The sequence below is a fragment of the Nyctibius grandis genome, chromosome 22 (assembly GCF_013368605.1).
Source record: "Nyctibius grandis isolate bNycGra1 chromosome 22, bNycGra1.pri, whole genome shotgun sequence".
Taxonomy (NCBI): Eukaryota; Metazoa; Chordata; class Aves; order Nyctibiiformes; family Nyctibiidae; genus Nyctibius; species Nyctibius grandis.
In genome coordinates, this window is record NC_090679.1 from 5,799,001 (window position 1) to 5,901,314 (window position 102,314).

General features: G+C 44.3%; 1 protein-coding gene across 6 annotated transcripts; it reads right to left on the reverse strand.

Annotated features, from left to right (window-relative positions):
• Positions 1-8,976: 8,976 nt before the first annotated feature.
• FBXW11 (F-box and WD repeat domain containing 11) lies at positions 8,977-85,718 on the reverse strand. 6 transcript variants are annotated; one of them, XM_068417214.1, is made up of 15 exons: positions 85,630-85,718; positions 76,923-77,002; positions 73,369-73,451; positions 46,778-46,840; positions 45,441-45,666; positions 34,813-34,999; positions 33,893-33,983; positions 21,659-21,796; positions 20,927-21,045; positions 19,663-19,912; positions 18,514-18,632; positions 17,782-17,892; positions 16,701-16,779; positions 15,036-15,224; positions 8,977-11,537 (listed from the first exon to the last, which is right to left on the reverse strand). In XM_068417214.1, the coding sequence occupies exons 4-14, from the start codon at positions 46,826-46,828 to the stop codon at positions 15,063-15,065; spliced, it is 1,533 nt and encodes a 510-aa protein (XP_068273315.1). In that variant the 5' UTR covers positions 46,829-46,840; positions 73,369-73,451; positions 76,923-77,002; positions 85,630-85,718; the 3' UTR covers positions 8,977-11,537; positions 15,036-15,062. The 6 variants fall into 6 exon arrangements, with proteins under 6 accessions (XP_068273315.1, XP_068273314.1, XP_068273313.1 ...); XM_068417213.1 differs by lacking the exon at positions 73,369-73,451 and adding an exon at positions 74,347-74,455; XM_068417212.1 differs by lacking the exon at positions 73,369-73,451.
• Between the last annotated feature and the right edge of the window lie 16,596 nt (positions 85,719-102,314).

The following is a 102,314-nucleotide window of genomic DNA, read 5'->3' on the forward strand; positions in this document are numbered from 1 at the left end:
AAGCATCGTCTGTCCTCAACAGGGTCTCTCTGGACCAGCCATAGGCAGGTGGCTACGCCCAGGTGGCTCCCAGGACACTTGGCTTTTGGTCTGAACTTCACTTTTGAAGCACATCCATTGACCAGGCACAGAGGCAGGAGCCATAGAATCACAGACTGGTTTGGGTTGGAAGGGACCTTAAAGACCATCTAGTTCCAACCCCCTGCCATGGGCAGGGACACCTTCCACCAGACCAGGTTGCTCCAAGCCCCATCCAACCTGGCCTTGAACACTGCCAGGGAGGGGGCAGCCACAGCTTCTCTGGGCCACCTGGGCCAGGGTCTCACCACCCTCACAGCAAAGAATTTCTTCCTAATATCTAATCTAAATCTCCCCTCTTTCAGCTTAAAACTGTTCCCCCTCGTTCTATCACTCCATGCCCTTGTAAAAAGTCCCTCTCCAGCTTTCCTTTTCTCCAACTTTTCCTTTTTCTCCACCCAGCCTGTATTTGTGCTTGGGATTTCCCCGACCCACATGCAGGACCTTGCACTTGGCCTTGTTGAACTTCATGCGGTTCGCACAGGCCCACCTCTCAAGCCTGTCAAGGTCCCTCTGGATGGCATCCCTTCCCTCCAGCGTGGCGACTGCACCACACAGCTTGGTGTTGTTGGCAAAGGTGCGAGGGCGCACTCAATCCCACTGTCAACCCCATCATTGAAGAGAAGGTTGTCTCTTCACTGCCCTCCAGTGCTTCGTGTTCATTTGTAGCCATCCCAATGGACATTCACGGGAGCACACAGTTCCTAGTGGGTTCAAGGTGCTGTGGAGCATCACTCCTGTCATGTGCGGGCAGAAGCTGATCCTGGAGGAAGGTCTGGTGTTCAGCAGCTTCCCATTATCACAGCCAAGCAGAGGTGGGTGTGATGGCTCAGCCTCCACTGCCATCCAACCTGGCAGCGCTTAAGGCCACGTTGGATGGGGCTTGGAGCAACCTGGTCTAGTGGAAGTTGTCCCTGCCCATGGCAGGGGGTTGGAACTAGATGATCTTTAAGGTCCCTCCCAACCCAAACCACTCTGTTATTCTATGATTCCTGTTGAACACGTCCCACATTGGCTCTCTCGGGGAGAGGCACGGCTTTGCCTGGCCTGCACAGGCTGCTGCCCGTGGTGTCTGGGCACCCGAGACACCAGCCACGTGGTGGGAGGGGACTTGCCTCCTGGCAGAGCTGTGCCCTTGGCTCGCAGCTGAAGACAGCTTGTCCATGCAGGGGTTACCTCCTCCCTGAGGACGCAGCCAAGGCTCCCACAGGACGTACATCAGAGAGCGCGGACCCTCTCCTGCCCTGTGCCTGGGTGGGCTCCCAGCCAACAGGTACCAGGTCCTAGAGCCACAACAGTGAGGCAGAGGAGGGCTGAAGAGTCCCTTCCCTCTCTGCTGCTGTTCCTCCATTGACTTCTGCTGACCTCCATCTCCAAGACAGACGGACAAGGCCAGGAGTGCCGGTTCAGCTCCAAGCAGCCCAGAGCACAAGCTCTAGCAGAGCCCAGGGGCAGCATTTTCAACTCTTCACTGTCACGTCGGTCACCAGTGCCATCATTTCAGGAGGCAGTAGCTTTCTCCACCCTTCCCTTGCTAAGCACAACAGCTCCCTTCTTTCTGAAGAGAAAACAGACCCCAACAGCATGATGTAAGCGGGTCTGTCCCCCCACCAATCACTGTGGCTGTCCACTGCCTTCTTCATCCAGGAGGTGCTGAGCAAGATCCACATTGGTTCCTCTACAAAACGGGTGCAACCATGACAGACAAGGCATCTCTGCAAAGCAAACTTTCCCTGCCACCATTGCTTGTGGCAGACCACGGGGCTGCTCCTCACCCTGCCGCTGGGCTGCTCTTCCCACCTCCGCGTCCCCTCTGCACCCCTCTGTTGTCTGCAGGCCAGGTCTAGGCCAGGATCAAATCGAGAGGGAAGGGGGACCATGCCAGGGAGCAGGAGGAGGGGGATTAGAGAGCACGAAGGGTCCTTGGCAGATCACAGCCGGACCACGCACCAAGGCCTACCTGCCCATCTACACCTGCATCTCTCTCTAAACACGAGGGTCCCCATGCTAAACCAGTCAGCCATTTTCTCTCCTGCCCAAGGGGAAGCAGAAGTTTGGGGCAACACCACCCTGGCCACTTCCCCATGCCTCCCTTCCTCACTCGGCGCGATCCCGTTCAAGAGGGAAATGTTTGTGCTTCAATCCAAGTGCTGGTGGTTTGGACTTCTCCTTTCACAGCCGGCGTCTCGTGGCATCTGCTGTAAAGCGTGACAAGGGTTTGCGAGTGAGCCAGGAGCGTGTGCCGAGATAAACGGGTGCCCACAAGCGCTGGGGAGGAGCCGGCAGGACGTCTTTGCCGATGGCTTGCCAAACCAGCCCAGGGGATTTGGAGTCAACGATGTGTCTGTCGAGTCCTCCAAACGCCTTTTCTCCATCGCTCCCCCCCACGCCACCTCCGAGGAGCCGCCGCGGGGTGAGGAGCGCAGCCAGATGCAAAACTCAGAGCTGTCGTGTTTAGTCAGGAAAGACCTGCAAGGTCATCGCGTTCATCTGCCGGTGAGAAGCTTCGCTGTGCCGATACCCGAAACCCCACAGAGAAGAGCCCGCGTTCCTCTGACACGGCTGGATCGCCCGAGCACGAGGGCTGTTCCGCGTTCACAGCCGCCATCAGACAGTAGGAAAGACGATACAGGGAGGAGAGGGTGGTTGAACTCCAAACCTTTCCAGATGCAGCCGTAACCAAACGCCGTTCCCACAGGGCCGACGGTGCTCAGGCGAGGCAGCGGGGCAGCGTTAGGTCATCGCCAAAGAGAAGAGGAAAACTGGTCTAATGCCTCATCGGATACATCCCGTTATGTTGTGCAGAGACACATAAACCACATTGAAAATTCAGTGGAATCTCTCTTTGGTTCAGTTGTAATTTTGACTTGGTAAATAACTGTTTAGAATAGTAAAAAAAAATCTTAATGCTAAAATGAAAGGAAAATCTTCTAAGGATAAAAATTAACTATTTCAGCCAGTGCTAACAGCTTTTAGTGGGCACAAACCACATGTTTGCTGGTAGTGGAAACAACTAACTCAGGAGCGGTCTGGATTCAAATAAGTCCTTCATCCTGCTACAGTACCTGGGGTCAGCCCCGACTAGGCCTTCAAAGAGGGTGTTAGCTATAGATAGGGGTAATTACCACCGATTCTTGTCATCTTATGCCCTGAATTCTTTCTGTTTGTCAACAAAAACCTTCACTGGTAAATAAAAAGCGTTTCTGCAGAAGGCACACCGCACTACCATGAAGATGCTGCCTCCCATAGCAGTATTTTTTCCTGGTATGTAAGCGATTAACAACTGTTTCAATACCACAGAACATAGCACAAATGCTTTTAAGGTATCCAGGGAAAAGCCAGAGCTTGGAAAAGCCAACGAGTGCTCCAGCCCACCCCACCCCAGAGCAGGGGCACGGCGAGGCTGCAGGAACGTGGTGTCCGACGCTGCGCAGGGCGCCCATAAAACCTGCCAGTGACACAGAGCACGGCACTTTGCTCGGCCGGCTGGGCCCTCATCACAAGAAAACGCCGTCAAGCCGCGACAGAGCAACCAAAAGGCACTTTTAGCATCCCCGAGGGCGGGTTTTGAGCAGCACTGTTGATCACAGCCTGTTTCAGTGGTGCCTGTGTCTGGCGCATGGTGCTTTTTCTCTCCGTCTCTGCTGGTGCAGCAGCATGTTCCAGGGAGGGCTGCAGTCCTGGAGATCGGGTCTGGCCTGGGGATTTTAGGAAAAGCACTGTTAGAGGTTGGGAGGAGGAGAGAATCTTTCCTGAATTTATTTTTTTTCATGATTCCTATGCTCTTTCTCTAGGAGAAGTCGGCCCTGAGGCTCCCCGGGGCACTCAGGATGGGCAGAGCAGCATCCACAACACCCCTCTGCTCCTGGGCATCCCCCAGGCTCTGGGTGCAGTGCAGAGGAAGGTCCAGGCCCTGCGTGGACGTGCTCCACCCATCCACACTACCAGCGATGCCGCGGTGTTTGATTCAGGCTGGAAACTTCTGGCTGTCAGAAATCCATAGCCCAGACTGTTACACACCTTGAAAACAAGGACCGAGGCCTTGATCCTGCTCCAAGGGGATATTGTGGTTGGTGCTGTAAAAATACAGATGCTGAGGGCATGAATCTGGACTCACTCTCTTGGAAAAGCGCCAAGAACTCCATCCTGTAACTCACTGTCCACATGAACCAGGTGGCTCCCGTGGGAAACTCAGCCTCTCCCAGGACTAGGTGCAGCATAAGGAGTTGATGAAGGCACCGGCTCCACCTATGCCAGGATTTCCTTCCACCTGAACGAGTCCAGTTCTGAAATCTCTCTACAGCTTTCATTTGTTCAAGGTGTTGGTTTTTTTTTTTTTACAAAACACATGGGAATTTCACCAACCACATTAAGAAACATCTTTCCCATAAGTTAACTTCCTTAGGAATGGATTATTTTCAGTAAAGCTATTAAAAAACAGAGAAAAAACCCCGTAAGATATCAATTTGAATCCTTTTGTCCCTATTACTTCTCACTTGCAGGAACCAAGTGAGCACAGCACAGGAATGGTCAGGCAACAACTGGAGGAGCTTCTTCCCATGGATGCAGATAAGATGGGGCCCAGGCCAACAGGTCAGCTTCTCCAGCGGAGAGCCAGGTGACCAGCACGGCATATGTCAGCCCTTACCCAGAGGCAAGTCCCCTTTAAGGCTCCCAGTCCAAGCCCCAGCGGCTGCTTGCTGGGGAGTAACTGCTGCGGGGATTCACCCTGGTGAGAGCTGGAGAGAAGAGCAAGCCTCGCAGCCACTCACCACAGCCCTGCCCGAAGAAACTGCGTCACGAAACTAACAAACAGCCACGTGGGACTTGGTCAACAGCCTGATCTGTTATTAAAACGCAAAGCATGAGTGTTCACAGCAGCTTCTTTCCCTCCTCTTGTGAACACCAGCTCGCTCATTCGAAAAATAAACAAGTACACAGCCCTGAAGCCCTTCCTGGGGAGCCTCGGTTACAGGCACGCTGGGAGCATGTTGCACCCGCCCACGGGAGGGCTCCGAGGGAGCTTCACCTCTGCACAGTCAAGGCAGTTTGCTCTACCCTGACCCATATAATTTTGCTCTCTCCAGGGCACTGCCAGCCCCCCAGCAAGCAGGCTCGGCCCAGCACCCCCGAAGGGCGGAGGGGTAAGATCTGTGGATGCTTTTGGCACCGGGAGGTTTTGTAACGCTCCCTGCACACGTGTCTGCACGCTGCGCTGTAAAGCTTTGGGAAGAAAGGCCACCGAGTCATTCCAGGTGCTTCCTTAAGCCAGCCCATGAGATGACTTTGGAGAGGGACTTTTCACAAGGGCGCATAGTGATAGGATGAGGGGGAACAGTTTTAAACTGGAAGAGGGGAGATTGAGATGAGATACTGGGAAGAAATTCTTTCCTGTGAGAGTGGTCAGACCCTGGCCCAGGTTGCTCAGAGAAGCTGTGGCTGCCCCCTCCCTGGCAGTGTTCAAGGCCAGGCTGGATGGGGCTTGGAGCAACCTGGTGTAGTGGAAGGTGTCCCTGCTCGTGGTAGGGGGTTGGAACTAGATGGTCTTTAAGGTCCCTTCCAGCCCAACCATACTGTGATTCTACAACAGACCCTTCGAAAGAGTTATTTTGCAGTTGGGGAAGTACCTCCAGAGTCACCTCGCTGCCGACAACCAGCTCCTGCTCTGTTAGAAGTGACATCTGTAGGTCTGTCACTCGGTGCGGGTGTGCTACTGCTGCAGCATAAAAGCAACGGCACTGAGGCAACATGGAGTAAAACATCTCCAGAAGGGAGAAAGGAGGCACCACGGGGATGCTGGGCCGAGCTCCCAGTGGGTCCCAGTCACCCCACCTGGCTGAGAGAGCACCAGAGCTTGGGCAGTAAATGGGACAGGGGGTGCAGAGCTTAGCAAACAATTAACCTTGGGGGAAATCATGAGCTGTAACTGTACTTTTAAGAAAGAATTCAGTTAGCAAAGCTTTGCTATGGCTTCTGGCTGTCCTGACGCTATTCAGGACAAGGCTGTACCCCGTCCCTTACCTGTTACCGTACACACGGAACCGGACAGGAGGGCAGGGGCTTCCTCCGCATCCCAGTGCTCCCTGCACACGCTGGTCCTTGCCAGGTCTCCCGTCTTTGCAGGTTTTCCCGCTGGGCCTCCACACCCTCCTTCCCGCAGCCCCGGCTGTCCTGCTCTCCGTCCCCACTTGGGTCTTCTCCATCTCACAGCTGCTCAGAAAAAAACAAAGCTTCTGGAAACAGGGAGCAGCAGAGGTAAATGAGGAGCAGGGGGCAGCTGGGAAGAAAACCCACGCTGCAGCAGAGGAGGGGTTCAGCGAAGTCAAGCAAGAGCTCAGCCCTGGAGCGCTCAGCTCTGCACCGCCGAGGAGAAAGCTCCAGGCTGGACCGTTTGTCACATCAGGCCTAAACCTCTCCTGCTTAGCCCACCAACACCCAGCCCGGTGCTCTCCCTCCCATCCCCTCCTCCAATCCCACTTGCCATTGATTAATTTGACTGAAGTGCGTTTGTACCCAATTTGTACAGCTCCGACCTCGGCAGCCAGCCCGGGCTGAGCCCAGTGGGGTTGAAGAGGAGCCTTTCTCCAGGCAGCAGGTTTGCCATGGAGCTGGTGTGCTAGAAAAGCCAGGAGTGAGTCCCCACGTGCACAGACACGTGATGGCAACCAGTCCTGGCAGTGACAGAGGGGCGGCCACTGCCTTCGGGTGACAGATGAGGCTGGAGAACCGCACGCTGGTGGGAAAATCAGAGCCTGGAGAGCCACCGGCACCAAACCTTCTTGCCAGAGTCACGGCTCAAGTACGGCAGCCCAGCCCGCTCCAGCGTCTCTTCAGACAAGAGTTTTAAAGGAATCTCATAAAAATAATTTGTAGGTCTCTGTCGAGCACTGCTCCCCTCCCATCCTCTCGACAAACGATGCCCACAGCCGTGCGAAGCCAGCACACCCACCACTGCGCAGAAGATGACCTACCACACAGCGCAGCCGGCTGATGAAACCCCGCTCCCCCCAGCGCAGGGCACTGCGGCACCTCGCACGCACCCACCGCCTCATTTCTAAGCACAAACCCTTTCCCAGCGCCTGGTCACCAAAAGCGATCGGCAGTGGGGACCGAGAGCAGACCGGGGTCCCCCAGAGCATCACGTAACACAAGCAGTGAAGCCGCACGTGCTGCCACGCCGGGGCAAGGCAACGAGCGGGGCCAACCCCAGCCCACTGCGGGGGGAATGGCCACGGCCACCCCGTACCTTGCAGCCTGCGAACCCTCCCTCGCCTCTCCTGAACCGGGGCTGGCTGGTCCCCAGCTCTGCCCTCCAGCGCTGCCCTCCTCGCCCGCACGCCCTCAGGGTGTTTCCCAGCACCGGGGTTACACGGCGCCCAGGACAGCGCATCGCTCCCGACCTTCGGAGAGAGGGAAGAGTCCAAAGGGGCCCCAGAGCACACCAGGATGGGGGGAGCACCCGGCTGAGAGGTGCCTCCACAGCTTCCCTCTGAAGTTTTCTGGTGGGAATTAACAGACGACTGTTAAACAGGCCACAACTGCAAGGGAAAAACCCAACAAACCAACCCAACCCAAAGGCCACCCAGGTAAAAGATGGAATTTTAAGGTTTGACCTCAAAGTTTATACTCCAGCTTTCAGCAGATCTGTCACAGAGCTTTTATGGCTTATTTGGATAACGACATTCAGCAGGACCTTCACAAGCCCTTTAAAAGTTCAGCGAAGCTTCACTTCTTACAGTGCACTTCCAGCAGAAAATACGGGAGATTTTACTTGCTTTCCCCTCACTGAAGCGCAGCTACAACCTGAGCAGCAGCAAAGTTGCTTTGAAAATTTGAATAATTTCAGTGTCAGAGGGGGCCAAGAAGAATAAAAATCTACATTAGAGAGACATTTTAAAGACTGAATTTGCCAATACTTAGCCAGAACTTTGTTCATATTCTTAGCACAGTTTATACCACCTTTAAAAACGTTTCAGGTTAGCGCTTCCAACACGCACCTTCCCAAAACCACCACTGCCAGGAGATCGCTGGTGAGCCCCGTGGCCGGCGTACAGTCGGCTCAAGCCCCGCAGCGAGGCCAAAGCACAACGATTTAACACGTTTTCACCCCCCGCTGCCCTCCCAGACCTCGACCAGCCAGAACAAGCCTGGCCAGTGCCCCCACGCTAACGGCACGAGGCCGCAGCAGAGGAGCGGCACAATCCATCGCTGCTGGTCTGATCCTTCAGAAGGGAACAGGAGGAACTCATGACCCAGGCAGCAGTGGCTTCTCAGAATGTTTGAGAGCCAACTTAACTCACAAATAAAACTACGGACAGAAGACCAGGGGATACAGGGCAAAGATGAGAACTTTGCATCACACTCTCACTAGTCACAGCACATTAGCTAAAGAAAACCCAAGAAAAAGTTTTTCTGGAGACAGAGGTAGCACTGGAAGACCCTTTCTCTGCTCAGGGCATGAACACAGATTGCTTTAGCAGCCAAGGAAATGGTGATATTTTAAAAACTCTACCTGCATTCTTGATAAAGGAAGAAAAAATCCTTCTCGTGACGTTTCTCCCGACGCAGCAAAGCGGAGTTCAGGGCCTCCGAGACGGGTGAACTAGCTCAGCTCTGGTCTCCACCGCGTCCTCCCCAAGCACACACTGCAACAAACTGGGGGGTAAAAAGCCATCTCAGCACCGCAGGCGCCCAGGCCAAAGCCGGCCGCTGGGCCACTGCAGCCGCGTTTGGACCCCAAACGCTTTGGGGCCCGGTGGCCATCTGCCCTGCACTGGGTGCTGCCAACGGCTGGGGCAAGGAGCACGCCGGCACCATGGCCCAGCACGGCCCCAGGGGACACTTACCCACGCCAGCGCGCCGAGCTCGCAGTAACAGACGCACGATGCCGACGGCTCGTTAGATGACGTTACTTATCCATTTATTTGACAAATTAAGTTCAAACTTTTTTTTTTATTTAGCACATTCCACAGTACAAAGCTTTAGATCATGAACGATATCTGTACAATTTAACAGTTTCAGGGAACTGTTCATACACCAAATTTCCAAACAGATAATTGGCAAACATAATTACAAGTTAGAATTAGACTATCCCAGTGCTTTGGAACATTAATATAGCAGTAATGTACAGTTGCTCAATTAATGGTTAGCAAAACAAAGTCCAGAGTGCAGCCAGGATCACCACCGCTAATCCCAGGAGTCGGGTTCCTCGGCGCCCGTCACCCAAGCCCACCGCTATGTTACACAACGCACAACGAGTTCCGACCGCGTGTTCAAACACCACCATCTCCCAAGGAAAACCGTGAGCTGAAATCTTACACGTGCATTTAAAAAAAAAGACTCCGTTCTTCGGAAACCAATTACCTTTTCTTCAGGGCTGCAACAGATTTTTTCCTTTTTAAACAGTTTAATATTAAAGCTATTAGATGAGAAGGGTAAAGTAAGACACTTCCACGAACTACTGTCAAGCTTACAAAAAAGTGATCTTACGGACGCTTCGGAGCGTGGTCTTTCATCTTCTGTACTTCATCACATTCAGTCATCTCGATGAAACAAATATTGGTGTAGTAACACGGAAACGGGAGTTTCACTTAAACACTGATCCCAACACCTCTCTCAATGTGAAGGGTGAAGAGGAGAAAACCTTAAGTCGCACTTCTGTAACGGTTCGGTAACGCCACGACGCCTTCTCTGAAGTCACTTGACATGGAAACGATGCGTCCAACCACGCAGGTACCGCGGGAGCGATCCCTCGGCCACCCCCTAACCTTTCTGATGGGAAGAGGGAAAAATGCAAACCCAAGAAAGTGCTGCCAGAGGACAGAAAAAAAAAATACACGATGTACAAACGATCAAAGGAATGACAACACCTTCCTGTGCCAGCACACACCCTCCCCAGGAAAAGAGGCTGGTTTCACGCTGAGCTCGACCAAAGCATGAAAGAAAAGCCACTGACAGGCGCAGTCACACATGGCTAATGCAGATAAAATATTCACGTTTGCATTTATCCCTGTCTTATTCTGACACAAGAAAAATGCAGTAGCATTTATGTGACCACGTAAATTAGAGGGGACACTATGACAACAGAAGAAGAAACTATTGAAAGTTCCTAAGAAAAGCATGGGAACGAAGAGGAACCACGACCAGGACATGGCAAGGTGGTCACGGCTGATAGCCACGGAAATGAAAACTAGCAGGGTAATCAGCGTGGCAAGGAGAGCACTGACTTGAAGGGACCTCCCACTCCACTGTAAGGAAGTGTTACAAATCAAACATAAATAAATCTCACTTTGGCCCATGGCGTCTTCTCCACGGAGCAGCCAAACTAATGCTAGAGAAGGACACCAGCAGGCGGTTGTGAGAACCCACCGGTGCCAAAAGACAGCTGTAAATACTGCGGCACAAAAATGTAAGATACAGAACATAAATTAAACATCGTTTTAATTTTTAAAAAGTTTAGAAATTACATTTTAAAATATGTAGTTCCCATTAAAAAAAAAAAAAACAACAACAAAACCAACTAATGAATACTGAAAACCTCCTGTTGCAGAGAAAAATATCTCGGTAACTCCTGTTGACCCCGACAGTGCCAGTAGTTTGAACATCCTGCTGCCAAGTGCTACCACCTTCGGTATTAGTGTGTCGTTGCCAGGAAATCCTGGCTGCCAGCACGCGGAGGTCCCGCTGTTATGTACATTATATCTACATGCTTATACAGTATTTGAAATGAGGCAAGCACACATGGAAGGTTTTACTATACCAAACATTAGGAAGCGTAGGACGGCTGTAGTACAGAGCACAGGGAAAAGGAAAAGACAGTGCTATACACAACTAGTTTAGATAACCTAGCCTGAATTACAGGTAATCTTTAATTTAAAAGAAATTATTGGTGCAGAAACAAGTAAACTGTAATCCAAAAATATTACTGAGCAATTCAGAAATATTTCTAAGAGTCCAACGTACACTCCTATCAAACGAAACAGGCTCTGAACCGGTCATGAGAGTAAAGTCTAAAGGACAACGGTGACTCTGAAAGCAAAGCTCTGTACATTCTGGGCATGTGTTTGGCACCCAAATTTCATTGGAGAATGTTTGTTTTTTTCTTTAAAGTCAGACAAAAGTGCAAAGCAATATAAATTAGGCCAAGTCCTTTCTTGACTTCTGGTTTATTTCTGAAAAACAAGCCATCGGAGTTCAGTTTCTACAGACGATTTACACGTGAAGCTTTGGATTTCTCATTGCAGGGAAGGACAGGCTTCTGAAACTCATCTACTCGAAGTCAGTGAATTCGTAGTCAATTCAAAGACGACCACTGAGAGCAGGAAAGACTAAGAAATTTAGATATAGAATTGTGCTGCTTTGCATCTAACAGCATCTAGAACCAATTCTGACTTTAGCTGTCAATCAACATCTTCAGGCATGTAGTAGCCAAAAATCCAGTAGTTCAAGACTGTGAAACCCTGAAAAAGACAAAAGACAAGTTGAACTGACGGAAGGTACAAACCCAAAAGCAACATTTGGAGCTGTCTGGAAGCGATTCGGCCCACACCATCTTTTGCACAGCAGGCTGAAAGGAAAAGGGCAAAATACCTGCGAGGAGGAGTGCAACAGTGACTGACACGCTAAGGGGTGTTCGCTGTTAATACTTCCCTCTGTGCTGGAAGTCCTTCCTTCGAGGAGAGATTCACCCCCACGGGCCGCTGGCTTCCTTGGAGAACACGCTCGGAGTTCAGCTGAAGAGCAAGATGCTCAGTGGCACCAGTCCTTGGGGGGTCACCTATAGGCTGCCAGTTCTCTCACACGCAGTAAGAATCAAAAACCCTCTTGGGGACTAACGGGTGAACCACCAGCTATAGTACTGCTAAACGCTCAACGCTATTTACTCAAACACTGACCTACCTACAACGGCGAGGAAATTTTCCTTTCTTCTCCACACTGCAGAGGAAGTTTTGTCCAGGATGCAAGTTCAGTTGCTTTAATACAGGAGTTTTTAAAAAAAACAGACAAAAAAACTCCAGTAGGTTTATATTTCGCTTACCTTTTCCAGCCCCACGACTCCATTATTAGCTTGGAGGCAGTGCAAGTTCTTAATGCAATTAAATCTGGACTTTGATTTTACCTGCCACTTCCCCAAACCATTTCTGGGGACTACAGAGAACTACCCTCTTCTGATATGAAATTCCCATGAAAGCTTAAAACATCTTTTGGCCCTTCCCCTTGATTTCCCTTCCCCCAGCCCAATACCTAATGCTTAATACAAGAATATTAGACTATCATATGGTAACAATTTTTGTCATGTTACAATAAACAACGGGAATTCAACAGAAAGCAATAAAGCTCTCGCAGCCAACTGCCAGGACTGTCAAAAATGATCCGCTTTGAAGAGGCACAACATTGCAAGCCTTGTAAAAAAGTGTACAGGGCTGCTTCAAAATTCAGAAAACTCTAATGTTTGAAAGCACATAAAACTGTTTCATTAAATGTCATAATGAAATATTAGCTGTTTGACCATAATTTTATGTAGATTTATGGTTTTTGGATGCTGAAGTCAGATAAACCTGTCAAAAAGTGACATCGCAGCATCTCTCCTAGATAGGAAACAATTACTAAGGGACTGTCACCACCAACACCACCAGCTCCCAGGATACGGAGGTCTGCGTGGTCTCAGTCGTGCGTCATGGGACAAGTCAGACATAAGCTGTGCAAACTGTCACGTGTGCAGGATCTGAAGGGAAGAGCGCGCTGCCAAAGGCATTCCGTATGTCACTGACCGATCTCAGGGACAGTGGGTCTTGTTGGCCACGTGCGCCCAGAGAGGACAGCGAGACACCGGCATAGTGCTGGTCAAGTGAATTGATAGAAATTTTATTCAACTCCTAATTTCTTTTGTGCTTAAGACATGCTATGCATAGCTTTCCCATGAATCAAAACTAATAAAAGCAGCTTGCCAAATATACTTCTGTAATATTTTTAAAAACAAAACAAAAAAAAATTGTCAATCTCAAATTATCTCAGAGTTAACAGAAGAAAGCACTGGTGAGGGATTGTTCCTGAAACTACTGCCGTCTTCTCACGCAGACTATTCTATCTGCCTGAAAAGGCAAGGAGGAAAAAATAGAATTACTCAGAAAGGAGTGAAAAAAGTTTTCCATAGAGAGGGAAAAACATCCAACTTCAACAAGCCTTAGGGTCTCCACAGCAGAAGTTCACCCAAGTATGGACCCAGGTGGCACAGAAGCCAACGGCAGCACCCCTGACTTAAAAGGAGCAGGACAAAGTCCCTGGGGACGTTACCACCAGGGACAGCACCCAGCTTTCCCCAACAGGGATGCAAGTATGTCCTCCTGGATCAAACAAAACCACTCTGAAGTGGGAGTCACAGGGAAGCAGCGCTGGAGGACGTGGCTCTTTGGGTAGTTTCAGGATTTATGTCCCAGAAAGACGTGCCTTTAGCCACTTCCCCACCCTGGGCACACGGCCAGTTCAGCAGCTGAGCCTTTGCAGATCTCTGTTGTCCTACTGCAGGCAGGGTAAGGAAGCCCGTGAGTTTCACTAAACTACCCTTGCAGTGGCGTTCTTAATAGAACTTTCCCTTAAAACCACATTTTAACTGCCGATTCTGCACACTAGCTCATCATCGTAACATAAGGCTTCTTCCTTAATCATGGGCTTAATTATATTAAGTTAATTACAGATTCAGAAAGACAGATGACTCAGTCTGGCAATGGCCAGCTTTTTGCTTTGACCCTCTGTGAAACGTAACGAGCCAACAGATCCAAGTGTCACCCCCCAGAGAGGACATGACCTTGGCTTCTTTTAAAATGAGTAGGAAAGGCAGCCAACACTTTCCTGAGGAATGCTTACAGGTGAAAGAAAACTTAATTTTTAAGAACCAGCATGTCAAAGCGTGTCTTCACAAGGGAAGGCATTTCCTAGCCAGAAGCAGAGATCCTACAGAAGGAGTGGAAAAACCTGAGGAACTCATTGCCACAGCAGGGATAAACAGATAGATAATGAAAATCCATGCTTACATGAAGAGAGGGAAAGCTTTTCCCACAATATTTAAGCAAACTACTAATTATCTACTTCCAATAAACCAAACCCTTCCTGTTGGGGCAATGTTACTCCTAACTCCTCTTGCTGCGGTGTCTCCGCTTCCTCGGCAGCATCCAGGCTCAGCACTGGCAGAGACACGGCGCTGGCGAGAGGGGCGACTGCTCTGCTTTGGTAAGGCCATTTCTGTGTTTCCAGCATTCACAGCTATTTATAGCTTGAAGTGCAATTGTTGGCAGCGATATAGATGACATAAGGAAAAGAATCCCCTGTCCTAACAAACAGATCTACAGCAGAGCTGTTACCCGCCGTGCTCTGAGCACTGGATGAAGCTGACTTGCAGAAAAATGGGAACAAACCAGGCGAAGTTCCCACGCTCCATTTCTGACAGCTCCGAGGCGTCACGATGCCGAACACGATGTAATTTCTAGTTCTGAAAGCTTCCCCTGCTATTTGTGGTTATCACAAAACTGCTCATTTCCGATGAGCATCTGCCCAAAGATCACACAGGCATTCAGTTTACTGGAGATGCATTACAGCGCTCCCTGCAAAGCTTCACGGAGGGAGCAGATGCATCAAGATAAAAGGCTCTGATTTCACAGGGTATCTGGAACACCTGTGCAATACACCAAGTCTCCTCAATGTTGTAAATATGTAATAACTTTCCATAAAATACCTGAAGTACCCAATTATAAACAGGAGTGATTACAGAAGGGGGTAAGATAACATGACAAGTTTTATAAGCTGAAGCATGACCATATAAAGGCTAAACAGTGTAAGCAGTGACATAAATAGTTTATTTTCTTAAGGAAAATATCAGCTTGTTGTTTTGACTAAGCCAACCTGCAGGCAGAGTGGTAATTTCAGATATTTATAATACATCCAACAAAAAGAGAGAGACTTACCTTCTGAGGGTAGTAAAGTGCAGACTGTTATCTGGAGATGTAAGTGTATGTTCTAGATGGAGAGCGGGTCTCGTTCTGGGCACTGGGTGGCACATTTAAGAAATCCCAAATCAGAATTGTATCGTCATGGGAACTACTAATGATCTGAAATTCATCGAACTGGAGTCTAAAGACACGTCCTGAATGTTCCTGTGAGCAATACGAGATCAGTCAGCACGGCAAGAAGAGGTAACCCTGCATTACACTTGTACTCACACGCCTATCTGGACACAGAACGGTGTACTCAAACGCTGCTCAGCTGGTTAAGGAACCCTTAGCTATAATTACACTTCAGTTTAAGAAAAGCTGATTTTGTACATAAGCTTTTTTTCTGCAAAACACACGGCTTCCAAACCCAGTGCTTGTAAACCCTGAGCCTCCCACGGAGGGGCCAGCCGTGGAGGCTGGGATTATTAAAGACAAAAGCAGCCTATCAATCAAGCAGCAGCAACTGAGAAGCTTGGCTGGCGCTGACAGTCTGCCAGGGCTCCTTCTCTTACGCAGCATTTGCATTCACCACTGCTAACTCCAGTTCTGTCCAGCCCTAACACACCACGTCGCAGCTCAGCCAGAACGCACTGCTAAAGGATCGTCACGAGTCACTTACTAGTCAAGACGACTGTTCAAACGCTGCCATAAGAAAGGGAGGTGGAGGAGTACACGCTCCGTCAGCTCTCCCAAGAAATCTCAAAATGGCACTAAAAGGCCCAGAAAAGGCTCTCCTCTCTGTCCTGCTTATCCAGTTTTAATACCTTTAACATGAGTACGCTGCCTTTACTGGAGAACTAACCGAAGCTGCCAGGCTGATCTCCAAACCATAACCTGAGCTACAGTACACCCACAGAAGGGGAAGAATCGACTTTTTCAGTAAAACTAAATACGCCGCATTCACATGGAATAAAAGAATAGTTAAATCTAATCTCTGTGCAAAACCTGCTGAACAGAAAGAAAAATCAGAAGCATTTCTAGCCATGTAAGCACATGTAATAGCTGGGCTGCTACGACCTTGTCAAACTGACTCCTGAAGTAAGATTTCATGGACATTTCAGTGAAAAGAACAATGAACTCATTTCCCCAATCTATTTTTAATTAAGCCCACTGTCATAAACCAAACCCCTCGTTTCAAAGAAAAATACGACTTAAGCAGCAGCCTTAAATCTGATAGTCCTCTGAAGTGATTAGAGCTCCTGTGGTAACCCGCTTGACTCAACCTCCCTTCCCTCTTCACACCCCTCCCTTCCAAACTGAAGGGTTAGGAGAAAGCTTTGGGAAAGGCTCACAAAATTCCTCCCCCTTTTTTAATATGAGGAAATTTAAAGCCAGCCCTACAATCATAGTAGGGAAACACCAATACCTAGAATGATTTGATACAGTGTCATGCCTTTTTTTTGAGAGAGAGTATCTGAGAATTTCAGACTAGAAAAACCTGATCTTTCTTTTAAGCTCAGATCCAAACCATTCAGGATATAACAATATATCAATTTTTCTTCATTCTTAGAATAAGCAGCAGCCTAGACTTTATAAAACATCCTGAGTTTCTCACCTATCCCACTATAATGTAATAAAATGCCTCTCACTTACAAATTAAAGATTTCCAATAACCCCAAATGAATTAATTTTACATACCACTAACGTACGCAAGCATAATGTGCTTGCTGGGGCACGAGGGTCAAGAGCAGCTTGCAAGTCCCAAACTTTAATTTTGCTATAAAATAAAATAAGAAGGTCATTATGAAAGCATTGTTTCAGGTATAAGCCTAGAAGAAACACCTAAAGCAATGGAAATCGTGCCAGATTTTCCCTACAGCTGGTTCATCAGGATCAAGCAAGATGTTAGAATCTCTTCACTGAAATGCTAATGCTAAATCTCATAAAACACTGACAGTTTCGTATTTCTTTTTAGCACCAAATACAGTTGATGTCTTTGTGATGGACCAAGTGGGGTGGTTATCTGACAAACTGACCACGTATGCACGAGCCATTTTGCAGAAGCTCTCGAAAGCTCACAGCACTACTCATGAGGTGCAAAATTCCAGTGGGAATTAAGCTGGGACTGCCAACCCCAGTGAGACACTAAACCCAAATAAAAGGCTAGAGACAAACACAGTTCAAGAATTGTTTTCAAGTAACTCTACTGTTCACTTGAAGCATAAATCAGGCAGAGAAAGAAATGGGAGAATTTGGACATGGATGTAAGCTGTCGTGAATCCACTACACACTGAAAATACTGCAGCACTATCAGGGGGGCTCCTGCCCTCAACCCAACAGAAACGGTCACTAAAGACTTCTGAGGGCCCCACAAGTTATATTTACGCTCGCAATAAACATTTTCAGTACTACTGTCTTCTAAAAATAGAAAGCCCAAACTAGTCTAAGCACACAGGACCTGGCAAGGAGCAATTCCTGAGGGAGGAAACAAAGGAATGTCACTTCAGCCAAACAAAAGTTTACTTTCTCCGGAAAGTCAAAGTTGAGTGACAAGAAAATTTAGGAGTGTGCTAAAGAGCACCAGAAAAGCAGTTTCTTGGCTACTTAAAACTGCAGCCTGCTGTGTTGAAATGCTCAAGCAGACGCCACTCAGTTAAATACTGATCCCTTAGTCAAATCAGAAGAGAACCCCTACAGATGGGAACACAAGGCTCAACGGCTTTCAGAAGATCCTTTGCTAAGAAAGGCAAAATTTTGGAAATTGCTTTCAAAAACATACCCATCGTAGGCTCCACTAACAATCCTCTTATTGTCGAACCTGATGCACCGAACCAGTTCTTCATGGCCTTCTAATACTCTTAAACAGGCACCGCATTCAATGTCCCATAGCCTGAAGAGAACAGAGGAGAAAGTCTTGGAGTACTTCAGGTTCACCACTGTCCCTTAGCCTCACATACAGGGATTTAAGCATGCTGCTGAATGGTTTTCTGTGGGAGATATCCCATAATTTGCTTAAAAAGTCATGAGAACCAAGAGATAAGTTTGTGCTGCAGCTGCAGTATATCAAGATTAATTCAGCCATTCCAAATTACATACAAGTAAAGGTTGGATACATGTTATCTTGGGAAACTTTAATACACTTTTTTCTATTTTGCATAGATCAATGATTAGAGGGTCAGAAAGTAATTAAGAAAAGCAGTGACCAACATCTTCCTCACCTCTCCAAGCAGAAGACAAGGTGATAAACTATAGCAATAGATAAGAAGTTTTGTTCGCCTTTGACATAAACCTCAGTGTCTCACTTTTTCACAGGGATATGACATGTTTAATGAGTTAATGTCATGACATGAGTTAAGTTTCATTCGTACATCATCTGCTCCACTAGTGAGACGTACCAAGGGTGTTTTGCACGTGCAGCAGTGCAGGACAGCATCAAAGGTCAGGGGAAATCCTATTTTCACACGTGCAAATGCGCACCGTTACATACCAACAGCAGCTCGTGGGCACCCACCTAATGGTATTGTCTGAAGATCCACTGACAACTAGTCGATCCCTGTACTGGAGGCATGCAATGCCACGCTTGTGCCCATTTAGAGTACGAACAAACTCGCACGTACTTGTACTCCAGACCTGTAAAACACAAGATAAACGCTCCTCTGAGAATTACGCTCAAACAAGGTTTTTGAATTTCAATAGAAGCCGTTATAAATTCATAAACGGAAGAGGTCTGAGGCTGACCTTTGCTGGACAGTGGGATAAAAACTCACATAAAATATTTTCAGGTGGTGGAGACCACTCCAAATAATTTCAAAAACCTGATTACACTTGAATCTTGATAAGTTCATGATCATTTTTAGAAGTGGAAGTTATCACATAGAGAAAACCCCCACTTTTTTTACCAAAGAAATTGCTAGCAATCTACTAGTAAGAGAAGGCCAAAACCGAGGCCTATAAAAGTTTGGTGGCTGCTTCTTTCTTAACATTAAATGATTCAATCAACTTTGCCCATTTTTAATGCACTGTAATTCAAGTTGTAATGTAGAGTATCCAGTGGCTCATTTTCCAACACAGAGTGCAGCAGGATCTCTGGCAGGTATTTGGACATTAAACTGCCAAGAGCTTTTTGGCACAGCCTAAGGTAGCTCTGGTTCTAGAGAGGGAAGGGTGGAAACGCCTTTGTTGTATTAATACACTCTGGGTAACTCAAATCTTCTGGTATGTAACAGTCTTCAAATACAGCCTCTTAATCCTTCAAACATGGCAAAGCCTGGTTGAGCCGCTGGGAAGGCGTGGTGAGAAAAGGCAACTGCTGATGAATTTCACGTCTGGAACAGGACTGCCAATTGAAATAAAAAACACCACTTGGAAAAAGGCACAAAATGCGCCACATTTAACAAACAACCGATCTTGAAACTAGAGTTCAAACAGCAAAATGGGCTATACTTTTTTGCAATTGTACAACAGAAGCCACAAAAACGTTACGAGCCTAGTTCGGCACATAAAGACATTAACAGCTAGCAAGAGGAAGCAGCTCGCCAAGCGGTACAGAAAAGGCATTGAACTGCTAACGAACACCTTGGCTATTCGGAGCTGAGTAACGCTCAGCAGCTTTTCTGGCTTGGTAGGTGTGCAGGTCTAGGTCAGAGCTCTGCCAACTTACTTTAATGGTCCTGTCACCTGACGCTGACACAATATACTTGTCATCGAAGTCTACCACGTTAACGGCAGCACGATGGCCAACTAAGACACGGCGCAGGGTGATGTCAGTAGGCGATGCCATATCCCAAACAGCAATTGATCTGTCCTTTGAGCATGTCACCATTAAGCCGTTACTGAACCTCAAATGAAGCACTGCCTCGTTGTGATGAATCAACGTGTTCAGAACTTCACCTGTATTAACGTCCCAAACTCTGCAAAGGAAAAGAATTTTATTCCAAACGAAGGATTCGTGCACAGGAACTATGCACAGTATAAAGAGTAAACATGCACATGTCTGCTACTGTCTCTAATGCAGAGCTCTCTGGTTGCTTAACACCCCCTCAGGGCTTGGGAAAGGCAAGAAGATGGCAGCTGGGGAAGTACCCTAGTTCATGACTCATTCACAAGCAACAATTAACAGCAGCAAACAATTAGGCAAGGAAATGCCGAAGCTGGGACTACTGCTAAGAGAAAGGGCTGCTTAACAATGACCACAATTCAGTAACTCTTCCAGGACAACTAAAACCTGAACGATGTATAAATTGATGGAACAGATCAAAACAAATATTATCCAATATGATTTTTCCAGTTTTACGCCATTCATTCAGACTTAGTGCATGCCAGTGGCAACTGGGATATAGCACCCGCCAGGGCTACCTACTAGCTTACGTGAAGTGAAATATCACTACTTAATTTATACTACCCAAAGGGTGTTATGATCAGTTCTTCATTTTTTTAAAAGTTTTATAGAGATTAACATTGGCACACCAATGCAAGACACCAGAAGGAGACAAGGCCCTTCCACTGAACCGTATCTGAGCATCTTTGTTGGACCTCTACTGACCATTGAATTCATACAAGAATTTAAACTCAGTAACATAAAAACTGCAGTCAGACAAGTGCTCCATATATACCAAATACCCTTTCATTAATAGTCATAATTAAGTGAAACAATTATGGTATAGTTGGCCATCAGCAATTCTACAACTTTAGGATATGCCTTGACTCATTCAGGTCATATTCCTTCAAAATTCTTAACACTAAAAATATGAGACAGATTTGGAAAAAAGTGTATCGAATGAGATGCTTTGCCAAGTATGAATATCTTGGTTTTTGAATAATAACATCACATTCATATTAGAGATGTTTTCTGATATTTAGAAATTATCGTAAATATTCCCAGCCCTGATACTCAAATGATTTTTGTGCAAAAACTTAACACTCACCTCACTGTAGAATCTGATGATCCAGTCACAATGACTCTTTCATCATACTGCAGACAAAGAACCGAGCCAGTATGTCCTGTTAATACTTTCAAACATTCCAAGCTTGTTTTGTCCCAAATCTGTTAAAAACAAGGAGTATAAATGGCTTATCAAGATCAAGAGCACGGATCCGAGACTTCAACGTTGCTGCAACTGCGAAGGAAGGAAGAAAACTAGAGATAGCAGGAAGCATCCATGGGCAGTGAGCCTGTCTGATCAGTGGGCCTGTCCTCCCTTTTAGCTTGAGGAAGCCTTGATGCAAGTTTTTGACAGAGCAGTGACATAATCAATGATCATTAAAAAATAAAAGCCTGTTTCGCAAAAGGAAATGCCATGGACGATTAGTGTGAAAGCAAACAACTAGCATGAAAGCAAACTACTAGCAATGATGAAAGACACAGCGAAGGACAGTGGCACCTGCAGCCTTCATTCATGTGATGTGAACTCTGATTTCACAAGCATTTTTTGGTGGTCAATAGTATCGATCTCTAGCTGGCAGTCCCCAAAGTTTCTAGGCAAAGTGCAGGTGAGAACTTTGCCAGGCTACAGAAGACATCCCATCGTCATAAACCCTGCACGGATAAATACTGTTGCATGAAGAGACAGGAGAAATCAAGGAAACACAAGCAGCTAGCTTTCCAAAGCACAATTACCCACTTATCTCTAGGGAAGAAGACTGAAAAAAGTGTTTACCTTAATGGAGTTATCTCGTAGGCCACTGATAATCTTTTCATCATCATACTGTAAACAGTAGACACCTTTGCTGTTTTCAGAGCGGCACTGAATCCTTTGCAAATTATGTCGCCCACATCGCCAGTTAGATTCTATAGTCTAACAAGAGGAGAAACAATGAGGAGTTGGGCACGAGGCTGCACGCTTGAGCCTGACTATCCAACACATCCACAGCCATCTTTCCACTTGTATGTACGTCATCCTTAAATTTGCAGTATACAAAACTTAAATGTATCTTCCCCGCCCCCCTCAATAAAAATACACATAACATAACAAATTAGAAATAGGATTTTTACGATTTGTCATGAAAAAGCTGTGTTTAGTGGTGAAAATTATGGTCAACTAACCCTAATAAGAACGTCCCAAGGAGCCAGTAGAGAGATACACTTCATAACAATTCAGTTTCCCCTATATTTACACAACCATCTGACATAAGCAGCAAAGATTAAAGAAGGAGCTCGTATGGTGCCATGTTCGGCCTCACCTGAGTAACTAACGTTACAGAACTGCTGAGTCCATCGGGGAGGTTACGGCAGTTCTTGGACCTTTTCTTCCCCTACCCAGTCATATAACCTGTTAACTGTTGTTAAGCATCTTCAAAAGGTATTTTGAGATAGGAAAGCCTCCTCTAAGCACCTCAAAGCCTGATAAAAGTAAAACTGAACAGGGACTATAAGATTTCAAATAATCCAAACTTACTTCCCCCCCCCCCCATTAAAATCTGTGGAAGTGGAATTCTCGACACTTCCATTCTGAGAGGTGTTTTTAAGGGAAGAGACCTGACACACCTTAAAAGGCCACAAACTATTTCATAGCAGAACCAGGATGATTTCCATGTTTTAATCAGCTTTGTTACTTGTAAGACAACCAACGCTGGTTTCACAGAAATGTAGGATTCTGGATAGGAAGTTCGTAACAACAACCATAAGAGGATCCGTGCACAGAACTCCAGGCCAACACCTGCAGTACCTAGACAGGCTGGGATGCTTTCCATCTTCCAGTGCAGGCACCAGAACAGGCCATTTGATTAGCTGTTTCCCTGGGATGCCCCCTAGATACTGCATGGAAACCTGGGGAGAAGCTGATCGACTGTCAGTTTGTTTGGAAAAGTGGATTTATAACCAAATCTTAACTTTCAAAGCAACAGCAGGCACCTCTGCAGCTCCTCCAAGACTGGCAAACACAACTGAAACGCTTATTAAAGACAAAAGCGCAGTGCTACCATGATGTCCCAATTCTAGGAAAACACGTCTGCTCCAAGGGAAAACTAACCTACAGCTTTGTTTTCCACGCATTCACTCCTTCAATTGTCTCCCATTATGCAATCTGGAGAGAATTATACAGAGTCATAATGCAAACCTGATGGCCACAGGAATTTGTCTAAATCATAAGTACTAAGAGATGCTTCTAGAGGAGCATGCTGACAAGTTATTCATCCCCTCTCATTCTCTTCCAATTTGGTGGGGAAGTTAATGAAATTAAGAGAGCAAGTCTACTGTCAGTTTGGGGTCAGCTTTTTTGGCCTGCTAGTGCACTGCTGATTGTCAGACTGGGAACTGGGCTTAAAACGTTCACATCTGACACTGCGCTGGTTTCAGCCTTGGACTCCTGCCTTGAAGGTAGCAGCCTGCTCCTGATGCTACTTGCTCAGCATGGGATGGAGGTTTTGAGGAGGAAGGATGGGCAATTCTCAAGCTTTATCTGAATATTTATCATCTGTGCTAGCAGGGCAGAACTGCAACTCATTAACTCCTTTGCTGTTACAGAGGGGACCCTCGAAAACAGGAGACTGTTGTAGACATTAATAGCATGAGCCAATAGAATTACAGATCTGAAGGCAAGATATTTAAAAATGCAGTACTAACACTGAAGATACAGGAGGTAAAACACGACAGATTAGAGTTACTCAATTCAAATCATTTTAGAAACCGTTTATGTTCAGACATTCAACTCTGTCTAAGGGAGAGCTTCCCTAAAGCAACGTTCTTGGAAAGGTCTGCAATAAGCAGCTGCACCTAACACACCCCGGATTACTCTAGCTGCCGAGGGCTCAAACACCATCCAAGCCCTTTCACACTTCAGCTCCCTGCGACACTGATTAGCAACAGTTACAGAATACATTGAGAACACCACAGGTCAGAGGTTTTCCTTGTAACAGTTTCCTAAACAAAACAACAGTCCGCTCACCAGACACTCAGGACACAAGCTGGCTTAGTTCTTAGACGTTCACTATAGGAAGCTACTTAATAAGCTCCCCACAAGAAAATGCTGGCTTCAAATAAAAGAAACTAAAGTATTCCGTGTATCTAGGTGAAGGCACTATAAAGCAGTAAGTCATACGCAGGTGCACATTTTAATTCTGTGAATAGATGTCATTTCATTTAGACATTATACGGTGTGGCTACTGTGGGAAAATACTTCATGTTTTTCGAGAACTTGTAAAATCCCCTTACACTGCGTAAATTTTCAATACGCTGGGAAAGTAGCCACAATACACAGAGAATATACAGCAGCATTTCAATTGGCAATAGAGTGAAAACAGATGTGGACGTATAGAGAAATAACATTATTTTAGATGACTAAATACAGCCGACTGGGTGGGCAACCTGGAGGACCCTCTGAAAAGGAACATGTTAATACAATACTGGCAACCACATTAAAGCTTCTTGCTAGAGGAAATTTCTGGTTGTTACTGAATAGTGCAGTTAGTAGAAGTCTTTATCTGCAGCCTCCTTCCAGGAGATATCTTGAACTGGGCATACACCGAGTAGGAAGACATGCATGTACAAGGGGCGAGGAAGAAATTGCTGTGTTTTGTGGACTGTTACAAGCATCAAGGAGTCAACGATGAAGAGATCCACAGTTTATTTGCGTATTTATGGTACCAAACCTAATACCAATATATGCAACACCCACTACTGTATTTTCTACACATCCCCTCAAAGTCTCCAAGGTAACTGCCTCTCAACTTGAGTTTCACAATTAAAAGCAAGATGTTGCAGAACACCATCTCCTTAGTTCACACACAGAGAAAAAGAAGTTTCTCACACTTTCCTAAAAGCTCACTAGAGCAACAGCAGCAAGTAGCTGACAAATGCTGTATAACCAACAAAATCTGGACGTACAAGGGATAAAGACCAAGCACAAAGCCAAAGCATCTGCCACAGCAGGAGAGCCATTTGGCAGCTGAAGAAATGCATAAAGGGATAAAAAAGGCATTCAGAGAGAAAAGTACACATGGAAAATAGTCCAAGATGTAGAGGTATAGCCAAGCCTTGACCAAGCCAGAATATGTTCACTGGTACAAAGATGCACAGTAAAAAAAGATGTAATTCATCTGGATTAACAGCTGGAACATTAACTATACATTGGAAGTGTTAAGATTAATCTAGCAGGAAGAGGGTTTTTTCCCATTTGATAATGTACACTGTGTTCAGCTCCTTGACTAAAAATTGCATTTTTATCCTTGTGAGTGTTATTGCAGAGTAAGTGGGTTTCTCTTAATCCCATAAACCAAGGAGTTTCTCTTCCCTCTGAATACACAATTCTCCTGAAGGACAAATGGGGCAGAGAAAAGAAACAGGAACATACAGATTTGTTACGTACATAGGGATTTCTCCTGAAGCATTGGGCATTTACACCAGGGGCAGTTAAAATCCCAACCCTTGTTCTTCACGTGCTTTCTTCAAAGAGAACAAAGAAAATCTCTCCTGACTGTGGCAGAGGAAAGGCAAAGTAAATGAACTTATGTCATCAGGGTAGAGAGGGCTTAATATTTCCTTCATTATGAAGTTAAGAGGGTTTGATAAGCAAAGACAAAATGACAGCTTGGCCATGGCACCAGGCTCCCTGCATCTCTGAGGTCGTTCCTCTCTCAAACTCTCTGAAGATGCTACAAACCACTAAGGGGAAAAAACAGCATCAAGCTCTTGCAAAAGGATTCCCTAGATCCTGACTTGAGACTGGAATTCACTCTTGGGTCTCCAAGCTGCTGTTAGACAGTGAGGGCCAAAGAGGTTTTGTAGTCTCTGTATCAGCCTGAAGAAGAAAGGCCACGTGATGCTTATTACCAAGACGGCTTGAACTGGTCCTCAAGAGGAATCTGCAGAGAGCTAGCTGTCCTGTCATTACCACAAAGGCATAAACCACAAGATTTCTGACCACACAGGGATGCCTGCCTCACAGCAACAAACGACTAAACGTACCAGCCGCAAAGCCTCCTTCCAAAGCAGCCCGCAGAGGGCTAAAAACCCTGCAAGTAAAGAGCATCACCATCTTTCTTGTGAGCGTCATCACTTCTACAAACCACTGTTAAGGAGCTAAGTGCTGCTGGTAGGCATGTAGCAAGCAAAGACACCTAAAAACCCACAGACTGCAGGAACTGGATCAGCACTGGGGTGGGTATTGTACATGGACAGCAATGAAATCCCTGCACCAAAGCAGTACGGCAGAGGAGGTACGTATCCAACATCCCCTTCATGAATCAGCTCCTCCTCACACCAGCTGCGTAATGGAAGTGATGACAAGAAAATTATGTGGTCAGTAAGGTCTACAGAGCTTACACCTCAACGGAGTAGCTGAAGAGTTTTGGCTGCAGGCACGGTATACGTGATAAGACATTCACTAACACTGGAGCACCTTGTCACCTGAGCCAGTAAACACATCTCTGGAAGCGAGCAGCAGGGTATGGAGATGTCTGTACCAACACCTTGAACGTAAATTGGCCCTGCTATTAGAAGAGAGAGCATCAAGTGCTGCAAACCATCCACCACGGCATCTTGCTATTTATTATCCTACTTTTACCACTAAGCATATTGCCTTTCCCTATTAATTATCTTACCCTATTCCATGAAAAAGCTGAACCAACATGATTCGTGCTACACTACAGGGCTCATAAGAGTGACTAGTTTTGGATTTTACTCTCAAAACACTTTGAAATGTAGAATGCAGCAGCTATACAACTGGGAGCTGCATGACACTGTGCCCCTCGTATGAGAACTGTTTAGTGCTTAAGTTAAAATTTACACACTAGTGATCTGAAAATGCAGGTACTACTGCTCACCAAAAGAACCTGCGCTTTCCACTACCAACAATTCTTCATATTTTAGATTATTCACCATTAAAGCTAAGTGAAAGTCCAGAAGAAAACAAAAAGTTACATGAAAGAATTCATTACCATGTTACATGGGAAGATGTAGTAAACTAACATAGCAAACAAATGCACGGAAGTAAACCTAAGCAAAGATTAATTCAAAAGACCAATCAACTGATTTTTGGTATTTACCTCATTTCATGCAAACAAAAGAGTCAAGTAAGAATAAAAACCACTTTCATGAAGAACAGCTGAAGCAAGTCTAACAAATAGAGAAATAGGGATTCACTATACCCCACTAGTATATAACATACGCTAATTTTTATCCATATGTAGGTATATATTTAAAGTTCTGCGTGCATTTGTTTAATACAAGCAGAAAGGCCCACTTTCACAAAAAAAACCCAACCAAACAAAAAAAAACCAAACCCAAAACCTTCCAATAACTGAAAAGTGGGCTTCTGGCTTGATTTATAAAAATCACGGGATACTCAGGTTATGTTTTGAAGAACAGTCTGAAATTAAAGCGAAGCCAAAAAACTAGGAGTGTACTACTGAGAGCCACTCCACGTCTGAACGCTACATGGGCTTTCAGATCAGTTTGGGGTAAAATATCACTTTTAGTATGAACTCCAAGCCCAGAAGAAAAGCTATAAACAGTGAAGTCCAAAAATCTAAACAACTCTAGAGAAAAAGGAATGGGAAGCTTTTCCTAGCAACTGTTACAATTAAATCATGATTTCTTGGCAGAATTCGAGACCTAAAAATTAAGTTCCTAATGTTTACAGCTGCTTATCTAAGATCCAAATGTGGACAATATAAATTGATGAAGTGTTGTCTCTTGCTGCATGCAATTGATCCAATATGTATGAAGCTGCTCAAAGGTCCACCAAGTAAAACTATTCCTGAGTCTCGCTGCAGCTTTGCTGAACCCTAAAACAGATCGACCCTACGATGCTGAGCGAGATAAATCTGGAGAGTGAAATATGCTAATGTCTTACAGAGGAGGAGGAGGAGAAGACTTGCAGGAACTGCCTTAAAGGCCACAAGGAATATAGGAAATCACTTTGGGAGAAAGCTGACGGTATAATACTGACTGTTTCATCAAGCGTGAAGAAAAGAGCATGTTCTCCAAGTGTCAAAATGGTGTTATAGACAGAGAGAGCCTAGGCAAATCAGACAAAAAAGGCAATAGAAACTGAAGTTTCAGACCTAAAGAACACTAATTCAGCATTAGGACTATCTCACTGCCCAGGTTGGTGGTAGTGCCTGACTTGTTGAGGGAGAGAACACATTGCAGATGCAGGACATAAGAAACTTTTGAGTACTCTCACATAAATGAAGCGTAGCTGCATCATGTCCCCGTGCATCTGTTATGGATACTGTGCTAACTGATCTTTGGTCTGACCGGTACAGTTGTTCTGTTTCCCCAGGGAGGGAGTAAAGAACCCTCTCAACTCCTACTCAGGAGAACCTGTAACAGGAGGATGCAGATGAACAAAGCAGTTGCTCTTCCCTGAATGGTCTGTCTTCTCTACTGAGCACCTCTGCAAATGCAGCCGCAAAGCACGAGATCCCACAAGAGATTCAAGGGCAGCATCTGATGAAGAAATTCTCTTTCATCTCTGCAGCTGCAATGATCACAGTAACACCCACCGATGGGTCTTGCTGGTTTTCTCCTAAAACCAACTTCCATCAGCTAGGTCTAACACACTTAAGAGTAAAATTTCCAGCTTTCAGGTTACAGATGCAACATCAAAATATACTGACTTTAAATGGACTCCTGCACCTTACACCAAAGCAACAGAGAAGAAGTACTGCTGGAACTTCCAGATCTGGAGAGGAAATCTTAAAAATACAAGCCAACAGCAATGAAAACGGAGAGAAGTCAGTCCTCTGAGGCACTTCAATAACACATGCATCTGGACTATACACAACACCTGACAAAGAACAATGCTGCTAAAAACCAGAATTATTGCACCTTTTAGGTTCCATTGGAGACAATAACTAAGTTTATGCACACCACCATAAAAATACAAAGCTCTATTTAAACAGGTAGTTATCAGGCCCTATCAGAGCACAGGGGCATTCCCAGTACTTAAACAGGAAGAAGAAATCCCTCTTTCAAAGCTGCAGAAGAAAAACAGCAGTCTTGGTTTGCCTGTTTGTGGAAAAAAGTAGGTGTGATGTGGGCAAAGTGAACACAAAAAGCCAAGCCAGGGATCTGGCCCCATGCTGGGAGTCTTCTGCCCTGTTCAGACATGAGAAATCTGTGCTGCGCACCACAAGAACTTTGTCCCTGCTGCTCAAAAGCCTCCCCTTTCCTTGGCCAGGCTAATTTTTAAGAAATGCCTTTTGGAAAGTGCCTGTTGAGTAGAGATTTCAAAGGCTGGCTGAAAAAAACGTCTAGGCATATAATGCTGACCAGATTCTTCCCACACACGCACATAAAATTTCTCCAGCATCGTAATTAGAACAGTACTAAACAAACCCGTTTCCCTCAGAAATTATACACTGCAACTTTCATAAACAAAGATCTCCCAATGCTGGCAGTGACTGAGGGTGAGAGCTGACTTTTTCCCCTCTTCAAATTTTCCCAAGGCTTTAAAATTTCAGTTCCAGTCCTAAAATCTGAACTTTTTCAATATTCAGAAGAACACATGGCGTTTATCTGATAGCCTGGTGCCATATTTTCCTGAAGTCTTCAGCAAAATCACATTTTAATTTTCATCTTGATTAGGTGGACCTAAGTCTCCACAGAAACAAGATGAGGGCACTTGCCATGTGCCTAAAGATAAGGGGAACATTTATGGAATAAGTCTTCTCAACTCATCACAAGAAATAAGATACTCGTGCTAATCCTGAGGGGAAAACAGAATAGTTGGCCAAACTTCATAAATAATATGGAAAAAATCCAGGGACTTGGGGTTCTGGAATCAGCAGTATTCAACTTCCCACCCTGGCAACGTGCTGATTAACATAGTCCCTTTAAAACAGCTGACCTTCCCCGCAACGCTTTGGGACTGCACCCGGGCACGGGATACCCCGCACCAACCAGACCACCTCCATAAACAAGGTCTTGCAAAGTTTTCTAACATAAGCCCCAAATCAGGTTTTCCCTTTAAAATAAAAAAAAAAAAGCTCCTAAAGAAGCTTGACAATTCAACATCTGACTTGGAGACATTTAAAATTACTGGACCACCTCTTGTGAAATGAAACCTAATTAAATATTTGGCCTCACAGTAGAGGTGGAGAGTAACTACCTCTTTCCAAGAATTTGGTTTCAGATCTCTAAATGTCCTCTTATTTTCAAATCCAATGATTTCAGAAGTGACATTACGTTCCTAAAATGTGTTTGGCATGAAATAAACAGATATTGGCATTAATAAATTTTCAGAGAGGCAAAGGAACCTCACTTTGCCAAATCATTGCCTGTGTTACCTTGCAGCTAACACCACTTTGTGGTCTCATGGACTTTTGACCCAAAATGCAACTAGATCCCAAGGGAAAGAATTCAAATTCGCTATTTATCATTCTTCATTTCTCCTTCCAATTGTTAATTCAGGTTTTGGATTACTTTTCAAATTCTGTCAGTCAATCCAAAGGAGACATCTCATTCTCCTTTGAGCTTATCTCTACCCACAACCCAATGTAGTACCAGCGGCAGTAAATGAATAACTCTTATCATTAGAAAGAGTCTAGAGAATTGGGTTAATCTTTGTGCTCCACAGGTAAAATACTGAATGACAAGATTTTTGTGTTACATCAAATGTATTTTACAGTATTAAAAAGAAAAATTAAGTCCTTTGGACACAAGTTAAATATCTTACAAAAATACTTTTATAATTATATAAATGCTAATACGGTAGCCTTTGGCTCATCACTAGCTCCCTAAACTCTGACCCTCCGACAGAAACAAGATCTTATTAGAAGCCCAGGCAAATATTTGAAGAAAAAACATTTTGGTATTCAGAGATACAAAATTTTTCATCACAGCTAAGATGAAAAGTCTTGTTTAAGAGCTTCTGCGCACTGCTTTGAAAAATGAAGGAATGGGAAAAGTATAAAGCTGAGGGACAGCCTGACTTTAGGCTTAAAAACAGAATAAGGGGAGGAAAAAGTTAAGAGGTGATCCTAATCTTATAGCTGTTTTGTTGTTACTGTTACTCACCATCTACATTTTTAAACAGTGTTAAAAGCTTCTTTTGACAGTCCTTTATGGGAGCAATTTGTGAAAAGTGCTTTAAAGGCTGATTTATTAGAAAAATTATAATAGACTTTTGCAAGTGGAAGAATTATTGGACCCTTGATGATTAGCAGAAATGCCGATGCCACTCCAGGTTGGAAACCTGGAAAATAGCAATATTTCAGAGGGCTTGAAGGAAATATGTAAACAGGGAAAAATTTGATGTGGCAACAATACCCCCGGTCCTTCTGCCTTCCCTCTTCAGTTCAGCAGTTTCGAAGAACCAGGGATGGGAAATGCGCTGCCTGTATAAACTGAGCAGTGATGATTCTGGAAGTAGCCATTAGTTTTCAAAGAGAGATTTCACCACTCCAGAAGACCGGACAAAGATGCATTTGTTTCCTGAATTTGGGCAGAGGCTTACATTTACTTTTGCTAAAGCAAAGTTCAGAGGCAAGAGCCCACTGCTGACAGGTCCTGGCTCCGTTCAGCTTTACTGCTCTACCAAAGCATCCACGGGTCATGGACAGTGTTGAGGTTAGTTGCCAATACCTTAAATTCTACCCCAAGTGATTGACAACCACTAACGACCACAGGTTTATAGAGCACAAGCATGGAATGGAAAGTACAGAACTCCAGGAGATTTTCCCTGAACAGCCCTAATTCTGCTTCCCTATTCTTGCCTCCCTCCGAGTTTGAGACACAGAGGAGTTTCCCACATACCCCAGTAATATGCAACATCGTTAAGGATATAAGTATAGAATATATATAGGATATAAGGATAGAAACTACAGAAATCATATGTAATAGTAGCTGGATTGCCAGGCAGTTTGGAATGGGCAGAAACTATGGCAACAGCTTACAGTTTACTCTTTCTACGCCGCAGAAAAGACAACTCTTTTCCCACGCTCGTTACTCACGTTACTATTTTTAAGTACTAGTGGCATGGCATGTTTTACATACAGCACGTTCTACCGTTCGAGCTCCATCTCAAAGCCTGACACGAGAGAACCCCTTACTCTGCACATTCGACATGCATCACATCATCCACCTGAGCATTAGATAATGAAAAGTAAAAATTTACGAGTCAAAACTCAAAGAAAGCCAGGGTTCAAGAGAGCATTATAAAACTGTGTTTCTTGACTTCCAAACGCTGATGCATTTTCTATCCATATTGAATACATGAGCCCTTTTCAGGCAGTGCAAATTTTTCTCCTAATTTGAGGGTTTAATATATTTACTGTTACCTTAATGAAATTTAGTTTTTCAAGAAACATGTTCATTACTACAATATATTTTTAGTGGCATACTCGTTCCTCACCCCCAGATATTTAAAGACTGAAAATTTTTACATTTAATATATTGGCAACAAGTGAAGCCTGAGGGTTTTGGTTTTTTCCTGCTTATTTCATACTAGCAAAAACTGTCCAATTCAGGAGCTTCATTTCTGTGTACTGTACTAGCACATCTACAGCACCTAAAGAATGAAAGTATTAAATAGCAGATTGTGACAGTTCAAAGGCTGAATGGCCTCAGAACATCTCTAAGGAACACTCCTATCTCTATTAATAAGACTTCCTGTACAAACGTTCCACTTACACAGAAACAATTAAGTTTCAGAAAAATAACTTTAAAAATCTCAGTTATAATAATGCTGAACTCCTTCAGTGTTCTACATCATCTCAAAGGTCATCTTTTCATACTGCTTTTTGCCCATTTTCGTTACTGAACAGTGCCAGAATTTTGCAGAAAGCGTGAAAATATCACATTAAGAGTTCTCCTTAATCCCACGGGCTTCTTATCATTGCAATATCACTCTGTCACTCCGTACAATAATAAAATGCGTATCATTCAGCTCACAAGTAAATATCAAGTTGGATCTTACTTTGCCTAGGCTACATTTCATGCTTAGTTCTTTATCTTTACATGTTTATAAATTGTGTAGCAAGGGTTATAAAAATATTTGAAAATCAGATTATGTTTTCCAGCGGATACATTTTGCAGCTAGGTTAAGAGTTCCGAATAATTTTGTTTACTGAGTGCCAGGCAACACAAACTCATATTTGCCATAGCAGAATGATTCCATTAGTTCACATGTATCTTAAAGATCAAAACACATGTTTCCCCACTCATGAATTTCAGACCAATAATTTCACATCCATCACGTGGTTGAAATAAATCCATTACAGTCTGTGGTATAACTTGAGCTTTGTGGTGGGTATACAGCAAACTGAGCCAGACAGCTTTTCTGCTGGTAGGCAGAATACCAAGAGGATCCTGATTTATCAGAAACATTTTAAAATAACTGAGAAACCCCAACTTTGTAACAAGATAAGCAAAATTTTATATCAAAGAAAAGAATAAGTCTTTTCTACAGTCTTTTTACTACCAATACCCCTACTGTGTTTATCATCGAAGGACTGACTGTTCTCATCAAATTGCTCGAGGGGCGAAAAGAATCCCACACTCTAAAGAAAGTCACTGTTGCAAATACAGCTGCTTTAGAAGTAATAAGTTACTAAATGAGCACCATTTTAAATGACTGGTGTTTGAGGCGTTAACCCTCAGATCACTTTCTACCAATACATTATAACATTTGGCAATATGTGGAATTGTCTTGGAGTAGGAAGTTTCCCAAAACAGCTATTTAATCACAATCCGTAGTCCCAGAAGAGTTCCAAAAATCTTTAAATGCAAAAAGGACGGTGTTAACACTTAAAGTAACATGTTAATGCACGTACTGCGGCAGTAGGTTGCTGAGGGTGTTTTTCACATTGTCTGCAGAGCCAGAGCTCACAAAGCAGCAGTGACACAGATACAGATGATACGCTTCATTGCTCCAACGTGCACCATCTTTGAAACACTAACAACAGGCAACATTATTTTTCCTGCAGATGATATATATCAGAAAACATACCTCTATATCCTGTATTATCTTTGGGTATAAGGACCTGTAAAATGAATTTGGGGGGCCATCTGTTGGTCTGTTTTTAAACAGGTACTGATCCCTAGAAAGAACCAGAAACACAGTTTTCAATTTACCACAAAGAATCCAAACTTTAAAGGAATTCAAAATCTGCACAGAACGAAACCTTACGACCTGTTCTCACAGAACACTCGTAAGAATGTTTAGCATTGCCGTTAGAACCCTCGTGACTTTACAATTTGACAGCTACAGTTAAAATGTTCAAGACTAAAGATAACAGGTGTTTTCCTTATGGTTTTCCAAATTCGGCTTCACTGCTTCATAAGGCTTTTAGCCAGCAGGGTGTCGTCCTCTTGCCTTTATATGCCTTGCATTTTCTTAGGCACGCCACTAGAGAGCACAAAATGCAGGTTTATAAAGCAGAACACCTCATCTCTTCAGATACTCGTGAAGGATCGAAAAACTCCGTGGCACAAACATAAACGGTTTCTCTTTGAGAGAGGCTTCTGCAGCCCAATCAGCTATTTTATATTTTAATGGAAAAAAAAAAAGTTTACGTGGAAATACTTCACTCAAGAAAAAGCCCTGCAAAACACGTTGTTGCTAGTTTTTGTGAGTTGATTTCTACACGTTAGTTCTCCCTGCAAAACAGAAATTACAAATTTGCAGACAGACTTACCGCAAGAAAGCAAGTGTTGAAAGACAGCGGTGCCCGAAAGGGCAGGGGACAAAGCTGCAGCAGAAACAGGAGCTGACAGCTTTCGCCGTAGCTACCCCCACTAGTCCATGGCAGAGATAAGGATCTCTGTGATACCAATTTACTATAAACTTCTTGGTAGAGCTCATGATTAGGGAAATTTGTGAAGGAGAACACTGTAAAAGGTGCATTTAGTTATTGTCAAGGTACTTACCAACCCCTCCTTTCTGACAGTCCCTTCCATAGCGGATCTGTGCGTACCATTCTTTCGATCAGTTTTTTCCATAGCATTCCCTCAGAGATGACTCTCTGCCATTCCTTACACACCAGCTCTGCTGCACAGAGTGATCTGGCATCAAGATAGGAAAGGATGTTTTCTGCTATGTGATCTAAGCCTTGCTCTACAAAGAAATAAAGGCAATCAGAACGTCAATCACTTCACAGTAAACTCCTAAACAAGTTTTGCAATACATTCAGAGAAAGCCAACACAGCTCTAAGGCACTGGAGCAACATGATAATTAAATTACCATACATAGAAGCACCAGTTACAAATTAATCCAAATAGGTACACCAAAATATCTCTGACTCTTTGCTCCTTTTCTAGTTCAGCCTGCCTACTGGACAGTCCCATTTCCACAGAGCGAGAATGAGCACAAACCAAAATTCAGCAAGTATGCAAGCAGCAGAAAGCATTTTCCTGCTTCTGGACGCAGAATCCTGGACGTTTTGAGCACATAACACACTGGGCTACACGATCCAAAAAGATCATCTTCAAGCAGATGCTTTACTAAGCAGCAGTAATAAAAAATTAAAATATTGATTCTTTTCCTATTCTCTTACATATAACAATAGATAATTCAACTCAGCTGAAGACAGGACTCCCCAGAAACAAATGCAGACATATCCAGGAGAAGCATGAGCAAAGATTCTGCAAAACCTTTCTTACATCAAATGCAAGGACATCTTTTCTAGTTAAGCTCTTTCTATAACCTGCAGGTACCACGTCCACTCCTGAATTTTCTTCAGGACTCTGGTGGTAGAGCATATGCCAGAGACACCATGCCCTGCAGCCTGGTGTAGGAAGGGGAAATCAGTGAGAATGAGTTTGACAGTAATTTGTTAATTACAAATGGTGCTTTAACATCTCAGGCAGTTATCCTGATTCATGGTTTACCACCACTAGACTCTGTACTTATTACAGAGAAATTATTACTGAATGACTTTTACCAGAAGCTGGGGGGTTTGAGGCTTCTCTTCAGCTAGAAAAAAAAATTCAAGAGGGAGAAGTTTTTTGAAATAACTTCAAATTGAGTAAATCAGACTGTAACAATCCATAGAGCATTTACTTTGGGGCCAATGGATGCAATTGTTTCTAGTATGAGAATCAGCTAAGAAACAGCAGGAGTCAACTAACCCTCAAACAATGAGAGGTGACAGCTCAGCTTCTGCACCGTAAATTCCAGTGCAAAGCAAATTCAGTTTAGCTGCACAAAGATTTCCCAACGTAGTTACAACAGCCATATGGATAGATACTATCTTAGCACCTTTCCTGCATCTGCTGCTCTCCCACCCTTGGGGCACGCTACCTTCTACAGCAACGGAGCGACGTGTGAGTTTGTGTACTGCTGATTTGATGACACCAGCTTTACTGGCTCAAAAAATAACTTCAGCAATGTACCACAAGAAACCTCCCAAGTAAAACAATGTTACTCCAAAGGAAAGCCCTTTGGCAGTACTTAAGACATCCCACAAACAACACCTACCTGGGTGACTCTCGTGCTCTAACTGCATCTACAGCATAAGGTATGTTGGTCAACACGCAATAGTTATTAGTGGATTGGGGAAACACTGACTTTCATCATGAAGATCCTAGCTACCAGAAGCAGCTTATTAACCCCTGTGATCATTTTATATCATGGTAGGGTTAGATTTACATATTCAATGCACTCAAGTCGCTGGCAGATCAAAGATACCAGAACTGGGGTCCTGCCCATTGATCCAGGTCTGTGTAAGGCAATGTGCTGCGATATATTATTTCATACGTATCAGTTAATACTTATCCAAAAGCACTAGGTACTTAAGCTGAAGCTCATAGAAAGAATAATCACATCAATAAAGATTATTAATACAGCAAGCTGCCACCACAGATCTATCACGACATAAAACAGGTGGAACGCTGCATGCATTTGCTGGTGGTCTTTGCCTAGATCTTCTCTCCTGCTGAGGGTGTTAGATTTAAAAAAGTGACTGTAGGCGAGTAAAGGTACATACATAGAAACCACTTAGAAAATATAATTGCACTAAATTTAAAATAGTAATCAACCTTTTCTCGTTCATATTACAACTATAGCGTCATTGGTCCCACAAAAAAATCGCTGGTAAGTCTGTTACTTATTTCAAAGCACCTGCAACTTTGCTTTCCCAAAAAAAACACTAAACCAGAGATCTAGAATAACTTAATTTTCATGAATAACGTACACCAGTTGGACAAGCATGAAAAAAAATCTTGCAAACTAGGACATGATGGCCTTTTTAATTTTCCACTTTATCTCATGACAGCCTACTTTAGGCTTCAAATAGTCCTAAAAAATCAAAGAAACTACTGTTAATTTTTTAAAGAATTAAGAAATTGTGTTCATCCACTGCATGCTACATTTAGCATGGCCTTCATAAAAACGAAAAGCAATAGAAAGGAGAAATCAATACATGTAGATGAAGAACATTTGTTCTTCTACTTAATTTAGAGAACTATAAAAAGGCTTTGAAGAATGGTGAAAGCTCCTACAATGTAAACGGGGTTTTTAGAAATTTTTCGATACCCGTCATAATAACAGATTCCAATAACTGAACCATAACAAGGTCCAAATAACTGGTGGATCTCAAATCTAACCAGTTCCAAATGAGCAAATCCTCTCCTAACAATACCATGTCTCAGAGCAGCTTTAAGCTGCACCATCTCCTACATCAGCAGTTTGCAGAAAATACCAGGGCATTTAAATACATTGTAAAAGTGGTCACCCAGCCTGCTACATCCCAGTCCTTCTAGTAAATAACAACTTGGAGATTCTAAATACTGTTTACTTAGGATATATTTATCTTACTGTGATTTTATGTGATTTGAAACAGTTCTCAAGGTTTTTCTGAAAAATGTAATCATTGCAAGGCCATGTTCAAGAGTTAGTTTAAAATCATGAATCCTTGGGTATCGAGAAGACAAACTAATTCATTGTGTGAAGTGGAGGACAAAGCTAGATAAAAATAAAGAAAACAAACGCTCTGCTGAGTAAGCATTGCTCTGATTTTGAAGGTTACAGGTGTGATGAACAGGGGACACATTGTGTTTCAGCACAAACAGATCTAACAGTTGTTTTAGACTTCAGTACCAAATAGTCGTGTTCAACAACATAACATCAACCTGTACAGAGCAAGTGACTCTCTAGTACATCTATAACACTGCAGTCACACAATACAGTCATCTACATATTTTCCCAGCACATTATGTTTTGAAGGGGAAGCCTTTTCTACCTAGAGCATTGCACTTCCCAAAGCAAACAGTGCAGAGCATACGGCAACTAACCACTGTAATTCCAACTCTGTATTAGTAGAGCAGTAAACAGGTCTCTGTCTAAAAGGTGTTTAAGGCTCCCATTTCACTGCATCATTTTCTTTCGATAGCCATTGTACAACGTCTGAGCTTAGATCACCCTCCTCTCCTTCTCCAGAGTACTAAGTTAGTGCGTTCACTATCTGCCCAGCATGTGTACCAAAGTTCAGGGCTAAAGGTGGATTAATATTCACCTCACACAGGGATATTTAGTCAAATCAACGGGTAATAAAAGAGACTGTAGTGCTAAGAAATGGCAGAAATGATAATTCAGTTCAACCAGTACCAGGCTACTATGTTTCAAGTTTACTAATTAAATATAAAAATGAATGATTGCAAAGTTTGGAAGAAGTCAGAAGAAACTAAAAGTAAACACCAAAGCAGGTTACAGTTAAATCAGCAGACCCAGAAATTATTAAAAAGAGATGCAGACACTCTGATGCCAACAGCATTTCTGCAAAGTGCGGCAGAATGACAAGAGCACCGACTTTTGGCTTCCAGCTCTCCCAGAGATGAGGATGCTGCCCTGTCCTTTCCACGTGAAAGGCACTTTTAATCAGTGGTGGCATGGCAGGAGAGCAGAGGCACACACCAAACTAACCTTTTCAGATAACCTTAATTCCTCTGTTAGAAAAAAAACACGCTCCAGCTATGTCTGGGTCCCAAAACAGCCAGTAGCACAAGACACACTGATGACAGGCAAATCTTTCCATGTCTGCACTTTTAAGGGTAAAGTTCTTTCCTCACACACCTGAAAGTTTGCAGGTGAGTGAACAAATGAATGATGCAAGGCTCATCAAATAAGCTGCACAGCCTAAGGAACAGCTGTCCTTAGCAAGTACATTTTGCTTGCAGCTTTGAGCAATTTTTGAAATGTAAAGATCGTGAACGTGTCAGAAGTAAAATGAATTCCCAAGGGAGAAAGTGACAGACAAATAGAAGATGTTCACACAATGTTCATGCACAAAATAATTCTTTAAAAGTTTATCTGTTACTGCCATCTCCTGGCAACAAACTAAATAATTATCCTCCCCCAAAAAAGAGACGAGAACTCTGAGGAGCTGTAAAGTTACGAATAACCAGTCTAATAAAAAGGCGACACTGCAAAGCATCCTTGGAACTCAACAAATGCACAGGTCTGTGTTTTTTTTAGTGGTGGTTTTGGTATTTTACCCCTACTCTGTCCTGGTTTGGCCTAAACCAGGCCGATTTTCCTTTCAGTGACTTTTTACTTTCAGCTCAGTCTCCTCTAAGTAACTGCACTTTCTGAAACTAACTGCATGTTTTTGCAGACAGTGTCTGCTTCCAGGACTGATAACGCTCGAAGTTTGTAGTTACCGCTGAGGCACCGGTAGGGATGTTGTGCAGAAAGGCTCTTGCTGTACTTGTTCTTAGAGAAACCAAGCTCACTGCTGAATTCCTCACTGCTTACAAGTGAAAAGCCGAAGGGGGGTCGCAGCTGCAGGGGGAAGCAGACAGGGCAGGTGACCCAAAATTGACCAACGAGGGTATTCCATCCCATACACGTCATTCTCGGTATAAAGCGGGGGGATCACGAGGGTCTTGCTCTTCTTGCTCTTTCTGCTATGGCCGGTGTCCCAAGAGGACTGTTTTCCTGCTGCCCCCGATCCCGATCCGTGCATCCCTGAATCCAGCTCTCGACCGTCGCTAGGCCCAGCCTGGGCCTTCCCGGAGCCTGCCCTGCAGTGCCGGTGGTGACGTTGCCGACATCGGGGGAGCTCGATCTTGGTTTTGTATATATATTTGTATATATTTGATTATTCCAATATTATTATTATACTCTTTTTCATTATTATAGGTTTATTAAAACTGTTTTAACTTTCCAACCCGTAAGTCCCTCTCCCTTTTCCCTTTCCCTTTCCCTTCGGGTGGGGGGGGAGGGTTAACAGAGAGCGTCTGCTGCAGGTTTAATAGCCAGCCCAGCTTTAAACCGTGACATACTCTAACATACCTGTATCATCTTCCAGAAGACACTGAAGAGGTCAGCTTAAAGTGGAACTTGAAATGCCTTTCTGAGTTCGGACTACTGCATCACTTGCTTTTTGATGGCAGGCAAGTGTTTCTGACTCAAGCACAAACACTTCAGGAGTTTGATATGCAGCACACAGCATATTCCATTATTAGAAATCCATATGTTGTATTTGAAATCCTTTGTGCAAGTAAGAACGTACGTGTCATTTAAGTAGTTTCAGAATAATTTGATTTCGATTACTATTTCAAGACTATTAAAAAGTATTTGGATCATAGTCAAGATCGTAGACAGCACGCACCAAGGCTTGCTTTCTATCCTAACGCCTTTTGGCATGAGGCAAACAGGAATGTCGAAGTTCAAGGTTTTATGATTTCCTATTTAGAAATTAGTGTGATGGCTGAGCAATACAATGTGTGTATTCATCAACTTACGTTCGTTGCTTTTACTTTTCTTTTCCTTGGGAAATGCTATTTTTCAAAAAGCTAGTTCTCCAGATTAAATGCAGTTGCACAGAACTGATTAAGAAAATCGATACACAACAAAGCAGGAACATTAGACGAGATCTTAGGAAGAAATTCTTTGCTGTGAGGGTGGTGAGACACTGGCCTAGGCTGCCCAGAGAAGCTGTGGCTGCCCCCTCCCTGGCAGTGTTCAAGGCCAGGTTGGATGGGGCTTGGAGCAACCTGGTCTGCTGGAAGGTGTCCCTGCCTGTGGCAGGGGGGTTGGAACTAGATGAGCTTTAAGGTCCCTTCCAACCCAAACCCTTCAATGCTTGTATGATTTGCAACTGTTCAGGCTTTCACACAACTGCATTTGAAAGAGCAGTAACAATCCTCTGAAAAACAGTTGTGAAAATCTGGATCCAAAGGCACCTCTCATGCTTCAAGTCTGGAAATGCAACCTGAATGACCAAGGTACCACCCACAATCCATCCAAAAGCTAAGCCTTTCTTGGAGTGATCAATGCTGCCATTTCTGGCTGTCGACAAGAAGCAGAGGTGAGGAGTTGGCAAACTGGTGCTGAGGCACCAGGAGTCATTAATGCCACTTGCTCAGACAAAGAGAGGTACAAAACTCACTGTGCCACCAGAGAGCTGTGCCCAGCATCTTAAACCAATGCCTCTCCTCCACTTCAGGAAACAGTGGGACAGAGACCATGCTCCGTAGCGCAAATGGGACTGGGTATTGGTGCCTTTCTGTGCCATGTACAGAGCTCAGAAGTATCGGGCTAAGACCCAGGTCCTTCTCAAAATGAAATTTAAAAAAAAAAAAAAAATCATTTCACTGTAACATACATGCCAAGCATTTAGAGTCAGGGCTAGAACGTGGCTCCTAAGGAGAGTAACTCTCCAAATAAACTCAAAGTACAAGGAAAATCTTCCTTCCTAAGGTGACTTCTGTTTTTCACAGGTTAGAAGTGTTCTGGAGAAGATATAGACTTGACTGCTATCTGCAGAAGGACGTTTTATGAACTACCCGACCAAGCGTTTGAAGAGACAAAACCCAACTGACAAATGCTCAGCTTGTTTTTATTCACTTCACTAAGCCAAGGCTTCTTCAGACTCTTGCTTGTGGTGTAATCCTAGTACCAAACGCTCATTAATGTTTAATTGAACTAAACCAAGGTTTTCAATAAAAGCTAACTGCAATCAGCTACCACATCTCCACAACAACGGTAACACACACGTACGGGTATCAATCTGGGACTGTACACTTCTAACACATACAGTCTGTTCATTATGAAGCCAATATTTCGTTCAGTTTTAAGGATCAACTGCAAATTACTAGGCAGAAGCCCTTTATTAAGATGCATAATTTTCACAATTCTGTATAACACTGGTCACAGTTAAAAACAGATTTTTAAAAAGTCAGAAACTCAAGTTTTTTCTGATGTTAAAAATCCACAAATGCTTTGCTTTGCCACCAAGTCTGTTCTTACAAGTTGTACTGCTTGCAAAAGTGCACAGATTTAAATTGTTCACGTTAAAAAGAAACGTCAAGTGAAATATTTACCCTAATTAACATAGTAGGAACAGGTCCAAAGCACAGATACTTAGATAGACCCACTATAATTATTTCAGACATGCAGGACTAAGTTTAAGACATAGTAAGGACTGAAATAGCTGCACATACCTATTTTTCATTAAAAGACAGTGAGCGTTTAGTTTTAGAAACAGTTTCTGAAATGGGTACTAAAAATCTATCAATTTTCTTTAGTAAAATGCATCTAGGGTTTATTGGTACACTTCTCAAAGAACATTACTCCCAACTCTTATGACTCTACAAGAGCTTTCACAGTTTTATAGAAAATAGTGAAAAATTACAGCTGTTGTTGATTATAGGTACCAGATGAAGGTCTGGTTGAATTTCAATAATAAATTAAAACAATTAAAATCCATGGGGATTTCAAAGCTCAAGGTGTAAATATCACTTCATCTGAAAATAAAACCCAAATGTGGGATGTCAGCTCTATAAAACTGACCCACAATAGATATGAAACAGTCACTTAGATCACGCAACTGCACAGGCTTTTATTATTTTAGAAACAAATTTCAGAAGCAGCCTGGCAGGGTTTTACTTGCCTGACAAAGCGTACAGTTCTTTAACAGTTTTAACACACAGAAGAGATATGGAAGGACTTTCTTTCCTAATCAAGGGAGACAAGGTAGTGCTTAAGGGTCAAAGTTGTAATTCGTTTAAGGAAAGGGCACAGGTTGAATGAGGCCATGCAAGGAATATTAACATCTTAACAGATAATTAAGAGAATCAAAAGCACAGAGGTGACATAAGTTATTCTTGCAATCACGCTGTCTGTTATGGACTATTGTCATTTGAGAGTTATTTCTGACATGCTAGAGGAAACACCGTTGGCAGATGTGGAAAAACAACGAGTATAAGCTTCTGAGCCACTTGACCAACGGGACTTGCAAGGGCTGATACAACTACAGGCCACTCAGCTATAGCTGATACAACTCGTCACACGCCACTAAGTTGCTCTGTAGTAAAGAGCCCAACCACAGCCCAACTTGTAAGTACAGGCACTGCGGGCTAACCATTCTGCCACCACTTACAGAGAAGCACACCAGAATTAGCACTTTTTTCCACCGAAGCACAGGGAAGCCAGATACAACAAACTACTTCCTTTTTTCCTGCATTCTCACAGGTGTAAAATCAGTAAGGACAGTAGCAAGCAAAACCTATCTCTGTTTAAAATAAAGGAATTCTACTTCTATAAGACAGGTGAAATTATCTTTTAAAAGGTACTACTTTACTGTTGTCTTTTAACATGATGTTAGTCCAATGCAGGACTGATTTTAATCAACTCGGATTAAGTTCTTGGGTAAATTTACACAGATGTTCTTCAAACACCACGTTACCTCTAAGGAAAGGCTGAGTATAGGAACAATTCCCAGTATTTACATCTTCAAAAGCAACAGAAGTTGTAAATACGAATATGTATTTATATATACAAATGTGGTGTAAATAAGTGTCAGCTTATGCAGCTCCCAAAAGTTTCTTAGGAATAAATATATAATATGAAAGAACTGTATATCTCTATGGTATCAGCCCTGAGGTATAAAATAAAAGCAAAAAAAAAAATTATAACTGAAGCTCATACTTGCACATGATGACCATGACTGTCTATTTCACTCTATTTTTTAGTTAATCCCAGATACTCCCTGGAGAAATCAAAATTCAGTATTTTGAGAACAAGCCGGAAGAAAAATCCACACCGCCTAAAGGAGACAGCTCTCCAGTCAAAATGAGGAGCACATTTTTGTGTGTGTGGCCAGTCAAACTAAATCTTCCACAAAATAACTTCCATGAAACTGGGGGCGGGGGGTAGCGGACACACAAGGACACTCCCTCCCTTTCATAGCCCTCTTTCACATTTTTAAGCGTGTTTTTTAAGAAAACAGAGCACATATGAGATGCCGTATCGCTTTCTGCGTCCTGCCCCACATTCTTCATTCCCCTCTAACTAGTTCATTTCAGCCATGCTTGACAGATGAGCCAAAGCCCCCCATCACCTCCAAACTTTGAATTCCTCCAGGTTTTGTGAAAATACAGCAGCACTACAGAGAACAGAAACCCCTAACACACAAGCAGCGTTCTGTCCCAGATCCCAGGCAAGCCCCTACACGCGAGACCACCTAAGCACAGCAATGGCAATAAAAGCTTCAGAGCTTGTAATATGACCAACCTCTAAAGGAGCTTTACTTCAGTGGTCCCTGTGCTCAGAAAATCACCAGTCTCCAATTCCCTTTATGATTTGTATCACCTCCTCATCCGCCCTCAGCGCTCACTGACATGTCTGGGAATTCTTGGGGTAACATCCCCAGACTACGCTATCCCTGCAAGTGTGAATTTGTGCTACTCTACTGTCAGTGGCAAACAGAACATTTTGACTACTTATTTCATGCTTATTTCCCACTCCGGAAACAATGTCCACACATTTACCTTTCAAAGAATCAAATTAATCGTTCTCCCCAGTGGCAAAAATCCAGGGATATAATTCCTCACAGAAATTAATGAAAAAATACGCACGACTTACAAGGAGATTGAAAGCTAAAGATTCTATATATCTAGTTATTACTGCTCTGTATTTTTTTTAAGAAATGTATACAGCGAGTATAAGAACATATTTCATATTCAGACTATTGATACTGGTTTACACTGATTGCTGGCAGAAGAGGTTCTGAGCAACTGAAGGAAGGAATCATGGCTGGACTATACAATAAAAATCCACAAGTGCTTTTTGCTCTTGAGTCAGCAACAAGACCAGACAAACTAGATTCACTCATCTCAGCAGGGAGCTTTTTATTCAAGATTCAGGAAACTTAGAACTAAAACATAATAAAGAGTCCACAAATGAAAACACCTCTGTAGTATTTTCTACACCTATGGGGTTTGTATAAACAGGAATTTAGACCAGAGCTTGCAGAGATACAACTTTTACAACTCAGTTCCAATTTAAACACAAACTGTTCTTCAGGATATGCTACTGACAGCTACTTTTACGTGGAACAACACTGGCATCCAGTGGCCAATTCAATTAATCACAGAAGTGAATGACTTCAGCTACCCTCCTGCACTTCTGACTAGGAAGCATCACTTGATTTATAGGAGACAATCTAAATCTGGAGGATGTTCCGAAAGGTTTGCATACACCTGAAGTATTAAACAAACAAACAAAAAAAAAGTATTTATAAATGCACCTCTTGTAAAATAGATATTAATTTACCTGGTAGCGCAGTGATGAAGTCCCGTTGTAACATGGGCTTCAAGTAAGAGTTAATATGTCCATGCTGATAGTGACACATTCGTGAAATAAGGTGTTCCACAAATTCAACTTGATCTGATTCAGACCACTGGTCAAAATATTTAATACACAAGTCTTTTTCCTTTTCGTAGTTTCCTTCTGATGGTCTTTTTCTTGAGACAATCACAGATGAAGTTCCATTACTTATCTGTTTTTAGAAAAGGAATGTCAGTATTTAAATACAAACAAGAATAGGATCAGCTTTGTAAGAACTCTCTTGAGGGAGAAAATGCGAGAAGATGCAAAGAAATAATCAACAGAATTGCATTTTAAAATACTTTCTTAAAGCTATGAGTTACGCCATACAAATTTCACCTTTCACATATAAAGATGAATGAAAGGACCTTGCTCATAATTGTAAGTACTTCTTACACTGAAAGACTTCAATTCCCTTACACCTCTCATCATTTAAACAGCAAGGAACTTAATTCTTCTTAGAACAAACTTTTCCAGATTAAACCAGTGGTTTCTGCTGCACATTGCAGTTTGCCTCTACTGCATACTGCAGTCTGCCTCCACAAATGATTTACGCAGGTTCCAGCAGTTAAAATAATACACATTTAGAGACATACCAAAGTTGGGTATTAATACTCCAATTAACACAAAAATTCCAAGACTCTCATGCCGGTGTTGAACTGCTTGTCCATAAATGAAAACTGAGAATTACACCATGTCAAGGGCTTGTTTTGTTTTTGAAAAACTGCTCATGTCAATGTTTGGGACATCCACATAAAATCATTGTTAAAATCCTGGGAGCTTTAGCTACAAATAAGGATGCTACAAGAACACCACCCCAGGACTTACTGCTAATTAGTAAATAGAACCAAAGATTGATGCCAGGCTCTTCTGAGCCCCTCAGGAGACCAAGAGGGCTGCTGGGGAACAACTGTCAGCTCTCTGAAATATTCCCAAACTTCTTCAAAGCAAATTGGCTGCAACTCCTTGCCACGTGAAGGTGTTGAACATTTCCTTTGAAATGACAGTCACATGCTCAGAAAGGTTGAACTGTATTCCCAAGTATCCTTTGACGCAGAATTGTCCTTTCAAGGTCAGCACAAACTACAAAATCTGAGAAGATTTAGTAATTTCTCAAGTATTATTCATCAGTGTCATCCTTCACTTGAAGGCTGAGCTAATTTTAGGATGATACAGTCAACTACATTCAAGGATGATTATGCAGATGCAAGATTTGGAAGTTTCTCAAAAGCAGGAACGTATAAAACGTGCCAACTGTCCTTCTACGTGAATGTTAGCCCTACCTGCCATAGGGTATTTTTCTTTGGAGACTCATCTTCATTCTGATCCTCCATTACTGACGTGTTCTAGGAAAAAAAAAGAATTATGACTTCAATTTTTTATTCTGTGGTAATTCCTTTCTCTACAAACATTATGAAAAAGCAAATCAACTGAACAGATAAAATTCATTTTCCCAGTGAATGGAATTATCAAAGATTTCTGGCCACAAAACCTGGGTATTACAAATAAATTCCCCTTTTAACTGACATGTTTATCAATTCCATTTACTGTAAAGATAACTCCCCAACCCCTCTTCAATTTCCTTTGACAGGTTTTCATGCAGCCTTTCAACACTTTCCTCACTGGGAAATAAATTCACTTTCATCCTACTCAAGCCAAAGTAATTAAACCTGTCAAAGTAATCAACTAGCACTTTCTGCCAAAGTTAAATTCCATACATTTAGTTGAAAAAAAAAAAAATCACTATACACTACTTATATGCAACAGAGCATGAACTTTTTTTCCAGCTCTAGCTTACCACGAGGAGGAGGGACCGTTCTCTGCAGAACGTCTCTAACTCACTGCCACAGTCCGTGTCCTATAACCCTTGGCAGTCACCATCTTTTTTCACCCTAACTTAATTACAGTGCTCTCCTCACATTACAGCTGCTCCTCCCTACTGTTTTCTTCCCTTTTGTTTGAGAACAAGTAAGAATTTCTATGAAGATTCAGTTGCAATGGCTTCTTTCAGAGCTTACCTCAGTTTTTCAACATCTTTCACTCATTTTTCCCCCCCCCTTTTTTTTTTTTCATCAGCTGCTCCCTTTTGCTGTCCATACCACAGTTACCCTCTATTTCTGGCTACTCATCGGCACCCCACACCTAGGCAATTACTGCTCATTTAGCTCCCCACCAACCCTGTCCTCCCCATTATTCAAGCCCAGGAGACACCAGCTAGCTGGCAGAGGGTGATCATGAAAAACCAAATGTCTTAAAACACTGTCTGTATTTATTTCTGCCTCCTTCCCCCCTATCAGCTGTCTCAGCAGAAAGAGGAACAACACATTCAATTAAAACACATGATGGAATAAGTCACACAATTCCTTTGCTCTCGCCATCACAGATTACGGTTTAACCCCTTAACAACCACATCCAACCCCCACTCAAAACACAATTCCACCTCAAAAGCATTCACCGCTTCACCTCCTTGTCTTCTCGATTAGGGATGTACCGTACAAAACAAGAAAACTTGAATAATTAATAATATGACCCCTATAGGCAAGCCTTCCTCCACCACCTGACTGCAGTGCTTTGTCTGAAGTTCACCTTCAACCCTTTTCTGCCTTGCAGTTAGGTATGAAAAAACACGCAACGCACAGACAAAAGATTACATTAGGAAAACTACGTCCCCTGGATGATTGTAAAACTCAAGTCTATCTAGTTATGGCACAAGTAACAATGACATATACAAGCCAAGGAGATGGCTAGTGAGGAACCCAGAAATGGAGAAAGGCAGTAAAGGTTTTGTGTTATTCCACAGATATATATTTTAGTGTTTCTGGACATACACAGAACAGTAACACTGGAAAAGCAAACTACACTTTCCACATTTTCAAAATTCTAGTCTCTTGAGGGTCATTCCAGTTATTTGTAACTACACACTGTTCAGAACCAGCACCAGCACTGATGTGCAAATGATGTGCGAATGATGCTCTCCCACCGCACGGTGCCACAAGAGGGAGCACAAATCTGCTGTGGATTGGGTACCGTACTGGTACCCAACTGGCCCACACCAGCACACATCACTCCAGGGAATTACAAAGGGCTTTTTTATTGCATTTTCTTTTAAATTTGAATGTGTAGAAATAATCATTACAGTGATTTTATGTTGTTAACTGTGTTTTCAGTTAGCATGTGCTTAAATGAGTAAGAATCATAGAATCGTATCACAGAATCACAGACTGGTTTGGGTTGGGAGGGACCTTAAAGATCATCTAGTTCCAACCCCCCTGCCATGGGCAGGGACACCTTCCAGCAGACCAGGTTGCTCCAAGCCCCATCCAACCTGGCCTTGAACACTGCCAGGGAGGGGGCAGCCACAGCTTCTCTGGGCAACCTGGGCCAGGGTCTCACCACCCTCACAGCAAAGAATTTCTTCCTAAGATCTCATCTTAATCTCCCCTCTTTCAGTTTAAAACCATTCCCCCTCGTCCTGTCACTCCATGCCCTTGTAAAAAGTCCTTCTCCAGCTTTCCTGTAGCCCCTTCAGGTACTGGAAGGTGCTAGAAGGTCTCCCCGGAGCCTTCTCTTCTCCAGGCTGAACAGCCCCAACTCTCTCAGCCCATCTCCATAGCAGAGGAGCTCCAGCCCTCTGAGCATCTTCGTGGCCTCCTCTGGACTCGCTCCAACAGCTCCACATCCTTCTTACATCTCATCCCCTTTTGCAGCTGAAGGATAAATATATGCATCGATCCTGTGTGCTAAGAGCAAGGAACAGGAACTCTCATTGAGAATAGGGTCAGCGTATTCAGCAGAAATCCCACACTGCATCAATTTAGGCCCAACCTAACTGTCCTTCAGCAGGTCACGGTGAGACTGCCATTGCTTTCTTCTGCTCCTTTATCGGGAAACATCTGAGATCATTGCTCACTTTCCCTGAGATGCAGGCTAAGAATCGACTCCTAAATGTTATGTTTTTTCATTCTATGAACATATAATAAAACCATAGCAGAGCAGCATTGTAACACGAGGTGTGCAAGAACACAAACTTCACCAAAACAGTCCAACTTCCACACTAGGCTGTTGATTGCAGAGCAACTTTTTGTCTTTGGTGTGCACCTACTCAATTCTACTGTGCCTCTGTTGCTGCCAAGGTAAAGAAAACTGGGTAGCAAGGCTTTAGGGAGATGCTACATCCTTGGCCTGTCCACTGATACAAGGGAGAAGTAGGAAGACTGCATCTCTCCTGCCCCTCTCCACTTGTCCCTCTTCCTTCAGAGCATCAGAGTGCAGGCTTGGCTGAGATGACAATGTCTTAGATCCACAAACGGGCGACCTGGCACAGGCAGTACTGCTGCTGAGAGATTATTTCCATGTCCTCTCAACATCTGGGTCATGAATGTGAGGGCAGACTACATGGATTGATTTTTAGGCTAGAAATTTAACATTGTATTTATGTATTGAACCGGGAAGTAAGTAGATGCATAAATTTAATATCTACTACAGTGTTTACTGCATTTTCTCTCTTTTCCCACCCTAAACTCACTCTACTTTTTCTGACTATATTTTAGAGGTGGATGGTTTTAACCCTTCATTCTTTCCCCTTCTGCTCCCAAATATATAGCTTGTTTTCCCTATTACATCTTCTCTTCCTAAAAATTTGCTCCACTTCTGTTTTAAAAATTTACTTTTGTTGTCATTCCTCAGATCACATCCTAACTCAAGACTCTAATGTGTCTCTAAATCACTTAGCCCATTAACTGAAGACTACAAGATGACCGGGTGGATCCCGCCCTGTTGTCTGGAAGAAGCAATTAGACACCTCTAATCTGTCCTGTACATCCACGGCACCTGGCAAAAGGAGGATTTCAAAATTCCTACCAGCTGGCGTCACTAGTCCTTGCTTGGGAAGGCCTCCAGCTCTTGTGCAAGAAGGAAGATAGGCATCTACAAGTTCAACTCGCCCCTTCATCATGCTCTTCCCTTCTCCCAACCTCTACCTTGTTGTTTACCCCACCCACCCTCTACAGAGAGCTACTGCTGGCTGCCTCCGCAGGTTTCCCAAGCACCTTTAAACTGGATTTAACATGGACTCCACTCCATTTCTCTGCAGCTCAACAGCATCAAGATCCGATGCAAGTGATGAACTCTCGTTCAGTTACTACATGAGCCCCTGCAATACAACTGACCTGCACATGCAGACTCTGCAAGAACAGGCTTGATTTTTTACCCCCACAACAACAAGAGCCTAGCAGCTTCTCAGAGTGGAAGCATAGCTTCTAAATATTGTCAGTTAATCCTGTTTATAAGTTCATTTTTTCCAGAAATTCTTGTTAAGCTGCTCACAGCTCTTGCAAAAGTAGAATGCTATTTCCAACCAGCTGTCATTCCTTAATTAGTCAGCCTGGAATAAGTATTCTCCATCCCCTACTGGGAATGGCAGCAACAGCGAAGTGGTAACAATGGCTCTAAGCATAGATCTTTTCCGTTGCCTTATAGTTGTTATAAGCCAACTGAATAAAGTTACACCGAGAAAAGCCTCTGTCTTTATTTCCACTAACGGTAAAACCAGCAACGGCAGTAAAATTCACAAATTGCTCTACAAGCTGTAGGATTTTAAAAGCTCGTTTCCTGAAGATTTGCATCCCGTATTCCTCACCTAGTTCTGCAGTAACTTCAAGCTTTCTGTAGTCTTCCTGCTCCACAATACCTCAAGTCTTTGGGATTTCTATGAGATGCAGATGAACATGGCAAACAAGTTCAAAAGTTACTTGGGGAGAAAGAGGTACTGACAATCGTAATTATGTAAAGCTCATTTCCTTTGGAGATTATAAAAAGCTTCCAAAATAAAAACAACCATGAATGACCCCCAAAGGCAAAAAAATTTGTAGGTATTATAAAACCTCATAAATCACAGTTTCAATTAAGGTCCTTAAATATGTGGTAGCAACTAAAGCTGGCATCTCACGCATAATAGTTCCACATACGTACGATTGATTGTATGACATTAGGTACAAAAGCACCTAAGTTTTTCTGTAGATGATACGTGTAGATATCACGTGTAAATATCTCATGAGCACTTAGCCTGCAAGGCTCATCTCGCTCATGAGATAGATGAAAAAAGCTCCATCTTTTCTAGCAGAAATCTAGATTTGTGCTAGCTACAGGCAGGTAACGCTTAGGTTTGCGCCACGCTTCAGACTTGGGAGTGCCTTTAGTCATTTAATTGACTCTGAAGGGAAACAGCATGGTGCAGCTTTGTTCTTTAACCCAGTTCTAGTTCCAGTATCGAGAGAGCAATTATAGAAGTGATAGCAGTAATCCTGGGAACTGGGACAAGACACACAAGTTGCAGGAGCTGTATCTAGCAAGGCAGACAACACTGCTAAGTTTCTTCAGTAAGAAACTTCTCTCCCGACAAAGAATGGATTCACAGGACACAAAGGATGGATGGACAAAACTAGACAATAGCTGTGTTACCTTGAAAAAAAGAACAGCAGTCTTCAATTATTATATTTTCAGCTATAAAGAAAGGGAAACTGATAGAGAACAAGAACTTCTATTTCCCACTACCCTTGAGACTACACCAGTAATTCTGATTGGAGTTAAAGACCAAGGTAAGTCTTTAAAACTCTAATTTTTGACAAAATTCCCCCTCACTGCAAAAGATACCAGGAAATTTCAGTTAAAATTACAAAATAAGCAGAACTAACCAAAACAGTTCAGCTAAACAGACTCTGATCTCCTTTACCAAATCCCATCTACATCTGACTTTAGAGAAGTTGAAGAAATTATAAAAAATAACTAATACATACTTGGATATCTTGAAGTCAAACACAGCAGAATAAGCTCGAGCTCTGTATACTCAAATTGCCCTCTGAAACCAGCTCTGCCAGCACAAGGATTGCTGAAGGTATTAATTACACGTTCACCCAGAGGAGGAGAGGAATCCACCATCCTATGCGACAACTGGACCACATCAGTAAGGAAGAAAGCTGGGTAACCATCTTTACCATCTAAAAGCAACGAGTGTGTGTCCTTCACGGCTTCCTGCTTTTAATATAGCCAGAAAACCCTGAATGGTTTAAGGCATTTAAAAATGAATGCAAGCCTCTCCTTAGGATGTAATCGTCACCATTTTCTAATCCAGGAACCTGCTAAATAGTGTTTATTAACAACATCTTGATACTTGATCAGGGATAGGAGGGGATTTTCTTCTTTTAACTACTGAGAGACTCCTAATAAAAATATACTGTAGCACAAACACTAAACGAAGTTGAACAATCACTAACTGAAACTGCACAAGATTTGAATCAACTCTTCTCACAGCCAGGACCAAATCCCTTCCTTACCACATCCCTCAAAAGCTGTATATACCAGCCTGCAAAGGAATGCAAAAACACTACAGTGCTCCCAAATGCCAGGTCAGATATAGGCAGTCACTGAAAACGTGTGCTTATCCTAACCACTGCAAAGATTCATCGCTTCAAAAAATTTCTTCCGAAGCATCGCCATAGGCTACATACAGAGGAACGCTATAAAAGACTCCCCTATCAAAGGAGTAAGCACAAAAAGGTATGGACAGTTATTCAAATCTGGGCAATAAAGATGTTTGGCTTCACAAAGAAGACAGCACCAGCAACAACATATCTTCAGCTACAGGTTTAACCTCACTCATGCTGCTTACAGAAAATGCTTCCTTGCAGTATTTCTCCATTAAATATACAACAAGATATGCATTTTTTTTAATTTAGTGAGATAATCATACCTTTATGCAGGGAGGGGGGGAAAAAAAATCCCTTGAGAAAAGTAGAAAATAGAGCCCACGGCCAAATGATTTTCCAAATAGTGAGTTTCTGAAAATATGTGATGGTAGATAAATTCAATCCACTGTCCACAGTCACTACAAAGCACTTGGAAAACAAAGCTCTAAGGTTCATCAAGTTAAACTTGATTTAGTTCTAAGTAGTCCTGCAAGGAGCAGGGAGCTGGACTCTATGATCCTTATGGATCCCTTCCAACTTGAGATATTTTATGATTCTAACTTGAAAGTGAACTCTGCTGACCATGGACGTGTCTATATTTGACATCTGTATTAGTAACTGCTTGTTTCAGCTTAAATTGAACTATTTATGTAAGCACTAGGGATCTGCACAACTTAAGCTCAATATGCTTCATTTCTTACCTAGCTAGCTATTCTCCCAGTTGCCAGGTTTTATTTTAGCGTAGTTATTGCTGGAAGTTCAAACAAAAATATACTTGAAATACTAAAAGAGTCTACCAAGATCCAACAGCTGAAGGCAAAATTAGAAAAAAGTCCCTCATACTGAAAATAAGGCGTCATTTTTATTTGGCCTCTGACTAACCACCAAGAAGTTTAGAGGAAGACAGGGTAAACTGAGTACCAGCAGACAGTTACCCAGTTTGTGTTTCAAGTCTCGAAAAACAAACACCGTAGTTTGACCACAAGTTTGTAGATGTGATGTTTTAAAAGACACCTAAATGCTTTTACATACCCAGTTTGACACCTCTCAAGGGCCTATTTTTAAGGAAGTTTTGTCCAGATCAGTAAATCCCCCAAAAACCAACAGCTGCCTGCTCCTATCTCTCTGCTCAGAGAAAGAAAATCTCAGGTCATTCTTCACCTAAATGTCCCAGAACCGTTACTTTTGCAGGTTCAAAAGAACACAAGCAGGTACTAAACAAGTTATATTGTTTAATCACTAATGCTTTGATGACTGGCAATTAGTACGACTATTTTAACTTGGTTTCTAAAGCGTCAGCCTTCGCCTTAACCTCATCACAAAATTAACTTGATCTTCTGTAAATACATAACTGCATATCTCTTAATATTCACTACGTCTGACTTAACACGAAGTTAATCTCAGAAGTCAGATCGGCGTAGGCTGTGTCCACAGTGGACTAAACTATGTGAATTGTTTTTAAAATTAAATTATACAGGAAAATGATCAGCGGTTCAGAATTACCATTCTGATCCAACTCCACGAAACGCTAAGCAAGGGCTCTGCCTCCACCGCAGCAGCTGCAGTCTGAAACTACCCAGCGGAGCAGTTAATTCAGTAATTCATACGCCGACCCGCAAAGCACAACTGCTGATGAAGTAAGTACCCTAACAGCAAAATCACCCTGCTGGCTTTTAGAACTTGAGAAATAGCGTAATACAGATTCTCATAAAGATTAGTTCCAAAAAAAAAACTATTCACTGGTTAAACTAGCAGTCAATTGAGGATATAATAAGAAATAAATTTTAAAAAGTGCTACTTTTGTCCAAATTACCAGCTATTCTCAAGCCTGCCTGTACTTCCACTCAGCAAACAGACATCACTAGAAAAAAAAAAAATACAATTACTGCAATCCCAAGAGACATCCAGTGTTTTCAGCAGCAGGTATAGTTTCTAAAATTAGATGGGAAGGATGCTTTGGATCCATCAGCCAATTCAAGTTCTCCGTGGCTGGGGCTTTTTTTTTGTAAATATGTAATAGCTTATTACTTCTTAGGGGAGGGCTTACCTCAACAGGTACTACAGGATCACGTCTAACATACTCCTTGCTTAACTGTTTCAAACACACCCTAACTCTCATTTAATTTTCTGCGTGTCTGGAGTAAAGAGTCAGTAATCAAAACCTGCCTGTATCCATCCTATATTAATATGTTGTATTTAGGAGGACAATGAGCAGTGAATTGTGTAATTGTGGCAATTTGATGACTCATTCCTGCACCATTCCGAGTACCGAAGCACGAAGGCTTGCAAAACTTGCACATCACGCAAACTGTTTTGCTGAATATAAATATGCTGAGCCTCAAACACATATATATTTTCATCACTTTCTCTACACCTGCCCCTCAAAACTGAAAGTATCAATTTTATGCAGAATCGGCTTGCTGAAAAAATGGTTTTAAATTCAGCTAAGCCAGGTTTTGGGTGCTACGTTAAGCCTTGCTGTAACATTTTCCACAGTGCCTACTTGCTCAGCTGAAGCTGGCAGTTGAAAAAATTTGAATCACTAATAATAATAATTGTAATTAAAAAAATCTTAGGTTGTGAAAGAGCATCCAGCAGTAAGGGGCAGCCAGCAAGTCTTACTGCAATGCTCCACCTGAGGCTTACTGATCATATTTTATTTCAGATGAAAATGGCTTTATTTTCTAACCAGCTGGACTCTGCAGCCCTTTGCCAGCCTAAGAGGAGGTTTAATTATACCTTCAGCTTGCACGTCTTGCTTGGTTTTCAGCTGTCTCAGTTCATGCCTTTAACTATACAGTCACTCAGCCTTTCTTGGCAGCTACTGGATGCGCGTGGTAATCCACATTCTTGCTCAGAGCAGAAAACTCTCAATACTTAAATAGTTTATTAAAGCATTCATCAGGCCTATCATTGTATCACTGCAAATGGTTGCAATCACTTTCCTCAAACATTTCTGAATTCACTTTCACAACTCTAGAGTACGAATACCCCAAAAGATAAATCTTTTCTGCCTGCAAATAATAATTTTAACAGAAAAATGTTTACATCAGAAACATCAGAAATATGGCTACGACAAACTGGCTGTAGAAAGGTACAGACACTAGGAGCAAGGTCTTGGTTTTCTTTCTTATTTTTGTTTTTTTTTTTTAATTAAGAGAAGTTACCTCAAGTTCCCAGCTGCAATTACTATTATTGTTTTTGCACTAACAATATTGCTAATGGTTCATCTAATTAATTTTCCAAACAAACCTATTTAGGTAGGACCTATTTGCACTTCTAATCTTAATGCACCACGAAGTAAAACAGTTTTTCCTCTGGACAATTAAGAGTCAGGGGAAACTTCAAATCAGGTTACCTATACAGTGAACTCGTTGAAACTACTGAAGTAAATACCACACATTTTCAGAGCTTCCACTGCACCACGGACACTTGAACCATGCTACATATTGTTCAGACCATTTGCATCTACAACTATACCAAAAGCTGTCCTAAATAACAGGATTTTGTTAGGCAGTCAAGCGGATTAGGTATGTCAAGCTTTTTTTTTTTGTATAATGTAAACATATAAGCAGAATTTACTACCTTAGAAAGTGTCTCAATACCTAGTAAAAAGCCTCTTTAGCTTATATTTCCTGTATTAAAAAAAAAAATCACAAATGAAAACTTGAGGGGAAAATACTGGCTCAACATTATAATAACTCTTCCTCCTCCAGAGCAGATGCAAAACCTCTTCACATTCACTCATCTACTCATTTATGGCACTTGTAAAAGGAAAACAAACTATTCAGAAAGTTGCACTTCACTGCTGCCTGCTCAAGTTAGTACATCCATCAGAGCCACTTTACCCCAGGAATTTAAGCACACAAACAGGAGCTGACTTCAAGGACTCCATATGCAGCCAAGCCATTTTTGAGCTAACTGATGCATCCCTACAACACGCTACTTCTACCTGAGCACTCACGTTTCAAAGCCCTGGACCAGCTTTGCTCACACCTCCTACAAGCCAAGTAGTTCAAATGGAGTATCCTTTCCAGAAGTGTTTGCACTGTGTGGACACCCCGAGTCAGGTGTAAGGCAAAATTCAAATCACCCTCCACGCTGTGTACGGAAGCTGGAAGTTGTACATTTTTCTCTGCATTATGTTCATGGGTAAACAAGGCAAAAACACACCGCTCTCCCCTACACAAATAAGCCCGTTAACAGCATTTCAGGCTAAGCTAGTAGCTAGATGACTTCAGATTCATCAAAAACAAATTAGGCTACGATAAAATTAACTACATCTGCAACGTGGCTGCCTGGTGCAAAGTTAAAATACTTCAAGGGTTATTCCTAGATTCCCAGAAGGAATTTAGGTTCAGATCTCTGCTGCTGGTTCCACGTGAAACCAGCTCTGCCCAAATTTAGTTACCAAAACGTGCCAGCCAGAAGAGAGGCACAACCCTCAACACAAAGGTGGCTAAAAAAGCTGTATGAAGGCAACGAAGCTGGTGAAGGGTCTGGAGCACCAGTGTGATGAGGAGCGGCTGAGGGACCTGGGGGGGTTTAGCCTGGAGAAAAGGAGGCTGAGGGGAGACCTTCTCGCTCTCTACAACTGCCTGAAAGGGTCGGTCTCTTCTCCCAGAGAACCAAAAGAAGCTACAAGTGTCAATTAAAAATACTTTTCTCCAAGCATGCTCATTTAATTTCCCTAATTTTTCTAAAAGCAGATTCTGGCACTTCTTCCTCTACATCCCTCCTTAGTTTCCCTGGCCACCACAACGACATCAGAATTTATTCTCATTCTTTGTTTTCTGCTCTTCCCTAAGGACCAGCAAAACTTTAGCCAGATTTTGAAGAAGTTTCTATACAAACGTTTTCTGTAAATGTCATAAAAAGGTTACTCAAAAACACTGAGGAGTCCGAAATAATACATTTGCACTAACCCTCAATTATTTTGCTTTTGCAAAACAGAAGGTATTTGCACACAAAAGAAATATAGAAGAAGTAGCCACCACAACGAAATATTCAATAAAACTAAAGCCTAAAACCAGTCAGCTACTCCAAGAAAGAATCCCGTGCTGTTATAAGTCCATTTTTTTCCTCCAAAGAATTATGGCAATTCCAGATTTGGCAACTCATGAAAGTGTATCAATCCATCACAACTATTCAGGAAATCCTAATCACTCATTAATTGTCTGAAACACAATCTTTTGCTTACACACGATTTCAGTGTGTTTTTGTAACTGCTGATATCCAAGCAACCAAAAACCTGGAGAAAACCTTATCTCAAAAAAGGCTGCGGACTGACTTCAGCTAAAGAAAAAAGCCTTCAGCAATACAAGATGTAAAAAAAAAAAATACCCAAATGATTTTTTCAAATAGCCTCTCAGCCTTGCCTGGGGTTAGCCAGACACCCTGCATTCGAGTGTTGATTTTATCTAGGCATTAAAAGGAATGTGCAATTGGATAATTTAGATTTCACATGATTTATATAATGGATGTCTAAATGCTCCTGACCTGTAAGGTCAGCACCACTTCTCCCCCTACAACTTCAAAATACAGTTGGTTAATGTAACAAGCACATTATAAGACTCTACAGAAAAGGATTTCAGAACGGGAGGAACAGTTGCCCAATGTCTCAGGTTCATCTTTTTGGAAGATTATTTTTAATCTGTATCACACCAGTGACTTACTTTACGTTACACCATTTCGTACTGGTGTAAAAGAAAGGAGGTAAGCTGTTGCACAGGGCAGCAGATCGAAAAGCCGGGGACAGCTGAAACCAACATATTGCACAACGAAGCCTTGAAAGCAAAGCTGTGACCACCGCAGTGTGCCAGCAATTATCTCCTTACTTTCTGAAGACACTTGGGTTTGATGTCACTTCAACAGGAAGACTGCTGTATGTTCCTTTACTTCGGAACAAAAGGACAGCATTACACAAAGCGTCAGCTATGGTTTCCATGGCCTGATCCAGAATCTGAAAGAGCTTTTGCCTCCAACAAGCTGCACTGAAGGGTTACTTTGAAGTCAGCAGAGCTCAAAAAGAATTGAATAGATACTGCAGGACAATATAAGTGACTCTACAGTAGAATAACGACAATCACTTAGCAGCAGGCACCCTGCATTTCTACTCTTCAGGTACTGAATTCAAAGGCTTTTGGCCTAATTCTTAACCATTTTTCCCAAAACACGTACTTACTTGAATAAGTACAAGCTTGAGACTTGCAGATTACACTTGCCCTCACAACCTGAGCTTAAGTGTACAGAATTACATTTGGATTCCTGTAACATTACAGTAAGTATTTTTTCGGTATTATATGCCTTGAAAAAATTCTCTAGTTCAAACACCTTCAAAAGCAGACAAAAGTACTCTGAGTTTCAAAGTAAGTTCAAGTGTGCATTCAAGCCACACAATCATATATACAACCTTAAAGATACCTTCACTTGATCCTTGTTTAAGTGATTTTTCAAGCGGGGCATTTAACTATTAGCTACTGAGTATCTCATATTGAGAGAACTTAAGTCCACTGTCATTCATTAATATTTTTTTTAAATTCCCTTTTCTTTTTTTTTTTTTTTTTTACTATTATCTGTCAAATTTAAGCTTCTCTTTGAATGCAGGGCCCTAATCCATTTGGTACAATGACATTTATCAGTTACAACAGGCAAATTTCTTGACAGGAATTTTTCATTTCCAAGTCTCTATCCAAGAAGAACAGCTGAAGTATCCACTGACGTGTAAGAAGATGTTTGCATTCATACACTTCATGGTAAGTTTCTTTATTCAAAAATAAAATAAGAAGTGGAATAGATGCAAAAAAACAGGTTTAGTAGTGTAGTTCAGATCATCCCTGAAGTATGGCTTAATAATTGTATCAAAAATTGTATCAAATGTGAACTTGAGGAATGAGAAAAACACGTAAAACTAAAAAGCAAAGAGTTCAGCTGACAGTCTCTAAAAACACCAGTGCGAAGCCACTGAACAGAATTCAATACTTACACAGTAAGTGAAAAGGCTGGGATGAAGACAACCTATGTTATTTCTCTAGGACAACAAAATCAACTCTAAAACTTCTGAAGGATCTGTAAAATCCACTTGTCCGAAGCACTGAGAGCCCATCCTGTGCCACAAAGTAATGCCTTTCTGTAGTGGGGTTTTACAAACGTGACTGTTTTGCCATAGAAATATTATGCAAAGTAATAAAAGGTTTGGGTTGTAGTTCCTTCTCTCTCTGCTGTACCACTTCTTCCATACTTGACAGATGGGTATTGGTAAAATTTGCTCAGTCCCGCTGTTGGGTTTGCAGACAGTTGTCCTATCCTTGACTCTGATGCCTCCTTTGATTTCTTTGGATTCTACCATCATCTCAAAGGATCACAAAAACCAAACCACCTACGTGAAGACCCATCTGCCACAGCATTGAAGACCTACAGAACAACTCATCAGATGAAAATAAAGGAGGCACAGGGAAACCCAGGAATGGCCTGCCTGCTAAGCACCCCAGGAGCTTTTCACACTGAAATAAACGTCCTTATGATGACGACTCTCAGAGTAGAACTATTAATACCAACAAAACCATTACTAACACTGGTATCAAGACTGCTGCTTAATTCCCCCCACACAAGGGATCCAATCCTCCTGCCTGTGATGTTTCTGATAAGAAGTCTGCCAGTGCTGAGTGAAAATACTAACAAATGTAATTTCAACCTTAGTGGGAAATAGTTGATTATATTTTCCTCTTTCCTTGAAAATTCTTCCATGGGAAACAGACCAAACACCTGCAAGGAAGAGGACTATATCGAATATACCTGGAACAGACTGCTTTGCATTTCCTTCTCCTCTCCTACGCAAGATTTCACTCCCTCCCAGCATAAGCACGGCACTACTAGAAGGCAGGCAAAGAGCAAGGCACATTACCTAGCAAATTTCTTTGCACATAACAGGATCAGATGGCAAAAAACCCTCTCTTCCAAAGGAGGTTGAGAAAGCACAAACACGAAGGTGTGGCTAACAACATCTCTCCGCTCAAAGCTGTAGTCTTCTGCAGGTGCATCATAAGAGGTATCAGGAATAACTGCTCATGCCCGCTACTTGTGAAACACATTAACCATAGGGTGACTGTGTTAGCTTTTCCGAGGAACATAAATTTATGTTTGAAAAGATGCTCATCTCTTGCAGCTATAAGCAACAGCTCTAGATTTACTGAGGCAAAGTCTGGTATCTTGTGTTGATACATTAATCCATCACCAAAAGATCTTGACTCCTTAGGGACACATCCTTCCCAGTCTGAGAGATGATAGATTGTGATCTCTAAATGGTACAAGAGAGAAACACCAGCAAAAGGCAGGCTAGCAAGTGACCCAAAGGAATAAGGACCAGATCTCTAAGCTCACATTACTTTTTCTATGTTCAGAAGTCCCTTCTGCAGCAGACACCACCTTAGTGAAGTATCTCAAGAGGGAGTAATATCACCACTTCCTCCTAATCTCTATCATAAAGATTATTAAGTAAATTACTAACTTTTGAATACCGGCAACTTCTGAAGAAAAGACGAAGGTGAGAAAACTGCCCACCAACTAAGAGCCACAGGTGAAACAACTTGAAAAGCTGTTTAGAAAGAGAAGCAGGCTCCTGAAAGGAGTCCTTTTTCTGTTCAAGCAAGCTTGCAGCTTGGGGATGAAATGTACGATCCTTACTGCTCACTAAAACCTGCCCAAACCAACAAAGTCCAAAAAAAGCACTTGTATGTATTAAGTTGTTTATACCAGCAAAACCGTTTACCCGCAAGAAGAAAGGTTAGTGGTTGGCAGCACTGGTTGGCAGCACTCAAAGAGCCCCATCCTGGAGAGGCCACTGCAGATGACCCCAACCTGCAAAGCGGTTTCCCAGGCTGCCTTTCGCCTCCCAGCTCGCAGTCGCCATTTGCTGCACACTTACCACAGCCCAGAATGAACACGGCAGAAGTCATCATCAGCTACAAGTGACTGATGTGCGTCATGTCTGGGGAAAATCAGGAACCAAAACTTACAGATATTTACTCCATTTGCTAGTCTTCTGCCATCAGGGAACACCCTTCTGCTCCTCAGCTAAGGAAAGAGGAAGAGCTTTGGTTCATAGCTCAATACCAGCTCACTGCTAAAGTTTAAAGTAATCTAGTAAGTAACCATTCTCTCCTACTTGAAAATAAACAGTATGATTGACCCAACAAAGAGAAGGTCTCTCTCCTTGCCCCTAAGAAACAACAGGCTTAGTTAATATTTAAAGTCATAAAACTGAAAGCACTCAGAGCCACAAAGGATGACCGAAAAAAGTGCTTATCATAACACTTTCCTTCAGATAATAAATCATGCTTTGGAAAAAAAACCAATCCCTGCATTTTACATTTCCTTATCCTATTGGTGCCTAGACCTGGCAACACGCCATGGCCACGCCATCAGGAATCACCACAACAAGCTGCTGCAGCCAGAGCCGTACCGGGCTCTCGTGAGACCGCACCCGGAGTACCAGCCCCAGTTTGGGGCTCTCCACTGCAAGAAATACACTGGGATGCTGGAGTGCAGTCTGGCAGAGACCACCAGGATGGCCAGGCACCGGAGCACAAGGGAAGAAAAGAAAAAAATGGTAAAAAGAAATGTTACCCTTTGCAAAATACTTGCAATATATGCAACTAACACCAAATGGAGCTGTCACATCAGTCCTCAGAGTCTGCAACACACACATACTAAGAAAGAAAAAAAAAGATATTATGAGAAACTGCTGAAAACAAAACCCAAACTGCTATTAATTTTGAGAGGAGACTCCAGCTTCAGCCAGAAGAACGAACAATACTGGGAAGCACTGCTGCTGATTAACAGAGGGAAAACTGGACATTTTTACATCCCATCTACAGACTGGGTAATTCAGGCCATCTCAGTGCACAAAACGGTAAGAGGCCTACTGCATGGGTACCTTTAACTGCTTCTGCAATACTATGCTTAGCTTTAAAGCTCTGTCTCAGAAAGAAGTATGCTTAAAATAGGGGGACAAGAACAAATATTTCAGATATTGGAGAGAACATTCTGTTCCTTTAAAGAAAAGGAATCAAATATACATGTCTTTTTAATGGACCTGTTGGACTGTTTCCAAAAAGAAATGGTAACAGTTCCACTGTTTTGAGGCAAAATATCAGAAAACATGTCAAAAAAGTATTTGTAAACTAGTTCAAACCTGACAGAAGCAGAAAAGCAGTCATCTGGCTATGACAACTCATTTTAGCAGCTGCACAGAAGAATAACATTTTCAAAAGGATGCAGACTACACAGCGACAGGCTATTCATCATTTTCCAATTGGTGATTTCATGCACCATAGAAAAGGTTTTAGCAGAATGCATCTACTGCACTCATTGTCATTTTAAGAATACTGCAGTATGTTTGTGTCTGAATTTGTACTATGAAAAACAGATGAAGTTTTCATGTCAAAAAATCAGAATTCTTAGTTTTCAAATACATTTTTTTCCAACTGTAGTTTCCGTTGTTGTACTTCCTTCTGGTATCTGAATAGAAACATCAACCATCAGAAGCTCAAAATTAGTAAAGAATAACAAACAGAAGCTTAAGCAAGTTAATGCTAAATTGTACCTTATCAATAAACAGAAAGATAAACTTCCTTCTTTGTGCCTCAGCTCAGCTGTGATAGCACTGAGATTCCTTACTGCTAACAAATAATTTCCTTTGCAGGGAATGCTATTGTAAGGAATAAATGTTAAAACCCTAATGCTGAAGAACTGCACTTGCCACTGGCAAATAGTAAGTTCTTCTGAACAGTAATAAATTATGAATTGGCCAATTCAGAAGGCTTTTAAGACCACGTTTTTGTGAAGATAGCTTCCAGTTATGGAATCAATACACTCCTGTCTTAATCTATAAGCAGGAATGACACTGGCAAGAACTAAGTCAATGTCACCTTCCTACCGCTTGTCCATCACTAGGACACACAGTGTAAGAATGAAAATGCAGATGAAGGAAAACCTGTAGAGCTGGACACCCCACTGTGCAGAAGTCAAGGATAAAGGACAGGTGAAGTGCACTATCGCACGCCTACGGACCGCTGGGCGAACGGGCTGGGAGGAGTCAGGGTGGCTTCAAGTTTGAGAAACCCACTACGTGAACTGTAAGATCTGGCCTCTGGAGGAACAAGTCAACTTCTCACCCTGGAAGCTCTGGAAGTGAGAAGTTCATAGCTCCTGTAGTGAATCAGGGCTCTGTGAAAGCTTCCAAGCTACATACCCCACCTGTGAACGTAAAAGGAAGAGCAGGACACTACATACAAATAAGCTGAAAATTTTAAGGACAATAAATGGAAAGGTGTAGGAAAAAACCCAACTATTGGGGGGGTCTAAATAAGCAAGAAAAAAAACTAAGCAGAGTTTTAGAAGAGAGATATGAAGATCTCTTTAAAAAAAAAAAAAGTCAAGGAAAAGTGTAACTGAATACAAGGAAGAAAGAGTCGGTTGATTACTAGGTTAATTACATCTATCTAATAATGTATTCCCTAAGCTTTATTTCATCACATCCTACATTATGCAATAATTCAAAGCGATGTTTGAGTACTTCTGTTGTTTAACGATTAGTCTTCAATTCACACTGGAGATGTTTACTTACAGAACTAAGAACACCGGCCGGTTCTCTTTGCGTGACAGCGCTGTTGGAGCCAGCTCCCAAATCAGCGTGACAAAATACGTACAAAGCCCCTGCAATGCTTCACGAGGATGAAACTACGGAAGGGGATGTATCCATATGGCTCCATTACACAACTGGTAATAGAACCGGTTTCTCTACGCCTAAATAAGAGACCAGTATGCTTTTAATCTCGCAGTCAAATCCATATCAAAGAGAGGATGAAAACAGTAGCTATTTGAATCCAAGTGTGTTCATAATGGTAAGCTCCTCGGGACAAAAACATTATTAAAGATAATTAAATGGTTAAAAATAAGGCCTCAGAATCTAGAGTAGTTTTTAGTATTATGAACTGCCATTTAACGTATGCTTTTCAATACAACAATAACAAGTGATAAGTGTCAAGGACTCAATTTCTAAATAATATTAATTACGCTGAAAATCAGAATAGATGAGAGCAAACTTCAAGTACCACAAGTGGGAATAAATACTTTTTAATAAATTATCTCTCTTCTCCATTCACTAACAGCTCACAGAATGCAGAAAGGAAATATTTCTCCAGTAAACTACAGGAACTATGAAGGCATTTTACTGCATGAGAAAAAGCACAGAATACAAAACTAGACTAATTGTAGGGAACTGGAACACCACCTCCAATCCACTGGCATCAGAGGATATTTCCTCCAATGTTACAGCTTGATTTTAGAAGAGCCTAGTTAGGTTTTATGATTGCTGACAACATCATGGAAAGGCAAGAGTAAACCCAATCTCTGCTTTCTTCTTTTAGACTGACCGTAGGTTACTCTTGAAGCCTACATGTTTGAAAAAGCACTGAGTAAGAGCTTCCTGAGGAAATTCTACTAGGCTCCAGATTTAAGGCTAGGGTTTTTTCCCCCCCTCTTTCTGGTCCATTCACTAATTACTCTACACATACAACACACACAGATTACAGATAAAGCTCCCAGACAACTTCTGTGAATCACCAAAGGACTGCTGTATTTCCCTTCTTAAACTTCCTATTAATCATCATTACGCCAGCTGAATGTGTGCTACAGAACAAAGATGTCCTGGCATACGTGCCCTACCTGTTTTTACATGTGGGCTTATAGCTCAGGAAACGATGTAGGGCAAGTCATGATACCAAAAATAAGAAATGGGGAAAAGCATCTGGTGCCACTTTCACTTCCAGGTTCCCCTTCGGGCGCCGCTGAGTGACACGCCTGAAAGGAGAACCTATTTTTAAAAAAGATCTCCCACAGATGCTTCTAAAAGATTCAAAAACTTTTACTCCTGGTTGCAGTTCTACAAAAAAATCAGATTTCAGAAAACAAAAAGCCTTTATTTTTGGAACAAAATTTAAATCAACAAAACTCTCTCTATACCTTACCAAGCAGCGTGCCCCATGGGTATCTGCTTCGGACAGTTATCCCTCTTATTCTCTAAACAACCCATCAGGTGGGTGCAGCCAGCAGAAAAGCACAAACCCTGCAACACGCGGAGGGGCCAAACACCCTGGTGAAATCCCTCCTCGGTAACTCCTGAAGTGCAACAGGCTGGACACACAAAATTGTTTCTGTCCACACACTGAGCTCCCGACAGCTCCAAAGCAATCCCGCCAGCTTGAACTATATGGTTGTCCTTGCAGTGATGCACTTTATTACTAAAATCTGTTAACCCTGTTAGCTGTTACTATTATAGAGTTAAAAATGTTCTGGAATTGTTAAATTCCTACAGGCACCTGGAGCAAAAAGCCTACACAAATTAACTGGTACTTCAAACGTGGTTTTCGTGAAAGCTGACTGATCTGCAACAATTCCTGAAAACAATACAGGTTTGAGAAATTCTTCCAAGTGACACATCCTGACGTAACAGCTGCATTAGTGATGGTTTTTAATTCTATGTGACACCACATCTGTGTGACAACAGGTTTCCAAAAATCTTGTGTCTAAAGCAGTATGTTCATGAACAAACTGGTTTGTATTTTATCCTGCAATCAGTTTTATCAACAGAAGTTTGTAATACAATGTATTCTGCATCGATTAATCCACCACCCAGCCTGGGCTGAGCTTTCACCTGTTCAATTTACAGTTAACTACTATGTACCTACTGACAGATATTGTAACAGAAAGAAAAAAGGGTTCACAATATAAATAGGTTTATTATTATTTCAATTGAATACATAGATTTCTCTGTTTGTAATATAGTTTTAATAAAAGTTCAGTTGGGGAAAAAAAACAGTTCATTTGCCATGAGGAGAAATTTCCAAAAAGCTGATTTATAAGAAACTGAGGAGGCAGCCATAAAGTTCTCAGCTTCATAATTAAGGAGTCCTTGCAATTCCCAAACCAGGTATTTGCAGAGATGCACTCCCTGTCTGCAGCAGGGAACCTGAGCTTGTTAAGGAGTCCCTTAGCCTGACGAGTCGTTCTGAAATTCATTGCATGTGAGTCCTGCAGCTAGCCTTCCCCCAGACTTGTAGCCCATGAAACCAAGATCTACCCCTGCCGCTTAAAAGGCAGTTATTAACAGCAAAACTGCTCCTATCCTGAAATAGGTCCCAAACTGTTAAATAGTTAAGCATAAGTCACAAATTCAGAAGTCAAGTAGAGAGGAGGCAAAAAAATTAATCAGGAAAATGTAGGATTGCAACCCCAGGTCTGCACTGAAGAACAGCTTCATGTTGTTTCAAACTCACTGCTCACATCCCTCACCAGGGTTCGTTAACAAGCCTTGAAACGATTATTGGCCCATCCCACCAGACTCCACCCAACCTACTCCCAACATCACTATCCATCACTAACCAGCTATGACCGCTTGCTGAAAAATTCTGAGATGCTCTTTGGCCACTGACAAGTTAGGTCCCAGGAGAAAAAAATTTTCAGAATTCCCACTGAAAAAAAGTTTTATTTTATTTTTCTAGTGAGGGGGTGAATGCTGAGGATCAGGGAAAGAGAGCAGGAAGACCTTATATCAGAACTATCTTGTCAGTATTCCCAAGACAGACACCAAGCCCCTGTGACTTTGCCCTGTCATGACTATAAGCATCTACAATAACCATTATTTGGCCATGATGTACTGACAATTTCTATAAAATTGCATTATCCATCTATACCTTTACCTTGGTCATGGTTTTTTTTCCCCTTTTTGAACAGTATTTCAAAATTGGAAACATAAAGCATTCAAACAGAAAAACATGTTTGTATTTTAGAAGAAATTTTGAAGACATTTTTAATTTTGAAACTCAAATTTGCTGGAGCTCAAGTGGCCGCATTTCACAGGCAAGAGGAGAGGTTTTGAAATAGACAGTTGCTCTCTAAGGCAAGACATTCATGTTATCCAGTGTCTGAACTCAAATGGACTGACTGCAAACAAAACTCCATTTGCTTAAGTTTTCATTCACAAAAGCAATTCTTTTAGTATTTGTTTTGTACACGTGAATGACTGAACCACTGGATAACGCTATTATAAGAGATACTAATATTAAATAATAGGTATGTTCTGCTAAAAATGTTACATTCAGAAACACTTTAGGAAGTGCCACACAGTTACTACACATGTTCCACATTTTCTTTCCGAGGTAAATACCCTGGGAGTTCAAAATTGTTAACTGGTACCAAAATCTCCCTTGTTATCAGTTTCAACCCCTCCCAAACCAGTGAAGAAACAGCAGCAATTCCCCATCTATAAATCACGCAGGCTCAGCTTCAACAGCTTACTAGAAGAAAAACAACAGAGAACTTGAGATTTAGTGGTCTTCTATGCAGAGCAAGCCCCCATCCCTTGGTTCTTCACTTTTTAAAAAAGTTAAGAGAAATTAACAGAGTAACCCAAAGAGCTCCAGGACTCCATGCTAACTATTCTGCATTCAAACATGCGCAACGGCTGTAACGTAAGGCTATAACCAGGACCACGCTTAGCAGAACATAAAAAGCTTATCCTTTCTAAGTTAAATCACACAAATAGTACAGGCTAGTCAGTTCATTGCAATTTAAGAGAAATGGCAAAGCTCGTTATGTTATTTTTTTAAATTAAATGAGAAAGCAAAACGTAGCAGGCAACATGCATGACTATGCTACTTATATCACAACGTCAGTAAACAGGCAATAAAACACAAAAGCTCACCACCCCCCGCGAGAGCCTACTGCACAGAAAGCCCTCGTAAGATTCACTCCTACAATGCAGTTAAGTAGAAGATTTCAGCAAAGGATGCACAAAAAAACATTTAGCAGACTTAACAATTTGATTTAAACAAGAGTCCTGAGAGTTTAACAAATGTTCAACAGCATACGCATAACATTTACAACAAGAAAGAAGAAAGGCACCTGGAGACATCTGACACTGGGCATGCTCTGCAGGCATCTCAGTGCGCACATGCTCTCTACCAGGTTGGAGCAGCCTAGCCACAAAGACCTTGGCACAGAACACTGCAGGGTGACAAAAAGGAAGGAAGAGAAGAAGCAGTTAGATGCCACAACAAATCACTCAAGGCAGGCAACTCATTAGTACGTTAACGTGGGTACTTATCTATGTTATTTCTACATTAATCACAAGGTTAGCGGCCAAGGGTAAAATAACCACTGAAGATCCTTTTCAAAAAATAAGCCATCCCTCTGTCCTAGCAAGGATAATGAGCCGATTTTCCTCATTTGCAACCGCTTGGCTTTAGTGCCCAGCTGAACATTAGAACTTACTACCAGTAGTACCAGCGTTGTTACAGTTTGGCTCCATCAGCTCAGCAATGCATCCATACGCTGCTACTGACAAAAGAAGTCCTGCTGCAGCGGGGGAAGGTGCCTTACCCAGCAAACTGGCCTGGCCGTAATTGCTCGCGAGGCTTTTACCTTTGCAGTCACCCTCGGGGAACACGAGTGCAGGAGCTTTTCATTAGGGTGGCAAGTCTTTAGAATACAACCTGGAGGAGCTTCGGTAATTAAGCGCTGGCACCCCGCACTGTCTCAACTTTCTCCAACAATTTGTGCTGATTTATTCTGACAGCAAAGCTGACATTAACTTCTGAGGTTACAGTCTATGGATTGGGATACTGACACAACCAAAAAATGTGAGGATTTTTTAGAGAGGAACAACATCTAGCTAAGTTCAAATTGCAAGAGCAAGTTCTGCTTAGTCAAGATGCACAGTATCCTGATTAAATGGATTATTGGGGAAAAAAGTTTGTATTATCAGTTGAGGGTATCCTAAAGCCCAATTATACCCTAACTACATTTGTTACTTGTACCACCACCCACGCCAGAAACAACCAAGTTTAACTACCAGTCTCCACATTGCTGAAACTAGAAGTAACGAAAAGTTTGGAAATCCTTTTTATTTCTTTTCTGAAGCTGAAGAAATTTGCTGCAGACAGACTCCTCAAACCTTTTATAGCTCAATGATATTATTTCACAGTTCCTTTTAAGGACAGAATAGTACAGACACTACATAACCATCAGATAAAGTTAGGGAAAAGGATTCAATTCCTCACTACCAAGCAGTGCACAAACCCAGCTCTAAAATTTGGCACGGACAGAGCTTTCAGTATTTTTCACACAGGATTCCAATTTAGTTATAAAAAAACACCAAATCTTTAAAAGAAAAATCCTGCACCAAGTGGAATAACTGGAGGTGAAGACTGAATATCAAAATAAATCAGTTTTCCATTATTAAAAGTTTCTTAAAGATTAGAGAAATGGGATTTTTCATTTAGCTATCAAGTAATTAACCCCATATATATATATATATATATATATAACTACTCTGCAATAAATTTACTTTGACATGTCCTCACACAAACACTTGAAATTTAGTGCCCAGAATTTTTCTAAGACAGTCAACCAGTGACACTAGGGAAACTACCTTAATTTCAACAAGACCCCAGGAAAAAAAAAAAGATTTCTGTATTTTTAAAGAAAGATAGGACGTACTGTTCAAACCCACTGATCATGATACTGAAGATGCAGGATCTTCTATAGACCATTTACAGCTCTTCCTTCAAAAGAAAGAAGTCAAGAAACTTCCTTTCTAATCTGTTTCATTTTTTAATCTTATTTGGCACAATACCTGACTGGTGTTTCCATAACACTGAACCATCGAAATTCAGTGCATCACTGCAGCTATTTACTAAAGCCCAAATACGTTTTTGCATTTTTAAACATATAGGACCAGTAAAAATTTTAATTTTGCTCACCTCACTTAGTAGCAGTCATTGATCAAGAAACACAACAAATTTCTCTCCTAAGATTTTCAGATAAGATGTACAAACTGTGCTTATAACCTGTCTAATGAATCTACACCTACAAGAGTCCACAAATTATAAGATAAAAATCACTGGTTTAGGTTATTAGACTGTGTTTTCTTTTAGGAACTACTTGAGCTGAATAAGCAGAATTTTAAGAACTTAAGAGAAATATTGGTAACTTGAGAAAAATTTTTAATTTCGTTCAAACTACATTAGACACAGGGGCCATTTCCATGACAAGTTTAAGCCACACAAAAACCTTTCCACAGTGTTACGAAACCCTGAATAAAAGGATTTATAAAAATCACTGGACACTTAGCTGTAGCAATGATATTGCACAATATTACAAATTAAATATTGCATTCTACTTCACACTAAAACAGGAATGTGCAAGTATTTGTGCACTTCATGGACATGCTATTTCTTGACCCTGCTTGCACAGGAACTGTCATAAATAAAAGCATAATAGTGTACTAAAGATTTAATTTCTGCGTAACAAGAACCTGAGCTTATGCCTTCACTTTTCACTTGCCTTTTGTCAGGATCCCAGGGAGCTGCAGCACTTTTAATAAAGTTTGGGAATGGGAAAATGACATTGGCCAACAAGTATAATATTAAATGCACATATAAGCCAGTGTCAATCCCTCCGGCAGACAGCAGAACCGTACAGCCTAAGATAAGGCCAATCGAAACTCAAATTTTAAAGAACAAACTCCCATTAAAATAGCTGGGTGTTCATCTGAACGCACCTACTTGCAGGGGAGGAGCGAGCAGATGAAAGAGGGGCTTTACAGCTTCATGGCAAGGAGTGAATGATGCTGAAAGAATAAAGACAAATAGAGAAACCCTCATGCTGATCTTTTAGATGCCTTATGTCCGGAAAGATTAATACATTGATTTTATTATTATATAATTGATTGTAATTCTATACACAAAGAACTGCTTTGGTGGTCCAGCCTCAGGAATTACGTTTGAAGATTTAAATCTCAAATTTAACAAACCTACGCAAATGCTTGCGTTTGCATTCGAAACTATAAATTCTCAGTCGTATCAGTAAAAAAAGAATATGCTTCAATGTCTTTAAAGGTCAGATGCTAAGAACTTCTTATATTAATAGTAAAGCACGCAGCAGTGTTCTTCCAATAAATCATCTTGGTAGGTGGTAACTTGTAGGATAGAGGCACCAAAAAAAAACCCAACCCAAACCTATCAGCCCCTGAACAATCCAAAGGTTTTATTCACCTTGTACTTCTCGTAGGTGTACAGCACTGATATTTTGGTAAAGCACTGAAAAATGTCCAGAAACCCTTAATTTCAGTGCATTTGAAATTAAGAATTATGTCCAAACAGAAATACTCACACTTTCTTACTCCTAGAAGAAACAAAAACAAAAACCAAACCATATATTGCTCAAGAAATGAATACAGACTATAGCCTGTGTTCCTGATGGAGTTAACACACCTTTGATATCCAGCGATGGAAATATTGCAAAGTCATAATTATAAATGATAGCATTTACATAACCAAGCCTTACTGCTGGAAGTTTTATAAAGTATTTCTAAAACTTGGAATTTTTCACCACATTTTATTTATTCAAGATAATTTAAGTAATCAAAATTTATTGGTGTGTTTATAGTTTGGGAAATTCTGTTCTTAAGGCAAAAATATCCTTGCTTTTGAAAATCAGTTTCTAGACAGAGTTGAAAAAAGATTGGCGAGGGGAGGTATTTTGGAATTTCAAAGAAAAACACAGTAAAACAAATGAAGGAGCTAATTTACTCTGTTTCATTAAGGAGCATTACTAATTAAATTAATTCACTCCTCGTGCAACAACTTTTTCCTTATGCAGTTTATTACAAAATTAAATTGAACACAAGAACCTAACAAATCATTCACATTTACAAATCCTGAAGTCTGAAATGCTTTCCCCAACTTTCTTGTGACAACAAACCAGCTCCTCAGGTTAGTTTATGTTCTGGCTGCCCATAAAGGTACAAATAGAGATTGGGACTGGTAAAGTCAGGTACAACCAAAAAACTTCAACCTTCACTCTGAATTCTCGTCAGGTTTTTAGCTGTAAGAAACTTGAATGCTACTCAACATTGGTAATTTACTGTTTAGCTTACTCTGATTTAGGCCTGGACCAACAGAACTGATACTGCTTTATTTCCATTAGCACTTAATATCGATAAATTCATGGGGTAACTGCTGTTACGTAAAACACTCTCTATGGCTGGGAATGACAGGCTCAGTCAGCTCAGATTTAATCCTGAAAAAGGGGGTATGCTGAAAAGCAAACCTAGACTTAAGGATAGTATAAGCGTTCATGAAAGCTATATGGTCCTAAGCCAAATTTAGTACCAAGCTCAGATCTTAGTTTCTCAAAAATCAGCATTAAGCACAACAAGACAGAAAAAAATACACCACTAACACTGTTCAAAGGCCTTCAGTATTATTTTACACTCGGCAGGGAATAGTTGCCAACTACTCAGCAAACTCCATCCCCTTTTGCTAGCTGGGATATCATCCAGATCTTACCTGGTGTTTTTACCTCAAGTGATTCATTCACCATAGTGACAAGCAGAACAGTGCTGAACCAACTAGATATCGGAACAAGCAGTCTGAATATTTGCAAAAGGTGGAAAAGTAAAAATGTCAAAGTGTACTCTCAATCGTGAGCAGTTAATTGGAAATGAAGTGTGGAGGCATGCACGTAACACAGACACGCGTGTTCCACAAGTGACAGCCTGGCTTAGCACGGTAACACATTCACTACGCTGCACGTTTTGGCACAACATCGAATATCTTTGCTGAGGACTCGAAAACAAAGAAACAATTTACGTCAGACCAATAGCAGTACTTTGTACTCATCCCATTCTCATCTCAAAACCAAGTTGTCCCTTGAGAGATGCGGTGTATTCACATGCTCCACACCAGTTTGTTGGAATCGGTGCCAGCACATCACTACCTTTTGCATGTCCAAAATGCAATCTCACGTCCAGTCTTGAGTGTCTGATTTGAAAGGCTGTTGGAGTACCATTCGTACAACGTATTTCCAAAATCCATGGAGTTTTCCATGTGCATTCCAGCGTTCTGCTTCGATTTAAGAACAGCTACATTCTCAGGTCAAAAAAGTAGTCTTAGATGTAATCTACTCTTGCAATTCTGTCCTTCGACAAACTACAAATGCAAAAGTGAATGTCTCAAAAATAAGTATCCACAGAGTACCAAACTCATTTTAACTTGTGAAATGGTTTTGATTATTCCTTTATTGTTATCAGATGATTCTAAAAAACCAGGCAACCAATAGCTGAGACACACTTCCATTAGAAAACTCTATTTAGCTAAATGATTGCCATTCATAATAAAAATCACTCAATGTTACAACCTTCCAACAGCCATTCAAGATCTGCACATAAGCTTCTTGCATTTGGGGGAAAAACACTAAGTGAGGAATCGGGAAATTTAAAGCAAGACAAAGGGAAAATAATTTATCAGATAAATTCTCCTCATTACCACACCGTTCTTCTAGATAGGACAATGAATTCACAGAAGGGTGATGGATAACGCAGTCCCACTCCGCTCCCGAAGATCAAAGTATGCGTTTGCTACAACAGAATGAATGCTACAAAAGGAATATGGGTTCAGTAGAGAAAAGATTAAATGCTTTCTTTGAATATAACAACAATCTTACTCCATTATAATTTATTCATCAGGACAAGACTCATGAGAGGCAGTAGCTCATTTTCAGGAAGATACAAAAGACCAGGAAGAAAATCCTAATATGTTTACGTAAGTCACTCAATGTTAACTGAAATAATCTGAATTTTCCAAAATACATCCCAATTCCAGTTTCAAAACTCCAGAAGTGTAATATTCCTTTCTGCATTAACATATCCTACGTTACATAAAAAAGGCCATTTCAAAAGAAAAATGGCTTTCACATGCTCCTACGCAGCAGGAACAGAGGTGTTACAGACATCTACAGACAGCAGCACACCTGCTCGTAGTAAATCATAACTGGGGAAAAAAAAGAGGAACACTGAAAAGAGACCTAGCGCTGCCAACTGAAACAGTAGAAACTTTGAGTGAATAAGTTAAACGCTTAGAAAAACGTGGCTCAAATTTGTCTAAGATGTTAGAAGTTGTCTTAGACTCTTTTCTGTAATAAGTGTTTAAGGATGAGGCCTAACACAATCTAAAAATAACATTAACCCCATCTAAAAATCTAGTATAGACAAGGCAGCACACACTTTAAATTGATGAGTTTAAATGCACGTCAAGTCTGGGCTCAGCACGTACTAAAATGCTAGCTTCACATTCAGGGTTTGTACATCAAATGCTGCGGAGGAATATTGATGTAGCCTTTGATAGCTGACTTATATTTTGCTTTTTGAAATGTAAGGTTCAAAACCTGGGCAAGAATTAAGCCTCCAACCTGCATATACTTGCACTCAAGTTCAACTTAGCTTTACTACTGCCTTTGATAGGACTGTTTCATGTTTCAAAAAGTTAAGCAATATTAAATATCATAACATCAGGGATCTTAATCAGGAGTACACATTTACGCTTCCCCTTTTTTCCCCCCTCAGTGTATTTTAAATTATTTCCTCTTTTCAGTTTTCATCATCATAGATGCCAAGTTCACTTCTGCCTCCCCATTCTCTCATTTTAGAAAAAGGCACACCCTGAACAGCAAATAGAAGATATTATTTTGCAGTGTTAACTCCCAAGGTGAGTCTGATTGGTGTGTGGGACAAATTCAATTTGATGTTAGACAAGACTGCAAGAAATGTGTCAGACTAAGGTTAATGAGTATCCCCCTTAGATTTTTCCCTCAGATTTTTTTAAAGAATCATACTAAAAAGGCATGCCCAAGACTTCTCCACCCTAAGCAGATAAAACTCAAGTCCTCAAAAAATCAAACCAGGAAACAACCGTACCCTGTGCACAAATAATTCATTACATATGTATTCATCAATTAAATTCAAGTATAATTTTTGCACAAAATACCACGCCAGCAAAACAAACGCAGAGCTAAAACAATACATGAGATCAACAGCACCTACAAGAGTTTCTTCTACAGTAGATTAAATACTGAGGCCTTAACATTTGCTTTAATAGCTGTCTACAAGAGAGAACACTCAAGCGGCTTAGCGTTATTGCTATTACTACCAAAAGGAGTTGAGGCATACAGCTTCGTACTAACTTTAGAAATAAGTCGCCAAGTTCATTAAAGCACTACCTTACAATAAAGCTGGGCGTTAGGACAGGTGCAGGTCTCTCATTCACACCAGATATTTAATTTCCTATCAGCCAGGGACCAGCTTTCCCTCTTAATGCACACAAATACCTTCCAAACTTGTCTTTAAGGTAACATGTCGTAGCCTTTTACAACCATCTCAAAATCTCAGATGAACGTGACTCAAAATACAACCATACTTCCCCTACTCTGAAATAAACCTGCTATAACTTTGAAGCTCCTCTTGAAAACCGTGCCTTACAACTGGCTCAGCTACGCTTTGAAAACAACTAGGAACAGAACTTTTATGCTGAAATCTCATGAAGGATTTAAAAGGCTGACTCCAAGTGCTGCCCACAACAGAATTTCAACTGGCATTTTCAGCGGGATAAAGCTACAGGAATTTGTACTACGAACAACTCGACAAGTTCACTAAATTTCTGATGAACTCATCAGAGAACACAGCCAGAAAGCAGAGCAGACAGCTATTACTTTCCTGAACTTGACTGAGAAGTTCAACGAAGTTATTAGTAAGGCTGCTTTCTCCTTTCAGAAGCAGGATTTGTAAATCCTTTGCTTAGTGCCCCTGTACCTGTAGATGCTGCTTGCCAGCTCCGCCGAAGGCGAGTCTACCTTAGGTTCCCACATCTGTTTTTCACAGTAGATCTGCAATTTCCTAATAAACTGCACGTGTATTTACTGAATATGCCCCTCCTTGCTCTAAGCTCAGCAGCTAACTTGCCGTGTTCTAACACTTCAGGGACATGAAGCAGTTAAAGCAAGATACTGAATTTGCGGACAAACTCATCTAAGCAGAAGCAGCAAGGTATAGTACAGGGTGACTTCTTACCTGAAACTTTGTTTCTGGGCTTCAGATCCACCAATCCAGAATGAAAGGGGATTCGAATGGGTTTTCCTTCTCAGACTTGTCTGTTAAAAGAGAGCAGCCAATCATCTTCAGCTTGGTGTACCTACTTCTTTCTTGAACGAAATCCCAATTACGTACTCCTAATGCTGTTAGAGAGACAAAGCAGCCTAGGCGCCTTACCAGTCCAGTCACAACTACGTTAGTGGGGTCATCGGATTGGTGGATCTAAGACAAAGAAATGGATTTACAGCCAAGAAATTGCTCTTTCCCCTGCCCTGAATCACCCAACGCACAACAGGTGTTTTGGGGCAACAGCTCACTTGGCAAAGATTAAGGAAGATGAGAAGAAACTACAAACTAAAGCTTCAACTGCCAGCTTCCACCTCACAAGCCTGCTCCAGGAACTGCCAGAACAGGAACACACAGGTTTTCAAGAGTCCAATACAGTTCTCCTAATTCGCCATATACATGCTCTAAAGCATTTTATTGCAATGATTATTTCCCTCTTTCCAGACTCAAAGTGATCTGACTTGCCTTACATATCTGCAGCACAAAGACGGAGTCTTCAAGACACTTATGATCTGAATGACAGCACTGAAGTCAGTAAATTTTCAGTCTCGTCGTGTCTCTGGAAAACAATCTCGAGCTAGGAGAGAGTAAACCAAGGCATGCTACTCCTGAGACAAGAAAAAGTCACCTTTTACTGAGCAAGATGATGAAAGGCCTTCATCCAGTACTTTCAGCAGAACACTTAAAGTGACTAATTTAAAGCAGCTTTAACAATAACACCGAAGAGAAGATGGAGTCTGCAGCAAGCCCACACTATGTGTGTAACAGAAAGCGTATCCTAGAGAGACCAGACTGTGCACCTTCCAGTCACATCTTCAAAAAGCTTGCGCTATGCCCTACAAAATTACCCCTAACAGCAGCCAGAAGCAACAGCAATATTTTCTAGAGCATAATGCTGCAACGTCCACAGAAGAATATGCCACCGCTGGCTCTCACCCTTTCCTCCGGTCTCCGACCCCTCCGGAGAGCTGAACCAAGCGTTCCTTGGCCTCCACAACCGTGTCGCACATCTCAAAGCATCAGCAGCTTGGAGAAGGGTGGGAGGAACTGCCACTGTTCACAGCTGTGCCAAGAAACTGTGTCGATGAGGACAGCCCTGTCCCTGACTGCCCAGAGATACCCAAAGAAAGGAACGTCAACATGGGGCGGTTTTCTGCTTTTCTACCACTGGTAAAGCAACAGGCGACTACGGGGCGACATTTCAAGGACAAAGCAGCACTGTAAGCCTGATACCGTGTCCAATCCAGGATTTTTAAGGCTGCCAAGTAAAGTGATAAGATGTCAAGGCATATGACTCAGAATTTTAAGAGTACAGTGTAGCTCAGTAAGAAGCCAGCTATCAAAATTACATAAATGTACAGATTTGCTAAGTCACAACAGAGCCAGCAGTGTGATGGAAGGAGAGGCACATCACCACGAAGGCATTCCTTAGATGTATTCGCAAGTGTTACAGCACAGGCCTGATTTTTGTCTCGAGAAGTACTGGAGTGATGGAGACTGCCTGAATATCAAGTCTCCCTGACCAGTCCTTTGCTTCCCAAACAGAATTACCTAAAAGATTCTCTATAAAATACAAGCTGTAATTGTAACTTAAGTTTTCAAACAGATTCTGAGTTTAGGTTTTCAAAAAGCTGTAGGTATTTTTGTCTGGAATCTTTAAATTGGTGTGACTGAACAGAAGATTTGAACAAGGTATCATCGTGCGAGGCATCCTGACATACAAACATACGCCTCACAAAAAGGCAAAGAACGCAAGTCATCACCATGTCTTTTGTAACAGAACTCCACATCCAAGAACTTCTCAACAGCACGAAACTCAGAGCGCAGCCCCGCAACTCATAACACTGACTATATAGTTGTGTTTCTCCTCTAAGTCAACGAACAAAACAAAACCTTGTAGCATTGCCACAGCTAGAAGTTGACCCAAAAAGCATTTTTCACCAGTTTACCCAGAAAGTACATCAGTCCCTATTCCTAGCAAGTAGGTAGCGACCCACATCTCACAAATTTCTGTCTGTATTCGTACAAAAAAAATGGGCCCAGGAAGCTGAACTACTCTTTGACCCCCAATAAAAACATTAATTTCCTGAGGCAGAAGTACAGGGATCTGAGGGGACCTGGACTAAGAAAGCAATGAAGAAACAGCACGCCTTCAAACACTCCCATCGTTAATTTAGCCTGCAGGAGAAGCAAATTAAGTTTCCAAAACGAGTCAGCGCTTTTTTGTTGTTAAAACACAAACGGCATTGTGTTATTTTTGCGTTATCTGGTCTCGGTCATGCACTACTCATACTGGGCAATGTGTGGAAGTAGTACAGGCAAACGGAGTAGGCTGTCAGATGTTGCACCACTGAGCTAATAAATACACCAATAAACCGGGGAAGGAAGGGATTTTCCAGAAAAAGTGGATTTTCTGTGAATAATGAGGTACTATCAATACTATGAAAATCAAACCGAGAAATCAGATTATATAACAACATAAACAGTGGCATTAGTATAAAGAAGACATCGCCAGAGAAAAAAGCTGGAACATAAGTATTGTTATTAATCAGCATTTGTTTAAACAAGTCGGTAAATATTCACTTTCCCCTTCAATTTATTTTCTCCCTTGCAACAACAAAAAAAGTACTTGTCACAGAGCAGCCCTCTTATAACCATGGTCTCTTGTTCTCTCCCACACGTCATTCTTCTCACACTGGCACATTTGCTGCAACATCCATTTCAATTTAAAACCCACCAGCCATCTCCCTTCGCACGCTGCCGCACGAGCGCTCAAAGCGGCACAGGAAGATGAAACTGCAAACGCCAAAGCAACAGTGACCTCCAAACCCTACAGCAATAAACGGAACGCATCAAAAGGCACACGTCGGGTTGGTTTAACAAGCAGCGAAGGTGTTTTGGAAAACACACACGACATTAAAAGGTACATCCATCCTTCAAAGAACGTCCCCAAGTCTCTCTAAGGGTACAGCCCGTAACGAGGCAGTTTGTTTTGCTGAGACGCTGCTGCAACGCTCGTCGGTGACCCAAATTTTTAGCAATGTTCAACAACTCTGCCTAAGGGATACAGTCAGTACGGTCTGAAATGCAGAAATGGCATACATGTGCTTTACAGCTTTTTAAAGGAGCAACCCAATAGCACTTCAGAGGGGGCAGCTGGCGCGCACACCAGCGTGCCTGCAGAGATGGGATCTCATTCCACAGTGACACCTGGACACTGGATTTACGAGCACAACTCGGGACCTCCCGGTGCCAAGCCAGAGCTCACAGGCAACACATCGCCCTGAAAACTACCCGGCGGTGCTCACGCACACAGGAAGCTGTACACGTGGTTCAGGCAGCCGGAGAACTTTCTCTGCTGCATCTTCCTTGCTCAGCATTGTTGCAAAGGTTGGAAAATTTAGTAATGTTAGAAAATTTAACTGCATTGTGAGGCAAAAAAAAGTCTCTGAATCTTGAATGAGATTTAAAAACCCTTTGTGAAACACCAGCATTTAGTCTCCCCAAGAAACTCTAACTTCTCCCTATTAAGGACTAAAACTAATTTAGTTTCAGAATTTTCCCTACAAATGGAGCATCTGCAGTTTTCCCTCACCTGTATAAACTGATGGCTGCTGCCATAATGATCGCAAACTTCAGTAACTTTCTTCTTTATAACCTCTCTTCCGCATCTTTGTGTTGTCCTCTTCCCTTTGCCACCCCATTTCCCCACTCAGTCTATTGTTTCATCTAACCCTTCCCAAAAGATACAGCTTTCCACACTTCTTTGTCCACTTCCCTCATTTCATCATCACTCTGCTGGCTCTAAGCGCAGTTGCCTTGCTCCAGTTCATTTCTTAAGCTCTTCCTTCCCGTGCTCTGCACCGCTGCCAAAGTCAGGGCAATCTATTCTCTTTATATTTGCATCCTTCCTCTTACAGGCACTCTCTGAAATGAGACTGTCACTCCGATAGCCTGCGCAGCAGCACACATCTTACATCCCCTGCCCCAAAGGCTCGTCTGTGCCTTCCTAACAGCCATCTAACCACCACCTCTTCAGATATCTGCTCTAGCCATTTCCTTTTTCCCCCCCCATATATGAAACTGTCCAGCATGCCATCGACTGCATGCTTTGATGTCTGACATGCAGCTCTCGACTCTGCTAATTTAGCTACCAAAGATTAAAAAAAGATAACTGCAAAGCAAGTAAGATTGTTATCCTACTGAAGAAAGCACTAGTTTACACACAGGTTTACAAATGTCTTACTAACCCCCAGCCCTTGATTAAGAACCAGTCACATTTTAGCTAGAACAGTAGCTCCTTTGTTTCAGACGCAAAGACAATCGTTGCCTAGTCCATCCATATCTCTAACGCTACAGAAGTAAACTCTTTGAAGGATTCCTTTACGAACTCATGGGAAAAAATTCACAAAAAACATAACTGCCTGCTCGCCTTGCAGGGATTGAGAGAGGGAAGAAAAAAGCCAGAACATTAGAGTCCCACTGAGATATATACAGCAGCTGTATTTCAGTTCCCAAACAGAATGCTAAGATTTATTCTGCACTGTAAAGCTTTAAATAGTTTGGGGACACAGCCATCTCCAGCTGCAGTGACCCACGGAGCTTCAGGTACCCCTGGCACGATTTACTGGCAAGGCATGCCTGGGTGCAATACTTTATCCTGATTGTTACCTTTTGAATGTGAAGACCTTCAGCTCACATCAAAGTTCTGCCAGGAGAAACTGAAAGGCTTTTGGCAAGATATGCAACTATAGTTCTTCATTTATTATTTACAGAGGCACTTAAACACTGGACACTTTTACGAGACAGAGAGAGACGTTCTAGACAGTGAAGGTAGTATATTAGGAAGAATATTTTCCATATATATATAACTTCAAGATACAAATGATAATACAGTGTAAACAAGCACTTGTCAGTTTTATTCCTAGGCAGGGTCTTTCCATAACCCTTTCCTGCTACTACCACGGAGCACTGTTACACTGAATTTAAACTGCCAACTCTGCAGCAAGGGGATCTGTGGAGCACAGCATGAGCATCGAGGACACGGTGGAAAGACAGATGATAATAAGCTCAGTAAGTGTGAGAATTTACACACAGTTGGCTTCCTGCTTCAGTATCCATGTCCCATAGATGTCTGGTGGGTACAAGAGCCTGGGAGTAACAGAATTTTTTGTTTTTAACACTGTCCACATTTTGTGCTGCACACAGTTCACCCCATAAATGTGAAACTCTTTAACCTGTATTTAAAAAAAAAAAAGTATTTGCCATACTTATGTATTCTTTTACAACCACTTTAATACAAACCAAGAAGCTAATTACCCCCTCCTTTGAAAGTCTGCTGGTAAAAAAAAAAGCATGGTTCAGTGAAGCTGCCTGAGAAAATGAAAAACACAAGGCTTTTAGCAGGTATTGAAGGTAAATGCGTATAACAGGTTTGATGCGACTGAACAATACAGACTTTATACCACTTGGAATCCCTAAGTAAAAAAAAAACCAACTATTTCACAAAGCTTTGTTGTTGGTACTTCACCTAAAAAAACCAAAAAAGGTTGGTTCTTTAAAAGAGCAAAAAGGTTACAGTTATCTGATTTCACAGAGAAAATCAAAACCAGGGGAAGAAAGAGCCCTTTCAATCATTCTGGCTAGCCCTTCATCTGTTCTGGATTACTTCCTTACTACTCATTTTCTAATAGCTTGCCCACTCACACGAAGCATTTAACTGAGACAGTGTAAGTACGAAGATATCTAACTAAAACCCACCCCATCAGATATGTTGTTAGCCTAAATCTGGACACCCCACAGTCAACACAAGTTAAACTTTGAGGCCTCGTGCCTCTTGAAATCATCTCTACAGGCAATGGGTATCTTGCCTGTAGAGGCAGATACCATCTGCAAATGAAAGCCGTGAAAAGCCATCGCTGAATCAATGCTTATCACCGTTAAAATGCCTAAGTGACATGACTTACAAAACTAGAATGGGACAGGTAAAGCCTTAAGCTGTCCTAAAAGACCCAGGGACTTCAGCACACTTGCTAAAACTTCATACAGCAAATCAAAGTTGTCACTCTGAAACCTTAAAATATTTCTCTTAGATTCCAGCTTTAAAAATAGAAGAATATTATTTCCATGACTGATTTTTCTTTAAATAAATGCAAATGATCTCTCCAGTGAAGGCAGAACATCGTGTTCTGAAACTTCCGTGCAATTAACATGTTGACACGTTATCTCTCGTTTATTAGCCACTCAGCTTTATATTGTATTTGCTCCTCAGAACTTCTGCATCATACATTTGCTCCTGTATTTACTACAAATTCATCCTTGGCACTGGAGGGAAGGGATCCAAGTACCCAAAGTGCAGCAAAACCAATCTCTTATTATCAAAGAGAGGCATAAACCATCCTGGTTTTAGTAAACAATAACATTCTTAGAAAGAAAAGCATCCCCCTAAGCCTGACACGCTAAGGTGACGCCCGGTTTAAGGATGTTTGCCACCAGCCTTAACAACCGATACCAGAGTTTGCACATCCTACTGAAATCACTGACTGCAAACTCAGTCAATACGGCTTCTGCTTTGTGTATTTAAACAAATCGTCTGGAGAATCTTATCTTCTACAACACACAAGGAGGCAAAACCTGCATTTAGGAATGACTTTCAATGATTTTAGCGAAACGTTTACATTCAAACACAAGGTTTCTATGCAAGCCTTCACTACAGTTGAAATTCAATTGAACTACCAACTATATTTTAGAGAGTACCATTTTCTACTGGAAACTGCAGAATTAATTGTCTTAATTTTTTATTAATATAAATGTTTAAATTTATTAATTTCTTGTGAAAGAAAGAAAAACGTTTCTTAAATCTCCTGCTATGCAATAAAAATCTGAATAACCCCATTGATATTTGCATCGATTAGCACATTTCGCAGATCCAACTGTAAGCAGAGAGGACAACAATTATCAGGAAAAGTTACAGTCGCTTCTGCCTGTGAATCATTCAGCCCCAAACAGAAGAGACTTCGAAAAAGGGAGAGCATTTACAAACAGCCACAGAAGAAAACTGAGCGAGGCAAACGTTACCTTCCAGCCTCAAATGCTATTTTAGCACCTCACATAACCCCAGGCTGAGAAGTATTAGTAACTCTCCGTTCCAGGTAGGAAAAAAAGCCACTAGAACTGACTTTACACCTCGGAAATTTAGCAGACATCTCTTCTGTAGGCGACTCGTCCTGTAACGGATACCCGCACGCTGCCCCCAGCTTTTGTCCTCCGTGCTGCGGTCCACTAACGCGGAAACAGTTCTGATGTCACCCCCGGGTAAGTGCAAGATCACCGAATCGATAGGGCTCAGGAAAGGAGGCTCGCTGAGACCAGCGTTGAAGCTACTGGCCTCAGTGATCAGAAACAAATACAGAAAGAAACACAAAGGTCTTTTGGGGTTGCCTTTGTCTTTTTTTAATTTCTGCTTCTTGAGAGCAGACAACACTCAAAGAAAGTTCCTATTTTCCAGACCAGGTAGTTTAGCAAGAATTCTACTGGGTAAAAAACCCATTTAATGTCTCCACTGAACCCAGCTCACCTTCAGGGTGCCTTAAAAGAAAGTTTTTTCGTTTTACCACTCAATTCTGCACTATTGCATGGAATTTTGTATGTGAAAACAGATTAGGCTTATGACAAATAAATTAGAAGATATTTAATGATTATTGCTCTCTCTGCACTCCTAACTTAATTTTATTCATCTCTAAAGGCAGTAAGATTAGGGCCCCCTAATATTTGACTACAGAGATCTAAGATTTGCTTATATTAATAAAAAAAAAAACAAAACAACAAAAAAACAAACCTTCTTTTTCTATTGCTTCCATCTGGCCGCCTCGCCACTAACCCGAATTTAGCGGCGTAAGCGTTAATTAGGGGCTATAACAAACACACCAATTAGGTCTAGTTAGGTAATACGGTGTTTGCCGGACCGGAGCTCCAGCACCGGTGCTGCTCCGGGAGGACGGGACCTGCCCCCCGCCCCGGCCCGAGCCCCACCGCTGCTAGAGAAGCCCCAGATCCTCCCGCTGCAAGTTTAAATCCGCCCCCCGGGGCCGCCTCGGGCCCGCCAGCCTCCACCGGGACGGGCCCCGGGGGGGCCGGGAGGGCTCCGGCCGGGGGGCGCGGGGAGGCCCCAAGGCCCTGGAGGCGGGAGGCGGCGGGAGCCCCAGCCCCGCGCCGGGGCACTTCGGTTTCGGTTTTTGCAGCGTGCTCGTATCACCCCCGCACAGGGCGCGGTTTTCCGCGCCTCCCGGAGCGGCTCTGCCTTCTTGGGGGGCGTTTATGATTTTTTAATTTATTTCTTTTTAATGAAATTCAAGCGCTCGCCGCGCTCCGGCCTGCGCCGGGAGAACGGCCGGCCGCGGGGGGGGGCCGGGAGCGGAGCGGATCCCCCCGCGGGGCGGCGGGAGGAGCGGAACGGGGCGCGGGCGCCGCCGGCCGGGTGGGCCTGGGCCGGGGCTGAGAGCGGCCTCACCGGAGTCACCTTCGCGGCGGCGCCGGAGCCCCGCAGGCCCGGGCGCGGCGGCGGGGCCTGCGGGCGGAGAGCAGGGGATGGGGGCTGCGCGGGAGGCGGGGGGTCACTCACCATCAGCTCGATGGTCTTGTCCTCGATCACCGAGTCGGGCTCCATAGCGGCGGGCAGCTCCGCCGCGGCGCCCCGCCCGCCCCCGCCGCCTCCCCGCGCCCGCCAGGCCCCGCCGCCGCCGCCGCTCGCCCGCCCCCCCCGCCGCACACACGCGCCGACGCACGCTGCGTCCCCCGTGACGCCACGGCGCGCGGAAGAGCGGAGGCACCGCCCTTCCCGGCGCGCGCTCGTAACAGACCACAGCTCCCGGCGGCCCGCGCGGCCCCGCGCCCCCATTGGCTGCGGGCGGCTCCCGGCGTGCCCCGCGGCCGCGCGGGGGGTGCTGGGAGCAGCGGGGCCCGCTCCAGCGTCCGAGGCCGTGTGGGGCCTCACGGGGCCGCCGCGCCTCGGGCCAGAGCCGCTGCCTCCGCCGGGGCCTGTGGGGCTCCACAGAGCCCGGGGCGCGCCGGCCGCCAGCACCGGCCTGAATACCGACGACCGCGGGGCCTAACCGCTCCCGGCGTCCCTCGGGTGCCCGTTACTCCCGGGGAGCCGCCCCGTCTCCTTCAGAGCAAAGCGGCGCCTCGGCCCGAAGGCAGGGTGGCGGGAGGGCTTAACGCGGAGCGAGCAGCTGCGCAGGGGAAGAGAAGGGCCGGGAAGGACGAGGGGCCTGCCCGCGGGCTGCAGAATCGGACACAAAGAGTGTAACGGCCCTTCCGCTGCGTGCCCTACGGGGCCTGCTTGTGGAAGGGAAAATAGCGTGGGGTTTGCTGCGGACACTGGGGGTCCAAAGCACCGGGGAACACCCTTGAGGCCCCACCACGCGCTCACCCTGTGCTCTCCTGCCACACCACCTCACCGTGCTCCGCTGCCCTCCTGCCTTTTGCTGTCCTGGCTTGCTTGACAAATTGAAATAGAAGATTTTCTCCTGTTTACAATAAATTCATTTTATCTCAGTCAGTCCTAATGCCCTAGTAGTGAACCAGGAGTTGCCTTAATTTCATTTTCCTACTGTTGTACCTAGACCAGCAGAGAGCACAGAGGGAGGGCAAAACCTTCCCACAGCCAGTCCCTACGAGAATCCCTGCATCAACTACAAAGCCTGCACAAGGAAGTGTCTCAAATCCTTTTGACTTACCCAGAGAGGAAATTGGCCCACGTCTTTGTGCCACACCTGAGGACTATGTTCTCTTGATTAAAAATTAGAAGCACTTGGGAGGAAGGAACACAAGCTCAAAAAGAGTGAACAAGGCAGGTGCTACACGGGCGGACTTTTGTCAATGTCTCAGTAACATACCAGGGTTTATGAAGAGTAACATTTTCATAAAGAATGATACTTCGGTTGGTTTTGTAGCTAATTGCTGCAAACTGTTACAGCACCTCTGACCAAGTTTCTAGGCAGCAGAGCTGGGTAATTTATTACCTGCTGAGTCCCAAATGACAGTTAAAAACCCAAAAGAAGTTGAAGCCCGTGACGGTACCTTGGGAAATAAGAAACCTCCCTGCCTGAGCTCCTGCACGGCCAGTGGCGTAACGGGAGGAGGCATTGCTGCCTGGGACTTGAGTCTTCACAGTGCTCTAAATCAGTCTGCAGGGACCTGAGGCTGGAGAACAGGACTGTGTTTCTTTAACAAACTAAAGCACCAACAGTATTTTATTTTTACCCTTTTTCCTCATAGAACAGTGAATACACAGAAACTTGTTAGTGTGATGTGGTTTGGAGTTACCAAACTATTAAGCGGTGTCAGTTTTTTCCTAGTGTTTTTTTTCCTTCAGTAGCATTAAGAAATTAAAACAGAACCTACGAAAAATACCAGCTTCTGCAGACTGTCCTTAGGAAAGCATTATGGTACGCAGAATCATGTGCTGGTTCTGCACGCTCTACTCTTTATTTAATAAACGGTTTTATTTAATAAGTCCCATTCTGTCCAGTCCTGTGCCTCAGGACTTACCTTGCTGGCATCTCTCGGTCAGGAAACAGCATCTGTGCTTTTGAGTACCCATTTCTGCTTGCTTTGCTGCTCCAGCTGCTCAGCAGGCCAGCCTCGTACCATATGAAGATCCAACCCATCATGGATATGCCGAAATGGGTTTATTTACCAAATGCTGACTAACAGCAGGCACAGCATATGGAAAATAAACAGATGGTCCTTGCCAGAGGAAACTTTCAGTCTAGGTTAGATGAAGACAGAAAGGGAAAAAATACCAAAGCTTGAGAAGATGTGCTGTACTTGTGAGGAAACACTCGGATAAGGAGGTGGCATTTCCATCTAGCTGATCACAACCCTTCACAACGAGCAGTTTTCCAACCTGTAGGGCCTGTATCCTGTTGGCAGACTGCAGCTTGCTGCCATCCTCCGCTGCCACCGACGCGGGGAGGCACCGAGCATCCGCAGGCTTCGGCTGCCGGGAGCCAGCTGGAGCGAGCGTCAGGCGGGGTTACAGGATCCGTGATGCTGAAAGCTCAGGTGCTTTGGGTGCCCAAGGCACGCAGGCTGCGATCTGATGACACAGCAGGGACCAAACGCGTTTGCAGGCACTGGAAATTGGAAGCAAAAATGTCAGAAGCAGCAATCTGGTGTAATAGCACAGCACTAGCGACACTGTGCTTGTGATGAAAATGGACTCGGTAGCTTCATCCTAAGCATTTTTTTTCCGTTACCTGTTTAAATCTTTGCCAAATGATTAAGAAAGGGAGTATGAACAAAGGGAAATGGTGCAGAGACCTTTCTTGTTGACAACACACCTGCTTTACAGGACATTTATCTCAGCAAAAATGTATTTTATTCATTCAAAAATGCATAAAAGAATACTTACCATGAGGTCTAAACTTTTTCATAGCATTTAAAAACATAAACCAAGAGCAGCGGGTCTCCCTCCCCATCAAACAAAAGCTGCTGCTCAGAAACTTTGATGTGCCTGAAAGCTGCTCCATTTACATTCTTCCAGACAAAGCGAATACCAAACATGCTGTTGCCCCAAAGTCCCTCTGACTGGGACGATGAAGCCTGAACTCACCCGCACTTGACAGTGCTAACGTCAGCTTGGGCGCTGCGAGTGCCTGCTGACCCTTACCTAGACACGCTCCACTTCCACATGGAAAAAAACATACGAGGGCTTTTCCTGTCTAACCTGGGCAGCCAGGCTGACAGCTGGGCTGAATTCTTTCCACCTTCACTTCATGACCTAAAACAAAGGACTCGCAGGTCAAATTATACCCCGTCCTTCACGTTGTGTAATGCCACCGACCTCAGCAAGCTCACCAAGGTGTCACTGAGAATAAGGTGGGACAAAATCCAGCTTGCTTTTGCTCTCCCTGTAATCAGCCATTCACTCTGGAGATCAAACAAGGCAGCAGATATTTGTTTGTGACACCAAAGTAAAAAATCAGCATGTCTCAGTCTAAATATACGCAGGGAAGAGATCTGCTGACTGGGACAATACTATTTGATGTGGCGCTTTCCAAAGTACAGCTGTACAGTCAGGCGGGTTTTCTGACTATGGAAAAGATTGCCCAGGACATAGGAGAAGAGAAAAAAAAGTAGAAGAGAAATAAAAAAGAAAAAAAGGCAAAAATTCCTCCATTTATTTGAAGAAAGAGTAAATCCGGAGTCTCATTCTGACAGTCTGAATGGTTAATGCATGGCAATGACAGATGATACAGAAGCAGGCATGGGTCTTTGAAACTGCGGCATGAGCTGTCAGATGGAACTTGAGTTCCTGTGATCTGCTTTTAATTGCGTGGAAACAAACAATTTCTAGGATATGAAAGAAAGAGAAGAATGTAGAAAATAATTAAGGAAAGCATTATTTAAAAAGTGAAGTTTTTGGCATTAGTGGGGAACACTGAGAAAAGCAAGAGCAGGAGATATCGATCCTTGTATCTGTGAATTAAAGTAAAATTGGTTCTGAGCAACTCGTGACTTAGGAGCTCGTCAGGACTGAGTGACACATCCAAGGCAAGGTCTAATAAGATGGATGAAAAATCAGGTTTTTGATAAATTTATTCTGAGATACAAAACCACTGGATTCTGATGAAGCCAAGAGCTGTATTCCCGTGCCTGCATGAACCGCACGGCTGCAGTAAGTTGAGGAGCACGTCTCTGGGAATGGGCTCTGGATTCGGGAAAACACAACGCTGGATCAGTAACTCCTCCGTGCGTATCGCCATTTGCTGACAGATCTGTGTCACGCATCTGCACTCAGCAGAGCAGGGACAAAGCTGGTCATTAAGCTCTAATGATGACCTTACTCAGGTGGAAGCACACCAGGGTGGTGGGGCAGTTTCACCCTAAGAGGACTCGCTCTGCCAGTTTCCCTGTGAGGATGAGAGGGAAGAGGAAGAGGGAAAGCCCCAGCACCAACAAACCAGAGATACCTCTATGTTGTGCAACAGGGAAGGAATTCACTGAGGCTGGTGTCATCCTCACCTATCGAAGCAAAAGTAATTATGTGTTTAAAACAAACCCCTCAAAAGCTTGTATTGTGGGTCCCAAGACCAGCACTGCCTGGAAAGCTATGGGCATCCGAGTGGCTGTGTCTGCTCTGTGAGGGGCCGCGAGGCTGCCCCGATGAGGCGGGGATGTGCCAGGGTGCAGCCCCAACCCAAACCATCGCCCCTCCCCTGGCACCTCTACCGAAACCCAGCCGTCATTTTGAGTCCACGTTTTCCATGCGTTCATTGCGTGATGTACCGAATTCCTCTTCCAACAGATATTTTCCAGCAGAGACACGCGGAGAGGGCAAACTGCATCGGGACCGGGTGGGTGGCATGGGGGGAGCCCAGCAGGTAGCTGTGCCACTGGCCCTGGAGCCTGCCCAGCCCCATGGAAGGATTTGCTCACTCATCCCCTCCAACCTCTTCTCCCCCACAGGCAGGTCTATCTGTAGCTCACACTGCTGTGGACCAGCACCCCAAAGCGCCTGGGGGAGATTAGGACTGACACAATATAGAAATATTTCCCAGTTAGAACGTGATTCAATTTTTTTTCTCCCCACATCTTTTCTGTATATTAAAGTGTTTTATTTCTAAGCCTGTTTCCATTTTCTGCAGGTTTTTTAGGCCTTGAATAGCCTGGTCAGATGGCAATTGTCCTGTCACCTTGTTCCTTATTTCAGGGCTCCCCCTCGGTGTTAAACACCCACGGGATGAGGATAAAAGCGACCAGCCGCGGGTGCCTCCCAGACAGTCTCCTCCGTACCCACGGGCAAGGACGCTGCCCCCAGTCCCAGCAAGGCTGCAGGCAGGTGAAAAAAACAAAGAAAAATCAGAGACAGGCAGTGGAAAAACTACACAGTCTCTGGGATTTGCTACAGAGCCAGCGGGAGCCAGCTGCTCAAATCCTCCGGCATCTCCGGGGGTATCCATTGCCCAAACGTCGGATGCCTTCCCAAAATCCCCAGCCTAACGTGGTCTGCTCACTAAACCCCTCACCTTAGGATCTTACAGTCATTTATTTGGCTGTTTGGATAGGGATCAGAGGTTACTCAATGGCCAGGAACGAGTTACAGCGGGAGAAAGGCAAGGGCAGATACATCTCAAATGCTCCTGCTGGAAGAATAATTGTTGAACTTAGAGCTGGTAGGAGTAGGATATAAATAAACAGTCTGGTTAGGGCAGGGATGACTGCACTTGAAGTATGAAAACATTTATTCTTCCTTCAAAGAAGTATTTTGTAGCCAAAGTGGAGTGACACTAGGTTTGATGACTTTTTTTTTTAAAGATCTGGAAAAAAAAAATGAGCAGATCCAGAAGGATTCTCACCCCTGCCCAGGAACAGAGGCACTAACTCTGCCACCACCCAGAGAGAAGCAGCAGGTCCTTACCCCACTCTGCTATGGCACCTAAAGTAACGAGGTTAGGAGCGAGGGGGGCTCAAAATACCACTACTTATAAATAAGGAAAGGAAAATAAAATATGAGTGCAAAGCCCCCACATTCTCGGGTGAATCCCAGACTGGTTGGGGTTGGAAGGGACCTCTGGAGATCATCCAGTCCAACCCCCTGCCAAAGCAGGGTCACCCAGAGCACGTTGCACAGGGTCCTGTCCAGGTGGGTTTGAATATCTCCAGAGAAGGAGACTCCCCACCCTCCCTGGGCAGCTTGTGCCAGGGCTCTGGCACCCTCACAGCAAAGAAGTTTTTCCTCATATTCAGATGGAACTTCCTGTGTTTCAGCTTGTGCCTGTTGCCCCTTGTCCTGTCGCTGGGCACCACTGAGAAGAGTCTGGCCCCATCCCCTTGACACCTGCCCCTAAGGTATTTGTGAGCATTGATAAGATCCCCCCTCAGTCTGCTCTTCTCCAGCTGAACAGCCCCAGCTCCCTCAGCCTCTCCTCCTAAGAGAGATGCTCCAGCCCTCTGACCATCTCTGTACCCCTCCGCTGGACTCTCTCCAGTAGTTCCTTGTCTTTCTTGAACTGGGGGGCCCAGAACTGCACACAGTTACTCCAAGGTGTGGCCTCACCAGGCAGGTAGAGGGGCAGGAGAACCTCCCTGGACCTGCTGCCCACACTCTTCCTCATGCACCCCAGGACACCACTGGCCTTCTTGGCCCCCAAGGGCACATTGTTGGCTCATGGGGAACTTCTTGTCCCCCAGAACTCCCAGGTCCTTCTCTGCAGAGCTGCTTTCCAGCAGGTCACCCCCAGCCTGCACTGGTACATGGAGTTATTTCTCCCGAGGTGCAGGACCCTACACTTGCCTTTGTTGAACTTCATGAGGTTCCTCTCCGCCCAGCTCTCCAGCCTGTCCAGGTCTCACTGAATGGCAGCACGGCCTGCTGGGGGATCGGCCACTCCTCCCAGCTTTGTGTCATCAGCAAACTTGCTGAGGGTACGCTCTGTCCTGTGCCACCTGCCGTAGGACACGTGGGACGTGGAGCAGCACAACCCGCGTGGCTGTGCCAGGGCTGCTTCTCGCACGGCCACAGCTCATGAGGACGTGGGCACGGGGCTCTCACCGCTGCTTTGGGGCACCCAGCACCCACAGAGAGCACAGAGGTCGCTCGGGACCCACGCTGCCAAGCACGGGATTCAGCACCCCCATTTTTCTTTCCTGTGGCTTTGTTTGATAAAGATTCGGAGATAAGGACCAGAGAAAGGAGGAGGAAAAGCAGGCGTGGGCAGGGAGATGGCTGCAGCTGCAGGGCCCGGGCTTTGTGGCTCATGGCTGCAGCTCACCTTCCCCAGAGACACACGTCCTGCTTTCTCCCAGCACTTGGGTTGTGCTGCTTCATAGACACATCCTCTATGATAAATCTGGACATGATTTTGGGGTCTGGAGATCAGAGAGCCCTAAGATCCCACTCCAAAGCACGGGTTAACGTCTGACCCTCTGCACCCCACAGGATCACCATGTTCCTTCACGCTCCTCCGCAGACCCTCCTGTCTTCTGCTCACAGACCACGGCTCGTCCACGTCAGACAAGTTGCACCGCTCCTCAGGTCTCCCAAAAAATCCAGAAAATATTTCTCAGGTGTTAGGAGAAATGTTGCTTTTTTCATACACAGGCAGGTGCAGCTGGTATCATAAACCCTCCTGGTATGGCAGCAGTTGGTCCTGTACATGGAATAAAACTTCCTGTTGCATGAAAACTACAAAAACAATGGTCAGCTTGTACAGTTCTGAAGGATATTTGCAAACTGGGAATAGTTTAGAGAGTGTCAGCTTTGGATTATTAAGAAAATGACCCCAAATTTTAATAAACCGTATTTGAAAGTGGTTGGTTCACCAGAGCTGCCCAGCCCTGGGACCTCTGCGTACCGCGGCACCCCGTTAATGGGGGTTTTGTCACCGGTTCATTTATTCAAACACTTGCACTTCTGGGGGTGGAAACTGCACTGTCCTGGCCGGCACCCCCTGGGCCACAGTCACCTGCAGCCCCTCACATGAGCACGGCACGGGGAAACGAGCAGCTCAGCATCCCCCAGCCCCACCGCACGCATCCTTCCCTGCCAGAAACCTGCTGGCCTTGGTGGGGGACACCCCCTGCCAGACAGACCCCCCCTGGGCCAGCCTCGGCCCCCACTCCAGCTTCTCCCAGCCCAGCTTCTCTCCTGACTTACCCACAGCATTCACAGACTCCCCAGGGTGATCACAACGCTGTCTGGAAGCTCTGGTGCCCCAATATAAAAACAAAACCCCCAAATTAGCACCCTGCTAGTTGTTTATGACCTCCCTTGGACATCTGCAATACATTTTTTTTTTGTACTCACTGGCAAATACTCTGTGTAGACACTCTGCCAGGTTATTCCAGCAATGTCTTTATTTTCTCTTGATGCCTTCAGCGTGTTTTGAATGCTTAAGAAATTAAAATGTATTTTTACCTTGTGCTGGAAGGAGAGAACAAAAACCAGCATCAGAATCCCCGCTTTAACCTCAGAGCCAGCCGTGCTCCGCAGCCTGCCCAGGGCTCTCACCTGGAATTTCATGTAGGGTAAAAGGGTTTCTCCATCCCTCGCCGGGCACATCACCCTCCGTTTTGCTGTCACAAATGTCACCGTTTGAAAACAGAACCCAACCTTCTTTACTGCGGCTCAGCCTGGCGGTGCCGGTGCTGAGGCGGGTTGCAATGCAGCCACGTTAATTAATGTCGCACATTAAATATGGCAGTGCCATCGCTGTCAGCCGACCACAAAGCCTAAGGACTTCTCTCGGCCTCTGCTGATCCCGACCAGACTCCCCACCGGTGCAAGGAATTCTCCCCGCTGGAATGGCAGAGGTGCCAGACCATCAGGCGAGCAGCGGCTCGCTGCGCTCCCAGCTTCGGTTTAGGTTTGTGCAATTATGTGGTTGTTGCCCTGAGAATGGGATCGTGTATGGTGAACGTGCTGCAAAGCTCAGTCCCCAGTATCACAGAGCCATAGAACGGTTTGGGTTGGAAGGGACCTTAAAGCCCATCTAGTTCCAACCCCCCTGCCACGGGCAGGGACACCTTCCACCAGACCAGGTTGCTCCAAGCCCCATCCAACCTGGCCTTGAACACTGCCAGGGAGGGGGCAGCCACAGCTTCTCTGGGCAGCCTGGGCCAGGGTCTCACCACTCTCACAGGAAACAATTTCTTCCTCATATCTCATCTCAATCTCCCCTCTTTCAGTTTAAAACCATTCCCCCTTGTCCTATCACTCCATGCCCTTGTAAAAAGCCCCTCTCCAGCTTTCCTGTAGCCCCTTCAGGCACTGGAAGGTGCTAGAAGGTCTCCCCGGAGCCTTCTCTTCTCCAGGCTGAACAGCCCCAAATCTCTCAGCCTGTCTCCACAGCAGAGGGGCTCCAGCCCTCTGAGCATCTTCATGGCCTCCTCTGGACTCACTCCAACAGCTCCGTGTCCTTCTGATGTTGGGGCCCCAGAGCTGGACGCAGCACTGCAGGGGGGGTCTCACGAGAGCAGAGCAGAGGGGCAGAATCCCCTCCCTCGCCCTGCTGGCCACGCTGCTGGTGATGCAGCCCAGGACACGGGTGGCTTTGTGGGCTGCAGGCGCACATTGCCAGCTGATGGTGAGCTTCTCGTCACCCATCACCCCCAAGTCCTTCTCCTCAGGGCTGCTCTCCATCCATTCTGCGCCCAGCCTGTGTTTGTGCTTGGGATTGCCCCGAGCCACGCGCAGGACCTTGCACTTGGCCTTGTTGAACTTCACGCGGTTCACACGGGCCCACCTCTCAAGCTTGTCAAGGTCCCTCTGGATGGCATTTAATTAAATTTACAGACCCATTGGCAAGACAGAAGAGTTGACACCAGACTGCTTGGAAGCAGACAACTCACCCAGAACAAGGTTTTGACTGTAAGAGCAGGGCAGCAGCTCCTCGGTGTGGAAGCAGGCAGTGCTGGCTCTCCATCCTGCATGGGAGGAGGTGACACGTGGGGCAGCTGGTGTCCTGCCAACTCTGAGACAACCTCATGAAGCCAATAATCGATGGGGAGATGACAATAAAGCTATGAACAGACTTGCTTTGTGATGCAGCACCCTCCAGGCGCATCCACCTACCTAAGCAAAACAGCAAGGGACTAGAGTAGCTCAGTTACCCTGTTAGTAAGAACGTGAGAACAAAAGCAATTCACACACAAGGTCTTTGTTCCCAGCACTGAGGGATTAAACCACCCACTGGTTTTGCAAGTGAAAGGGAAAGCCCCAGCCCTTTTGTTGGTCTTAATCGGAATTTATTTCCAGGTTATTTTTTACCATGTATTACACCTGTGGGGACTTTGGGAAGGATGAGTGCCCTGGGCTTCCCCTCAGACCCTGCCTTGGGAGCCCCCCTAAGCTACAGCAAGGCAGACCCTGAAGACCCCCACACCCCCTCTCTGGCCAGACACCAGAGGACATGCAGCTTTTTGCAGACAGAGGCTTAGGAACAGCAGTTCCTTCCGAGTCTCGGGTGTACTTTTACGTATTTACGGCGGCTCTTTGATTTCCCAGGTAGCTTGTACCATGGGAGACGAGACAGTGGGTGACATTTCACAGGGGCACCTCTCAAACCACGGCACATCAGAGCAGCACACGGGGTGAGAGAATCTCCACCTCAGCAAGCAAAAAGGGCAGGAGAATAGGTTTCATTTAATTTAAATTATCCTCAGGTACCCTCACAGCAGAGGAGCCTGTCCCGGTCCCATCTCCGCTCACCTCCCATGTGTATCAGTCTGTCTTTCAAACCCAGCCCCTGCGTTCCCCACAGATAAGCTCTGATATACTTGAGATAAATCAGATGTTACACAAACACTCACGAGCCGTCAGAGCCAGCCCCACGGGCTCAGCCCTTCGCACACGGAGCATCCCCGATGCGCTGCCAGGGGGCAGCTCCTGATGCTCCTCGCACCAAAGCCACACGCAGCACGTTCCCCCCTCCAGCACCCTCCTGCCACCCCGGGATGTTCCTCCTGGAGCTGCTCGAGCAAACGAGTGTGACCCGGGCGTTAAACCAAACCAGGCTGACGCACAGCAAGGCTCGTCTCAAGATAGAAACGCAACAGTGGGTCTGCAGACGCCCAGTCCCGCGGCCTCCCAGGCTTTGCCAAGCACGGCTTTGCCATCCCTAAAGGCACCCGGGAAAACGGCGCAGAGCTCAGTTGCACCCGGGATGCACAGAGGACACAGGAGGGAGGTGCTGAGGATTCATTCAGCGCCAGATACGACCCAAACCCATCCCAGCATAATAAAATAATCGGGTTAAGTGGAGCCTAGAAGTCGGTGTGGCGAAAGGCAGAGCGGTGAGGAAGAGAGAGCGTGTCGGGTGCGTGACAGAACAGAGGGGCGCGAGGTGTCCCGTCAGCGCGCGGTCCCGACGGCCCGCTGCCACCCGTGACGCAGGTTTAGAGCATCCTCCCTTCCCTCCCCACCCTCCAGAAATATGTTCTTGGCTCCCAAGCGGCGTTGGAGCGAAGGCGGCCGACCAGCTTACGGCAACCGCTTGCTCCACCTCTGACGCTCCCGTTTCAGCGGGAAGTCCCCCGCGTTTTATCTCATACGTGAAGCACAAACGCCGTCCTTTCAGCTGCTTACCTGCCACGTTCCTCGGGCAGCGAGCCAGCGGGAGTGGCCTTGGGCAGGCAGGAGGGAAATGGAGGTTTTTCTTAATGAAAACTGGCTCCAGGCGCAAGCGGTCCCTGTGCCCGTCTCCATCGCCACGGTGGGCTCCCGTGGACAGCTCCAGAACACCCCTGTGCAGATAAGCACCAAGCAAACCGAGCAAACCGCTGTTTCAATAGATACGAACCCCCTTTCTTTAAACAGAGACAATCTCTAAGTAAACCTTTTCCCTGCTTACTTGCTGACCCAAGTGGCTTTAATCCAGCGGTGTCCACCAAAGCCGCAGGGATGCCAATGTCCTGAGGAGCAAGGGTGTGATGATGGTGGTGTGGAGAGCTGCAGAGCATGGACCCCCCCAGAGCAGCCTAGGGGCTCCAAATGTAAGGAGCAGCATTTAAAAGCTCACGGTAGATGCTGGTATCCAGAAGTGTCTGGCTTAGGGGGACGGCTGGATGGTGCTGGTGTACGTGGGTCTGGATCTGTCCTGGCCAAACAGTCTGGGAAAGGCACTGAAGACTCCAACAGTGCCGGGGAGCATCGCTCCCCCCTCCCTGGAGGCAGCATTCAGTTTGTGACCTGTAGGATAACATTGGTTTAGTAAAATGTTTTTTTTTTCTACCATAACTATGGATGTTTCCACGCCTCTGAACAGCTCCAGTTTCTCTAAGCACCACCCAGGTCTCAGCCCACAGGAGCAATCTGGGAGCTGCAGGAGCCCCATGCTGCGCCGAAAGGCGGATACCCACGACGTACCCAGCAACAGGGACCGCCATGTCCCCTCCCTGCGCCCCAAGGGAGGCACCACAGCTGCAGGAAAAAAGGAAGGAGAGAGGAGGCACCTCCATCTCAGCTGGGCACCAGCAGCGAGAGCGCAGCTGGGGACCCCCTGTGACCGGTGTCCCCCACCACTGGAGATGCCTGTGACCAGTCAAAGCCACTCGGCATTCCTGAAGGGCAGCATCCAGCTACAGCAGCGCTCAGCTGAATCCTCCCTCCCTCCCTCCCTCTTCTCTTCTGTCACTTGTTCCCTCTGTATTTTCCATTTTCCTTACTAGGAAAACAGGTTTTTCACCCACTTGTAGCTTTTTGGCGAGTTGCCTGCCCCCAGCCCCGCCTGCCCTCAAAGAACACAAACTTCTCTGCTATTTGGGGTAAATTTAGCCATGACCGGGCAGAAGCATCCTGTTGGGGTAACCCTGAGGTCTGTGCTCTGCACATCCTTCCCGCACACCAGTCAGCGTCCTCCCGCACACCCCCAACGCCACCCCAAGCCCTCCCGCAGCCCAGACGCGTGCGAGACGGGCGCCGTGCCCTGCACGGCCTTGGCCGGAACCTGCGCCGGGCCCCTCGCCGCGAGCCCGGCCCCTCTCCCTGCGGCCAGAACCTGAGCCCGGGGGAAGGACCACAGGGGCTGGTTTGTTTAGTCTAGAGAAGCCACGATGGAGAGGAGACGTGATGGCAGCTTTTAGGGGCTGCACACGGGGAGAAGCGCGGGCACGAGGCCGCACATGCAGCCAGTGCGATTCCTGTTACCAGATCAGACGGTTAAACACCCCTCGGTGAGTTTAACTGGGGAGCGGGTCGGCGTGGCCGCCTGATGTGTCCCAAGCATTCCCAGGGGATTTTGAGGAGCAGCATGAGCAGCAACACGGGACCATTCAGGAGCTTTTCTACTAAATTACAGCAGCCTGGGCTGAAAACAGCTCCCGAGAAATCAGCCAGAGAGAAGCAGAGGGATTTTGAGAGCCTGGGGAAAGCTCCTCTGCCTGCAGCCCGCTCACCAGGGTGCACCCTCTGCACCCAGCAGCACCCTCCGGCTCTGGCAGCCCCGGGAGCAGGGCAGGAGCTGGCACGCAGAGCGCGCCGGCCGGGGCTGCCCTGGGGTGCTCAGCTCTGCGGCACCAGGCAGGGTCATTCCTGCCCACACCCCCCACCGGAGCCAGCCATGGGTGTCCCCTCCCCTGGGGACACTTCAGGGTGTCCTGGAGCCGGCCATGATTTTCTGGCAGCCGCACAGCTCGTGCAGGCCCAGGGTCGCTGCACGTGTCCTGCCAGGAGCTATCGCCCTCGGTACCCTCTTACCTTCACGGGGCTGTTGTGATGAGCAGAGCGGCTCTCGGGTAACTGGGGGCTACTGGGAGGCCCAACCAAGTCTCGTCAAAGGTCTCCCCATCCAAACCAAATCCTGAAGCCAGAGCACAGGGGAAAGCAAGCAGCAAAGCAGCCGCCTGGGACTCTCCAAGTCCCAGGAAGCACCAAGAGAAAGAAACTCATCTGTGAGGATCCCATTGCCGGAGAATGAGGGGTTTTTGTGCCAATGTGGAAACTTGGTGGCCAAACGGGTGAAGCAGCTTCTCAGAAAACTCCTGCCCTGGCATTAAGAAGAAACTCTGGGTTAGAAGCTGGTTTTGCCTTACAGCTACGGAGGTGGTTGGGGTTGAAGGGAATAGTCCGACACGTGACAGCGTGACATTCAGCCACCCCACCTTACGCACAGCATCCTTCGGGAGCTCCGGCCTCCAGGTCCCGGCTTTTGAAGAGCTGCCGTGTCCAGGGTGGCCACGCCGCAGCTCTGCGGAGAGCAGCCCTGCCACGGAGCTGCACGGGGGGAGATCTGGGGGAGGCAGAGGGAAATGAGGAGGGACCCACCCTGAAAGGGGCACAGGGAGCAGAGCGAGGGGCCAGGAGCCACCCCAGCGCAGCAGTGGCCATGGACCAGCTGCATAAAGTCCTCCCACCCTTGCAGCCCCTTCCCCTCCCGAGCACGGCAGCGCCCGGACGGGCAGAGCTGGGGCTGTCCCCGCACGTCACCTTGTCACCAGCTCAGCGTAAGGTCCCCTCCTCGTCCCGCTCCTTAGCCAGAAGTCAGGCTTTGCCCTTTGATTTATTTAAGCACTGACAAAGCCTCAAAAGCGTTGGAAGTGCAATTTTTTTTTTCACCGCTGACTAAAAATAGGCGAGTGAAATTCCAGAGCTGCCTTTCAGCGCCGCCGGCCGCGCTCGGCTTCCCCGGACAATGGCCTTTGTAGCCTGCTAGCAACAACAGCGCAGGCCGGGCTCCAGCTCCCAAAATAACCACTTAGAAAGGGCAAATTCTGTCTTTAATTACAGCGATACAAAGAGCAGCGTTTAAAAAAGAGCATCATCAGAGCCTCTAAGCACGCAGCGCCAACTTAAAACTGAGCCAGGGAATGCAGTAAGAGCGGGATGGACTTACTGTACATGAAATAAAAATCCAGCGGTGTTACCGAGGGCGTGAGGCACACGCGGCTGGAGCGTTTAGAAGAGCTGAAGCTCTTTGGCACAATAAAAAAAAATGCATTCAGACAGCAAGCACGAGCTGGTTATCTGCTCCAAGCGCTCACGCGAGCCCCTCGCAGCACGCTGCTTCCCAGTTCAGGTGTGAAACGGCGCGGGGGGAGCGGCCCAGGGACGGGTTTAAAACCTCGCCAAGACGCACGGAAGCAGCTCCACGTGACATAGTGTAAATGACGCTTTATTTATTCTCTTGATTCCCTCTAATCAAGATCAGATCCCTTCTGGGGAAATAATTAAGCAGCCCACAGTAGGGCAGGCAGGCGGCCAGCCATCCCGCTTGGATTTCCCATACGAACCTGCATCCTCCGATCACTCGTGTCTGGACTTGCGCAGACTTGGCCCCAGTGAGCTCCCTCCCGAACTCCACGCTGCCGGAGGTGGGCGAGCCTGAGAGTGCTGCGAGCGCTGCTCGTGCCTACACACCGGGCAGAACCCACCCGAACTACCACCACTGGGCTCTGCAATACCGGAGGCAAAAAACCCCCCGATGACCGTACATCAGCGCTTTCAAACAGGAGACAATCTGAGCACCAACGCTGACCCCGCAACGGGGACAGAAACCGCTTTCGGAAGGGTTAAAGGGACCCAGCGACCTTTTGTCAGCAGCTGTAAGGAAGAAAAGAGTTTCACCATGTTTCTCTCCATCCTTCTGTAACAGCAAGGTGCCTCTGGGAGGGGTTACAGACCCGACGAGCACCTTTGCCCTCAGCCAGCTGGAGGGGACCAGAGGGGACCCCAGCGTGTGGCTCCCGCAGCTGCTCTGCGGACTGGGTGCGCTTGTGTTCTCTCACTGAAACGTGAAGGGGAAGAGACGTGAGAACAAGCCAAGCTCAGTACGTGAGGAAACAGCAGCTTCCAAGCACGTCTGGCACGGAGCGTTTGTGGCACTGACCTCGAGAGCTCGGGGGCATCCCTGCGCAGCAGCCAGGCTTCGCTGCTCCTCCTTGTCCCTGGGAACGCAAAACTGAAAAGCAGAAGCCATGTTTGCTGTTGCTGCCAGTAAAGGGTTAACTGAGAAATATTTCTGGGTTTTTTGAAAACAATATACATCCACAGGCCTGGTTACACCAACGGCGTGGGTAGCTTTCTGCAAGGAACAGCCTCTCCTGTGACACGCGCTGACCGACAGGACTATTTTTTGTTTTGTTTTTTGTTTGTTTGTTTGTTTTTTGGGTTTTTTAATATATATTTTGTGCTGATCTCAGCTTGCTGCTTTTATCTGCACCACGAGCTGAATGGTGATCAGTACCGAAGTCATAGACAGCGTGAGATGCACACAGCATCATCTTTAGTTCTGCTCCAGCAGGAACGTCACACCTCCAAAACCTCCACGCTGAGGAGACCTGAGGACGGTGAGCCGCGCTCTCCCGTCTGCTACAGCGGCGGATCAAAGACAGCGCCAGGCAGCGAGTACAAAACCTGAAGCCCACCTGAACTCCCAGGAAGACCTATCGCTGGGGGAGCCTGGGTATAACGGCAACAAAGAGCCCCACGGCACGGATCCTGCCCTGCTCTGGTCCTGTGGCCTGAGAGGCTAGATGCTCAGCTAGCAAGACCCACCAACAGGCGAGTAAAGCATCCATTAAAATTCCTGCTATCAATGATGTCTTTTACACATCTTCCCTTCTATCGGGAAGGAGGCAGGTCCTCTCTGGGAAAGTCATCGATACATCGAGCCCCGACACAGGAAAAAACAGAGGCGACAGGCCCGCGCGGCAAGTACGCTTCGGAGCTGGAGTTGTAGTGGGGTAGCAAAGGCTGCTTAAAAATAAACCACGCAGGTGTTCTGTGACTGGAATATTAGGGGCAGGTTTCTATATCTGCAGGGTGTTTTTCATCTTCTTTCACCAGAAGACCTCCTTAGCTAA

What these genes read in the sequence shown, in the direction of transcription:
- FBXW11 (XM_068417215.1), bottom strand. Translation starts at nt 68,971, where the DNA reads ATGTGCGCACTGAGATGCCTGCAGAGCATGCCCAGTGTCAGATGTCTC. An exon ending in AGAAAAATACCCTATGGCAG is followed by an intron (nt 45,667 to 46,777) that starts GTAGGGCTAACA and finishes TTCTAAAAACAG; the next exon opens with ATAAGTAATGGAACTTCATC. An exon ending in TCTTCAGACAATACCATTAG is followed by an intron (nt 17,893 to 18,513) that starts GTGGGTGCCCAC and finishes TGTTCTCTTCAG; the next exon opens with GCTATGGGACATTGAATGCG.